Source organism: Podarcis bocagei (genome assembly GCF_964188305.1).
Source record: "Podarcis bocagei genome assembly, chromosome: Z".
NCBI lineage: Eukaryota > Metazoa > Chordata > Lepidosauria > Squamata > Lacertidae > Podarcis > Podarcis bocagei.
Window position 1 is genome coordinate 12,815,641 of NC_138140.1, and position 124,702 is coordinate 12,940,342.

Genomic DNA, 124,702 nt, shown 5'->3' on the forward strand with positions numbered 1-124,702 from the left:
GACGGCTGTGCAGGGGGGAAGTAAATTCCACACTAAGGATCGTTAGGAGAAGGATCAAAAATATAAATGCCAATATTGAAACACCTGTTAGTAAATCTGATGAGCAACCACACTTGGAATACTGCATGCAGTTCTGGTCACCCCCATCTTTAAAAAAAGATATTGTAGAGTTGGGAGTCAGTGTGTTGTAGTGGTTAGAGTGCTGCGCTGTAATTTGGGAGACCGGGATTCAAATGCTCACCCCACCATGAAACTATGCTGGGTGTGACTCAGTTACTGTCTCTCAGTCTAACCAACCTCACACTGATCGCTCCAATGGAAATCAGGCAGTCTGTTATGATTAACATAGCCCTGCTGCACTTGCGAATTCATCATACATTTAAAGCACATTATCACACCCCCCCCAAAATACTGGGAACTGTAGTTTTCCATCACCCTTAAAAACTACAGTTCCCATGAATCTTGGGAAGTGGAGCCTGTGTTTTAGATGTACGGTGTATGTGTGCAGTCTGTAACACAGTACTAACATTCCTGGCCATCAAACTAAAGTAGAAGACACAGCGTCATAGGCCCAGTGTGTAGTTCCGATGGACGAGGAGCAAAAATATGTTACTTTCTCGAGGCTCCGCAAGCAGCTGGTCTGTGTTGCCTTCACTCTCCTTGCTGACAGGCTGGCGGTGCAGGTGGTTTTCTGCCTGGCTTGTGATCATCAGGACTTCTAATGAACCCAACGGCTGCTCTGCCCGGTGTCAGCCAATGGGAAGGGGCCGCGCTGAGCAGACTGGCGCAGGAATTATTAATATTCCAAAGAACGGACAGCAGGCTGGGTGGGTTAGCCTGAGGGAGGCAGCAAGTTGAAGGTATGGTTACCATGAGCAGTGATGAAAAATTGAAAAGCTGGTTAACGTCTTTGAAGCTGTCCTCAGCTTGGCCCAGCACATAGATGGGGGTGGGAGGCATTTGAGGGTGGAGCGAGAGTGAGGGAGAGAGGGAGAACCAGAAGGGGATCAACTGCAGTGAGTTTACGTCCACAGTCACTCCATACATTTAAAGCACTATGGTGCCACTTTAAACAGTCATGGCTTCCACCAAAGGATTCTGGGAGCTGCTGTTTGTTAAAGCACTGAGTGTTGATTGGAGGCCCCTGTTCACCTCACTCAGATCCCATTCCCAGAGTGGTTTAACAATTGATCCCTCTTCCCAGGGAACTCTGCGGATTATTTTTAGCCCTGGGACAGGAATCTGGATCTCCTAACAGCTCACTGCCCTTAATGAACGACAGCTCCAAGAATTCTCCATGACTTTTCGAAGTGCTATCATAGGTGCTTTAAATGTGGCTGTGGCCCAAAATATCCCACTGCAATATGGGATGTGGTAGGCCACACATGAGGTTGTAGGGAGAACCATGGCTGGTTTGTATTCTCCATACATGGTGCATGGAACAAGGTAATGACTTATGGAAGCTTGCCCAGTGATAAGGGCTCCCAAGGAGGCCACAATTTGGAATGCCTCACCAGCCTTCACCAACCTAGCACCTTCTAGAAATTTTGGACTACAAATCCCATCAGCCCCAGCCAGCACTGGCTGAACTCAAGGCTCTTTTATACTCTCCCCCTCCTCCCCAGTGCATTAGAAGCAGCTTTTGGAGGAGGGAAATTATTTCCAAAAGAACCAAGAGGATGGGGTCCCCGCAACCTGTAGAATGCAAACTGGAGCCCTATCTGTACAATACATTTAAAACAGTATCATGCCACTTTTAATAGTCATGGCTTCCCTCAAAATATCCTGGGAGCTGTAGTTTGTTAAGGGTGCTGAGCGGTGTCAGGCAACCATCATTTCCCCACACAGAGCTACAATTCTCAGAGTTCTCTGAGAAGAGGGATTTATAGTTAAAGCACCCTGGGAACTGTAGATCTGGGAGGGGAATAAAGGTCTCCTAACAACATCTGGAACCCGTAACCAACTACAGTTCTGTCCAATCTAATTGGAGACATATTTTTAGTCAATTAAAGGGTTTGTTTTTGCTTTGTTTTGTTTTTAAATCATGAATCTAATCAACAAATTGATTAAAAGTCACAGTGCTACACATGGTCATTTTATTTATAATTTATCTCGCTTGCAGAGGGCACCGCTCTCCCCCTTCGTCCCAAGTGTTGTCATCTAAGCCACATTTTTTTAAAAATTCCCAATTGTGAGCTCTTTCAATTAGGCAGCACAAACACTCAGGCGGCTTGATGTGTTCATTAGCGAGACACAGCCCCGTCACCGAGTGACAGGCTAGATGACAAACTGTCTAGAGGTTCTTCCAGGGGATGAGGAGAACCTCTCACACATCAATATGGAGACATGGGCAAAACACAGGACTCAAGAGGACGTGCTTGAGGTGTAAATTTGTGAGCCAGTGCTGTTCACTAGAGCTTTGCACCTGAACCTGCTCAGACGGTCAAGGCACCCATCCAAATAATAAGCGTCACCTACATGTGCAAAGTTTATTTTCTACACCACTTATGAATGCATGTATCATGTATGTGTGCATGTATGTATGTGTTACTAGCTGCCTCATACCTGTCATTGCTCCGGAATTCAAAGAAACACCAAAAAATCACTGCAATCAGTTAATTAAGCTGGCATTTTGATTCAAAACCGTGTCCAAACATGGTAGAAAAACTGCTCCGTCAGGAACCTTCATGCAAAATTTGGTAACGATATCGTAAGAAGTATCCAAACACATGGTGAACAAACAACTTACCAAAATATATTGTTATGGATTGTGGAGAGCAGTCTAGATTATACCTGTGGGTCCAAGTCCAGTGAGGTTTAGATGAATCTAGTAGAAAAGGCTGCTGAACTGGTCAGCCCAGTTTATAATGGCCTTGGCTGGCTAGTTAAGTACCACAATTTACAGGCACAAAGAGATGGTCAAAGACACAGATCAGTGGACCTTCTTCCCCACCTGGCTAGATGTTACAATCATCCTACAGCAGAGAACATGAGAGCAACTCAGGTACTTGTTCTTTCATAGACACACATATACAATGGTACCTCGTGTTACGTACTTAATTCATTCCGGAGGTCTGTTCTTAACCTGAAACTGTTCTTAACCTGAGGTACCATTTTAGCTAATGGGGCCTCCCGCTGCCGCTGCGCCACTGGAGCACGATTTCTGTTCTCCTCCTGAATCAAGGTTCTTAACCCGAGGTACTATTTCTGGGTTAGTGGAGTCTGTAACCTGAAGCGTCTGTAACCTGAAGCATCTGTAACCTGAGGTACCACTGTATATATATGATCATGGGTTCTCTCCAGCCAAGTTCTACTCAGAGTAGACCCCTTGAAATGAATGTATCTAAGTTAGCCATGTTCAGTGTTTCCAATGGGTCTGCTCGGAATAGCTCTACCACTGGATGCCATGCCTCATCCTCATCCTCATTCTGGGGGGACGCAGGGGGACGCATACCCCTAAACATTTTGTGAATCTTTGTACTTTTGTCAATTTTCTGTATTTATTTTTTCCCTATTTTAACTACAAAATGGTGATTTTCTTGAGTCAAAACAGAGTACCCCTAAACATTTTTAAAAGGAAAAAAGCACTGGATGGTGGTATTTATGAGTTTTAGCCAGTGCTGGTCCTACTCAGAGTAGGCCCACCAGAAATAATAGAAATGGCTACCTCTGCTTTGTATGCAGAGGCCCTAAGTTCAATACCAAATGGCATCTTCTGGTAGGGTTGTGACTGAGTGACTCCTGCCTGAGGCCCTGGAAAGCTGCTGCCAGTCAGTGTCAACAATACTGAGCTAAATGGACCAATAGTCTGACTCCATATAAGGCAGCTGCCTATGTTCCTACCGTAGATGCCATTTTCCCCCAACTTTTGCATTGTTTCAGTTTTATGAGAGAGAGAAAAGTGTGTCTCAGCGTTCAGGAAGTTTGGGGAACGATCCCCCTGGGGAGCAGGCCAGCCTTCCATCGCTGGACTCAGCACATTAGTCAAGAGGAGACACACGCTTGCGAAATGTATTCGGTGGAGTCTCCGGAGGCCGGCGCAAATGCTGAGCTTTTGAAATTCAACCTAGGCAGATGGCTGGCTGGCCACTTCGAGCCATCGGCTCTGGGAAGTGGAAGGACGCTCACACTCCTTCCAGAGACTGAGAGGGTGGGAGGCATTGTACACACAATACATTTAAAGCACATTTCCCTGCACCCCTGCAGTTCACTCCTCGTAGAACTACAGTTCCCAGCACCCATTAACAAACTTTAGAGGTGTGTGTGTGCTTTATTTGTATGGTGTACAGTCATACTTCGTGTTGCATTTGCTTCAGGTTGCGTCCCGCAGCAACCCGGAAGTGCTGGAAAGGGTTACTTCAGGCATTCACCACTTGTACATGTGCAGAAGCGCTAAATTGTGGTGTGCGTACAAGCGCCAAATCACGCCGCGCACCTGCACAGATAGGGCGTTTCAGGTTGCGGGCTTTTCATGTTGCGAACGGGTCTCCGGAATGGATCCCGTTCACAACCAGCGGTACCACCGTATATGCAGTCTCTAGAGAGTGCAAGCAGCCTTGTATGTTTGTGCCTTGACTCACTGGCATCATCCTTAACTTACAGAATTATGGAATTGTAGAGATGGAAGTGTCCCAGAGGGCTGTCTAGCCCAACCTCCTCCAAAGCAGGCATAAATACTTACTTTAATGACTTAAAGTGACTTAAAATATTCTTACCCCACTTTGCAACTGAAAATGCTCTCAGAAAGGTGCACAAATAAAGGGGGAAAGCAATAAAGCCACAAATACATAACCACATTGTGATAACAATAGCACATACAATAACAATAGCCTTCAGCATCTTTGAGTGCAGCGGCATTTGCTTGACACAAGTGCTCAATGCTACAGAATGCAGTGTTCTTGAGAATCTCAGACTAGTGTTTTGTTTTGTTCCTTAGCTCAGATGTTCAGCCCTCAAAGCTGTGTGAGTAAGGTTCTAGTCCATATGGTCCTGAATACAGAGCTAGTTTTAAATAGGAGTATAGAAAGTTGCCTCATATGAGTCAGGACATTGCTTCACCAAGCTCAGTATTGTCCACACTGACTGGCAGCAGCACTCCAGGGTTTCAGAAAGCAGGTCTTCCCCAGGCCTACCTAGAGATGCCAGCGATTGAACCTATGACCTTTGGCATGCAAAGCAGGTGCAGCCACTTCTGACACTACAAGGACAGTTAGCAGGGAGGAACCTACCAGGAACAAACTGCCCATTTGTGGTAGACCAATAACTCTTGCTGCAGTGTGCAAGCCCAACCTAGATTAGAACTAAGTCTCGTGATTCATGTACATTGTCCCAGTAAGTTTCAGTGAGCCTGAAATTTTTGGAATCTCACACTTTTTGCTGCTCATGTGTGTTTCACCTCTTGCTGGCTAGCTCAGCGCTAGAACAGGCATACACTTCTCCCAGGTCAGCAAATGTACGTCCGGTAACCCATGTCAGAAGTCTAGATTTTGGCCAATATATATATAAAAAAAGCTCAACAACTTTTTCACTTCTGGGTTTTCACTTTTTGAAATATAGCAACCCTAAATTGCTTTCTTTTCCTATGGTTGGTGCCCTGCAGAAGACTCCCCTTTCCAAATCATCGTCTTCCAAGTAGTATTAAAAATAGCTCGCTCGTGCCATCTAGAGGCCACAGAGTGCTAGTGGGCACAAGAAGGTACCCTCCTCACACAAGAACATACGGTAGTTAAACCATGGAATCCGCTCACAAAAGAGGCAGTGATGGCCAGCAAACATTTAAAGCACGTTACTTCATGCAAAGAATCCTGGAACCTGTAGTTTACCCAGCACAGAGCTGAATTCCTAGCACCCTCAACAAACTACACAGGATTCTTTGCATGGAGTAATGTGCTTTAAAATATGCAGGGGACTCAGCCTTGGATTGCTTTAATAGCAGAACAGACAAATTCATGGGTTCTAAATACCAGTTGCTGGGAACCACAAGCAGAGAGAATTCTCTTACGCTCAGCTCCTGCTTTTGAGCTCCCCAGAGGCATCTAGTGGACCACTCTGAAAGCAGGCTTCTGGGCTAGACCTAGACTTTGGGGCCTGACCTAGCTTCAGGGCTCTTTTAATGTTATTTTGAGTCAACTTACGTTGGGGAAAACATGGAGACCACCAGACGGTAAGCCCTGCACCCCAAACCAGAGGGGGCTTCTGCAAAGTATTGCATTGCATTGTATAAAGCTAAAGCCGAAAAAGTTTCCAAGAGTGGCTTGCAAATATCAGTGATAGGATCACCCTGTCCTCAGGCTTGCAATAAAAATTACATGACACAAAAGGAAAAGGGGGGTGAAGAAGGAGTGGGGGAAGGAGCTCAGTCACTAAAAACTTTGAGTTTTTGCAACAGTCAGATGGTATGGAATAGGTTCGAGGAGAGGAGACAAAAGAGGCTGATCTGTTGGCTGTGGAGACCCCGTGGTTTTGTCTCTCACTCTGCTTTAGCCTGATAGAATAGTTCAAAGGAATTTTCAAAGGAATTTTATTCATTCTTGTCTCCATTACTGTATGCATTATATTTGTATGTTACAGAGCCAGTGTGGTGTAGTGGTTAAGAGCGGTAGTCTCGTAATCTGGTGATCCTGGGTCGCGTCTCCGCTCCTCTACATGCAGCTGCTGGGTGACCTTGGGCTAGTCATGCTTCTCTGAAGTCTCTCAGCCCCACTCGCCTCAAAGAGTGTTTGTTGTGGGGGAGGAAGGGAAAGGAGAATGTAGCCGCTTTGAGACTCCTTCGGGTAGTGATAAAGCGGGATATCAAATCCAAACTCTTCTTCTTCTTCTTCTTCAGACTCCCATGTCTGCCTATGTGTACTGCTTCACTTGTAAATAGTCTTGAGAGACCTGTCAAGCAAGTCCCTCTTCAGGTTTACATAACACCATCCAGCTGCAACATCTGGGAAGAGTGGATACCAGGTTGTATAGTGGGACAACAATTTTAGTTAAAATTATAGCCCCAGAGGAAGGGATTGTTATAATAATTTTAACGTGCGCACACATAGCAGGCCACATTCCACAGAAAACCAATCTTCCACTCTTCAAAATTAGGAAATATTCCCTGAAAAAAATACATTTTGTTTTAGTACAGAGGGCAATTCCGAAGCCATCTTGACTCTCTTAATGACCCCGAATATTTCCTCTGCAGTAGAAGAAAGTATATTGGAAAAACCTTTCCCAATAGTTTTTCTTTTCACTTGCAAAATCCTGCAAGGTCCTGTGCTCACAGGTCTGGGACAATGGTTTCAAGAACCAGAGTATTTCCCATTTTGAAAGACTGACCAGGATAAGGCAATTAGCAAGCATTATCATGTATAGGCAAACAGGAGACAAGCCACACTCTCAATTTTTTTGGTGGTCATTGACTATGGGGTTGGGCAATTTTTAAAGCCTTTAAAAGCTATCACACAACTTTGTCCTAACTTCCTTGCAAGTAGTGGGTGGTGGGACGCTGTTACAACAGAAAATAAAGATCTTCCTTGCTTTTCTTCTACATTTTCCTGCTTCCACCCAATTCTTCTCTGAACAATAATGGACTTAGGGGATACAGTGTTCCTTGGGGGAGTTGGGCTGTAAAGGCCATCCCCAAATTTTCATACAACAGCCTCTTTCCTGCTCCAGGGGCAAACTAGGCCTCATATCAAGTCTACTTTCTTCAAAACTCCCTGAAGCATCTCAGACCAGGTATGGTATTTTCACTAAGATAAGCATTATGATGCCTCCGCTCCCCTCACACACACATTTCTTGTAAGTGTGATTTGGATGGAAATCTGCACTGCAAAATTCAGAAATGTGTGGATTTTAAGCAAGAGGTATGTTTCAGGGACGCGGGTGGCACTATGGTCTAAACCACTGAGCCTCTTGGGCTTGCCAATCAGAAAGTTGGTGGTTCGAATCCCCACGACGGGGTGAGCTCCTGTTGCTCGGACCCACCTCCTGCCAACCTAGCAGTTTTAAAGCATGCCAAAAAAGTGCAAGTAGATAGGTACCTCTCCGGCGGGAAGGTAAACAGCATTACCATGCACTGCTCTGGTTTCGGTGTTCCGTTGCACCAGAAGCAGCTTAGTCATGCTGACCACATGACCTGGAAAAACTGTCTGTGGACAAACGCCAGCTCCCTTGGCCTGTAAAGTGAGATGAGCGCTGCAACCCCAGAGTCATCTGCGACTGAACTTAACTGTCAGGGGCAGTGGCGTAGCGTGGGGGGTTCAAGGGGGGCCGGCCGCACCGGGCGCAACATCTGGGGGGGGCGCGCTCGCTGCCTCCGGAGTCGCCGAAGAGCCTCAGGCGCAGGCTGTAGCAGAGCCCCATGTCTCACGGAACCGACGAGCTGTGCACGCGCCCGGGCTGAAGGCGTCCGGCAGGCAGCGGCTCTCAGCGCTCGCCGCGGAGGACGCGCCAGGCAGCCCCTCCTCACAGCCCCGCCTCCGCCGCTGCTGCTGCAGCTGCTGGGCCATGTTGCATTTTCCTCGCCTCTCTGCCCCCCTCCTCCTCCGAGCAAGCGGCGTCGTTTGGGCGGCAGCGCCAGCAGCAACTCGCCTCAGATTGGCAGGTTAGGGGTTGGGGGGCGCAAATTACTTGCCTTGCCCCAGGTTAGGGGGCGCAAATTACTTGCCTTGCCCCGGGTGCTTACAACTCACGCTACGCCGCTGGTCAGGGGTCCTTTACCTTTACCTTTTTATGTTTCACTTTGCACATTGTTGCAAAAAGTAAAATTTATTTATTTATTGCATTTATAGCTCACATTTCTTCCTCCAAGGAGCTCAAGGTGGCAAACATAGAATGGCTGTCCCTCTCCCCAGTTAACCCCAACAACAACAACCCTGTGAGGTAGGTTAGCTTCAGCGGCAGAGACTGGCCCGAGTTCACACACAGTGAGCTTTGTGGCTGAGTAGGGATTTGAACCCTGGTCTCACCACCACTATACCACACTGGCTCTCTCAGGGAGTTTGGTGTTAAAAATGAGGACCACGACTCCCATCATCCCTGGCCTGGCCATGCTGGCTGAGGCTGATGGGAGCTGGAGTCCAGTGTCAACAGATTGGAGGGCCAGGAGCTTGCCTTAGAAAGCTCTAAAGGTGCAGCAAAATGAGAAACTGCACATATTTCTGCCCCATTGTTTCATCGACCAGCCTTTTGACTAAAAAACTGCATGAAAATAAATGTTGCCTTACTTTATCTCAGAGCTTTCCAAACTGTTTGTTGCGACACGTTAGTGTGTCGGCTGCAGCGTGTAGTTATGTCACCCAAACACTCGCCACCCTCCTCCCGGGACTGGAAAGGGGTTAGTTTAACCTCTGGTTTGCTAGTAAAAATGAATTACTGTGTCGCGAAAGGCTGCCTCTCTGAAAAGTGGAACATGGAAAGTCTGAAAAGCTCTGCTTTCACCCTTGTATCACTCATCTCATGCCCAGACCCTTTCAACAGGAGCCAAGTGATTAGATATTAAGGCCAGCCCAGGAAAGGTACATATTCCTGCCTCGCAGGGGTTGGACTAGATGATCCTCAGGGTCCCTTCCACCCCTATAATTCTACGATTCTATTATGCTAAGTTTTCTACACTGGCTGGCAGCAGCTCTCCAGGGTTTCAGGCAGGGTTCTCTCTCATCTCTACCTGGGGATTGAACCTGGGACCTTCTGCATGCAAAGCACTGAGCTATGGCCCCTTTCCCTAAAAATAAAGTAATATTGTAGTCTGCATAGTTGTGAAATGTAGAGGACACAGAAAGCTGTCATACGCTGAGTTGGACCAATGTTAGTCCATCTAGCTCAGTATTGTCTACACTGACTGGCAGCGACTGTCTGGGGTTTTAGATAGAGTATCTTATGCCAGTCCTATCTAGAGATGCAGAGGATTAAACCTGGGGCCTTCTGCATGCCAAGCAGGTGCTCTACCACTGAGCTCTCGCCTCTTCCCTGCAACCTAATTTGGTGGGGATCCAAACATCTTCCTGTCCTCAACTCCAGGTCTTTAAAACTGGGTCGTTCTCTTTTTTAAAAGAAAAAAGGAAGAAGCTGTTTTTCAAAACAGATTTTCTCCAGTCCCAAAATGAGATCATGATTGTAAATTAAAGTGTAATTAGCCTTTATGCTTTTATATTCATTAACTCTTCTCTGTTAATGATGCAGAGGCTGGAGTGTGAAAGCTGGGCATTATGAAACCACATCCAGGAAATAAAATAGTGATTTAGATAATGGCCAGAATGTATTGCTACTTGCACATAATTAAACAAATGCTCCATTTAAACTTGGAAACATGAATGAATGTTGATTAACCCCAACCCAATGAATCTGCATGCGATTTGGTTAAGTGGCTGCGTGGCTGGCAGGGAAGAAGCAGAAGGAAGAAGAGAAGGATCTGTCAAGCTACACCTGCGTTGGACAGGTGCAGCCTTGGGTTTGGGTGCAGTTGTGGGGAAGGAGCATAAGAATGTTAAGAAGAGCTTGCAGGATGAGGCCAGTGGCCCATCTAGTCCAGCATCATATTCTCACAGTGGCCGATCAGATGCCCCAATGGGCAGCCCACAATCGACTGGGCACAAGAGCCCTCACCCCACCTGTAATATCCAGCAGCTGACATTCAGAAGCAGTACTGCCTCTGACTATGGAGGCAGAGTATAGTCGCTGTGACTAGTAGCCTTGTCCTCCACGAATTTGTTTAATTCAGGGGTAGGCAACCTAAGGCCCGTGGGCCAGATGCGGCCCAATCACCTTCTCAATCTGGCCCATGGACAGTCCAGGAATCAGCATGCTTTTACATGAGTAGAATGTGTGCTTTTATTTAAAATGCATCTCTGGGTTATTTGTGGGGCACAGAAGAAGAAGAAGAGTTTGGATTTGATATCCTGCTTTATCACTACCCGAAGGAGTCTCAAAGCAGCTAACATTCTCCTTTCCCTTCCTCCCCCACAACAAACACTCTGTGAGGTGAGTGAGGCTGAGAGACTTCAGAGAAGTGTGACTGGCCCAAGGTCACCCAGCAGCTGCATGTGGAGGAGCGGAGACACGAACCCGGTTCACCAGATTACAAGTCTACCACTCTTAACCACTACACCACACTGGCTCTTTGACATTAGGCAGTGTCAGAGCCAATGAGAGGCAGAGCCACATCCTAATTGGTTATAAGAAGGAAGGCAATCAGTTTGGGGTTGGCTGAGGGGAAACTGAGATTGGTGGTGCGGTGCCCCCTTTACTCTAATGGACCAGTTTCCACTGCCAGACCCTTCCAAGCAACTTTATGATGATCAGCCACAAAGGGTTATTCTCAGAAGCCGGCAGAACAGCTTATTAGGAGGCTTGTAGTGGGGAGTGATCCAAGAAGGGCAGCACGCCAGCTCCTACCACAGAGGCTCCCCTAGTCCCCTTCCCACAAAGAGTTGCCTGTCCTTTAAAAGTGGGAGTCAGAAATCAGGAGTCCTCGGACACCGAGGCTATTTCCCAAGCCTTTCCAAGGTTAATTTTATTGAGAGCTGAAGGATTGCTTTGATGAAGTCTCTCCCCCCCCCCCCCGCAACTTTAGTTAAATGGAGACATTGCAAACAACAATTCAACTTCCTTGTCTCTCATAACAGTTATGAATTTTTCCCTTCATTACATAAAGGTAAAGGTAAAGGGACCCCTGACTGTTAGGTCCAGTCATGGCCGACTCTGGGATGCAGTGCTTGTCATGTGGCCAGCATGACTAAGCCGCTTCTGGCGAACCAGAGCAGTGCACGGAAACACCGTTTACCTTCCCACCGGAGCGGTACCTATTTATCTACTTGCACTTTGACGTGCTTTCAAACTGCTAGGTTGGCAGGAGATTCATTACATACAAAGGTTTATATATCAACATCTAAAATAATCTGGGTTTGTTTGTTTTTTGCTTTTGCAATTAAAATAAAATGGGATTTGGACCTGAGCTCCAGTCCTCAATGTTCTTAAGCATTTCAAAATGAAAACTTTCTGCCCTTTCAAATAAACAAAGCCCTGGTCTGAACAAGACCAGAGCCATTCAGCCTGTGATGCCAAGACTTTTGAAAAGTTGGGCCACACTAAACATTTTGCACATAGGCTGGTTTGGGATGAGGACTTTGAACATGTCTGTTTCCTCAAAGCCATTTCCACCCTCCTGGTTTTGGCTCTGGGCCCACATTCCTAGCAGCCTGTTGAACCCCAGGGCTCTGGAAGCTGTCCTGGGGTCAAGCTGTCCTGCCCTGAGTTTAGTCATTGGCCCAGCAAGGGCTCCGCCATTGTAGCTGCCTCAGCCATGGGGGGACGAGCCGTTAATGGCAGGTCTCATTATTAGGCCAATGGGGAGCTTTCGGCAGGGTGGCGGTGAATAATGGCCGACCTCGACACCGTTGCTCCCTCCCGCCGGCTCTGGAGCTGTCTCTGTCAATCAGAGCACCTGCCAAAGGCTGCAGGGCAGGGGCGGCACAGCTTTTGTCAAGGAATGGGGAACGGTCAGGCTGATCATCCGCCAAGGCCATTTGGCATGTTGTGACCACATTCACACCATGCCTTCACAGCACTATGATGCCACTTTAAACAGTCATGGCTTCCCACAAAGAATTAGGGGAAATGGGGTTTGTTAAGGATACTGCAAGTTGTTAGGAGACCCCTGTTCTCTTCACGAAGCTATAATTCCCAGAGTGGTTAACAATCAACCCTTCTTCCCAGGGAGCTCTCCCGGGCCGTTCATGGTGGTGGAACAGACAGGAATTCAACAAGTGAAGCTTTGTCACAATCTTTAATAAACAGGGTTCAGGATTTTATTTTATTTTTAATAATAAATCCCAGGCTGCATCTGTACTGGATTTTAAATGGTTTTTAATGACAAAATTGATTTGTTTTTAAATATGTAATCTATATCTATAATTGCTGGTGTTTTTAATGTTAGATTGCTCTGAGATGTTTTGTAGGAAGTGATCCATAAATGGAATGAGATGAAATGAACAAATGATGGGGAGGGGGGAAGTATTTTTAAAGGGAAAAAATTAGGCTGCCATACTGGTCGCTTGCAACGTAACGGAAACAAAATCTATAATAAAGTATGTTATGATATGATGATAAGATATGAAATATTATATTCACACACACACATATGTACAATAATTTACAAATAACCAAATGTCAAAAGCACATCAAGCAGTAACTTGCAATCATGTCACTTCAATGCAAGCAGTGGCTGCACCCGTTGAATACCAGCCTGATTTGCTGCTTTTGAAGACACAGTAGTGCCATATAAAGCCACCTATATTTTACTTTGTCTTTGAGAAGTTGGAATTATCCCCCTGCTCCCCCATCTTGGGGGCGGGGGACAAGCAAGCAAAGTAAATTTCAGGGAACAGAGATTCTTGTTGAATATTTAACAAATTTGCTTTGTGTTGATTTCAGACCATTGGCCCATCTAGCCCAGCAATGCATTCTCTGACTGGCAGAGGTGCTTTGGGCAGAAAATGACTCTTTTCAAAGGACTCTTAAGATTCTTTTTTTACCAGAGGGGGCATGTGGGGTGTGTATGAATGTAGAAAGCTGCCTTGCACATAGTCAGACCATCCGTCTTCTTTAGCTTAGCACTGCATGGTAGCAGCTTTTCAGGGTTTCAGGCAGGGAGCCTTCCTAACCCTACCTGGGGATGCCCTGGATTGAACCCAGAACCTCCTGCATGCAACACATTTGCTCTATCGCAGCCAGCAGATTTCCAAAGAGCTTGGACTCTACCTGTCTTCAAGCCTACCATCTTTTCTGTGCTCTGTTTCTGTGCTCAGTCAATAACACCTTTTTGGGATGCCATGATCAGAAAGAAATACGGTAATACTTTTAAAAGTAAGCAGCCAAGATCCCCTGCCACGCAGCATCATTTCCATGCTAGAAAGTAACATAATCAGCCTAAGACCTTGGTAGCAAACTTCAAGGCGCAGGAGCAGGACCTGTTTTTTAAAAAACAGGTTGTCTACCCTGTGGCCCAGGGTCCTAATGGCAAAGCAACTTGAAGCCCGAACCCCCACTGCCCTCTCTTCTTAGGATCAATGAGAATGAAAGAAATACTATGGGCTGCATCCAACATTAGTCCGACTCAGACTAGACCCATTGGAATGAATGAAGATGACTAATGCAGGTCCATTGATTTCAATGGGTCTGAGTACAAGTTATGTGGATACAAACCTGATAGGTGGAGCGAAGCAGATGAGAGAAAGCTGGGGTGGGCAGAACACAGGTAAACCTGGAATCTTGTCGGCAGAGGCTGACTAAAACTAGCAGGTCTTGTGGGGAGGGAGCATGGCAAAATCTCAAGTGTCGTGGAACCAAACTTCACAACAGACTTATGGACACTTTAGACTGGGGATGTTTTTGCTACATAGTGCGTTTATGGTGGATTCATGTTGGACCATCAATGCATCATTCCACTTTATCAGCAGTTCTGCAGTGCTCTGCCAATGCTACTGTAAGGTAAAAAGGTAAAGGACCCCTGGACAGTTAAGTCCAGTCAAAGGCGACTCTGGGGTTGCGGCGCTCATCTTGCTTTCAGGCCAAGGGAGCCAGCGTTTGTCCACAGACAGCTTTCCGGGTCATGTGACCAGCATGACTAAACCACTTCTGGTGCAACGGAACACCAAGGCGGAAACCAGAGCACATGGAAAGGCTGTTTACCTTCCCACCTATTTATCTACTTGCACTGGGGTGCTTTCAAACTGCTAGGTTGGCAGGAGCTGGGACAGAGCAATGGGAGCTCAGTCCGTCACGGGGATTCAAACCACCAACCTTCAGATCGGCAAGTCCAAGAGGCTCACTGGTTTAGACCACAGCGCCACCCGTGTCCCTAATGTCACTGTATTGCATTACTGTCACTTGCAAGGCAACTCTTGCTCCGTGGTGCAGCAAAAGCAGAATGAAAAAATACAAGCCAGAACATTTGTGGTGTGAAGAGTTACAGGATTTCAGCAGGATGCTAACAGCATGTACGCCGAATGGAAACGAAGCAGGTTGCCCACCCTGAAACTTTTGCAGGAGCAAGCAATTTCAAAAGTGGGATCGCAAATCATCATGAATGCGCAGTGAAAAGGATGTCTGGAAGGGCTCTTAAGACTCTTATTACATTTGAATGTTCAGCAGTCCTCAGCAGAGCTGGCCCCAGATATGGTGCGGCCTGAGGCAAAGGACAATATGGTGCCCACCCTCTCCCTCTCCCATTTTCATATGGTGACTCTACTGAGAGCTGACTCATTGCTGGCATCAGGATAGCAATAGCCGAATCCCCCAGCCCACACGAGGGCTGCTGACACAGAGCACTCCAGCTCCTGCCCTCCTACAGAGGGAACAGTCAAGGAGCTGCTGCTGCTGCTGCTACCCCCTCAACTTCTGCCACCTGAGGCAGTTGCCTCCCTATGCCCAATGATCTTGCTGGCCCTGGCCCTTGAATACATAAACAGAGGTAGTTTACGTATGTAACAGTTCTTAAATCGTTAAGGAATGAATCCCAGAGAATCCACTAGTGCTCTATGGGAATGCCCCTCTGTGCAGACCCCCACCCACCCAAAACACCTGGAGTGGTGTGTACATATGTGTGTTTGTAGGCCTTCCCAGGGGCCTGTTGGCTCAAGAACACCCCTCCTCCTGTTCACGCTTCCAGGTATATGATTTAATGAAAGGCACAATAAGAAGTGAGACAATTAGAATTTCTGCCTCATTATCATGGTAATCTTATCTGTGGGATAATGAGGTATTAATGGAGATTTAATGTGCCTCTCATAACACAATCCCTTGGAGAAAACACATAAGGAAATTGCTGTAAATCCACTTAATGATGGAAAGGTCCCCAAACGCCATCTTCCAGGGGATGAAAAATGCCGGCAGCGAGCGAATGAGATTCAAGGTCAATCACACGGCAGGGACTTTACAGCAGGAGTGGAGGCAGTGGGGAGAGCTGCCATGGCGGAGGAGATTGGCATGACTCAGGCCCAGCATTTTGCAAAATGCTTTGCCAGGTGCAGTAAGGTCAGCTGCCCGGGATTGGCTGAAATGACAAATCATACACCACACACACACACACACAACCCCAGTAGCTTTGAACAACCAAAAATAAGGAAAATACTCAGTATGGAGCTCTTTCACAGATCACCAGTGAATGTAGAAACATTGGAGGCTGAACTGGCAAACTGATCAGGAATGAGACCTTAGGATTGTAGTCAATAGCTTGATGAAACTGTTGACCCAGTGTGCAGCAACTGTGAAAAAGGCAAACTCCATGCTATAATAATAATAATAATAATAATAATAATAATAATAATAATAATAATAATAATAATAATAATAATATTTTTTTATTTGTACCCCGCCCATCTGGCTGGGTTTCCCAAGCCACTCTGGGCGGCTTCCATAGAAACCAAAAATACACTAAAATATCACACATTAAAAACTTCCCTGAACAGGGCTGCCTTAAGATGTCTTCTGAATGTCAGGTAGTTGTTTATCGCTTTGACATCTGATGGGAGGGCGTTCCACAGAGTGGGTGCCACTACCAAGAATGCCCTCTGCCTGGTTCCCTGTAGCTTTCCTTCTTGCAACGAGAGAACCGCCAGAAGGCCCTCGGCGCTCGACCTCAGCATCCGGTCAGAACGATGGGGGTGGAGACGCTCCTTCAGGTATACTGGGCCGAGGCCGTTTAGACACCATTAGAAGAGGACTTGAAGATATAGCTGCCAATATCATCATCATAATAATAATAGTAATAATAATAATAATTTATTATTTATACCCCGCCCATCTGGCTGGGCTTCCCCAGTCACTCTGGGCGGCTTCCAAAATAATATTAAAATACTATAATACATCAAACATTAAAAGCTTCCCGAAAGAGGGCTGCCTTCAGATGTCTTCTAAAAGCCTGGTAGTTGTTGTTCTCTTTGACATCTGGTGGGAGGGTGTTCCACAGGGAAGGCGCCACTACCAAGAAGGCCCTCTGCCTGGTTCCCTGTAACCTGGCTTCTTGCAGTGAGGGAACCACCAGAAGGCCCTTGGTGCTGGACCTCAGTGTCCGGACAGAACGATGGGGGTGGAGACGCTCCTTCAGGTATACTGGACCAAGGCCGTTTAGGGCTTTAAAGGTCAGCACCAACACTTTGAATTGTGCTCGGCAACGTACTGGGAGCCAATAATGTTGATACACAGTGGTACCTCGGGTTATAGACGCTTCAGGTTACAGACTCCGCTAACCCAGAAATAGTACCATGGGTTAAGAACTTTGCTTCAGGATGAGAACAGAAATCGCGTGGTGGTGGTGCGGTGGCAGCAGGAGGCCCCATTAGCTAAAGTGGTGCTTCAGGTTAAGAACAGTTTCAGGTTAAGAACGGACCTCAAGAACAAATTAAGTTCTTAACCCAAGGTACCACTGTATACAACTGCAAAACTGCATTTGGAATACTGTGTATTCTGCCTGCCTCACTCCAAAAGGATCTTGCAGAGTTGGGAAAGGTTCAGAAAAGGAAAACCAAAATGATCGGGGGTGGGGGGTGGAGAGTGGCTCTCCTAGGAGGAAAAGTTGCAGAATTGGTGACTTTTTAGTTTAGCAAAGAAAATAAAAGAAAGAGGGGACATGATAGAAGTTCATACAATGATGCATAACATGGAGAAAGTGAATAGGATAAAATTTTATTCCTCCCTCTCATAATGCTAGAACTCAGGAACATCCAGTGTTGCAAGATTCAGACTTATTCAAGCAGGGCACAATTAAATTATGAAACTCAGACCCGCAGGAAGCAGTGATGTATAAGTAACTGACATCAGCAGGAACAGCCACCAATTTGGAAGGCCTTGAAAGCAGGTTGGACAAATTCATGGAGGATAACACTTTAAATGGCTATCCTCTGCCTCCTCTATGCTTCTGAATACTATTTGCAGGAGGGGAGATGTTCATGTGTTTGGTTCCAGCTTGTGGGCTTCCCGTTAGGGACTCTGGCTGGCCCCTGTGAGAACAGGATGCTGGACTAGATGGGCCATTGGCCTCATCCAGCAGATTCTATTATGCTCTTAACAGCGCCTAAGGTCAAAGAGGTCAAGCCATCATAACTAAATGGGGAGCCCTAGGGTAGTACAGAAACTTGGCCACTAGATGTCACTCAAGGCATGCACAGGTAATATGCCCAGGTCTTTGCCAAGGATGGGGCTTTCAGAAAAACACCTCCCTTTTCTCTTGTAGTCCAGCCCAAGTTTCGATAATGCTGGAGCCCTGAGATCGTGGAAAGAGTCCCACAGCAGTGTCAGCAGCTGAGGTATGTGTGTTGTAGAGAGGAGAGGAAGAGGTGTGTGAGAGTGTTCAGGGAACACAACCCCAAGAGAGGCAGGGTGCCTCCAGATTACTGTATATGCTTATCAAGTGTTTGCAGGTAAATTAAATAACATTAGCCATTTAAATGAGCGTTTAGTCTGATTTGTCTGTGGGAAGGTTAGATGATGCTGAATCAAAGCAAGGGTCCCACACTTTACTATGCATTTTCCAATCAGGTAGGTAGCCCTGTTGGTTTGACGCAGTTGAAATATATATATAAAAATTAAAATGTCCAGTAGCACCTTAGAGACTTAGTTGGTCTTTAGGGGGCTACTAGACAATTTTATTATTATATTATATATTTTGCAATCACTTCTTCCTTATTGTAGAAAGTCAAATCTTTGCCAAGAAAGAGAAGTGGGTCGTCAAGACTTCTTGCACAATCTGGAGTTTGCAGTGCCAGTATGCAATTGAATCTCAGCTGGAAATATCAAGTCTGCAAGTGACTGGAGAAGGGGGAAATCCACCAAGAGGCAGCTCCTTTCCTAAGCTGATCTGCAGGAATTGAGGAGGGGAAACTGTGCATTGCAAGCATGTGGGTGTGAGACTACTCCCACCCACTTCTGGCCAAGGGTGAATCTGGCTCTAGTGCAAAGAAGTTAAGTATTGCTCCCTCCCCTGCCTTAGGGACAGACATGTGACATTTTATACAGATGTAATATTCTAATGACCAAACAGAGCCATTGAGGAAAAGTGAGGTATCTGTGAGGTCTGTAGAAGACAAATACAGTGGTACCTCAGGTTACAGACTCTGCTAACCCAGAAATAGTACCTTGGGTTAAGAACTTTGCTTCCGGATGAGAACAGAAATTGTGCGGCGGCGGTGTGGCGGCAGTGGGAGGCCCCATTAGCTAAAATGGTACCTCAGGTTAAGAACAGTTTCAGGTTAAGAACGGACCTCCAGAACGAATTAAGTTCTTATCCGGAGGTACCACTGTAGTTCTTTAAAATAAAAAGGACACCCCCCAAACAAAGCAGCCCAATTAAGAACGGAGCATGCTCAGTAGCAATAGAATGTTGAGTGACAGCTCGAAAAGAAAAGTAGTAAACCAGAGCCTATGGAACAGAATGGCATGCTGGAAAGAGGTGCCTGGCTGAACAGAAACAGATATTGAGGATACGCTGCAACATTTTCTTACCAGACAAACACACAGATTCTGACTCTACTGTTGGATTCTCCTCTGCGTGGTACCACTCATAAGCAGGCCGCTGACAAGGATGACGACTTAAGCAGGCATACAAACTCATCTTCAAATATTTGGTGAGAGCAAGCTCTCTTTATTTTTCCATTGTAAGGGCTAGAAACTTGATTTTTTTATTTGTAAAGGTTTTTGGTATGTTAATTCTGTGCCAGACACCAGTGATTTAACTGCACAGCCTCCCTGAGGGCTCTTGTGGAATGCACCAAACATTTTGCTTTCTGAGCAACAGTTGCAGTCACCATTCCAAAAACTAGGTTGGATCAAATTCAAATGTGCCTATCTTTCTGTCTGCGCTCTAATAAAAGAATAGAAAGCCCTAATAACCCACCAAAAATATGCCTACAGCAGAAAATGCTGGTCGAACCTAATTAGTGCGGCAAAGGGGAAAAATCAGTCACTATTTTGGAAATTGGTTACCTCCGGCTCCCCCAAGGCTGTTTCCCTTCTATCCACACAAATTCCACCTGACCACTGGGTCTCCTATTTTCAAGCTATGTATGAGGATGTCGAATATCCCATTCAGGAATGTGAAATAGAGCAGCTGGCTAAATGGCTGGCAGTCTCAGAAACAGAAGTGAAATGTGCCGATTGAAAAAGACATCAATGTCTTTTAAGCCTTCATTGTTCATGCTTCTGGTTCATGCTTCTGGTTTTAAAGCGGAAACGAAACAAGTGGCTCACCAGAAACTAACCCAACATACATTTATCCACAAGAGTTGAAGGACCTGTTAAGAATTTTGTTCCCAGAAAACAAGCTATGGGTGGCAATTGGGGCACCACACACAAAGCAACCCTGCTCTCTGCCTCTGGGTGCAGTAAAGTGGGAAACTCTTGGTCCTCCTATTGTTAGATGCCAACTCCCATCAGTCCCCGTTGGTATGGCTAAGGATCAGGGATGATGGGAGTTGGAGTCAAACAGCATTGGAAGAGCAGCAGGTTCGTCAAACCTCTCCTATGCTATCCAAAAAGAGAAAGGGGGAATCAGATAATGACAAAGACCTCTGCTTGAAAGCCTGGAGAGGCGCTGCTACTCAGTATACATGAAACTGAGAACCCCTTCGATCCATCTAGCTCAGTATTGCCTACACTGACTGGAAGCAACCATATTGTTTTGGAGACAGGAGTCTCTCCAGCCCTACTTGGATGCCATTGGGGTTTGAACCTGGGAGCTTCTGCGTGCAAAATAGATGCCCTACCACTGAGAGACAACCCCTTGACTGTACAATCCATCACATTTTAACTTGTAAAACTCAAGAGGAAAACAACTCCCCCAACATGCGCAGCAACAAGTTTGATCAAACCCACAGGCAGAAGTGTTGTGGTGAGAGTGGCAAAGGCAGGATCCGAGCTGAGCTTGCTATGTCAAAGAAAACACAGCTGTAAACTCTGGGGCCTGTTTGCATGTTCACTTGTGACCCTCCAGCTGTTGCTAGACTCTTGACTCCCATCACTCTTGGTTGATCCATCCTTGGCCATCCTTGCCTGGGGCCGATGGGAGTCCTAACATCTGGAAAATCACAGGCTCCCCAGGCTAAGGTTACACTGGGGAAGGGGGAGTTATCATAGTCCATTTATAATTATGTAATGTACAAGCAAAACACACACAGAGTTACTTATTTTTCTCTCTGATTAGGAACACTTCCTCTCTTATATCCCTTTGTATCTATGTTTAAATTGTAAGCTCCTTGGGACGGGGACATGCCCTGTCATTGTAGAAAGATAGCACTATATAAGTAAGAATTGATCTGTGGAGTCCTGCTGTACAGGAAGCCAGCGAGCCAGCCTGGCCTTCATCCTGGATACTCCATTCCACCCCCCCCAACCCCGATTCCCCATTTTCTTCTCTGCTTCCCCCCACCCCACATGTCCAAGATAGCCAGAGATTATGTCTAGTCCTCAACCAACTGCTTTTACACACACACGAAAGCAGCCCCATAATTTGTATAATAAAAAGAGGAGTGTTATCCTAGATACAACCAGTTTAAAACTACAAACAGCAAAGAGAATGAGAAGCCAAAAGACACACAAAGATTTTCACCCAAATGCTTGATGTATGCTTTTAATACGAATAATCAAAATATATATTACAGATTCTGGTTTCGTAGGGGGAAAGTTCCATTTCGGGTTTGTACAGTATACACAGTATTTCCGAAGGAAAACAAAAACAAAACAAAACAAACGTAAGGTTATTGATGTTTCTTTCGCTTATATTTTAAATTCTCTTCAAGCAATCCCGCTTCCCCCTATAAAGCCTTAAACATCACCTCTTTTGTGCAACAGATGAATAACTCTAATGCCCTGTCCAAAATTAGAAAGAATGTGCTAATTATGATAAAGGCCATATGAATATCTTCCAGTTTTAGTATACCATTTGGTGAGCATTTACATTTTAATAAATACATTGCTCTTTCATGATTCAAGTTTGACCCCTTCAATTGCTGCAAACTCTCCTCTGTGACTGGTGCATTCCGTCTCAACAAGACAAATGAATTCTTGTAAATAAAGATCATTAGAAAGTGCTTACCTTTATTCTCTCCACTCACCAAGTTTTAAAAAGTTCTAACTAAACTGTTAAGGAAAAAATTTTTTTGACATGGAGCTTGTGGCAGCAGAAAAAATGCCTGGAGATTCCAGGATACTTTAACAAGTGGTCCCTTTTATTTTTATTATGATTTGACACAGTGCTAGTTTCTATGGGAAAGAGGATTCAAAAAGAAAAGGAAGCACACACAACCAAAATAATACCTCAAACCACCCTGCTGGAATTAGTCCAATTAGTAAAGGTTTGTTTGAAAATGCTTGGAACTCCTTTACAGTATTTACACATGGAGGTCTTCTCTCTTTGTTTTCCTGCAGCCTGATGGGCAGAGACCAGGCGTCATACATTCATAAAGGTCCTCCTCTGTGAGCCATTTGGTTCTCAGCAGAGATGCTGGCTGGGTTGGGTTTACTTGCGCTCGTCTATCGTTTTAATGAACTCAACTGCCGCTGTGAACTGCATCCACCAGTAGGATTCTTCTCCAGTTAAACAGTTGGCGTAGAAACTGCTGATGTACTGGACAGTGGACAACAAGCAGGGCGGATTGGCCTGCAGAGGAGGAGGAGATGTATGTCACGGTTGGAAGGCCTGTTGTCTCCAGAGGTCATTGGACTCCAACTCCTATCAGCCCTAGCCAGCATAATTTTTTTCCCACCATGGTGCCTATGTTATGGAATGCCCACCCTGCTGAAATATGAGAGGTCCCCATCTGCATGGGCATCCCGTCTGCTTTTGAAGGCACACCTGTTTACACAGGCAATTCCTTTGCTGTCTCAAACTGAGACTCCTGTTTTAATTACTGTGTTGTTCTAACAGTATTGTTTTGTTGCATATTTTAAGTAAGAGTTTTTATACTTGTAAGCTGCTTAGAAGCCTATTTTGGCATCAAGCAGTTAATCATCATCATATGATGGGAGCTCAAGTCCAACAACATATTGAGGGCACCATGCCAGCCCCCCCCCCCTTTATAACAGCTTGGAAAGCAGGCAAAAATACCATTTACAAATACAACAGAACTCTGAACTCTGCCATCTGAAGAAGTAATGTGGAAGGTACCTGGCTTCTGAGGAGGAAGATGGTGGCGCTTGGTTCCTTGGCAGCAGCAGCAAAGTGCAGGTGGCCAGAAGGATCGGTGTGGGGTCCCCATGAACAAGGATACCTTAAGGGGCTGAGGCATTTAGCCCCCTTCCAACCACCCTACTACAGGGAGGAGGCAGTAGCTAGGGTACACCCTCCCCTTCAAAATGCAGGAAGATTCCCCACCCCAATTCTCTCCCTCCTCCACCTCCAATTTTATTCTGCTTGCAACCTAGATTATAATCTCATTTCTTCCCCACCACTCAAAAAAATAATATGTAGGGTAGGATATGCTAGGAGGGAGGGAGCAACTGTGTCCCTCTCTCCCAGAAGATAATGTTGGCCAAAGGGGAAAGAAGGGGCACTGAAAGGGCTGATTACCGCCCCCCTGCGCCCCTTCTCTCTCCCTCTTAGAAAGAGAAAGAGAGATGGTTTGTCGGGGTTTAGCTCAGAGCCAAAGGATGGAGACGGACCATAAACCCGCAGTGCAGGAGGGGCAGGGTCTTCCAGAGAAAGACACTGAACACCCCCTAATTGAACCCTCTCATGAGAAAAGGGTACAGAGGAGTCACACCTCTAGCGTGAAAGAAGTCAAAGGACCTTAAACCACACACGCCAGTTTGTGGCCCCTGCCAAGGCAGGATTAAGTGAAGCAGCAGGTGGAGGCACTGTGCTTGTTGGAGACTCTTTTCACCAATGACACACACCCCCTCCCAAGGCCTGGTCCAGCCACTGGATAACAGCTGCCACAGCAGTTGAACCAGCCAGAAGCAGGTAAGGCACAGCATACATGTAAAGCAGGCTCCCCAAACTTTGCTGTCCAGCTGTTTTGGAACTACAGCTCCCATCATCCCTGACCACTGGTCCTGTTAGCTAGGGATGATGGGAGTTGTAGTCCCAAAACAGCTGGACAGCAAAGTTTGGGGGTGCCTGATGTAAAGCATCCCCCACAACCAAGAATAACAGGAACAGTAGTTTGCACTGGGAATTGTAAGGTTTTTGGGGGGTAGCTTTAAAAGTTGAGATTCCTGCATTGCAGAGGGTTGGACTAGATGACTCTTGAGAGTCCCTTCCAAAAATACAATTCTATTATTACAGCCATCTGGACTGGACTGGAGACTAGCCCAAAACAGTATATTCTGCTCCATACCTACTGGATATTTTCTTCTAAGGAGCACCCAATAGCTCCCATGACCTGTGTATGGTTCTTGGGTGTGGAAAGCCATCTCTCTTGTGCACAGACCTGCACCTTGCAGTTGGGAGAACAAGTGTCCCTTTTTGTCACAGGCTTGAAGCCTAGCCCACAGGTGCAGCAAAATGGCAGATGGGAGAGAGGGGCAGGAGGATGGACTGTGTTACTCGCAGCCATGTCTCTTGAATACTCCCAAGTGCAAACAAAGAGCAGAGCAGGCAGGAACCAGGCTGGTTCACTTAAAAAAAATTACGACACCTGCAGAGAATGTTTCATGTAGGGAAATACTAAAAAGCGGTCTGCAGTCTGAGTTGTTTTATGAGCGAGAGAGGCCCAAGGCTCTTGTGTGGGGACATCACCCTTACCTTTATGAGAACAAAGACGAGAACAGGGACAAAGTCGTCTGCCCCAGGAACAGAATCTTCGTTTGCCAGGCTCAGCAGGTTCATGATTGTGGAGCACATCCGCAAGACACACTGCAGCTTGTCCCGGGGTGTCTTGTAGGCGCTGATGGTGCGGATCTCAGACTGTGCTGATGGCCATGGTGCTTCGCGGAGGTAGACCTGCAAGGAAAGGAGAAGACTTGCTTCTAGCCCAATACAGTGCAGTGTTTAGAAAAGGGAGGGTGAGAAAATGTCTACATACAAGCACGATTAACCCCTTGCATCCAGCAATGTGTACATATGCTGCACATGGTAAACATGCAAGCTTATTAAAATACCTGTGATTGGTGTAGCATAACGGTTAAAAGGCCAAGCTATGAATCAGAAGGTCCCCAGTTCAAATCTCACCTTGGCTGTGAATTCACTAGGAGGCTTCAAACAAGGCACACTCGTTCACCCTTGGAGCCTCAGTCTGCAATTTGGGAAATACTAACGCTGACCTATCTTACTGGGTTGCTGGAAATATTACAACTAGAACCTGCGTGTGATGTGCTCCGAATGCTTGAGACCTCTACGCAAATGTTATGCGATATTATAACTAACACCTGCTACGTATTTTGAAAACTTTCCTGTTTGCTTTGTATTTGGATCGTAAACAAATTCTGCGTGATCATTCCTGAGATCCAGGAGCAAGTGTTCACCCACAGTTGGAAACAACCAGAGCCCCGTTTGGAATCAAGATAGCAGACTGAAACTTTCAAAACTGCACTAATTCTAACCACTGATCTTTTGGGTTTTTTGGTACAAAACAATGAAGATTTGTAAGGAGCCACCACACAAAAGGCAAGGAAGCTTCCACATGCTGCCAGATAAGAATGGGACATATGGACTTGTTGGGACTACTTATCCATTGAGCCTAAAAAGACTGGATGCACTTAGAAAAGCTAGAGCCACAAGACGGTTACTACTACTTCCAGACCTCACTGTGGTGAGGAGAAAAACTTGTACCAGTAAATATTAAGTGATGCAAACCCTTTCATGTACTTACCAATTCAGTCAGAACTAAGACTGAGTTAATGGGTGCTTTTCAGCCTAATCTGATCCCCAAGCCCAGAAAGGGAATGGCATTAAAGCTCACAAGCACACAGCACAGCCTCTAGCTTAGTACTGTCTACACTGACTGGCAGCAGTGGCTCTCCAGTGCTTCAGACAAGAAGTCTCTCTCAGCCCTTCCTGGAGATGCTAAGGATTGAACCTGGGACCTTCTGAATGCAAAGCAGATGCTATGCCACTTAGCTACAACCACATGCCAAACTTTCAACCATACAGGACAATCACTTCCACACAATCAATCTGAATGTTTAGGGAGAAGAGTTATTTCTTCTCCCAACTCCAGCATATCCAAACTGGCTGTGTGTGTGTGTGCGCGTTCGCACAAAATTCAACCCCCCACCCCCATACTACAGTGACACTCCACATCATGAACTGCCATCTTCAGTCATAAGTGGTACAGTTCAGCCAAAGTCTTACTCTCAGGTGCCATGCACCACCAAGGACTTACCTCAGGAATCTGGAGTGCTTTATGGTTCGCAGTCACCACTTTAGATAACCTCTGTATGTGATCGTAAAGAAGCCTAGAAACAAAGGGGGGAGGGGGGAGAACCAAACAATTTAAGTAATATAGATGGCACAATCTGGGATTCTGCATAGCGAGCACCATTAGGTAGCAGGGGGCTTCCTTATGCAAACTTCAGTTCCTTGCAGCAGCACCCCTTACAAAAATCTGTCCTACAAAAGCATCTGGGCTGTCAACCCAATAACTTGTATGGCTTAAGCGACTAATTGTATTTAAATATAAAGCTTCAATGAAAGTAACATTTTGAGGTTACTGAAGGAGGACACAAGAACTTGCAATTAAAAAACCAATCAGCTAGCTTCAGCGACAGATCAGAATATCCATGTTTATCCTGTCTTATTTTGGCACAGAAGAGACCAAGCAATGGCAAGGCTGCCACTTTTCCAGAATCTCAAGCCCTCATTTTCTCTCTTGTTGCCTCTAAGGACAGACTATATATAGGGGGGGGGGAGGGAGAGGTAGATTGGGCCCAGTATGGAAGGGGTGGGGAACCTCAGGCTTGAGGGCCCAGTGCAACCCTTCAGGCCTCTCAATCTGCCCCTTGGAACTCTTCCCAAGCCACACCCCTTCTTCCCAAGCCACACCCTCCGCTCACCCCCTGAGTGGTTTTGCCTGACTGAAATGTGTCCTTGAACTCTGATAATGCCTCTAAAATGGGTAAGTAAAAAAGAGTCTATTGTACAAAGGTAGGATTTACACCTATTGTTCTGCCCACTTGCTCCACCCACCACTTGCATGCAGCCTCGGAAAGGTTTCCCAGACTAAATGTGGCCCTCAGGCTGGCAAATGAAAGCCCTAACAAAACCCCCAAGTTCAGAACAAGTGTGCAAACTGAACACTCATTTCTTGCAAAGGAAGCAATGCACCAGAAGGGAACAGAATTAGGGTATTTGAAAAAGCTACAACCAGAAGCAAACTTGGGCCTGCACAGAAGTAGAGGAAGCCCACAAGGAAAGGTGGCTGTGGCTTGCCCTTTGCTGCCATTATTGCTCAAGCCTGAAGTAAAGCAGCCACGTCCCACTCACTGGTCACGCAGGATGTCTCCATCCTGGTTAGGGTAGAAGGCCAGTTTGAAGATGCGGTTCATGACGCTGCGCTCAATTGCCAGCTGGGCATCCTGGAGCTGCTCCTCGCTGGCGTTCTGCCAGATGACATCCTGGGCCATTACACCGTAGAGAAACTGGAGGAAGTCCTCAACTTGGGCAGTTTTGTCATCCGCTGCCGTCAGCTTCTGGAAATCTTTGGCAACAAAGCAAAAGGGAGGAAATCACAGGGCCGGGGAGGAAGAAGCACACCCTCTCTCCTCACACACAACGTAGGAATTGTTAGAAGCTGCTCCAAAATTACAATCCCCATGTGTTCTCCAGGAAAGCCATGACATCTGAACTTGGCAGTGCATGCGCATCACTACTCCCTTTGCAAAGAACCTGCACACGTTGCAAAGGAGAGCTGGCCAAGAGCACTTCCAAGGGAGAAATGTTTCACTGGAACCAAGACCAGCAATACGTACCACATGGGCCTGCTGCTTCCTATTCCATGACTGGTTCCTGCCTTCTCTGCCTACCTTAGAACGTCAAGCAGCTTGATGTCACAGAGTGGGACTAGAAGCCCATTCTGTGAGATCATAGCAGCTCAACCAACTGGAGTCAAGGTCTCCCCAATGGCAGACTAAAACTCCAATTATGAGTCTTACCCTCACCCCTTTTATCTTAATACATTTTGGACCACTCACTAGGGTACAGCCAATGGCCCAACGTCACCCAGTAAATCTTTGAACCAAAGTGTGCCTGGCCCTACACTGCATACATCCCACTTCATCTCTTATGCACAATGCGGGAGTGGCTTACCTTGAATGAACGCCCTTATCTTTGACTCTTTGCTCTCCAGCAACAGTCGCACGCACACCGTGGTGAAGTATCGGTTTGCCACTTCTTTGTCTCGCAGGACTCTCTGCAACAGCCTTTCCAGATGGGCCTGGGTGGTCTGTAGACCCTGGCGGCACTGTGTCAAGTAGGCAATATAGGGAGCCCTTTTCCTGGGATTTGGAGGTGGGTGGGAAGAAAGGGGTTGTACAACTCAATGACATATGGAAAGTGCAAGTTTGGGGGAGGTGCTCCAAGCTGTTTAGGGTGGCTTCAAAGCACCTGCCCCATGAAAAGTGACAGCATAATTCTATTCCCAAATTTATATGAGTGAGATGCAGACAAAACGCTGCCCTTGTTGACTTCCTGGGGGAATCTGACTGGCCACTGCTGTATTAGATGGGTTCTTCCTGTGTTCTTATGGAAGGTAAGGGATTTACCTGTAATCCTCAGCAATTGAGGCCAGCAGCTTGCGGCAGGTCCTGTTGTCAAAGCGGCCAACACAACGCATGGTCTCTTGAATCTGAGCCATCAGGTTCTTGTCCTGAAGGTTGATGGCTTCAGCTAGCTGGACTTTTAGGAAGCATACAATTTCGTTGTCTGGTCAAGATGGTGGAAAGTGGGAGAAACTGAGTGAGTAAAGGAGCATTGTGGTAATACCCCCCCCCCCGAGTTGCTGCCATCTTCCGGGGCACAAGAGATAGACTATATTTGGCAATACTTTGCTTTCTCTCATACACTTCCTAGTCTTCGTTTCACACTAACACACACATGCTATATCAGCCTTCCCAAACCTGTTGCTGGATTAAAACTCCCATTATCTCCAACTGATCATGCTTGCTGGGGCTGATGGCAGTTGTAGTCCAAAATTTCTGAGGGGCACCAGGTTGGAGAAGAATGCTCTGCCTAGTTACCAGCAGGTGACTTGGTCATGGTTGCTGATGCGACATCTGGTTCAGTAATACCTAAAGGCCCACTATGGAAAACTCATGTTACCAACCCCTGTTCTAAGTGACAAACTGTGTGTCAAAGAAGTAAAATAAGTTTGACTTTGATAAGAGCTATATATCCAATGTTAGTCCTACTCAGAGCAGACACGCTGAAGTCAAAGGATTTTTGTTAGTTATGTCCTTACTGCTAGATAAGTGTTTAATAGTTATTGTATCTGTATTCATTTAAGAACCATTAAAGTTTTGTTTTTAAAAAAGTTATGTCCCTTTGTTTCAATGAGTCTACTCTGAGTAGGACTAGCATTAGAGAAGACTGGTTCATTGACCACAGTAAAGAGATTAACACTAAAATATAGCCCTAAGCATTGTATAACTTATACCCTGAGGCTTTATGCTGAAGGGTGGGTAAGGTATCCAATAAACAGAATAAATTTTCTCAAATTTTCCACTTTTCCTCCGGGGGGGACGAGGACAACACCACCCTGTCCCTGCTTCAAAATTTCCAGCAATTTTACACATTTCTGAGTAGTGTCATGTGTCAAGTGTGCCTCTTGCTTTAAGTGTGGTCGTAGCTATACTAGAAGTCTGAAAGTCAACAGAGGTCTTTTACCTTCAGGGTCCGTATGATCCGGAAGGCCATTCCGCGTTGAGTGGGACAACATAGGGAAGGCCACAGAATCTGCTGAACAGAGGGCAAGCCGCAGTTTCTTCTTTGCATCTCTGGGAGGAAGGGACAGAGGGGGAGGGAGAGAAAATATTCATTTCTGCCTTGAATTTTCATATAAACACCAAAATTTATATATTTCATTTCAGTGGCTCCCAAAAAAAAGAGTGGTGGTGGTGGACTCTAGCACCTCACGTGGAAATGCTTATTGTCTAATACGAATCTGCTCTCCTCCCTTTTCCAACAGGAAGGAAGTTTATACAGTGGTACCTCGGGTTACAAACACTTTGGGTTACAGACTCCGCTAACCCGGAAGTAGTACCTCAGGGGTTACAGTCTCCACAAACCCGGAAGTGGTACCTTGGGTTAAGAACTTTACCTCAGGATGAGAACAGAAATCACATGGCGGACCTCCGGAACGAATTAGGTTTGTAACCAGAGGTACCACTGTATTGTGAGCCATTTGTTGGAATCCATTTTTGTAAGTTCTAACCCCAAATCCCCTGGAAGAACACACCAGGAGAGGAGGATAGATGCCACAGGGCCTCTCCCATCCCCCAAAAGAGCAATTCAAGTCACTTGCCTTCATGGTGATGGAAGAGCATAGAAAACCAGTAGGCAGTTTCCACTCTCAAGTTATACACTGGAGAATTTCTAAGCAGAGCTTCCAAAAGCAGGGAATGTTATTCAGCATAGAGGTAAATGCCCGCCGTGTCTGCCTCAATACATCGAACAGCCTTAGTGTCTGGGTTCATTTATTAATATTCCTACATTTATACCTCACCTTTGCTTTGAGTAGAGTACGTGGTTCACCCTCCCATTTTATCCTCACAACCACCCTGTGGGATATGTATGGGCGAGAGTATGCCGCTGTTCCCCAAGGCTCGGCCATGGCAGAGCTGGAGGATTCGAACTAGTGTCTCTAAGTCCTGGTCCAACACTCTAACCGCCACACTAGAGGCAGAGGATTTCCACCAAACACAGAATCCTAGACAGTATTTGGATCTAAATTTCTTCCCAAAGTCCCTTTGTCTACGGCAGTGAACATCTCTCTCTCTCTCTCTCTCTCTCTCTCTCTCTCTCTCTCTCTCTCACACACACACACACACACACACACACACACACACAGAGTCAAGCTACCTGTAAGAGAAAGCCGAATCCTGTGGCTGGGCTGCTTGGCTGGCAGAATCCGGAAGGTCATCTGCAGATATGTTCTGCAAGTTGTCGTCCCGCACAGAGTCATGGATGCTCTCGCCATCTCCAATGGCATCTAAACCCAGCCCACCAAACGAGCATAGAAAAGTTAGTGTTCTCACATTAGCAGAGGTAGCAGCCATCCTCTTCCCCCCATTGCTTGAAAACCATGATGGCTGGGGGCAAGAACAGACTCTCACCTGCATTGTCATAGGTCACTACAGCCCCCTCATTGGGGCTGGTTCGCTTAATCGCATTCCTGTACTTGTCCAGGATGTCCTCCGCTGCCTGGGCCTGAGCGCTCAGTCTAGGGCCAGAGTCATCTAAAATGTCAAAAGGGGGGGGGAGAAGCAGCAAAGAATTAACATGGGGGTGGGGGTTGGTCTCGAGTAGGCAGTCTAAATACCAAAGGCATCATGTGGTGTATGAAGTCATGCAGCCACTACGGACATGACTGAATGTGAGAATACAGAGATGTGTCATTGGGGGTTTCTCCTAGCCGTTTTGCTTTCCCCATTAAATCAAATGTGTGGGAAAGACGGCTGCAGAAACACAGGTTGTTGTTTTTTAAAGAATTATTTTTATTAAAGATTTTCTTGGTTTACAAAAGTACGTGCATTGTCTCTTTTTTCAGGTTGTAAAGTCTTTTCTACAGACCAGTTACATTTGATATGAGACATTAGTGTTGTATACCGTAGAAGTTTGAGGAAGAAGACAGGGGTGGGATGGTGAAACTTACACGCCAAAACACAGATTTGAGGAAAGAACTTTTTTTTAAACTGGTTCAGAAGGTTTAGACTCCCGCTACAGACATTCAATGTGGTTATAACAATGAAATAACTTTTCTGGTTCAAACACACACTTAAAAGCTCTTCATATTATCTGTGGTGTCCTGCTTATTAGTTTCCCCTGGTGTTTATTTTTAGATTATAAGCCAGCAGGTAGGGACTGTCTTGTGCTGATTGTATGTTGGCTGCTCTGGGAGCCTTTTTGGTTGAAGAGTGGGGTACACATAAACACTAAATAAATAGAAAGATGCGAGTTGCAGTTCAACGTTATCTGGACAGCCACAGGTTCCACACTCCTGGTTTAATACAAGCCATCTGTGTGCAGAGAAACACAAAAACACACACATACACAGCCTGAAGTGATGCAGTTCTACAGACTGGCCCCAAGATGAGTGTTCTCATGTAGTAAGTATAGGTAAATCCTATCTGAATCCCTAGACCAGGATTAAGAGTCCTTGAGATCTTCTTTATTTAAAGTCAACCATGTTATAAAATTCAGCAGCAACTACTAACCTTGAAGAGCGTTGTATCTATCAGGCACAAAGTCCTCTTTCTCCTTCTCCTGCTTCTCCTTTTTCCTAAATGGGATGGGAGCTGGGGATGTGGAGAAGGCGGAAGGCAGAAGAATTTTAATTTGAAGTAGGAACTTCTATGACAGCTCAGTTTGCACAAGATTATCCCCCAAAAAAACATTTCACCCCATGGTAATGAGAGAAAGGACCTGAGGAGTGAGAGGGAGAGAGATTCTGTGAACTGCCCAGAGACCACCAGGTATAAGACAGTATATAAATTCAATAAATAAAATAAAAATAAAAATACCACTGGTGCAAAAATCCCATGAGAGAGAGCTTCTTCTAGGCATGTTTTGAGTGATATTGCCACAACTCCAGGTGATAGATAAACAGGTACATATATATATATATATAAAGTAACCCACCAGTCTTCCTGCAACAACACTTGAAGCTGAAACAAGGCATCAGCAGGCAAAGAAGCGAACAAGCTGTTTTCGGGGCAAGACAATCAGGTTTTTTTGTTTTGTTTTGTTGTTTTGTTTTGTTTTTTTAACTAAAAGGAACTTTCAACAAAAGCCAACTGCCAGTATCTCTACAGCACAACAGAAATTGCTTAAAAAATGACTATATCCATTATGTTATAAAAAACCTTCAGAATTTAGTAGGTGCATAAGAAATAACACACAATTTACAGGTATCTAAGGGGCAGGAAGACTGAGTATGGTGGGATTTTATTTCATATAGTTCAGTTTAAGATATACAAGTATCTCTCCCTGTGCCATTTGAAAAAAATATGATTGCCATTTAATATATTCAGGTTTTGCATGCCCTTCCTTTAGTTGGATATATCATTGGGTTTTTGGAATTGCTTATTTGCCTCTGTCAACCAGGCAGTAAAAACATTGCTCACATCAATAAGTCAGCACAGTTATTGCAACCCCCTACAACACATGTATGTCGATGGAGAGGACTACCTCACCCAGCTAACTAATCAGTGAACTTACTATGCATGTACCTAACTGTTACTTTTTGTAACTGACAAGTCAATAATATGTACTCCATTTGTTGTTCTTGTTTTTATGATATGATTATGGTAGTACTGCTGAAAATCATTTTTTAATTTTTTAAAAAAGAAAACTTGCCCAAGTCCAGCTTTTGAACAAATAACCAAAACTGATTTTTTGCTACCTATTTAGGGTGATATGTTAGGACACTGGTCTTCAACCCACAGCTGAGTTGTGGCCACAGGAACTGCACTGCCACTAGACAAATGCACAGTAGAAGAAATAAGGCATTATACACATAACTTATCTAAGAAGTGAGATATAAAACCACACCTCTGGGCATAGCTGAAACAAAACGTTTCCTCCACCATGGTTTGTTCCGGTCAGATTTCTCATCATCGCTGTCTTTGCGATCCTCAACCTGTTTGGGGAGAGACGTGTTGAGTCAGGTCTAGACTTTAGTTGAAATCAATGGAACTTGAGTCACGAGTATCTTTTCCTGTTGATTTTTCAGCAGAAAAGTTGAAATAACTACTAGATCCAACCTGCTGTTTTCATTCTGCCTTATCCGATTCTGTTGAACGTTAATAAATGTTAAACTCTGGTTGGAGGCTTGTAAGAAGCAGGATTTTTTTTAAAAAAAACCATAGGGTTTTAAAACCAAGTAATCAATTCAAACATGAATTGAATATTAGCATATTTAAATTCAATACTTGAAATCAGGGGGGACCTGGGACCCTCTAGATGTCGCTGGACTTCCACCAGCCCCAGCAGCCAGCACGGCCAGTGGCCAGAGAAAATGGGAACTGTAATCCAACCATGGAGGGTTATGTAGCAGTAGCAGCCACCACTGAAACTCTGCCCTCTGCATGAATCACAGTCCATCCCTTTTGAATCATACAAAGAGGCTGTTGACACATGGACCTATATCTGATAAGAAGAACCTGTCTCTTTTGATCAACCGAGAGCACTAGAGCGTTCAGTTCTTTGCTCCGTGTGCAGGAGAGGGAGGGGGCATAGTGGACTCTTCTACCCCTTTATGCAGGACTAAAAGGGATGCTGGTGACTTTCCCCCACTTGCTCAACCACAAAAGCTAATGGGTGTGTGGGGGACACTCCTCTGAGGTCAAGGGTGACTGACTGTTTAGCCTCTCACAGCCTCATCAGCTTTCCACAGGAGAAAACTGGCAGATTAAAAGATAGGGCAGTGTGGCCTCTATGCTACAAAATCAAAAACACTGAATCTGTGACTTGTGTAAAAATTGCCAACCAGTTTCTGCCTGGTGCATTCTGCTTTGAGCTACTTATGAAAAGTAGAAAGGATCTATACAAGAGACTGAAATCCCATATTAGTCACACACTTTAAAACATATATTCATAAGGGCTAGAAGCCTGCTTCTTAAACCTTTGAAAGGACTAAAAGCTTAATAATAATAATAATTTATTATTTATACCCCACCCATCTGGCTGGGTTTCCCCAGCCACTTGGGCACTTCCAACAAAGTATTAAAATACAGTGGTCTTGCTTCAACTTGCTTCAAAGGGGAAAGAAACCCTTGGGATTCTTAGGAATTCTGCAGCCAACACCACATTTTGTGGCTTTTCAGTACTCCCACCAAACTGTAATGTGTATGGACTTAAGAACAAAGGGCTGTAAAATTAAGTCTGCAGGATCAGGCCAAGGCTCAACTAGTTCAGCATCTTGTTCTCACAGGGGCCGAGCAGATGCCTGTGGGAAGCAAGGCTGGCTAGGAGTGCAACAGCACTTTGCCCACCTGGGATTCCCAGAAACTGGTATTCAGAGAAACCATGCTTCTGACAGTGGAGGCAAAACATAGCCATCATGGCTAGTAACTACTGATATCCTTGCCCTCCGTGAATTAAGCTAATTCTCTTTTAAAGCCATCCAAATTGGGGGCCACCACTGCCTCCTGTGGAAGCAAGTTTCATAGTTTAACTATGCTCCAGTTCAAGGGAGTTCTAGCTTAAGAAAAAATTGAGGTAGCAACCAAGCTTACACATAATACACACAAAATGCTTTTAGATAGAGGTGAAACTTAATGCATTACTTAGCTATAAAGCCTTGATTCGAGAAAGCCATTGAGAGGCTTAGTTTGTCTTCTCTTACCTCTCCTCTGCAGGAATCTCTGCTAGGAGATGAGGAAGAAGACTGAGAGGCTGTCAGCAAAGGAGTTCCCCCTACACAGCCAAGCACAGAAAGCTCCCTCTCCTCGTTGCCGGCTCGCCTGTTCCAACCAGGGTCACTCATTGGCCTCCGGGCAGATGACACTATATCAGAGCTCCTGCTCCGCACGAGCCTCTCAGGATAGGAATACCGCTGCCTGAACACTTCGGAGTCAATGATTATAGCAGTGTGGGAGCTGAAATTGGGCAGCCTTGCCTCGTTGCCTCCTAGGGTCCCTTCCAGGATCGGGGGGTCTGGCGGGGGGTGTGAAGGTCTTGCATAGTGCACTTTGGGCCTCACCACTGCTGGAAAAAACACCAGCGTCAGACCAAGCAAAGCATTACACCAACGCTGTTCTTTCACATCCCTTTACAGTTACAGGTAACACATGGAAGTTTTGCAGCTATGGAAAGAGGACCAAATGCAGTAACACTACTGTTAACATGCATGTGGCCCACACGCTGCAGGATTACCTTCGTTGGAAGACAAGGGATCGAACATGGCAAGCAAGGATTCTGCATGAGACAAGGTAGAGGCCCCCTGGCTGGTTCCTAAAAGATGGAGAAGTGGGTTTAAGAAAGTACCAGGAGGATCTTCACTAACAGGCTGCATAGACCCTAAGAAGCCAGAGATATCACCTGAGGTCACCTACTCCAGTATGCCTACAGCACTCTGACATACAAAAGGATTTGCCTTTCACTATGGATACTTTAAGGGAAGCGGGTGGCAATGTGGTCTAAACCACTGAGCCTAGGGCTTGCCGATCAGAAGGTCGGCAGTTCGAATCCCCGCGACAGGGTGAGCTCCCGTTGCTTGGTCCCAGCTCCTGCCAACCTAGCAGTTTGAAACATGTCAAGCTGCAAGTAGATAAATAGGTACCGCTCCAGCGGGAAGTGAACGGCGTTTCTGTGTGCTGCTCTGGTTTCACCAGAAGCAGCTTAGTCATGCTAGCCACATGACCCAGAAGCTGTACACCGGCTCCCTCGGCCAGTAAAGCGAGATGAGTGCCGTAACCCCAGAGTTGTTTGCGACTGGACTTAACTGTCAGGTGTCCTTTACCTTTACCTTTATGGATAATTTAAATCAATGTTACCAGACATTATTCATCTCTCAAGTACTTGGGAGAAGTTGCAATCTTTTCCTCATTCCTGGTGGGGATAATCTTGCCAGATTCAATAATCACCTTCATTGGCTCCTGCTCTGAAAGCCCTAATGCAAGGATGGTCTATCAGCAGCCCTTGGCTGGGCTTCAAGAAGTCCTCCCTACAAGTAATCTGCTCAGACCTCTGGGTAAGAGTGACATGCCCCTCCTTTAAACTTGGCTTCTCCTCCCATGCCCACAACCTGAGTGGATATCACCCACCCTCAACAGAGAAATGCCACCATTACTCATCAGAGAATTTTGGGTTTCTACTTCAGCACATGGCACAAGGGAGAATTCCCCCCCCCCCTTACAGTGAATTTCAGTTTACAGATTTGGGTGCGGGAGGACAGCATTCCTGATAGGGATGACTCCCCCTGCTGCGTCTTGTGTCCACTCCAGATGGAGTCATCCTGTCTCTCCAGACTGAGTGTCAGAAAGGAAGAACACCTCAACCCCCAAGAAGTTAAGGAGAACCCATAGATACTCAGCACTAGGAATGAAAACACTCATACAAACCGCAAGACGTTAGGCAGAAACTCAAAGGTAACCCCCGCCAAACTCCTTCCCATACAGAACTGCAACCGATTGTAACCTCTGGGTGTTCCCTCTTTCCATTTTCCACCTCAATCCTCTGGCTCATTTTCTTCATCTTCATCAAACATTGATCTGATCATTTTTAATAGTTCAGTCATCAACTGTTTAACAATACCAACAGTCACTGTTTGAAACAAAACTACCTTTTCCATACTGGAAGCTTTTAATGTTATTGATATTATCAGCCACTCAACCCACCTTAATGTTTTCCCTTTAAAATCACAGTTGTGACTATGCCATCTCAAAGCAAATTCCTTTCTCTCAGCTAATTATGGCCATTTGACTTTCACCAGTTCTTTAATGGCAAGAAACAAAAAAAGCATTAAATGTTTTTCAAATACGAGTTCCTATCGTCCATTTTAATCTTTCTTGTCCACCATAAATCAAGCCTTTCCACGTTCCTTTAGACATTTTAACAATTAGTTTCCTTTCTGTTTCATTAACAACAGAAGGTGTCTACCCCATCTGTTCTAAAAGGAAGAGGAAGGTTGTGATTTAAGAATTGCAAGGTGCCTGAAAAAACTGGGTCAAATCCCCTACTACACACTCCCCTTTACGAGAACAGCAGGTGGGGGGGACACAATGAAAAACTAAAGGTGTGTCTTAGGGCTGGGCGATGTATCAATACATCATCCAACACTGGTTTGTGGATCACATCATGAGAACCATTACAGAATGATTGAGCTGGCAATGTATTGCAAAGCACAGCCTTCAAAACTACAAGGGGCGGAATAACTGAGTCCTCTGGTGGCTGGCTGGCTGCCTACCTGCCCTTTCGGCTCCCTTTCCCCTCCAATGGCAGAACACTCTCACTCCCAGCCTCGGTGCCCCCCTCTAACCATGGTGTCTCTACCTGATGCAGAAATCACAGGTGAGCTGGATAGTTCTGTTGGTTAAAGTGTGGTGCTGATAACACCAAGGTTGCAGGTTCAATCCCCATATGGGGCAGCTGCATATTCCTGCATTGCAGGGGGTTGGGCTAGATGACCCTCAGGGTCCCTTCCAACTCTACAATTCTATGATTCTCCGATTCTTCCTTCTCCCTCTGTCTAGGGAGGGGTGGAAGGAGTTCACCCTCCAAACACGAGGGAGGAGGAATTCGCAGTGCACATAGCACACACCTATTAATCTCCATGACTGCTGCTCTGCCCAATCTCCTGTGCTCTACCCTACATAGTTCCATGTTTCAGACACTGTGATATATCACTAAAATGCAATGTTTAGCTGGTGATATACCACAATGTTGAAAACCAGATAGTATGAATAATGGAAAACAAAATGGAAGGTGTGATGGTGCTGGAGGGTGGGGGAGGCAGGCAGGGGAAAACATGCAAGACACATTCAGAAACAACCCAAGGAAGAGCAGAAAGTAAAGAGAGGACTGAGATTGTATACAGAAAGAAAAATCCACAAAAAACAAGTACTCAGACAAGTGTTTCTCTCCATACACAGGGAGAGACGTGAAGACCCAACCATCCCTAGCAACATGAAGGGCCAGTCTGAAGAGACAGGATGACTCCTCTCCCCTGGATAGGACACAATAATTTGAAGACCTTGACTGCCTCCAGCAGGCGGGTCATCCCTATCAGGAATGTCATCACCCTCCATCTGATAAATTCAAATGCTTTCATGACTGACGTTTAAGCTGCCAGGAAACTCACCGCGGGGTGGCCCATGCTTCCCCTTACCATGAGCTGTTTCGTCCATGTCGGGGCTGGTTACTGAATCCTTCCCACCAAAGTCAGAGCTGCACTCGGATCGGAGGTCCTCAATCTTGTTTGGGATGTCTTCAGAGGTTGCGCTAATGCCTTAGGAGAGAACAAGAGACCTCGCTGAAAGGGAAGCCACCAAGTCTGAAGACATTCAGCACAACAGTAACTTACTAGACCATTGGAGTGGATATCTGTTCGAGTAATGAATGCATGGGATTTATAGGACAAGAGCCTCCTCCTGCTCTCCACATCTAGAACCCTGTCCAGCAAGACCAAACTCTAACCTTGAGGAAGTAATCCAAGCCATGCAATTTCCCCTCCTTTATTTTACAGATGGATTATGAGCTCCTCCTGCTTCAATTATTCTATGGGAATTTGACTAGTCCAGAAAGCAGAATGATGACAATGAATGCTTTGGGCTTAACTCTTTAATTCTCATCCCCAATTAAATCTCTGAGGAGGAATATATAATTGCATTTCCTTGCCTTCATGCCATGTTATCAATCTCCACACCCCTCTCTGCCAACCCTCACAACTTAGAGCAGGAACTCTCCTCCTCTTTTCAGCAAGAAACACACACGAAGTCCACCCTCCTACAGTGCTTACTGACTTTTCCTTTACCCAGGCACTAACCCTGTCAGGAATCTTAGACCAGCTAAAATTCTTCCGAGGGTGGTGAGTATATGTCTGGCTTTGAAAGGCTGCCATTTGTGGGGAGGCAGCAAAACAACTCTCACAAGAGCCATCTTAGCATGGAGTCAAGAGGAGAGAAGCAATTTTGAGAAGCTAGACCATCCACTGAAAAAGGACTTGGCCTTCTTATGGATGACAATCCCATATACAAGTTTTACAAAGAGGCCAAACACTTAGAGACACACAATTAGGAACACAGGAAAGTGCTTTTCATGCCAGATCAGATTGATCCATCTCTGACTGGCAGTGGCTCTCCAGTCTCACAAGCCAAGAATGCTTCCCTCCTTTTCACCTGCTCCCTGACCCTTTTGTCTAGAGATACTATTGATTGAACCTGGGATCTTTTCACATGCAAAATGCATGCTCTGCCCATATGAGCTAAGGTCACTTCCCCAGTTCTCAAATCCCTGGCATCTCCAGCAGCAGGGCTAAGGAAGTCGCCTGCCTGAGATCTTGGACTGCTGCTGCCATTCAGGATAGACAATACCAGGCTAGACGGACAAGCAGTCTTATTAGACATAACACAGCTTCAACTGTTCACATAATGTATTGTTTTCTGAGGTCTCACCTGATACGACACTGAGGCCTGGTGTGCTGGGGCGGGAACTGACCTCCCTCACATCTGTGTCATCAGAGGTGCTCCCCACCCCAGAGCAGCTCTCAAGCTCCTGCAGCCTCTCCTCTTGCTTTAGATCTGGGGCCTCTAAATTGTGGATGGGGAGAAATACAACACACAGGTCACCTTCTAGATACAGTAGTCTTGTAATTTTACATCCAGTTTTCACAAATTTTCTACCTTCCCTGAACGCTTCCCAAACATTGGAACCCCAGTGCAGATGCCACAGAGTCATGTTCAATTCACATGGTACATTGACCTGGATCTCTTGGCCTTATTATCACCCCCACATGAACCCCCTAGAAGAGGGAAGGTGAATTTGTGGCCCTCCAGGTGTTTTGGGGCATCAGCTCCAAACAGCATAGTCAAGAGTCCAGGGTATCCAACAACATCTGGAGAGCATCAGCTTGGGGAAGGGCTGCCCCAAAATGTACTCATCACCCTTCCTTGCAGCTGCATGTTGGAGATCTAAGTAGCAGGCAAGCTGCCTTTCAGAGAAGCTCCCCTGATGTTAATAATCTCCCCTTTGTGGAAAATCTCCTAACTAAAGAACCTCAGAATTCCCTGGAGCAAGGATCCCCAAATTTTGGTATGTGCATCACCAGTGGTCCACAAGCTTCATTTAGATGGTCCATAGCATGTTTACATTAAATATTCATACAGATTTTTAACAGTATGTTTATTGCTACTTTTATTTCTTCTGTATTGGTCTTTTACTGTATGACAATTTGATTCTATGGAATTCAAAATACGTAAGAGCAAAAGAAGCAATACAAATGCACTTAAAAAATCATGTGGCATCTACCATAGTGCATTATAATCGCTACAACAGGAATAAAAATCAACAAGAAAAATCACTAAGACTCTCAGCAGTTTTCAAGTGGTCCATAAGGAAAATAGTTTGGGATCGATCCATGGCCCCAGAATGCAAGGTTTGTGTAGAGAATTAAGGAAACATTTGCATGGGTGAGTAGGCAGAATGGAAGACCAAGGGAGGCTACTCTCCCATGGGAGGCATCTAGGTTGCCTTATTTGAATGGCCCCACTGTCTGGAGAGGAGCAACCCAACAAACGGTATCTTCCTCCACCATAAAGAAAAAGAAAGTGTGTGCATGGGTGAGTTAACTGTTGAGAAAAGGCACTACTTGTACTAGTTGACTACAGTTGTCCATACATTGGCAACCTCACGGTTGAAGCACTAATATGTACTCTCTTTGTGGCTACCCCTTGGGGTTGATTTGGAAGCTACAGCCAATGCAAAACAAGGAAGCTAGTGTGTTTGTGGGGGCAAACTATCAGCAAGTATATAATACCTTGCTTGTGGGATTTGTACTGGCTGTCTATTTGCTACTAGGCCAAGTTCAGGCGTTGGTACTAACACATCCATCCCTATACAGCTTGAGACCAGGTTACTTAAAACACTGCCTTATCCCTTATACACCCGCAGACCACTGAAGTCCGCAGAAGAATCTCTCCTGCAAGTTACAAAGGTCTCAAAAGCTCACTCCACAGTAACGCAGAGCAGGGCATTTAGTGTGGCTGCCCCATTCCGTGGAATAAAAAGTACCCACATTCTGCCCTTTCTGGAAATAACGCAAGTTATTTTTGTTCTGATGGGCTTCCCCAGGTGAATAAATGATCGTTTACTATGAGTATCCACTTGTCATGGTTTTAGCCTTGTTTTAAATGTATTTGTGTTTTTTGTGTTGTGTGTAAATCACCTTTGGACAGTGTTTTAGTAGGAGATTAATAAATTAGCTGCATAATATTTATTAATATAGCACCCTCAGCAAAAAGCACATTACAGAATTTCATAGGCAGCAGACAGGTCCCTGGCTCGGAAAGAGCTTACAGATCTAATAGGGGTGGAGAGAGGGGGTGAAGATGGATAGAGGCACCTGCAGCTCCATGTGCTTATTTTATTTAACAAAATTTATAATCCCAATGGACCTCTAAGCAGAGTACATGACAGTCTCAAGTGTTAATTTAAAATATCAATAAAAGCAAATATCAACAGGCTACATAAAAAATCAGTAATTTTGAAGCATACCTACTAAAATCACGTGCCTGGGCAGGATTGCTGGAACAAAAAAGGTTTTAGCAGGCACCGAAAACAGTACAATGAAGGTATGCCTGCCTAACGTGCATGGGAGGGAATTCCAAAGCACAGGTGCCGCCACCCTTGAAGCTTAAGGTTTAAATTAATTAAAGTGGGTTTAAAGGAATGAAGACAAAGAGAAACGGTTCTGTATCCACCTCTGGGAAAGAGTTCCAGGCACAAAGGAGAGAGCACAGAAATGTTTAAAGAAGCAAAAGACCTCCAGCAGCTAAGGGTGGTAAGAGTCGAAGGAACAGAGGCCATGGGCAAGAATATAATTGGAAACAAGGGCCTAGAAGAGATGGAGAAATGTCACGGAGAGCATTTAAAGTTAATGACAAGGAACCGTGTCCAACATTATTCCTACACAGAGTAGACCCATTGAAACAGCTGGGTGTGACCATCTTAGCTTTGTTAATCTCTATGGGTCTACTCTAAGTAGAACTTAGCTGGACAGAATCCAGAGATTCTGCCAGATATGAAAGGGATTGGAAGGTAGGGAAGGATTATTTATTTTATTTTGTATACTCTTTTGGCACAGTTGTCCCCAAGCAGTGCATAGAAGACCCACAATAAGACTAAAAATGCGTTAAAACTATCAAATCAATTTAAAAGCCTGCTGAATTTTTTTAAAGTCTCCAGTAAGAAGTTCAACAGAGATGGGAAGTTCAATATGGAAATGAAGTTAAGTTTCCTTAACCAAAGAAACCAGAAGGTAGCATTCCTTCATAATTATAACCCTGCTTGTGTGGGACATACAGACAAATTAGTTATCTTTAAAGCTGAGGAGTCTAACCTGAATCACTTGGTAGCACTTCAACGCTCCAAGCTTCACTGGTGGTTTCCGAGATGGTTGAGCCTGTGCAGGGGTCAAAAAGCACCGATCCTGAACCAGGCAAACACAGCAAGCTTCCCAGCATATTCTCAGCTGCGGCACCTGAGGAAGCAACCCACAATTTGTTAATAGCAGAGAGGTACCCAAAGGCAATTACATCTACCCTTTATCCCTCATGTTAGCTCTGAAAGGATCCATTTTCTGGCTGTCCAGTAGCGAATGTGCAAGAGGCAAAAACCTTATCCACCTGGAAAACATTAAGTCGCCCCTATTCTCACTAAGGGGACGCAGGTGGTGCTGTGGGTTAAACCACAGAGCTTAGGACTTGCTGATCAGAAGGTCGGCGGTTCGAATCCCCGCGATGGGGTGAGCTCCCATTGCTCGGTCCCTACTCCTGCCAACCTAGCAGTTCAAAAGCACGTCAAAGTAGATAAATAGATACCTCTCCGGCGGGAAGGTAAACGGCATTTCCGTGCACTGCTCTGGTTCGCCAGAAGCAGCTTAGTCATGCTGGCCACATGACCCAGAAGCTGTACGCCGACTCCCTTGGCCAATAAAGCAAAATGAGCACCGCAACCCCAGAGTCGGTCACAACTGGACCTAATGGTCAGGGGTCCCTTTACCTTTATTCTCACTAAACAACATGGGCCACCACCCATGAGAAGCTTGCAATCTTTTAAGAATCTAAGAAGTGCCCTGCTGGATCAGGCAAATGGCCCATCTAGCACAGCATTCCAGTCTCAGTGGCAAGCCTGTCGGAAATTTGCAAGGAGGATCCAAGAACAAGAGCGCTCTCCCCTCCTGATGTTTCCAGCTAACTGGAATTCAGAAGGATTACGGTCTCCAACTGTGGCTAGCAGTAACTGTGGCTCCATCATGGCTAGCAGCCCTCTCCTCCATGGATTTGTCTAATCCTCTTTAATGTCATCCAAGTTGGTGGCCTTCACTGCTTCTGTGAGAATTAGTTGCAAAGTTTAACTCTGCAGTGCATGAGGAAATACTTTCTTTTATCCGTCCTGATTCTTCAACATTCACCTTTACTGGATGTCCACATGAGTTACCCCGATTTCATGTATTACTCAAATTGCATGGTTCCTTCCCACATCTGTGGGGTGGAAGTGGGCCACTGGCAATGGAAGTAACCATACAATGAGCTCCTGCTTATTACACTTACACCCTGCTCTTCCTATAGAATGCTAAGGGAAATGTCTATGCAGCCCTCTATTGGTTCTTCCATCCAAGCAAATCCTATCTAGACCTGAGTAGCTGTAACCATGTTACTATATCAGGTGCTGTCAAGACCATGCATCCTACATTTAGCACTGCGAGGCAAAACAACCTTCTGGGGAACTGTGGTAAAGCACTCCATGCAGAGAATCCTTTAACCCAGTCTGTAAATTGCATGAATATGCTTTAAATGACCTCCTCTGCTCCTCCCTGCTAGCACTGGGAGGAAAGAAAGTGCAACCCGTAAACTGATGTTATATCTGGACAAGATCATAGTTTTGCATTGCTCCCCAGAAGCCATGATCTGTAGCCAAGATTTGTTCTCAACCTGCTGATCATGATTTGTTAAAAGGTGTTTCCTAACTTTGAACAGTTGCAAGATATTTCCTGACTTAAGTAAATGTATAGTTTCAACCTTAAAGCATGGCAACAATTGTGCAGTGCGCTCTTTTTGGGTACCTGCTTCCAAACACACATCCAAATACAGAGTGCAGGCACCTCACTGCTTTGCAGAAGGACCAGTGTTTTTCTTGCCTCAAACAACAGACCAGTTACCTGCAATTTCCTGCAAGCGGTCCTCGTCAATATTTGGATCGAAGTCGCTCCCCAGAACATCAGTGCTCCAGGTCTCGCTCACAGTCTCGGAGATATCCCTGTCATCTGTTAACCCCATCATGTCACGGATCTCAAATTTACGGAGCTTATCATCAAGGTTATCCTGAGTGGTTGCTATTGTAAAAAGATCAGAGTTTGGTTAAAACACTCTGCATCCCTACACAATTATTTCATAGCTTGTGTTTTTAAAGGTGGGGAACTGAGGTAAACATGGGGCAGGATGACCACATAAAAAGAAGACTGAAGGCTTATTGAACCTTTAACAGAAGCAGGAATTTTGGCAGGCATAGCTTATCAAACAGGGATGAGGGGGGAAATCATCTGCCAGAATTCCCCCTTCCACTCAACTGTTACAGATACAAGATCAATGTCCTTCTTTGTATTTGATCACCCCTGGAAAGAGAAGGACAATGCATAGGTAAAGAAGAAATCCAGAGAAAGTGGGTTGTACCCAGTGCTGCTGTTACTCAAAGTTAGACACACTGAAATTAATGTACGCAGCTCACTTAGGAACATCAATTTCAATGGGTCTAGGCTCAAATAGAACTTGGTTGGAGACAACCCATTTTAGCATCTAAACCATCTTTCACCACACTTGAGTAGACCACAGTTGAAGCAGCCAACTCTAGGCTTCCATCCATGGCATGCATCAAAACCATTAGCTCCCAAGGTATTAGGAACGGCACAAGTAGCACACTCTGTTTACAAACATGAAGTAACCACACACACGTGACTGGTCTGCATGTCAGAATATGGTTTACTGCAACCATGCAGTCTCCAGAAGACAAGCTTGCACCTGCTTTACTTCCTGGGCTTTTCAGGTCAGTGCAGGTTGTCCAAATACTGAAACTGTGCTTTAAGTTTTCCTCTTTAATCATGACCTGCAACTTGGGGGGTGGGGAGGAGGACAATGTATACTGCCCTAGGCTTCTTACAGAGTAAAAGCGGGAATAGGTTCCAAGTTTGCTTATTTTCCTAATGCATACCCACCCGCTTTTATTTTGCACTGTGTCTTTTTAGACACAGTGGAACCTCGGTTTTTTAATGTAATCCGTTCCGCTCGACTTCCAAAATGTTCAAAAACCGAGGATCAAAGGGCTCTCAGCAAGTTCAACGGGGAAAATTGAGAAATGTGCCTCGGAAGCCGTTCGACTTCCGAGGTGCGTTCAAAAATGGAAGCATTCACTTCTGGGTTTTCGGCGTCTGGCAGCCGAGACGTTTGAAAACTAAGGTTCGACTATAATAAATTTGAGAGCAGGGACTGATCACTGGTATTAGCAAGTCACTTTTTTTGCCATTGGCGTTTGTAAGACTTTTTGTGTGTGTGAAGAGTGGGATTAAAAAATCTTTTAAACTAACTAAATAAGCATAAACCAAAAAGGGCAGTGAGTTCAGCATCTGCGAGCTACACCTTGGGCTGTGTTCATTGTCAGCACTAACCTTGCTCATGCTCCAGCAGTTGCAGGGCTTCCACCCCATTGCTCCCTGATGGGCCGCCTGCACCAAGTTCGGACACAGATTCCCCCTCCAAGTCCAACGATGACACAGAATTGGATCGATTTGAAGGGCCTGTTGGAAGGAGATGGTGCTATTTAGCCCGATTTCCCCGCACCCAGTAAGAAGAAATATACACCCAACTAAATGCAACCAGGAACCAAACAGAAGTCATTAGACAAGGTGATCAAAAAGAAAACTGCACCAAAAAGTTATATAAAAAAAAACACACCAAAACATTATTGGCCAATGGAATGAGCAGCTATCACAGCATTTACAACAGTGGCTGAGATACAAAGCACACACCAGCTACAATGAACAGAAGCTCCTATTAAATATTGCCTGACAGACAAGAGGCCATCACCTTCAGATATTCCTTCCAGATTATCACTGCAGAGGGAAAAGCGCAAGGTTTTATCAGGTTTACCGTGGAGTTTGGTTTCATCAACAGGGACATCTCCTTGCCCTCCGTCAGCAAGCTGCATGTTTAAAACCTAGGAAAAGGGGGTGGGAGTGATCAGCATTTTGGTCATGGATTGACAGTCAATAAAGAATTGTTGTTTGCCAAATACCTTTAAGCCAGAATTTTTAACTTAGAGTCTCTCTGGCTTCTAGTGCCATCAAACTTTTGGAGTGTAGCGATTTGGTATCAGAACTGCTTCTCCAATTTGTTTGGAGTCATTAGAACATAGCAGACATCCCATACTAAATTAAACTGTCAATATTTAAGAAATAATAGATGTATATTCACTAACAATGGCAAATACAGAGCTATCATTTTTGCCAAGTGCTTGTGAAGCCCATAATAAATCTAACATTTACATCACAGGATCCATTACATCTTCTTCACCTTCACATCGGGGGTGGGGAGATGAGGTGGTGAATTATCAAGTTGCCATGAGTCTGTCTTAACATTTATTGTCCTGAATATAGAAGTGATAGCCACCTCACCCAGAAAGCCCACATCCAACAACTGTTCAGATGTCACATGAAATCATGGTTTACTGTGACATGAATGAGCCCTCTCATATGGCTGAGGGAAGGAGCTCATAAGCTTTTGCTTCTGGTTATCCACAGCTTGTTGTGTTTAACCCAAAACTTATTTTGGGTTCAAATAACAAGTTATTACGAACTTTTTTTTAAAAAAAAAGTCTACTTCAAAGTGCAATTTCTGAAACTGGCTTGCTTAAACTAAACATTGTTAATGCTGACCATGGTTTGTGGGTCCAGACAATATATACTAACTGCAGTTAACCAAACCCATATGCGAAGGAAGTACTACTTCATGTTTGCTGAAAGCTGGATCAAGGAGGGACAGATACTTGTTTGCTGTTGGAAAACAACAGTTAATGTTTTCATAGTTCCACAGCACCTACTTCCACCTACACAGATCTCAAAGCCCCGCTGGATCAATACCTCGTTTTCTGACATCATTCCTGGAGTTATTTGGGGCCCAGTCCCGAGAGAAATAACCAATACTTCTTCTGGTTGGACTTCTTGTATCGTCTCCTGGGAGAATCCATCATGGTCTGCATGCTGGTCCACTTGAATATTCGATCGGCTCCGGCTTCGGGTAGCTGGAACATTTTAGGGGGATTGTTTTATAAAGGATTTTTGACTGGCAAAAATGCAAGATCCATACAATAGGGTGATGCTTAATACAAGCATGCTGAGCAAAAGGCAAAAATGGCTTTGAAAGACGGTCACGAAGTGGTGCTATATGATGCCACCCTCCAGCTGTTAAGAAAAGTATGTGCAAGGGAGGGTTGCCTTGCAAGCATCAATCCAGGACACTGAGCCTTCAGGAAGGGTCAAGGAAAACCTTACGTGTACACCTGCCCTCTGGCTACCAGGCATTAACCACAGTAGTTTATATGTATCATAGATCTTCCAACAGTCCTGTGGACAGAAGCTTTATACATTAATTCTGCAGAAGATGCTTTACCGGCAGGTGGGTTTTGCCACATCTGAGTGCTGCAAGGAGCAAGAGGAAAAATCCCTGCCGAAATCCCTGCTTCTGTGTAATTACTCAAGGCACAGGGGCATCTTCTCCAACCATCCAAAGGGGGAACAAAGCTCTTCTTGCATTGTTTACTACTCCCTTTTGTAAAATCACTAGGGAGGCATAAGTAGGAATTCAGTTACTCCTACCTCCCTGGTTTTTGTTCATGCTTTATTCTCAGGAAAGACGAAGTGTCTGTCGTTACATCTCCTCTGCCCTAATGCAACACAATCTCTGGTAAAATTTCCAGAGGGCACCAGTTTAGTGGAAAAATAGCTGCCTTGCAGTGGTTAAAGAAGAAATATCCCCCAGTGTTTGGACTGCTGGTAGGGAGAAAATAGTCAGGATCCCCCATAAAAATGGGAGGGTTAAATATCTTTAATGGAGTTACCTCAATAAGAGATAATTAGTTCCTAGATACAAGTAATGAAATAGCCAGTGTCTCTTCACAACTTGAAGCAAATGTATGAGAAAGGAAAAGGCCTTCCTCTCACAGCAGGGGGAAAAAGTCACACTGGCAGCATTCAGATCCTGCTATTTAGACAGCTGCTTGAAGAACTCCATGCCAAAAACCACAGTATTACTAAGAATGAGGGCCCCGTATCTTGGGTAATATCTAAATGCAGACATAGCACCAGAAAGAGTCCCAAACAGCCAAGCATAAACCAGGGGGGGGGTGCAGAAAAATCTTACGTTTCCTCTGCCCCCGTCCAAAAAAAAGAAATCAAGCTCTTTTCAAAAAATAAAATGCATAACATTGGAATAAAGCATAAAATGCTTCAAACAGAAACACAGAAACTTTCAAAACTTTTACTACATTAAGACAGACTTCTACATACACAACACAGAACAAAATACATGATGGAATTTCAAGTCTACATCCCTGCTGGAGTTCTGTTCCAGACAAGGATGACTCTCTAATTCTTGCAAGATGGCAAGTTTACACAGACCAGCAAAAGTAAGTGGTATTCTTTTTGCTTAACGGAACCATTTCACGCAGCAAGAGAGTTATATGTTTGAACATTCCCCAGGTTTTTTTTAAGTCTATCTGTAGAAAGATAATACATCTGCAAGGTTAGACTCAGCTCTTCCACCTCACATGCCAATTTTCAAGGTACAGGGCGTTTGGGGTTTTTTTTACAGGGTGACATGTACAGGTAAATATGAAGAAAAAACACCACCCCATTCCATCTGCAACATTAACACTTGAATTTGCCAGTTGCATAAACTATCCCAAAGGGTAGCTGGTCATCACAACTGAGAAGTTAAGCCATTTTTGTCAAAGCACTCTGCCTTGAGGATGTTTTTGAAAGCTGAGGATAATACATTTATAATAATAATAATAATAATAATAATAATAATAATAATAATAATAATAATAACAACAACAACAACAACAGAAAGGCATCTAGAGAATAGGTTGCTGTTATTTAGAAAGACTTAAAAGGAAAAAATGCACATGATGATTCAAAACCAGCTAGGCATAAATGGTGTTTACATGAAAGAAGGTTGTCACCAGGAATGTTGGTCTTGGAAACTTATGAGGATGATAGACCACAAGAATTCAACAGCCCAGGGAGTGTTTGAACTCTTCTTTGGGTTGTGGACAAAGGTTTAAGGTGTGGTGGATTTCTTCAATATACACACAATTGTGATGTTTGAGGCAGCTTCACTTGATCAGCTGCCACTGGGGGACCTAAATGCCTAGAAATTAAGCCATGTTCTCAGAGGGAAAGCATGTCTCCATTATCAGAGGTGGATGCCTAATTCAGCGAGAAGAACAGGGTGCCTATTCTCTAGCAAACTATCTGAACACTGCACAAACATTTTTGACACATTCTTTTTACATCTCTTCACATGTGGACTATCAAAGCATATAATATAATTACCACCACAAAAGGTCGATGCAGGATTCTGACCCAATATTCAGAACCAGCAGGCTCCTTTCCACCACCCACTTGCACAAATCTTAAAAGTCAAGATCCTAAGTCAGAGTTTCATTCATGCACAAAGTCTGACCCAACCTTTCCAACACTTTTTCTAGATATAAAAAGCTTTAAAAATAGAAAGCAAGCTTCTGAACAGAACAAAAGGAAGATGCCTTTCTTTTAAAAAAGCAGCTGGTGTGGACACAGACGTGCAAGGCAACAGAATGGCTTTGCAGAAACACTGAGAAAGAGGAAGGATTCAGTTACCCACCAAATGGGGTTACAAGGTTTATGTGAGCTGTCAGGTTGGTGGCAGACGTATCCCAGGCAGTGATGGCTGCCAACTGTTGTCCTGAGTGGACAGCATTAAAAAAGAAACACAGGTCAAACCGTTGGGAGGAGATAAAACATGGTTCAGTTGTAAAATAAGCACATAATACAAATGCCTCATTTGGAGTGAGGTGGAGGAGTCAATAATTATTTGAGACTGTGAGGTTCTGGCTTTACAAAAATTCAAGTTCAGCTTTATGTAAGGTTGTGTGTCAACTGCAATTTGGCATGGATGCAGAAAATCCAAAGAATGCAATACTGGGAGCAGAAATCGTCGTATTGAGGATATACAGAGATATTTTTAGGGAAAGTTACTATACTTCCTGATTGTGAAGACATACTTGCAAACATGTCTGAAGAGATCTCAGAAGCCAAAAGAGATGTTAAATGTCTAGCAGACATAACAAGTGGAATCCAGTTCCCCTTTTAGTTATTTGCTCTTCTCCTTGACTATTATTATTTAAAGTTATAAGTTGCTTTTTATACAAAAGTAACTCAAACAACTTACAGCAATGGAATAAATCATGTAAAAGTTGTGCAAGTAAGCATTTCTGAACTTTACCGCTACCCTCCTGTCAACTGCACAATGTACACAGCCCTGAACGTATAGCAGGAACAATAGCAGCCCACCACAAAAAATGCTTCATTTCCTATTTAAAAATGGGTCACTTACTATGACAGGCTGTGCCATCAATGAGCTGAAGAGAGGCATTTTTTAAGTAAGCAAATCAACAGGAATAGAGAGTGGGATAATGTGCATTTGCTGCTTAGGCTTTGGAACCAAACAGGTACATATACAAGCCTTCCACAACCTGCTTTCCTCCAGATGTTTTAGACTACAATTCCCATCAGCCCCTGACAGTGCAATTCTCTTACACTAAAGAAAGGTATCACCCTGTTTGTCTTGTTGGCATTAATTGAAGGCCTCCCTTTTTCAACAAGTATTTTAGGTGGATCTTTACCCCAGTCTGTATTAGATTTGAAAATGGGTATTTTACATATGAAATGGTGCCCAGTTAAAACATTGTTATTCACCCAGGTCTTTGGAGTTTAATTCTCTGCATATATATTTTTAGTGGGGCTATGCTGGATTTGCTCCTGAATACATATTATTGAATTTTAGGTTGCCTTTTATTCATGTTTTATATCTACTTCTAACATTTGCTTTTGTAGGTTGCTTTGAACTCAGTTTTTTGAAGAAAGTTGATAATCAATATAATGAATAACAATAATTTTAATTTTGTCAACATGTGGGTCTTGTGTTATATACAGATTTTTTTCTTAAAATTATTTTCATTGCTGACATCACTTTGAGATATTTTGTGTGAAGGAATTCATAAATGGATTTTGCCCTTTTTGCTTTGGTGGCCAAAAAGATCAGAAAGAAGACCCTGGACAATATAGCAGTGAACTGTAAGAGAGATGAAGAGATCTAAATAGAGATCAATTAAATAGAGATTTATTTGTGGCACAGCATCCCTTTTGCTTGTATTTATTTCTGATTCAGATTTGTCATGGCCAATGGCAAGTACAATAAAGCTATTTGGATCGGATATACTAAGAAAGGTTTGGATAAATGAATTAAAAAAAACCTTTATGAAATAAATCCTATTGGTCAGGGAAGAAGGGTGTTATAGTTCAACACATCAGGAGGGCTCTGGGTTGGAAAAGGTTGGTGTATACAGTGGTACCTCAGGTTACAAACACTTTGGTTTACAAACTCCACTAACCCGAAAGTAGTACCTTGGGTTGAGAACTTGCCCCAGGATGAGAACAGAATTCACGGCGCAGCGGCAGCGGGAGGCCCCATTAGCGAAAGTGCGCCTCAAGATAAGAACAGTTTCAGGTTAAGAACAGACCTCTGGAACAAATTAAGTTCGTAACCCGAGGTACCACTGTATCTTAAAACCCAAGTGACTGACACTAGTCAAGGGGACTCCACTGTCCTAAAGCAAAAGAGGCAGAGGAAAGCATCCGAAAACAGAGCTGGGAAAAGCTATCATGCAAAAACCTGAGCCTTGACCTTCCTCACCTATAGGTAGCCGGTTTTTCTTGTTTGCTGGTGTGGTGGCAGGGGAAAGCTGTGGGGTGTTGTATGGGGTCATCTCCAGGCTGCCGCTTTTCCCTGGCTTGTTCTGGGGCAAGTTTAACAACAGGTTTTCCAGAGCCATGCGGTCCTCCTTCAGCTGGTCGCCCGACATGACGTTCCGCATAAAGCTGACCTAAAAAAAGTGTTCGATGTTAAAAGAAGGCAGCAAAGCAGACCCCCAGCACAAACACTTTGACTTGTCTCCTCCTGCAGCCCAAAAGGAGTTGGATATTTACCAGGCCAGTGAGCTGGCTATGGGTCATGTAAACCACAGTTCTACTCAGCCCTTCCAAAAGGTTCACCGAGGACATGGGTGGAGTCTCTACTGCCCGTCCGCCAATGACAACGTCCAAGAAGGCAGCCACACAACCCTGCAAGGAAAAAATTGGAGGGGGGGGACGGACAAGTGAGCTGTTTCAATACAAGCACTTCAACAAGAGACCTGTACACCCCTACAAAGTGGGTAGATAATATAGAGATACACACACAGATAGAGAAAGAATTTAGGACCTTTTGTTTGTATTTGTTTTAAACTGATTTTAATATTCTATTTTAAATTGCTGCAACCCACGCTGGGACCTTTGTTTTTTATTTTATTGTTTTATTTATTTCATTTATATCCCACCTTTTTCTCCAAGGAACTTAAGGTGGCACACATAGTTCTACATCTCCACTTTTGATCCCCAAAGCAACCCAGAGATGTAGGTTGGGCTGAGATGTAGTGACTGGCCCAAGATCACACCCAGTCAGCTACATGGCTGTGTGGGAATTTAAACCCAGGTCTCCCAGGTCCCAGTCCAACACTCTTGATCCCTACACTACACTGGTTCTTCACTTATGGTGAAAGGCAGGTAAGAAATTGAAATTGTTATATTATTATTTTAAACATGCAGCAAGAATAGAAGCAGGTCTACGTTTTTAATAGTTAAGGGGGAAAAGCCACCAATATATGCCAAAGCACACTTCTTCATACAGGTTCCTTGAAACTCATTTACATTTAATAGTGGCTTTTGCACACTACAGATTCCATTAAGGGGTAGTGCCATTTGCTACTTCCTCTTAAGGTCGCAATTTGCTCACTTGAATATCTTCACAGTCATAACAAAAGTCTATTTGCGGGTGCCTTTTCCAAAATTATACAGAATGAGAAAAACACTGGCATGCACAGAGATACAAGTTCAATAGCTTTGGCTCTTACTTTGTCGAATTTACCCAGGTAACTCTTTGTGCGGGGGTCTCCTTCTTCAGAACTGGTCATGGCCAGCTGCTGCAAAAGTCTCCCAACCTAACAATGAGAAACAAGTTAAAGACAGGATTGCAATACTACCACAAAGAAAGAAAGCCGCCTCCACCCTCTGAGTTGAAACTGGATGAAAAATAACTATTCATACTCAGCTTGCACAAAGTCTGAGACATTACAACCGTATTTTCTTTCTGAAAATTAAAAACAATTACATGGAAAAGTTCCACAGCAAAATGCCTGTACAGAACTTCAATTTCCCTTACAAAAACTTTGGCTACCTCTTATCAGCTTTGCTTCATCTCAGGTGGAACCTACACACGTATAAAAACTGTTCTGAAAATGCTTTAAAAAGCGTTTTTAAAAATATATTGAATTTCCCATAAAGCTCACCATCACTATCTAGTGTCACACTGTATATTCCACTTAAAATGTTTTATTTGCAGCTGTATAGCTGAGTCCTCAGGGGCAAGAACAGTTGTGGGAACCTGGAATATTTGCAAACTAATTTATCCGCTAAACCCAGTTCCCAGCCTGAATTAAATTTGCTCATTCTATTTCCATCCATACTTAACAGGTGCCAAAAAATGGTTTTCACATAAACATGGAATAATCATCTGGCAATAAATATGACATCCATGAAAATCTCAGCTTTTATCATCCAGAGTTGGGATGAACCAAGAGTCCATCAAAACCAACCAAGCATCTATCCACCAACCTGCACTGAACCCATAAACATGTTTATATAAACACACAAAATCCCAGTTTGTCTTTTGCGTCTTGCTGAACTTGCTGAACTGCAGGGTGTCAACTTCTCCTGCAGAGGGCATTCACAGACAGGAAACCTAGTATGACAAGGACCTTGCAGGAGCAGGAAGATAACAGGTCAATATCAAAAAGTGTCCATTTGTGTGCCTACAGGAGGCATTGAATTCTACAGTACAAAGCAGAAGGCTGTAATTGAAGCAGGTGTAAAGATTGTACCACAATTCATTTTTCAGCTGCAGCCCTTTACATGAGTAAAGAAGCAAGAAATTCTTGGTGGGGGGAGATGAAAACACACACACACACACACACAGTTATACCAATGGGCATCCAGCTATTCCAAAAATAGACAGGCCTCTGACAGCTGCAGGGATCAGACTGCTTATCTAGTGTGAATGCTTAGAAACTAGTGGGCCAGCTACAGCAGGTTGGCATCGCTCTGTACACAAGTCCCTCCTCCTTCCATTCCTGCTCTTCTCTGAATACTAAACACCTGACCACCAAAATCTGATCTTACGCCTTCATGCACTCTACACTGCAACACCCATGCTAAATCCCTCCCCCACAAAAGCAGGATGGGTAATGCAAAAGTAACACACGCTTATATGTTGTGTGATGTGTGCTCTGTAGGACTAGGACTACCCTGAATATCAATGAAGTTTCTTAAACAGCACAAGGTGTTGTGTGCTAGGTATAACAAAACAAAAAAGTTCTTACCTCTGGAAACTATCTCAAATATGGCCAGGGTCACAAAACAAATAAGCAAATAGATCACTAACCTAGTTACCAGCTAAAGGAGAAATATCTATGTGTCTTTCAATTGTGCCCAGTCTTCACATGCCTAGAACAACCACTCTAAACGTATAACATACACCACCTATCCATCTTAACATCATTCAAAACTGTAACAAAGCTTTAGGCACTTGTAACTTTCCCCTTCACAGCTCCACTCTGTCTCTCATTTCCACCTTGTTCCTTGGGAGCAGAGATCTATGCTGTCCAAGGAACTCTCCACAAAGTGTTGTCTACATTGATGGTGCTGTATGAACACCAGCATTTTATAGCTGGTCAGCATGGCACAAATTAGACTGGCACACTAACTGTCCTTGGAAGGAAAGGAACAACCCAGAAAATGTAAATCTTGTTGGTAGCAAAGGGTAGTCCAAGTATCAGGGCTATTGGTGGATCTCTTGATTTTGCCCAAAGGGTACGATGAAGTTGTTCTCTCCTAGCTTACAATAACATCAAAACAACCTGTATACACACACTTTCCTTGTAATGGATACTGTAAAACCACATCCCTCTTAAAAATTCAACTTTTTTACAATAAAGTGGTTATTTGAGCTCAATTGCTCAGGGGTAGGTAGCACTGGGAGAAGTAACAGTCAACATCACCTTATCTCAACAAATGAAAAATACTCTGGTAGCACAACTGGAAATAAACTAAAGCAACTTGGGTGCTGTCCCAGTTCTTTTAAGCAAAGAAGAAAGATGCACAGTATGACAGTTGACCTATCTGAAATATAAGCAGGGCTGGAAAGGCCACTCCAAGCACCTGGGTCCCTAAAAATATTATAATGGCAGCTAGAAATTTTATTTTACTTTTGTTCTAGTCTATATAGGGTTGATGAATAACAACCTAACTGTAGGAATCTGAAAATAGCCTAGGACATGCGTAGGCAAACTAAGACTCAGAGCCGGATCCGGCCCAGTCACCTTCTAAATCTGGCCTGCGGACGGTCTGGGAATCAGCATGATTTTACATGAGTAAAATGTGTCCTTTTATTTAAAATGCATCTCTGGGTTATCTGTGGGGCACAGGAATTCATTCACTCCCCCCCAAAAAAAATATAGTCTGGCCCCCTACAAGGTCTGAGGGACAGTGGACCGGCCCCTGCTGAAAAAGTTTGCTGACCCCAGGCCTAGGGTAAGGGTTTGTAAGCATTAATTCTTACAACAAATGAGGACAGCCATTCTTCACACTTCTGGCATGGCTTTAAGCAATGGGAGTTCCCCTCCAGCCTTGCCATTCGTATGAAAAAGTTAGAAACCCATCTGCTTGTACAGTAAAGTACAAGAAACTTTTTACTTTATTGGGAATATAGCAAGATTTTGGCCTTATGTTTTATTTCTGTATTATACTGTTGTATTTATGTTGTATGCGAATGTGGTTGTTAAATAAGGACTTACACTGCAAAATAAAATTATTTCATCAAGTTTGTGTAGCATTTGCTTCTCTGGCTCCTAGTCATCTGACATAGCTTTTTCTCTAGACCCACAGACAAAGTTCAGAACAGCTAACAGCCCACAAAATAACATTTGCCCAGAGAAAGCTATGAACCACCAGCTAACAGGAAGGCTGAAGAGACTGCCTGCAAACAACTGGTCTCACCACTAGCAGGCAGAAAAGGGGCACCAAGAATGGAAAAGGATGGGTTAAAAAGGTATGCAGGGTAGCCTTCCCCAACCCTGTGCCCTACAGGTGTTCTAAATTACAATTTATATCAGCACAACTCTGCTGATGGAAGGTATAGTCCAAAACACCTGCAAAAGAACTAGGTTGGTATAGGGTGTTTTTATTTGGGGGGGGGGTATGGATTACCTTGGCATTTTTACTGCACTATTTCTCTTGACAACATTCATCCACAAGTCTGCTTTCTGAGCTAAAAAGGATCAAGAATGCCTAACCTGCCCCCCCAAAAAAAACCTTAAAGTACACTTTGTTTCTTAGACAGCACCTTTCTCTATTTTCTTCTTGGTACTACAGACTAATATAGCAAGACTATGAGAGAGAGAGAGAGAGAATATATATTTTTGAAGACCTGGTTATACCTGCATTAGGTTGAACCTTGCCACTTCATTGATTGGGGCATCAGAAATAATCCCATACTGCTCTGGGTTGACCACGGCAGGACAAATGAAGCAAGTCAAGAGAAGGTCCGTGCACATGGCTCTCACTTCTCCGACATCAAGCCTGTCCACACACGAGAGCGTTTTGTACATCTGGGATACAATCCACCGTAAGCTATGTGGGAAGCAGTAGGTGTTTTGCTTGAGGTAGCCAATGAACTTATTCACCAGGGCCACCAGCTTGGCCTCATTGGATTCTACCATCTCCTGAACTTTCTGCCTGAACTTTTCCGTGCCCTTTTCCCCAAAGAGCTTCTCCTGCTGGGTGGGCGAGAAGCGGTCAATCAATTTGCTGGGGTCGGTTTCCAGGTGGTCTTCATCTTCAACCAACAGCTGCATAATGGGCTCGTGCAAAGTGGCAGTGAGGAAGAGCTTGGCTGAAAAGAGCCCCTCAGAAAAGAGTTTGAACAGAATGCTGAATGCGCAGGTGCCTCTCCTTAGGAGCCGTCTGGGATTATCACTTTCCTTGAGTTCAAATTCAATCAAGTAGCGCAAGACTTGGAGGAGGTAGCTTTCGTCTTCTGGCATAATGCAGTTGCCATAGATGGAGGTGAAGACGGTGTGAATGACACTCTGCGTGTTCTCCTGGTTGAGCTTCTCTCCAGCAACCAGGCACGATGCAATAAGGCGAGGGTTTTCGCGCAGCCTGTTAAGGAATTCTCCATAGGCTGTCTCTTGAAAGCCCAACTGCTTGTACCCATCCACAAACAGTGTATCCTCCAAGACCTTGGCATGCTGGCAGCATTCAGCAGGTGAAGCTTCCGCGCTAGGAAAATATAAATATTTATAGAAACCATTTAGATCACCCAAAATTTTAATTTCTCAAAGTCACAAAAAATCAATGGAAAGAGAAACATCCTAATTTTGCTGAATATACCTCACACACACACACTTAGAGAAAATCTCCTAAATATTAAGATCTCAAAGTCCCATCTATGAAGAGACTGCCACCAACTCAAGACACAGGTAAGTCTTCTCAGTGGTTGCAAGAGGGCTATAAAATACACACCCAACTGCATCCCTTTGACTGAGCTCAAAGCTATGTTTTCTTTATGCTTGCTCAAAGGTGCTGTGCAACTTTAAAGCTTACATTTGCAATGTGTGATTTCTGCAGTGTTTCAGTGTACAAAGCACTGTCCAATTTCAAATATTAGCATTTTTATTTCTGTATGTACCAGCAGTTACCTTGTTATGATTAGCCGGTCCAAGTTAATCCTCTGCTGCTTGGAAATCCATGCCGTGCGATACAGCTTTTCAGCAGTCTTCAGCACCTCAGCATTCAATCTCTGAATCAGCTGCTTTTCGGAGTTCACATAGAGCCGTTCCTGCTTGAGGTGATGGGCCAATGTGTGAATGTCCAGCTTCACCATCTTTGAAAGGGGGCAGCAGGACGTTGGGTGACTTGCTGTGAAGGAGAAACAGAATGAGATCCATGGACAAGGAAGTGTTACACTGTGTTCAGTCAATCCACGGTACACTGATTGAATGAACCTGGGGCCACCACAGTGGCTAGTATGATTTGGCAGAATTAGCTGGGATATGCCAACCCCAAGCACCCTCTTATCCCTTTAACTTAGAAGCTAGGGAACCTGTCAGGTTCAGTTTATCAAATCTAGGCAGCAACAGCAACATAATGATTCAATACCTGGCTTCTCCAGAAATTAAAAAGTGAAGAGAATAAAAATGTAATTCTGAAGCAACCCAAGTATCAAGTTGGGTGTGAAAGATATGGAATGAAGCAGCAGTTTTTGCAAGTATAATTGCATCAGGGAACACAGCTGCAAAACTGAACACACCTCAAAAATAATTGTACATGAATTAGGCAGTTCAGCGTTTTCTTCAAGGGAGAGCAGAAAGAAGAAAAATGGGCTCAACGCTGCCATGGCTTGCTGGCTTTCAGGTAATTACATTATCCTCATGGAAGCATTAGCCTTTGAGAAAAGTAAGACACTGTGCACTCCCCACTGTCTCAACCAAGACCCACCCCACCCCCCAAAAAATCCAACATATCAACCGGCCACATAAAACATTTCAAGCTGACCAGAAGGTCAATTGTTTTACCACATCTTTTTTACCACATGCTTTACCGCATCATATTTTCTATCCAACTAAATTGTACTAAGAGAAGACCCTCTAAAATTAATGGGTCTATGATAGTCAAATGTCCATTTTTTTCAGGACTAACAGTGAGTACAAACATGTGTGATCCTGGGGGCCCCAGCTGGCACAAAATGTCTGGCTGCTTGAAGCTGAAAATCCAAAATCTGCCTAGCCCCACTCCACCAATTAATATACAGGATAACATACTGGGAAGACAACAGCAGGTTCTCCACTGAAATGGTGCAGGAACTGTGCTAAAGCTCTACTGTGCCATTATTCATTTCAAAGGATACTGTCTTCCTGTTCAAGCCCCACTGAAACTTATGGGAGCAAGGATTTATTTTTCTACCCCAGATGAGGTTGGAGTCTTTCACTCCAAAACCCTTCAAAGTGCTCAAAACTCACCATCTGCCTTGCCTCACTGTAAGATCACTTTTGGTGGGGCCTCAGCATTTGAAAGACAAAAAAACCTGAGCCCTGGCTCCATAAGCTAAGCGTTCTCCCACTCCCCAGCTTTTTAAAAAACATTCCCCATCTCCCATGTTCACCTGTACGTCTGCCAGTTAAAGTCCAGAACCATGAGACGCCAATCCTATGTTGCTTTGGAAGTGTTTAAAAGTTGGCTGCGTGAATAAAAGCGATACTTGAATTCAGTGAAATGGGAAGCCCAAGGGGAATTAAAAAAAAAAAAATACTGTCAAGATGACTGTGTGCTTTGGTCTCACTTTCACTGTTGCCTAAGTAGATATTGAGAGAACAGTCTGCTCTGGAAAATCCTCTCACTAAGTAAGAATAATCGCTACAGTCCAGATATGGCAGTCCATGGCAGTTCCTTCTGTCATCAGGTTTCCAAAACAAACATTACAAATGGTTTTACATGCTGCACTTGTGTTATGCTAGAAAAATAGTTGACTATACACTTGTTTTTAAACAGAGAGTGGCATGAAATGTGTTGGCAGATTCTTTTAAAAAAAGAACATAGTACAACCACAGCATCAGTTAAGGAGTTCAACTAAAAGGGGGGAAATATCTATTTGGGAATTTTGCATGAAAATCTGTAATAATTTGCTGTTGCATTGTTCATATTTTGCATTCAAAAGCCGAAAACAACCACCACCTTGCACTATAGCACTGTCAGATGACCTCAGCACCAAAAAGACAACCCAAGATTTGTTTTTTTAATGCACACGATCCAGAAGGCCGTAAGTACATTAGGCCGCATGCATAAAGAGCTTTTGCTCTTCGCAACTGACAGTGTAATGGATTTTTACCACTTGTGATTCTCAACTAGTTTTCTTCAGAATTGCCTCACTGAAGACTTCTTGACTAGAGTATGCGAGACTAACATTTCAAGCACAATTATGTGACGCACTAGGACAATACATTCAAAGCCTTCAACCTCCAGGGAGGTTCCCCTTCAATAAGCTCAAAGAATCGCCCCATGTTCCTGAAGAACAGTTTGAAAACCACTACATTGTGCAAATAAATCTGTACTTATGATAAGGTGCCTGCTGCATGTCCCAAACGTAAGAATCAGACTACATTCTAATATGTTAAGCACTACAGATTACTTTCTAAAGTGATCCCAAAGGCATAAAAAGGATTGCCTATATGATGCCCTATAGCAGGCATGTCCAACAGGTAAAAAAAAAGGAGGCTAGATCACTGCCAGTTTTTAACTCTGAGTAGACTGCAGTCTCTTGGGAGTTGGCCACCCCTGCCCTATAGCATGGGTAGGCAAACTAAGACCTGGGGGCCACATCCGGCCAAATCGCCTTCTAAATCCAGCCGGCGCACAGTCCAGGAATCAGCGTGTTTTTATACGAGTAGAATGTGTCCTTTTATTTAAAATGCATCTCTGGGTTATTTGTGGGGCATAGGAATTTGTTCATTTTTTCCCTCCAAAATATAGTCTGGCCCCCCACAAGGTGTGAGGGACAGTGGACCGGCCCCCTGCTGAAAAAGTTTGCTGACCCCTGCCCTATAGATCTTGTTGCAGACCAAGCATGGCCAATGGCAGTGCTTTATTTCTATCCCATACCACTGCTGTTTGCCCGCTTGCACCCACCCCCACCTTTCCCAATTGAACCCTTGCCTGCTGTGGCCACTCTTTTCCGCAGCAGCAGGCACAGCCTCCCGATGCGGCCCTTTTATGATCACCAAAGTGTCTTCCAGGAAGGTGCTTGACAATCGTAAAAGGGTCATGTCAAACCTTGGGGTCTGCCGCGCCTTTTTACGATCAGCAAGCACCTGCTTGGAAGGTGCTATGGCAATCATTAAAGGACTGTGCCAAAGCACTTCCAGGAGGTTGTGCCTGCTGCCATGAAAAAAGTGGCAGTAGCAGGCAAGGAGAAATTAGGTGGCAGTATGGTGTACCGGTGTGTACAGCCTCAAAACAAGCACTAGCCAATGGACCAGGATGATAAGAGTTGTAGTCCAACAATATCTAGAAGCTATCACATTGGCTACCTTTGGCACAGATTCACAGTAAGTTACCAAAAATTATTATAGATTGTATTTCTCTTGGGGATAAGCCCTGGAGCTGTCATCTATTAGGAACCTAGGATCTCATTTGCAGTATCATCCTGGTAAAAAAAATAAATCATTTGAACCTGCCATTCTGATGTGTTTTCCACATGTGGGGTCACTTTAAGAAAGTCACTCTGCAACAGCTAAGCTAACATTCCACTGGGACTGAACTCTTGGCACAGATTTATTAAGATTTATGTCCCACTTCCAGTAGAAAACCACTGAAGCAGCTATGAATAACTTCAAGCATTTATTTATACATTTTACTGCACATTGTAATGCTAGTTTTGCAGTGGCATTACAGCTGCTCATGCAAGAAGATATGAACCAGCACAACTATTTTGGATTCACTATAATCAACAGTTTAAATTCTATGCAGACATAAGAAACTATAGAACGTCAGCAGCCACTGGCATTTAGGCACATGGATTCCGATAAGCTCCCAAGTACCAGTTCTGATATTCCACTCCAGTTATCACCTTAAACACGCAAGTACAGATTCTGGATTTAAAATAGTCAAAGACATGAGCCTTCCTCACCACATCAGAAAGGTCACATGAGTATTGGAACTGCAAGTATCTCACCAAACTCAAACTGGCCCAAAACACCAGTGGACGAAGGATTTTTTTAAAAAAATCAGGAGATGCCCTCCTTGCAACATGACAAAACCAAAGAAATGTGGAGCTTGGCAAATGTTGAAAACAGAGAACAATACAGCACTGGTGACACCTCAAAGCACTCAAAATCTATTCATTTTGACAGCTTGGTACAAAATGACATCAAAAGAGGAGGGGAAGGGCTTTTCTGCATTTACAGATCAAATATCACTAAAAAAGAGAGCTAAATGATATAATTCAAGCCTGTCAGGCTTTCTCAGCCTCTAGAGCCTAGGCTGTATGAGGCATGCTGGACATATAATGGAGCAGCCCACACAGGACTTGGTTGATCCTGCAGTCCAAGAGGAGCTGCTTTAAAAAGCCTGTGCTAATTGATATAAAAATTTCAGCAAAAAACCCGTCATTATTGTGACAGGTGGGCATGTGGAAAAAGAGGGTGCTTATTACTTATAATATATTCAGTGTCACCTACATATATGGTACCTTACAAACTTTCATAGGTAAAAAAAAATACAGTCCCTGCCCATCTTATAAGGGGACAATGGGGAAAACAGAAGGAGTGGGGTGGGAGAATATAGGTAGGGAAGATATGGGCAAATGCATTTAAAACTTGGCTACAGTCAGGGATGAGGATTAAAGCGATATACTGCAGGACATGGAAGAAAAAGCTTGTAGTGAGGGCTAAACCTCCTATCCTGAAGGGGTGGGGGGGAAGGCGCAAGTGTTTTCAAAGATCAGTGCTTCACTTACGGAATGAATGGCAGCTACTCCCTTACATATGATAAACTAAAGGGTCCAATAAGGCACACTATAGAGTGGGGGCTAACTCTGCTCTGCCCTTGGTAATGCCCACCCAATCAAACTTGATTCTCTCTATCACCCCATTCTGGGGTTCTAATTTATTGGTCCCTCCACAGAGGGAGTGAATTTTCAGAACTGTGACAGATAAAGGTTTAGACAAAAATGCTTCAGAATCCCATTTTCTAGAAACCACAGAAGGGGAGAGTGCTCTTATAATTGGGTCCTGCTTGCAACTCATTGCCACTTGAGAACAGGATGCTGGACTAGACAGGTCACTGGCCTGATCCAGCAGGCTGTTATAATTATTACTCTTCCTCCCACCCCTTTCCCCTTAAGAAAACCCTCCGAAAGCTATGTTCTCCCAACTCCTGGAAAGCCTTCTGCTTTGTGTTAACATGGCCATAGCAGTCAATACTGTATAAGATTTACTTACCAATGCAGAAATGGTCACATCAAATACAAAGCAGACCAAGGCAAAGCAGTGTCAATACTAATCTGTCTATATCAAAATATATTTAAGACGAACCTGAAACAATCCCCTACTCCTGTGTTACAGCTGAAATGAAAAATAGCCTCTACTTCCTACGGTGCTATTCCATGTTAGTTCTACTCAGAACTGATCGACTGAAATCAATGGACAGGACTGATTTAGGTTCATTAGAACTTTGTTGGATAAGCTTAATATCCATAGTAACTAAAAACACTTTAAACATGTTTTTTTAAAAGATTAATTTGGGATTAGGTCCTAGCCAAAGCAGTCACCTTTCTGAGTAAAAGACAGTTTCCTTATTAAACCAGCACTACCAAAATACTAGCCTGTTAAATACATTAGGCTTAAAAATCAGGTGGCCACCTGGCTACCTGCAGCATCAAGGAACTGCCATGGGAAAAACAAGGTAAGGAAAACACTGGCAAACAGGAATGGAGTTGGTGCTTTTATACTGTAAACTTGTACCAATGACTAATACAGGTATATGGTAGCAAGCTGACTAGTAAGTTGGGCAGACTTATTTGCAAGGGTGAAATGACATGGATGAACTGACATTTATAAACACCCAGATTGATGAAGGTCAGTGGGCTTGCTTTTATAGGGTGGCTGTCAGGGCTGGACAGAATCTCACAGGCACCCAATCTGCATAGTTCACCTTGAACTTTGATGCTGGCTCCTATGAACCCCATTTCCCCCTCCATTAGCCCTGTTGGCAATTTGCCCATTGGCAAGGTTTACTGTTTCTATACAGAGCCACTTGTAATTGTCCAGTACTAAAGTGTAGAGGATGTCTGGCTAATGCAGTCAGAATCCTGAGCAGGGATAGTATGATTAATCCTTTAAAAGAGGATTAGCCATGATGGCTATGTTCTACCTCCACTATCATGACTCTGAATACCAGTTACTGGGTGAGCAGAAGGATGCTGCACTGAAGTGCCGCTTGCAGGTTTCCCACAGGAATCTGTTGAGCCACTGTGAAAACAGGATGCTGCACTGGATAGGCCACTGGCCTGATCCAGAAGATTCTTCTTATGTTCTGGTATTAGTAGTATATTGACATATAAAGTATCTCCAAGTGACTTACCAAGTTGTAAAGCAAAGCATGGAACACACACACAAAAACCAGGTTGCATCCAGTATACTAATAATAATCACTCAGTTGGTAAAGCATGAGACTCAGTCTCAGCGCTGTGGGTTCCAGCCCCACAATGGGCAAAGATTCCTGCATTGCAGACAGCTGGATTAGATTACCCTCATGGTCCATTCCAACTCTACAATTCTGATGTTGGATCTACTTAGAGAAGACCCACTGAAATTAATATACTGATAAACTAATGTAGGTATATTAATTTCAATGCATCTACTGTGAGTAGAACTTAATTGGATACAACTTCGACTGCCAAACAATAACCCATAAAACAGCAACAAAAACATACCATCAATAGACAGCATAATCACAGTAAGATGCTAGTGTCCACTCTGCAGAGCCAAGAAAATCCTGGGCATCTAGATTCTTTGCTAGCAGCACTCAAGAAAACAGATATCCATCTTCCAGCAAAGAAGATGTCTAAATATTTTCTTCTGACACCATGCATAGGAACCTGAAAAATATTTTCCCAGGCCTGCAGTTTCGAGCTCAGGATTCTGTACATTTCCGTACGGTTAGAGTAAGAACGAAAGCAGAAAAACACTTAAAAACAGGATGCGATAATGGGGTGTAATACAGTCAAATTAAAGTCCACTGAATTCAACTGAATAATTTAAGCTCATCCTGGACACAGAGAGAGAATACAGTAAAAGTATTAAGTGTAAACAATACAAATGCATGCAAAAAAAATTTTTAAAAAGAGATACAGTGGTACCTTGGTTCTCGAACTTAATCCGTTCCAGGAGTCTGTTCGACCCCTGAAACCGTTCGAAAACCAAGGCGTGGATTCCGATAGGCTGCAGGAGCTTCCTGCACTCAAGTAGAAGCAGCGGAAGCCACGTCAGACGTTTGACTTCCGAAAAACGTTCACAAACCAGAACATTCACTTCCAGGTTTGCAGCAATCGGGAGCCAATTTGTTCAGGAGCCAAGCCATTTGAGTACCAAGGTACCACTGTACACTGAGGAGGAAAAATTGAAAGCAACTGAGAATACAATACAGCATTCAACTATCGCATATTTTAAAAATGGAGTGAGTCAATTCAGTTCACAATAAAGTCTCTCCACATGTTTATCCATAAAACAGGGGGTTTAATGGGCTGTTTGATTAACATAGGAGAAAAACCACATCAAATAAAGAATATCTTTTTAATGAACAGTTAAGGACTCTCCACTTAGATGTTCTGACAGTGCAATGTCCCATACTTTCACTAGCAACTTCCCTTGGAAAGTTGGACTTCCAGTGGGAGGCCACTAACAATGTGGCTGTGGCAAGAAGCATAAACCCATGAGGTTTATGCATGATGGGAGAGTTGGTACCGTGCTCCAAGGAAAGGAGCTCCAGACTGGGTCTGGTGATATTGAGGTGATAATAGAGATAGCGGCAAAAGTAGGTTCCCTTTCCCCTTTTAGTCACACATGGCTTTCATAGTTCTGCCTGGCACGCCATGTAAATTTTTAAGGCTGCAATTCAGTACCCTTACCTAGAGGTGAATCCCACTGAACTCAAGTGGGACTTAGTTCTAAGTAAACATGTTTAGTGTTGCATTTTTAGGTTAATAACTGAGGATATATTTGTAAAGCTAGCTTGAAGGTGGGAATGTTCAATATACTGGTTAGTTGTGAAGTCATGTTCTGTTTCCCCCACACACATCTAACTTTTAAACGGACAACTGTTTATGTATGCTGCTGCAATGAAAAGGTCTCAGGTAAAGTTTGTTCAGTTGTTCCTGGCTCAACTGCATGTAAAAGCAAAGGAGGAAAATGTGAAACAAGTTTCTGAGGGAAAGTAAAGTAATTTGTTTATTTTATTTTATATCCTTCTGTTCTAGCAATGAACTTCCAAGTATTGAGAGTGCCTTTGTGGGCAGCAAGAGCAGCATCCCTTGGAATGTTTCAGCAGAAAATATTGTTTTGTGCTGCACAGGCACCATGGATTCAATCCAGGTGAAGCTCAATGCTTTGATTTAAAAGAAAACGTATGGGTCCAGAAGCTCTGAACTATGCAGCAATCCCACCACATATGAAGCAGTGTTCCAGGCAGCAGAACAAATATTCCATACCTTGTAACCTGCATGAGTTGTTACTATATGAGACCAAGCAAGTAAGTGGCTAGTTACAAACCTGTCTTCAACCATCAACAGACAGAAAAAGGCCACAAATTATATCTAATACAATTTTTACAGGGTGAAAATCATAAATCCACAGTGAATAGTATCACTTCCATTGTATTCAAAGAGGACAAGGTATGTAACTAGAGGACAGTAGCATAATCATAAATTTGTTCTCTCTCAAATTTTATGTGTGAGCAGATAAAGGATGGCTAATCAGCCTCTGGTTCAGATGGTGAAGTAACTTTGCAATATGTAGTAAATTCTCACTACCCAGAACACAGTAATGGTTAGTATAAATTTAAGACCTCCTTTGTGGCCTACACCAGCTCCTCCAAATAAGGAAGATCATCATCCATGTTACCCTTCTCTGCATAATCTCTACTACACAACTTGACACATTACTAAACACAGTAATGAACAAAATAAATACAAATCTTAACATGAATCTTGTAAGTAGAAAGACAGCTATATTCCCATTTAAGATCACTCAGACCCAGGTGTTCACCTTTCTCCTAAAGTCCCTGGGGCTGTGTCTGAAGGCATATAAAGCAACCACCTTGCTGAAGTAAAGCTGAAGTTCAGTGCTAGGATGAGGATTAGTCAGGAAATCCTACATAAGCAGAATTTGCCAACTTGGCACTCTCCAGAGGGGCTGTGGCTCAGTGGCAGAACATTTGCTTTGCATGCAGAGGGTCTCTGGTTCAATCCCTAGCATCTTCAGATAGGTCTGGGAGAGAACTCGCCCTGAATTCTTGGGAGAGCTGCTGCCAGTCAGTATAAACAATGCTAGATGGCAGCTTATGTTACCTTTTGACATCATCTCCCATGTCTAACAATGTTTGTATGTCATGGGTAAATTCTCAAAATCACTTTCATATGAACAAACTAGTTGCCACTTTAAAATCCCACTGCCTCCTTTGTCTGATAAGCACACACGTAAGGTTTGCCCCTTTCTTCTTGGAGAGCAATAATTTTGTTCCCTGCTTAGCATACCAGAAATATGCAAAACAAACCTCCATAACACTCTTGTGGAACTGTGGAACATAGAATATGTTTTATCTGATAATTTTCCTGTTTGCTTTCTCCCACAAAAAGAACCATTTTGACACCCAAAATAGAGCTCCTTCTTCAAACATACTTTGCTACTCACCACCACCAATACCCTGAAACAATGCTGCACCCAGGGTAACGTGGGGATTGCAAAATGATGGCTAGTCTGCCAACGGAGCTGGACTCCCTCAGGTGGAAGGTTGGGATAGAAACAGATTAAATAAAATGAATTTGCAAATAAATAAATAAAAGCCATGATGCTTCAAACGAGAACTCATGCCCACAATAAACTGGGATAATTTCTCCTCCCCACGCCTCATAATTTTTGGCAAAATGGTACCGCCTCATTTTACTGCCTGCAAACAGGAAGGGATAATTTCACTATTGGGATGGGATAATTAGCTTTTATGCCTGAGTGTCTAACACTGGTTCCAACTTGTAGCCACCTAAGACACATCCATCTAGTATTTATGGACCCACTGCCTTTGAACATGGAGGCTCCAGGGGGTTATAATGGCTTTGATCATTTGAAGCTACATTAAAACAGAGTCTGGTCATTGGCCCATCAAGCATAATACTACCTGCTCTGACTGGCAGCAGCTCTTGAACATCTCCAGCATGTCCCGTTTCTCCCCCCGTGCCCAATATGATCTGCTGGAGATTGAACTGGGATGCCCTGCATTCAAACATAGTGTTTGCCACTGAACCAAGGCACCTGCCTCATCCACAGATTTATCTTCCATGATTTTAGAAATAAAGCTATCTAAGCCAGAGGTTGCCAATCACCCACCACATGCTGTGGCCTTGAATTCCTTACATTAATTACACAGAGTGTGAAGCAGTACTTCCTTCTGTCCACTCTGAACCTACCAGAGATTGATTTTGTGAACCTGCCTGATTCTGAGCCAGACCATGACCCCATCTATGCCAAACTACTGTCATCTCAGATGGGAAGAAACTCTAGTACAGTGGTACCTCGGGATGTGAACAGGATCCATTCTGGAGCCCCATTCGCATCCTGAATAGAACTTAAAACGCGACAGCAGATTGGCGCATCTGTGCGTGCAGCGTTTTGCCGCTTCCACGCATGTGCATAACGTCATTTTGAGCGTCTGCACATGCACGAGCGCTGAAACCCGGAAGTAACACGCTCCGTTACTTCCGGGTTGCAGTGGAGTGCAACCTGAAAGCGCTCAACCTGAAGCACATTCAAACCAAGGTATGACTGTATCTCAGACAGAATTTTCTCTTTTGGGGGGAAGTGCTTTGAGCTTTATTACCTAGAGATTAAGAACTAGAAATTAAGAACACATTCTCTCCCTCTCTCCAGCAGCCCCCATCATTACCACCACCCTCCAATTTGGAGGACTCTTCTACCCCACACTTTTTCTTCAGAGCCTTACAAGTTTGAAGCTTGGAGGAAAATTCCTTTTCTGCAACAAGAAGAGGAGGGAAATATGTCATAGAACAACACAGCAGGGGACAATCCTAACTGGCAGAGAGAAAATATTCTGACTTTAGACTAAAGTGGGGGTAGAGGCACAATGAGTAGAATAAGTTATTGAAATATAGATGAAAACTATAAACACATAAGGGAGGGAAGGAATGCTCTGACCTGAGAATTAAACTGAGGGAGGACACTGAGAACAGGATGCTAGGACTAGACTATGTGATGGCCTGAAGCAGATTCTTCACACAGCAGGGATGAGGAACCTATGGCCCTCCAGGTGTTCTTGGACTACAACTCTCATCATCACTCACCACCAGTACAGTTGGCTAGGGGTTGATGGGAACTGGAGTTCAACAACAAGAGGATCACAAGGTATGGTGTTGGTTGTAGGGCCTGAGAGGGAAAGGAGGGGATGTCAATGCAAAATATGGAGGAGGGACGCCTAACTTGTGGCAGAGGAAGGACATATAAGAGCTAAATTACTTCTGAAATAAATGCATATAGGTCAAGGTGTAACCTGATCAGAAGTTGAAAGGATGGGGTAAGCAAATGCAAAATGTAAGGAAAGCAGGTTGTATGTGTGTCAGTGCAACAGTGGCAAGAATTGACAAAGTGAGGAAAAAATAGCCTGCCTTTAAGCTAAAGGGGCTGTAGACTGGGGTGGGGTGGAGTGGTAGGATGCAATGTCAATGGTGTGAATAGTCTGACCAGACACTGAAAGGGTAAGGAATAAGACGTGCTTGGCTTTATAAAAAAAAAAAAGGCCAGGTGGCTGCTATCTTTGCAAAATTGGGGGCGGGGTGGGGAAGCTGACAATCACGAGGTGGGGTAGGAACACCTTGATTTTCAGCTAAAAGGGGAGAGGGCGTAGTCTAGGTGAGAGGACGGGAAGCCAATGCAAAATATGGAGAGGGGAGATAAAATAGGTGGTCACGTGCAAGCTGTAAAGAAGGCAATGCAAAAAAAAAAAAAACTGGGGTGGGGTTGGGGACAGAAGTATCTTGAATTTAGGCTGAAGGGAGGCGTGTAGGGAGGGGGGGGAGAGAGAACGTAAAGGGATGCCAAAGCGAAATATGGGGCGTGCGGGACAGCGGAGAGGAAAACGACACGGCGGGGCTTTAGGGGCCGTTCGCTTAGTGGCAGAGCACCCTCCCCGCGCGCAGAAGGTCCTGGGTTCAACCCCCCAGCGGCGTCTCCGAAACCCCGCAGAGCTACTGCCAGCCTGTGTAGACAACACTGAGGTGGTTGGGCTCGGCGTAAGGTTGAGATAAAGCGGGGCGGGGTGGGCTGCTGCTGCCGTCGCCGCAAACTAGACCAGGTCCGCCCCTTCTTTTGCCCAGGCCGGACTCTGCACCCATTGTGCGCCTCTTATCCCACCCCACCCCCCAACTTCGCCAGCCCCACCTCGGGCAGCCCCCTCACGGCAGGGCCCGGCGCTGCGAGAGGGCGGGCAGGACTACTGCGAGGAGGGGGGACGGCCTGATACGGGCCTTACCCAGCCTATGGGGACTAACCTGTGAGGCGAAGCCGCCGCCGCCGCTGCCTGGGTCTCTCCGGGGTCCGCTGCCCTGCGCGAGCTCCTTCCAGCAGGGCCGCCACCGCCGCCGCCGCCGCCACACCAAGACGCTCCTTCACTCTCCCTCTCGCTTCCCAAGCCAGAGACTGCGCATGCGGGATAGAGGGGAGCGCCCTGGAGCGGCTGGTATAAATACTGTCGTCCTGGGAAGGAAGGGTGCTCGCCACCTGCGTAGCCAGCAGGGGGCAGTGCGGCGGCAGCTGCAGCAAGGGCGTTGAATTGCTTTGCAAGTGCAATCACTCAAAGGAGAAGGGGCGGGACGCCACGCCCCGAAGGCGGGGAAACTGTTTAAGTGAAGGGGGTGTCGTCCTCCCGAATTCTTGCTATCTTCATTCATTGTTTCATTCATTTATACGTACCCCGCTTTTCTCCCTGAAAGGGACTCGAGGCGATTTACAGTTAAAACAGGAACAGCTAAAAACATTGGGGAGGGAGGGAGGAAAACAATTAAACAATAACAGAATTTAAATTCTCTGAATATATAACAGCTAAATTTTAATAGAATTAAAACACATGCTGTAAATAAGGGGGTTAGTTAGAGGGGGCTGTACCATATTTAGGATGGGGGGGATGCTGTGATTTCACATTGTGCTACTATTTCAGTGTTCTGTGTGTTTTGATGTTGTACTCGCCCGCTCTGGGGCCTATGGGGTGGAAAGATAGACAATAAAATATACTAACAGAACTTTTTTTTTTTTAATTCACTGGAGCATTTTGCTATGCTTTCTTTGCCCCCCATCCTTCCCCCCTTTTTAAATCATGTCAAATTAAGACAGAGACTACCTTAGCTTTTAATACTCTGATCATTTGTACAGGTTTTTTTTTTTAAGTCCACACTACATCTGTATCCAAGGGATGCGGGTGGTGCTGTGGGTTAAACCACAGAGCCTAGGACTTGCCGATCAGAAGGTCGGCTGTTCGAATCCCCGTGACAGAGTTGCTCAGTCCCTGCTCCTGCCAACCTAGCAGTTCAAAAGCACGTCAAAGTGCAAGTAGATAACTAGGTACCGCTCTGGCAGGAAGGTAAACGGCGTTTCCGTGCGCTGCTCTGGTTCGCCAGATGCGGCTTAGTCATGCTGGCCACATGACCCAGAAGCTGTACGCTGGCTCCCTCGGCCAATAAAGCAAGATGAGCGCCGCAACCCCAGAGTCTGTGACGACTGGACCTAATGGTCAGGGGTCCCTTTACCTTTACCTTACATCTGTATCCATACCTTTCCCTCTTGTGCCCCCCCCCAAAAAAAACCCACTCTGTCTTCACAACAGATCTGTGACATAGGTTAGTGCTGAGAGAGTGTGACTAGTTCAAAGTGAGTTTCCTGGCTGAACCATGATTTGAACCACGGTCTCCCAGGTCTTAATCCTACACCATAAGCACAACACCACATTGGCTCTCATACACCATTGCTGCTTGTCATGCAATCTACATTCCCAGGGGAGCTGAAGGAAGCAGTGGTGTGTCCGCTCTTAAAGAAAACTTCATTAGATCCTTTAGATCTATCCAATTACTGCCCAGTTTCGAATCTTCTGTATCTGGGTAAGGTAATTCTGAGAGCGGTTGCTGAACAGCTTAGTAGGTTTCTGGAGGAAACATCGGCTTTAGATCCATTTCAGTCTGGTTTCCGTCCTGGTTTCAGGACTAAGATGGTTCTGGTCGCCCTAACAGATGATCTCCATAGACAACTGGATCAAGGCGGGTTGGGACTGCTGATTCTCTTAGATCTGTCAGCAGCCTTTGATATGGTCGATCATGATCTTCTGGACCACCGCCTTGCTGACGTGAGGATACAGGGCACAGCCCGACAATGGCTGTGCTCTTTTATCTCTGGTTGCAGACAGAGGGTGGCACTAGGGAGGGAGATGTCATCGCACCACTCCTTGGTGTGTGGAGTGCCGCAGGGCGCAATCCTCTCCCCAATGTTTTTTAACATCTTTATGCACCCCCTTGCCCAGATTGTCCGGAGCTTTGGGCTGGGTTGTCACCAATACGCTGATGACACTCAGCTCTATCTGCTGATGGATGGCCACACCACCTTGGCCCTGGACAAACTGACCAGATGCTTGGAGGCTGTGGTGGGTGGTTTTGTGGGAGTCGATTGAAACTAAATCCTTCGAAGACAGAGGTCCCCTGGCTGGGTCGGGATGGCATGGGGATGAGGGACCAACTCCCTTCTCTTGCAGGGGCCCAATTAGTGATCGCCTTCTGTTAAGAGATCGCCTTCTGTTAAGAGTTTGGATGTAATCCTTGACACCTCCCTTTCCATGGAGGCGCAAGTTACAGCAACAGCTAAGGCAACGTTTTTCCATCTTCGCCACATTAAGCAGTTGGTCCCTTACCTTTCCCGCCCCGATCTGGTCACAGTGATCCATGCAACGGTCACCTCCAGGCTTGACTACTGTAATTCGCTCTACACGGGACTGCCCTTGAAACTGTCCCACAAACTCCAGCAGGTGAGGCTCCTCATGGGGTCCCTGCCATGGGAGCATATTCACCCAGTGCTTTACCAGTTGCACTGGCTCCCAGTGGAGTATAGGGTCAGGTTCAAGGTGCTGGTCTTGACTTTTAAAGCCCTTTGCGGCTTAGGGCCCTCGTATCTACGGGACCGCCTCTCCTGGTATGCCTCGCAGAGGACCTTAAGGTCCATGAATAACCATATATTAGAGGTCCTGGGCCCTAAGGAAGTCAGACTATCCTCCACCAGGGCCAGGGCCTTTTCAGTGATGGCTCTGACCTGGTGGAATGCTCTGTCCCATGAGACTAGGGCCCTTCAGGATTTAATCTCCTTCCGTCGGGCCTGTAAGACAGAGCTATTCCGCCTGGCCTTTAATTTGAATTCAGCCTGATCTTTTATTTCCCTTTCTATTCCCTCCCCCTCCCCTTTTATGAAAATCACCCACTCTGAGACCCCACAGCTAATTCTCCCCTGGCCTCCTCGCTGGCCCAAGTAGGACTAACTCAGCCAGCTAGCCCTGGTGACTATCTAACTGATTTTTTATTTTTATACTGTATTTTATGCTGCTTTTATAATTAACTGTTTTAAAGTGTTTTAAATTTGTTGTTAGCTGCCCTGAGCCCAGTTTTTGAACTGGGAAGGACGGAGTATAAATTATTATTATTATTATTATTATTATTATTATTATTATTATTATTATTATTATTACATCTGCTGAAATTCCCTCTTCTACATAACTGTTAAAGCCCTGTCCTCTTTTCCATCTGACCAGTCTAGTTGCATTTCATTCTGACCTTATCAAAAGGCAAGCAGGGTTCCTGGGGATGATCTTAAAGCTCAGCTACGCTCATTTGAGTGCAATCAGTCTTTCAAATAACCAGGTGTGAAATTCCTCCACTATAGGTAACACCTGCTTCAAACATGACAACATTCCCTGAAAGGAAAAATCCAGCACTTCAGGGAGAAAGGTGCTAGCACTTTTTAGGGTGCTAGATTGTAGTTAATGCAAGTAGTTAATGCATGCATTTTATTCTGTGAACCACCCTAAGACCCCCAGGCATAGGGCAGTAGAATAATAATAATAATAATAATAATAATAATAATAATAATAATAATAATGTGTTACAGTCATACCTCGGGTTACAGATACTTCAGGTTGTGTTTTTTTTCGGTTTACGGACGCACCAAAACCCAGAAGTACCGGAACAGGTTACTTCTCGGTTCCGGTGGTCACGCATGCATATAAGCGCCAAATCACGCATGGATCACGTTCGCAACCCGAGCGTCCACTGTACTTTAAAAGTGCCTGAATGAGGACACTTTCTGTCTAATGATCTAGCCAGCCTCTGCTTGTACAGTGGTACCTCAGGATGCGAACGGGATCCGTTCCTGAGCCCCGTTCGCATCCCGAACAGAACGTAAGATGCAACAGCGCGTCTGTGCGTGCACAGGTTGTGTTTTGCCACTTCTGCACATGCGTGTGACGTCATTTTGACCGTCTGCGCATGCGCTCCGTGGCGAAACCCAGAAGTAATGCGCTCCGTTACTTGCGGGTCGCTGCGGAGCGCAGCCCGAAAGCGCTCAACCTGAAGCGTATTTATCCCGAGGTATGACTGTAGTTTATCCCGAGGTATGACTCTTTCTCTTAAATTAGGTCCTCCCCTAAAAGCTGAGCCCCTTTGTTGTTCTCCCCAACTTGTTGATACAAGATGTCTGCTATTTCTCTCATTCTCTGTAACTGTAACTAGTTTATGCATTAATAAAGCCTTTGAACTCCAGAAACTTGTAACTAATTGTTTCAATCTAATTCACTCAATCCGCAAGGTCTGCTAACAATGGTGAATAATTATATCTTGAGATTTTAACATTCCTACTTGAGATTTCCACTGGCCTGGGGACAATGAATATCTCAATAGGGGTCAGAAAGGTGTGTTTTAAAACTTCAAATGGAAACCGTGAGTCTACCAAAAAGGCAACACCCATCACAGCACAACTACAAATTATGGCTCTCTAAGATTCATCCAAAAATAATTTGGTATGTATTCAACTTTGGTTCTTCCACAGTATGCAGGGTTAGGGGCAAGGGAGCACACAATTGTGGTGTGTGTGTTTGTTTGTTTGTTTGTTTGTTTGTTTGCTTGCTTGCTTGCTTGCTTGCTTGCTTGCTTGCTTGCCTGCTTTTTGGTGCCAGTTTTGCGGACAAGGAAATAAGAGCAGAGTTGGAACAGATCTCAAAGATCTAGTCCAACCCCATCGACGCAGGAAATCTGCTGATACAGTTGGTGGCCATCCAGCATCTACCTAAAGAACTCTTAACAAAAGAGAGTTTGACACCTTCCAAAGCAATCTGTTCCACTGTTGAACCATTAGTAACATCTGGAATATACTTTTTAATGTCTGGTCAAAATCACAGCCCCAGATGCATACGTCAGAACAAGTTCTCTTTTTCCCTCACATCACAATAAGCCAGACTTTCTGTCTCATTGTGGTTTATTGTGAATAAGCAGTGTGCTGAAACATGCAGCTCACTTCACTCCTCCCCTGGTACAAATAAGGTAAATGCACCCAGATGCCTTGGCATCTAGCTACATCCGAACCAGGAATCAGAGCTTCTTGCTCCCTGGAAAGTCATGATCGCTAGCTATGGTTTGCTGTTGGCTTCCTGATCATGGTTTGTGAAAGGGCAATGGACCATTATTCATGGTTTGGATGTACAGTGGTTCCTTGGTTTTCAAACATAATCTATTCCAGAAGACCATTCGAGTCCCGAAACATTCGATAAACAAAAACTCAATATGGAAAATTCAATACGGAAGCCGCATGGCATGTTTGACTTCTGAAAAGTGTTCGAAAACCAAAGCACTTACTTCCGGGTTTACAGTGTTCCAAAACCAAAATGTTCATCAATGGAGACGTTCATAAACCAATATACCACTGTAACAGGGTGTGATGGCCTGGGGCTCAGGCTCGGGCTTGGAACCGGAGGAGTCTCGGTCTGCACCAGATCCTCTGCCTCAGGTGGCATCTGAACCGAGTCTGGGGCCTGATTCTGAAGAGCCCCAGTCTGCACAGGTTCCCCTGCAACAAACACCAGCTGAGCTGAGTCAGGGACCTCAGCCTGCCCTGACTCCAGATTACCTCGTTGCCTCCAGCTGGGCAATCACTTACAGCTGCTCCACTACCGGTTGGGTCAGGAGTGACTGAGGCGGCCTCTGGGTCTAGTAACCCACCGACATCTCCTGAGCTGCAGAGACTGAGGTCTGAGAGAAGGAGAGACATGAGTACTCGCAGGAGGAGTGCTCGCCTTTGGGTGAGACAGGGAGGTGAGTCACTGGGGGATCAGGACCAGCTGTTACCCCGACAGAGATAAAAGGCTGCTGGACCCCACCCCAAGTTGCGGGAGCAACATTGCTGTTTGCCAGAACCTGCCTGAGACCCTGGGCCTGACCTTACCTGGTTTCCTGCCTCGTGTCCTGCCTTGGCCCTGTCAGACTGACTCCTCACGGAACCCTTGGATTTGGGACCGGACCTGGACCGCATTGCCCAGCAAACAGGAAGTGAGGGCAGGGCCAGAGGCAAAAGCGAGTAGAATAACAGGCATGTGCAAAAGTCAAAAATTTCTACACATGCACACTTCCACCCAGAGAAGAAAAAGGCAATATCATAGTTCAATGACATATTCCAGCCAGGCAAAAAAAAACATTCAAGGGTAGTGGAGACAGGAAGGTCCTGGAAGGAAGTTATTAATATCAGCAAAATAGGTATGGAGACTGTATTTGGCTCCTGACCCTGAGGCTCCCCACCCTGACTTCAGGACTAATTATAATTATATCTTACATCTGAACAGTAGGTAGAACTGAAGCCATAGAAGCTGGGTGTGAGTTGTACATTCTCTGACTCCATTGCGTTCCACTTCTGAAATCAGTGAGCTGCTCTGTGCACATTTCCACACCCATTTTCCCTCTCCCCCAAATTATAGAAGATCCCCCTGTGGGGTCTCAGGAAAAGCCACAGAGGCCTGTTCTTGTCCTGGTCCCCCCCCCAACTGATGCCATTTTGCTTCTGTGAAAACTGCTTGCTTTAGAATTTAGGAGGATGAGCCACAAATATGTGAAGACCATTTAATGTTGCTAGGCGATTTTCAGGAAAACCTCCCTCTGGCAGGCAACTCTCCCCTTCAAGGTATCCAGGAAGGGTGTCCTGTTTTGATCAGTGCAAGGAACCTCGAAAGGGTGGAAAGAAGGGGGGATGCCTATAAAAAGTAAGAAGAAAGGCTGTTTGGTGCAGCTTCATCATCACACTAGTGAGTGTGGCTCCCCTGCTGTTTTACTCACCTGAATAAATGAGTGATTATGAGAATCTCCTCTGTCTATGGCATTTATTGGCTTTTCAGTGACCAAGGCAGTTTGGGCCCAATTAGTTGACCCCAACACCCATCCCTCAACAGTTCCCATCTTGATACTTGCTTTATATAGTATTTTATTAGTGCCTGCTAAGGTAGGGTTACCAGATGTTCCCGGTTCCCGGGGATAGTCCCCGGATTTGCAAATCTGTCCCCGGACAAATTCCGTCCCCAGATTTGCATATCTGTCCCCGGGAAACGTGGCAGCGGCAGCCTCCGCAGCCTGGTAGCGCATTTGGTTCTGGCTGCTCACTGCTCACTGCCATGGCGCCCGCCATTTTTCTCCGCGGAAGTCCCCATATGATATGTCTTGTGCGCAACACACCATATGGGGACTTCTAGAGAGGAAAAATGGCGGGCACCATGGCCACGAGCAGCTCCTGAAGCCAGCCGGAGCCATATGAGCTACCAGGCTGGCTCCAGGCTGCTGACTGCCTCTGCCGCCGCCACTGCCAAAGGGGAACCGGGGACGTCTAGCGGTACAGATCTCCTGCCCACTTCCCCCTTTGTTTTGACTGATCGGGGAAGGCTCAGGAGTCTCAGGTGGGTGGTGCGCCATTGCCCAGGAGGGCGCAAGGTGTGTGGTTTCTCTGCCAGGCAAGGTGCAAAGCCCTTCTTTCACACCCTGTGAAACATAAATGCGCAGAGTTTTTTAAAAACTGGGCAATGGCGTGCCACATGCCTGTGATTCCCGAGCCTCCCCCAATCTCTTGCCCCCTTCCCCCTTTGTTTTGACTGATTGGGGGAGGCTTGGGAGTTGCAGCTGGTCAACCGTTGCCCATTTTTTAAAAACTCTGTGCATTTATGTTTCACAGGGTGCAAAAGAAGGGTTTTGCGCCTTTATACAATATGCATGTGTGCTTGGGCCCAGCATCCCCACTACTGACTCCCTGTTGCTACTCAGCTTTAAAAAAAAAAAGTGTCCCTGGATTCATTCAGAAAAAATTGGTAACCATATGCTAGGGCACATTTTCTCTCTTGGCTTCAGTCTTGGCTTTTGAATATGTTGGGCTGGTAGGAGAGGCTAGCACCTTGAAAGACAACTGGCAGAAAAAGAAGCATACCTGCATCCTCGGCTCTGAGTCTCAGCACCATATGCTTGGGTGAAAAATAATAATTTTGTGATGTATTCACCGAGTTCTGCACACATCAAACAGGTAGTTTAAAGTGTGTGTAGAAAACAGTTTTCTTTCTAGGCAAAGAAGAGCCAAGCTCATTAATCTGAATTGGTTCTGCAGTTATTGTGTTTGTAGCACCATTAAGGCCTTTCAGTGGCACTTGCAAAAAGGCTGGAGATATAACATAGTGTGTTAGAGAGGGACTGTGTACTGCAAGGAGCAGGACACACACCCCTTCTCCCATTTGGGGCTGTAATCTACACAGCTGTCAGTAGTAGTGGGTGGGACGAGAGCAGATGGTAGCCAGAACCTCCCATCCCATTCTCTCTTTCTTACCCCAAATCAGCTTTCCCATTGCCCAAAATATATACCCAGCCAGATTATCTGACCGGACATTCTTAAAGTAGGCTTTGACCACCAGGTGGCTTCCCCAAGGTTTTGTTGGACAACTGGCTGCCATACTGTCTGAGGCTAATGGGAGTTGTAGTTCAGAGGAAGGCATCAAATTGGCAGGCTCCTTTGAAGGTTTAAAGCAAGGATTCAGATACGCATCTGAATACCTTGCTGGAAAACAACAGGAATTTGTTGTGCCCATATTTGCCTTCAGGGCTCCCCATAGATATCTGGGTAGCCACTGTGGGAATGCAGGACGCTGGACTAAGGGGAACTTTGGTCTGGATACCATGCTTTGTCTCATGCGTTTTTATTGTTAAGCAACAAATCAGTTCACAGAAGGAATTACTGAAGGCTGTTTACTTTCCACATGGCACATTTCACAACAGCCAGTAGTTTGATGTTAAATTGTTGCTGTAACATCCAGCTGTCGTTTGCAGCTCTCATTTCCCCTTGAATGACGGTAGTGTGTGGGACCCCATAATAGAGCGTAACTCTCGTATCCTCTTTAGCAGAAGTAATTTGTATGAGGACTGTATAGTGACACAACAAGCTTAGAAAAGTTTTAACTGTCATGTTTTCTTCCATTGAATTGTGGGAATTGTAGTTTGTGAGAATACTGATACATCTCCATTAAAGATCCCCATCACAGCAGAACTATAGCTCTCAGGATTCCTTGGGCTTGGGCGCATCCAGGAGGGGGCAGGGGGCAGCTGCCCCCACAGATAAAGTAAAACAATAAAAATACTTAATTAACTGAGGTTCTGCCCCCCCCCCATAAATTCTGGCTACACCTATGCCTTGGGAAGATGGAATGACTGTTAAACCTATTTAATTATGGGGCATAGATATATATATGTATATAACACTGCTTTTTTTCAAGGGTACAATCACCTCTGTTTTATCTTGCAGAGGGTTAACAATAGCAGCTAGGAGGAAGATGTGCACATTAGTGGCATTAAGCCAAATTTAACCTCTTAGAATCATAGAATTATAGAATCTTAGAGTCATAGAATCTTCTTGGTATAGGTCTTGTTATATTTTATAGGTATACAGGCTTCACAGGTTCTTCCTGAAGGCAGCTGAGCAAGCTGAGGAAGTCTGTGCTCAAGTAACCCTAGGACAGCTCCCTCATCTTCTGCCTGGATGAATGCTAGGAAGTTGAATGGCAGGATATGGTGCAATACTATGAAACTGTGGGGTGACTCATACTATGTACATTTATTCAGATATTTATTCAGATATTAGTCCCACTGGGTGGTATCTGACTTAAGTCATAAAAGACCAATTAAAATCAATGTCTGCTGACTTCTGTAGGTTTACTCTGAGCATGGCTTAGGCTTCCAGACGGTTGCTGTTTTCAGGTGGGATGCAATCACATACTGGCAAATTTATGTATTTATTTATTTGATTTATATCCCACTTTTCCTTTAAGGAGCTCAAAGTGGCATACATGGTTTCCCCGCTCCTTGTTCCATTCTCGCAACAATGCTGTAAGGTGGGTTAAGCTAAGAGACAGTGAATGGCCCAATCACCCAGTGAGCTTCATGGCTGAGGGAGATTTGAACCCTGGTCTACCAGGTCCTAATTCAACACTATAACCACTGCACCACACTAGCTTTAAATCCAGGTTGTGCAACTGAAGTTGATTTGGTGCTTTTGTGCAACAAACCTGCTTCCCCAATCCCATCAGAATTTTTATAATAAGTGACAAGAAAACGCACTGGGAAGTGATGGATAATAATTGCTTGATGAAGTATCTCTGCAAACAATCAGAATAGAAGTTCTAGAAAAGATGGTGTGACTGTTGTCTACCCTCCCCACAAATTTTGTGCAAATAAAAAAGAGCAAAGCGACCCTAATTGGATACCACCCATAGTGTGCAAAACTAAGTGTATTTAAGATTCAAAAGCTCAACCTAAACAATATCCCTTCAGTGGATGGTTGTCTGTTTTTCCCATGGGGACTCTCAGTTGGACATTCTATGCCAGGGATGCCCAAACCTTTTTCAAAGAGGGCCAGATTTGATGAAGTGAACATGCGTGAAGGCCGACTTTTTTTGATTTTACCCCAAAGTTGTTGAGCTTTTTTAACAATTGTTGAGCTTTTTTAGGATTTGACCCCAATGAATAAACTGCCACAGGGGCCGGATAAAAACAGACTTTGGACGTGCCTGTGAATGCTTCATGTAAAAAGTCATGTGTGACTACTGCACGTGTGTGTGTGTGGAGGATCTTCTTTGTCTTATCTACCTCTATACATAAAGAAGAAAGATTATCTTACCCATCAAAAGAGTTTATTTGTTGCCAGCAAATATGGACCCTGGCAAGCTAGTACTTGATATAATGGTTTGAAAAGAGTTTTTCCTTTGCATTAATTATTGTCAGAAGCAGGGGCACGCCTACAACTAGAGTTGCTACACCTGTGACTAAGGGGGAAATTGCAAGTTGATTTTTTCCCTAGTCACGAAAGCTTATGCAATTTTGAATATTTCCCAACACCTTATACCTTCAAGCTATTGCACTGTTTTTATGAGGCTGCCATTCTCATGAACAGTTATGCCACTTTCAGACAATCTGTTAATTGAGCACTCACATTGATTTGGAAGTTTGCAGGAAGGTTAGACAACCCAGGCCAGGCATAGGCAAACTTGGCCCTCCAGATGTTTTGGGACTACAATTCCCACCATCCCTGACCACTGGTCCTGTTAACCAGGGATGATGGGAGTTATATTCCCAAAACATCTGGAGGGCCAAGTTTGCCTATGCCTGACATAGGCTATTTATTGAACATGCATTTTGATTTCTTTGCAGGGACATTAAGGAACACTGAGTCAAGCAAGTGTAAGCCCACACTTTCCATTTAATTTTCCTGTCACTTTTCTTATTGCAATAAGTCCATTTTGGGTGGGATGGGGAACAGGTTTGTTTGCAGTATTCTGGTGAAAAGAAAGAATGTAAGAAAAGCTTGCTAGATCAGGCAAGTGGCTAATTTAGTCCAGCACCCTCTTCTCACAGTGGCCAACCAGATGCCTCAATGGGAAACCTGCAAGCAGGACCTGAGCACAGGAGCACGCTCCCCTTCTGCAGTTTCCAGCAATTGGAATTAAGAACTAGAGGCAGAGAATGCCTATCATGGTTAGTAGCCATGGATATGCTTTTCCTCCATGAAATTGTCTAATAAGCCATATAAGTTGGTGGCCATCACTGCCGCATGTGGGAGTGAGTTCCATAATAGTCCATTTCTTTTATTTCCTGAATCTTCCAACATTCAGCTTCATCGGATGCCCACAAATTATGGCATTACAAGAAACAGAGAAAAGCACTCTCTATTCACTTTCTACATGCCATGCATAATGTTATAAACTGTCAGTTTGCATTTCTTAGTGCAGAAAGTATAGATCTGATGTATAGAGATCTTTCCTATTCTCCTTAATACACGAGGATTCTGGAAGCTACTCTGTGTGACAGAAGCAAGCAGAGGGGTTAATGATTGGGTTATACCTTCTGGGAAGCTGGTTTGAACTAGTTCTCTTATCTCTTCCAATTAAGGCATGCTGACTATAGAATGCTTAGTGTTAAGTTTTAGTCTTAAGTTTTTGTAAGTGCTGCAACTGGATTTTTATGGACTGTGTCAATCCTGAATGTACAGTATTTGGACTTGTGACCATTATGCTCATTTGCCTTCAGCACAAGTAAAGCTCTACTGGATAAAATATTGCCTCTGGTCTATTTTTGGAAACTCTGCTACTTCGAGTTTAAGTTTTTCCTTCACACATACAACATAAATGTGTCACCTCTTCCTGGCCTTTTACCTACCGGTAATCATAAAGTCCCAAATACTGCAACTGTTGCTGGAGGCCTCCCAATCACTGTTGATTGTGGAACCTGAATTTACAGTCACACAGCTGGATCCCACCAAAAAATAGCAGCAGTCTGTTGGTTACAAGTGGATGGCACTAGTATTGTTGTAGGGCAAATCTGCTGTTTCACTAGTACCATTAACTACTCGTGAATCGGGCTGAAGAAAGAGTCCGTATTTAGGCTCCCCATTTTCTCCTACATTGAATGAACTGTGTTACAACACCATATAACACAGTTTGTCTGCTTAATTATATACTCCCTATTTTGTCTGGGAAACTCAAGGGTTGAAAACGAGGTTCCAACGTTATACCCTCACAATACCTCACAATAACCCTGTGAGGTAGGCTAGGCTGAAGCAGAATGACAGGTCTATCCTCGACCAGTGAGCTGCATGGCCTACAGAATATAGCAGCCAGCATCTGCCCCAGTCCTAGTCTGACACTTTAACCGGTGCAAAGCAGCCTTCAGTACTGCCTACGGAGACATTGTGGCAGCCATAGGCACAGCAACCCATGCCTTTTTCTGCCCCCGCCTATAACAGGCTGCTAGGCCTCGTAACCATAGAAACTTCCAGAAAGAGCCAACCCTTCATGCCTAGAGATTTTTCCAACATGACGCCCAATTCCAGCCAATGAGCTCGCTCCGCTTGGCTCATGCAGCGGCCCTTGATTGGACTGCAACACCGGTAGAGCGGCCCAATGAGGCTCGAGGACGGCCGAGAGGAAAGAGAAGGGGTGGGGAAGGAAAGCGACACAACTAAGCCTGACGGAGCGGTGCGCGACGGGGGCCTGACGTCACAAACGGAGCGGACCTATCGGTTCCGGCCAGCTTGGTGGCAAGCGACCAATCGGGAGGCTCCAGCGAGAGAAAATGGGCCAATAGTGCGACTCCACGCAAGGCCACGGGAACGTATATAAGAGCCGAGGGGGACTATCTGGGCCAGACCGTGATCTTTGAGTGAGAAAATCACAATTTAGATCGTTGCGTTCGTCGGATAGAGCGTGAGGCGACCGCGAGGTCCTGTTACCTAATACAGGTAAGGCTCGGGGTGGCCTAGTGCTTGAGCGGAGGAGAGGGCGGAGGCCGGGGCCTAACTAGAAGGGGAGGGCGGCGTCTCCAAATCTATCGGGCCTTGTGGGGTCCCCCTTGCCCTCAAAATGCCCCTTCGTTCTCATTTATCCAGGTTCCCATTGAGAAAAATCCTATTGCGGCTCACGGTCCAAAGCGCGCCATTTTTATTCCCATTTCCTGCCAGTTCCATATTCCCCTTGGTGGTGGTGGGGTGGCGATTGCAACAGTATTTGGCATGCATGAATGAATAAAAGGGGTTTATATCGCAGAATAGGAACAGAGATTTGTGCGGGGTATTCTTTTTCGTTCCCCTTGCTCCTTATCGGGGAGAGGGGATTTATGCAAAAAGTAGAACTTGCTAGACGTCTCTGTATGGTGTTTGTTTTGTATATTGATAACCTTTACCGGTTTGGGGTAAATAGTAATGGCTGGGTTTCTGGTGGTGAGTACAGCGACTACTCCCTTCTCCCACTTTTTACGATGGTTTTCTTATGAGAATGGGTGAAGGCAAAACAGCTGTGGTTGTAGTGAACAATGTTAATTATTTGGTTCGAGGCTGCTACTCGTTTTACAGTTGCTCCGTATACCAAAAAATGGGAGGGGGGAGCAGGCTATCTCTGGCACTGGATTACCAATTTACTCTTTGCCTTTAATGTTGGGATTGTCTGAACTAAAGTTAAGAGGTTGGTAGCCCTTTTTTGATGTGTTACGTTTTGCAGCTTTTACACACTGCCTTTCCACATGATTTTTCTCAATGAATGTCTGTAGAATTTAGCGCAGTGTGTGGGTTCACATTCATGTTTAAGTATCACAACAGCTACATATTTTCTTAACCCCTTGGCTGCCTTTTCCTTGAACAGAAAAGTTTCCTTTGTATAGGATTTAGGGTGTTTCCTTTGAGCCGCCTGCATGTTTGCAGGCTGTGGGTCTTGGTAGCCTCTAGTCCTGATTGGCCTTCCCAGCCTTTGCTAATGATATGTGGGACCAGTAATACTTACTCTGTAAATCTGCCCCCGTTTCTGTTAAATGGGCATCATGGTATTGTCTTTTTGCTCATAGTATTGCCACTGATGATTGATTTTACTTATTACAGGGTTTTTTTCTCCCTGATTGTGAATACTTGGTACAAGGGCAAAATGAAGTATGCACTTGTCTGCCTGTTGCTCATTGGCAGTGTATTTGCTGCTGATGACGACGACAAAAAGGAAGATGTGGGGACTGTGGTTGGCATTGATCTGGGAACCACATATTCCTGGTAAGTAAAAGAAAGGTGCCTATTTGATTGAGTGGCTTCTGGGTGTCTTGAATAGCTTATGGCCACTGCACCAAAATATGGCCAAGATTTGATGCAGTGTTGTGAACCGTCATTCTGCACTAGTGAATGCAAATTAATTGTACTGTACTACTATTTTAATGCACTTGGTACAAGTCAGGGGAGTAACAATACAGTGGTGCCCCGCAAGACGAACGCCTCGCAAGACGAAAGAGTTTTCCGTTTTTGAGTCGTTCCGCAAGACGAATTTCCCTATGGGCTTGCTTCGCAAGAAGAAAGCCCATAGGGAAATCTCCGGGGACCTCTTTTAAAATACTGGCGGTCGGGAGCAAAGACTTTCGCCCACCGCCGGCCTTCAGAAGAGGTCCTGGACCTCTTCTGAAGGCCGGCGGGGGGGGGGCAAAAGTCTTTGCTCCCCCCTGCCTGCTTTCCCGGGACAGCGGAGACTTCTCTGCTGTCCCGGGCGATCTTAAAATGCGGGCGGGCGGTAGCGAAGCGTTCGCTGCCGACCCCCAGCATTTTAAAATCCCCCCGGGACAGCGGAGGCTTCGCTGCTGCCCGCCAGCATTTTAAAATCGCCCCGGGACAGCAGGGGCTTTTAAAATGCAGCCGGGCGGCAGCAAAGTCCTCCTGTCCCCGGAGCTTGCAGGGCGGGAGGTGGGGAGAAGGGCTTTTCTTCCCACCGCCAGCCTTCAGAACAGCCTTCTGAAGGCTGGCAGTGGGAAGAAAAGCCCTTGTCCCCCCCCCCCCCCAGCTTTCAGAAGAGGTCGGGGGACAGACTGTCCCCGGACCTGGTCTGAAGGCGGTTTCCATAGGAACGCATTGATTGATTTTCAATGCATTCCTATGGGAAACCGTGCTTCGCAAGACGAAAAACTCGCAAGAAGAAAAAACTTGCGGAACGAATTAATTTCGTCTTGCGAGGCACCACTGTACGATAGCTATTCAGCTCAAACTATTTTGATTCAGTATAGTCTTACAGCTAAAAGCTTGAGTACTGGCCAGAAACATTAGTATTAACCTGTTTAGCCCAGAGGATCCAACTAGCTTACTTGTTGCACCTCTTCACAGGACTCAGATTTTTGGCTTGATGTGCTTGATTTATGTGAATTCTGTTGTTTTTTTTTTTTTTGTTGGTGTATTATATTTTGTGAACCACCCAGAAGGCTTTAAATAATACATATATTTTAAAAAGTAACTTCCATTCTCTTTTACAGTGTTGGTGTTTTCAAGAATGGGCGTGTGGAGATAATTGCTAATGACCAGGGTAACAGAATCACACCCTCCTATGTGGCCTTCACACCAGAGGGGGAACGTCTTATAGGTGATGCAGCAAAGAACCAGCTGACTTCAAACCCTGAGAATACTGTATTTGATGCCAAACGCCTCATTGGTAGAACATGGAATGATCCTTCTGTGCAGCAGGATATAAAATATCTACCTTTCAAGGTACTCATTTTGTGCCATTTATGTTATGGTATATATAAAGTACATTGAACACCTTTTGGTGTGAAATTTGAACCCAGCCTGTCCCCAGCCCTAGCACTTTCCTAGAGACACTAGGTTACTAAGCAATGTATGAAGTGTTTTTCCAGTCCACACAACTTATGGCACTGCTTTCACTCTGCTTAAGATACCAGCATCCAAGCATGGGTCATTCTGCATCTGGCAACCTGATGGGCAGGTTGTTTGGTCCTGCCGCTTCTTCAATGGAACCTCTTTAAGTCCACCACAATATTAATATTGTAGATGGTGTGCTTTTGGTTTGTAACCATGTCCACTTGTACTTGTCTTTACAGGTCATTGAAAAGAAGTCCAAGCCCCATATTCAGGTTGATATTGGAGGTGGCCAAATGAAGACCTTTGCCCCAGAAGAAATTTCAGCAATGGTTCTGACTAAAATGAAGGAGACTGCTGAGGCCTACTTGGGAAAGAAGGTAAGATGATGTTTCCGCTGGAGCACACAAGGAAAAAGAATAGGCACTGAGGGGAGCCTTTGTGAATCTACCATGTATGGAGATTGGCCAGTGGTTGGTCTAATCCTTTACTGCTTACTCTAGTTAGCAGCAGGTCTCGATGCCTTTCTGGTCTAGAGATCATTCTAAACTGGCTTGGACATGTAATATTCTACTTACAATGTAAGTGCTCTGCCACTGAGCTTTGATGCCTCCTAACAGGCCTGGCTGCTTGTACACGAGGAGTCCCTACTTTTTTGGTTCCCCAGGTCATAAAATGGATGGGGGTGGTAGAATTGTTCTCCAAGCTGAGAAGGCCAATCTGTAGCCTTCTGGATGTGTTTTAATTCCAATTTCCAATATCCCTGACAGTTGACAATGCTGGATGGGGCTGATGAGAGCCCTGCAGCATCTAGAGGGCAACAGGCAATCCACTCCTCTAAATAGTCTTGAAAGGTGCATTCTAGACAATCGGGCTCCCCACCCCCCAAAAAACCCTTTTATTAGATGTTAATTTGGAAACAGCAATCAGAATTACTCTCATTCTTCTCCAGGTCACCCATGCTGTTGTCACTGTGCCAGCTTACTTCAACGATGCCCAGCGTCAGGCTACAAAGGATGCTGGTACTATTGCAGGGCTGAATGTCATGAGAATAATCAATGAGCCGTAAGTAGGGTTTTAATAGTCTTCTGCCAGTATTTGGAGTTTGTGTGGGCTTTTCTCACATTTACCAAACGTAACAAGTTGCTCTTTCTTACAGGACTGCTGCTGCTATTGCTTATGGCCTAGACAAGAGGGAGGGCGAGAAGAACATCCTTGTCTTTGATTTGGGTGGTGGAACCTTTGATGTCTCCCTCCTCACAATTGATAATGGTGTCTTTGAAGTTGTGGCAACCAATGGAGACACTCACCTGGGTGGGGAAGACTTTGACCAGCGTGTAATGGAACACTTCATCAAGCTCTACAAGAAGAAAACTGGAAAGGATGTTCGGAAGGACAACAGAGCTGTTCAGAAGCTTCGTCGAGAAGTTGAAAAGGCCAAAAGAGCGCTTTCTTCTCAACACCAATCTAGAATTGAGATTGAATCCTTCTTTGAAGGAGAAGACTTCTCTGAAACCTTGACAAGAGCAAAATTTGAAGAACTGAACATGGTAGGTATCTTGGATTTTAAAATAGGTTGTTTCTAATAAAATGGCTCTACTATTTGGAGCAATTGCTGTACACAAAACATAAAATTGGGAGAGAAGTAAGATTATAGTAACGTAATAACATGTAGTACATGCCCGCCATGGGAAAAATAAGGTGGTGCCACTCCCAAGACACTGTGCTGGTCAAACTGCACCAACAGCAGAGAATAAATTGGTTCCCTAATGGCTTGAGTCAAAATTGCTTGCCCTCTAAAAGATAGCAATGACTGATCTTTGTAGATTCTCCTGTTAAAGAAAAATGAGATATTAAGAGTAGGCCCATCTGATCTCAAATAGCATCATACATGGGCATCTTGGGGGCGGGATGTATCTGATAATTTGGTGACTGTATCATCTTGTGGCCTTGTTCTGTGATTCCCTTTCCACATCAATTAAATGATTTCAAATTCTGCTTCTAGGATCTCTTCCGTTCCACCATGAAACCTGTCCAGAAAGTCCTAGAGGATGCAGACCTAAAGAAGTCTGACATTGATGAAATTGTGCTTGTTGGTGGCTCTACTCGCATCCCCAAGATACAGCAGCTTGTGAAAGAATTTTTCAATGGCAAGGAACCCTCTCGTGGAATCAACCCTGATGAAGCTGTAGCTTATGGTGCTGCTGTGCAGGCTGGTGTACTCTCTGGGGATCAAGATACTGGTAAGTCTGAGTGACTTAAATGCTGCATGAGGTGTTGGGCAGAGTAGCCTGTACAAGTGAAAAGCTTCCAGTCAGCCTCATAACTGTTTGGAATGGAAGATCTTTGTCTTTGCTGGCTGTCAAGTTTGTCACTACAGCTAGATAAATTATGGTGATGCTTCATCGCTTAAAACCTCCTTTTCATTCTTAGGGGATCTGGTGCTGCTTGACGTGTGTCCTCTGACCTTGGGCATTGAGACTGTTGGTGGAGTAATGACCAAACTTATCCCAAGGAACACTGTTGTCCCCACCAAGAAATCACAGATCTTCTCCACAGCTTCAGATAACCAGCCAACTGTGACAATTAAGGTTTATGAAGGTAAGTGGCCGACCAACATCATTTGGTTTGGAAACTTTTATTAGAGTTTTTTGTCTTCTGGGCAGTAAAGAGTAAAAGGTGACTCCAACACAGCTTAATTTTGCAGTGCATGTTTCCACATTTGTGAGGTTCCTTAACATTCTTTGAGTATCACTAGCTGTTGATTATTAATAGAAACACAAGTGAGATGCCTTTAAAAAATGATAATCTTGTACTTGCGTGATTACCAGAGTATAATCTGAGTGATTTCATGTGAAATGAAATTTCCCCCCTGTAGGAGAACGTCCTCTTACAAAGGATAATCATCTCTTGGGAACTTTCGATCTGACTGGAATCCCTCCTGCTCCCCGTGGCGTCCCTCAAATTGAAGTTACCTTTGAAATAGATGTGAACGGAATCCTTCGTGTTACGGCTGAGGACAAGGGCACTGGCAACAAAAACAAGATCACCATCACCAATGACCAGAATCGTCTTACTCCAGAAGAAATTGAGAGGATGGTCAATGATGCAGAGAAGTTTGCTGAGGAAGACAAAAAGCTGAAAGAGCGGATTGATGCTAGGAATGAGCTGGAAAGTTACGCCTACTCACTGAAAAACCAGATTGGAGATAAGGAGAAGCTCGGTGGCAAGTTGTCATCTGAAGACAAAGAAACAATAGAGAAGGCTGTAGAGGAAAAGATTGAGTGGCTAGAGAGTCACCAAGATAGTGACATCGAGGAATTCAAAGCCCAAAAGAAGGAACTGGAAGAGGTGGTGCAACCAATCGTGGGCAAGTTGTATGGTAGCGCAGGCCCACCCCCTACCGAGGAAGAAGCAGCAGGAGGAGATAAGGATGAATTGTAGACATCAGTTTCCTAGATGTTGATGCTGTAAATATTGGACTTTGAACTTTTGTTTAAACTATTTGAACTCTAGATTTGGAATGTGATCTGAATCTTCACATTGGGTGGAGTTGGAAATGCTAGCCCAAAAGTGGCTGTATACTGCTTTTCATTAGCAGTTGATAAATGTCCAGCAGGGGGGTGGGCAACCTGACACAGGGAGCGGGTGAAGTATTGAAACCATTCTATTTAACAAGTTGGGTTGTGTGTGTTATGTGGAGAACTTTTCTACCCTCCACAAGTGACAACAATAAATTTGTTACTTACACTGGATCTGGGTCTATTTGATCTTTGTAACACAAATGCTTATAGGAACTAAGAACATACCAGGACCAGAGCTATAGTTCTGTCTGCATGCTTCTTGGTCTGACCCCCTCAGACACCACCTTCCTCAGAGCAGAATACAATTGGGCGAAGAATTATTCCCATGCATGTCTGCTGGGTGGTAGCAGGCCATTAGGTGATGACTTGGCATATGTGGACAAGCCATAGAAGCATTAGAATCAGAATTGTACAGTTGCAAGATGCCCTCAGGGTCATCTAGTGGTCCTTAATGTTTGCATGTTTTGTTTCTAGATGAAAAGTGATGTGTAAATGAGCTCAGAGTAAGTATGCATTATTGTGCCAGGTCAGAATACCTCAAGCTGGATCTCTGGATAATTTAAGGAATTTCAGGCCCAGAAATATACAAGAGATAAGCTAAGGGCTGGACCCAAGCACACAAGGGAGATGATTTTGGATAAGTTAATCCCTAGCTTTATCAGCTGCTCAACTCTGCAGTTTGTTTGCTTGATCACACAAGAAGCAGCCCATCTACTATTTTAGTTAACCATAACTAACTCTGAGAGCCATGATGTGTTGCTTATTTAATATTCAAGCTGTCTGGCTCTTTCGTCAACATAAGCTAATGCAATGAAACCACTTTGCCAATAACCTGTGTTAATTACAATCTGCTGCCCATTGTTGGCAAAAGCTGTGTGCCCTTAGGAGTTAATGGTACTTTCCTATCTGTACTGAACTGTTTCAGTGCAGTAAATTTGTTATATGGGAAATTGTCCAATCCTGAACCCTCCAGCACTAATTCTTATTAGCTTCTTCTAACACATCCTGATTCACCCCATTCCAGCCACTGGACACGCTGAAACTTTCAAGAGGCAGAAATAGCGCACACACTTAATTTGTAGTCCTCCGGCACAAATTGTGGATTGTCTTGCATTACAAGGAGGGAGGCAGATTTAGATTATTAAACATTTATTTAAAACATTTTATTTAAGAAGAGTTACAGCACTGTCTTTGTAGATTTCCCCTTTAATATCCATTCCACCAAACACTAAGCACAAGTGTTCATCTGGGCAGCCTTGAGATAGATTGTCTCCATTAGAGCCTCCAGCTCCTTCCTTCCTGTTGCTGTCCTCACTGGAAGACACTTTCCATGGAACAACACACATAGACTGGTCCAGACGAGCAGAAGGCACAGGAGTTTTAAACTCCAACTTTGTCCAATGTCCCTTTTCTGCAGTTAAAAATAAATAAATAGAAAACTATGCAAAAGAGGGGGGGAAAGCAGCAGCTTCTTGTAAATTAAAACATCACTATTTGTCAATCTTAAAAGAGAGCTGGAAAATTAGACCTGAAGCTTCTACAGGGAGTGGAAATATTGGGGATCTCTTTTCCCTCAACATTTTAAGTGACATACATGTGAATAGTGGTGGCTTCCAGCTATATGGTTTTAAAAGCAGCAAAGAAAGATTCTTGGAGGATATGGCAAACCAGTTGTTTGGAATCAAAAAGGGGAGACTGCAGTTTCGTACAATTCCTGCTTGCAGGCTGCTGACTGAGAACAGTATGTGGGGCTATTTAGACCAGAAGGGCTCTTGTGGGTGTTATGGAACACTGAAACACTGAGCGGCTCTTAGGCACCTTTCAAACTATTCCCATCTAGACCAGGAGTAAGAAACTCATGGCCTGCCAGATGCTGTTGGATTCCTAACTTCCATCAGCTCCAACCAGCATGGCCAAGGGCGGGGATTCAGCAACATATTGCAGAGCCACAAGTTCAGATGGGTTGGGTAAAAATAATAAATTACGTACTATTATTCCTGATCTAGCCCACTGCTGCCTAATACTGAGAGCAGCTCCTCAAGGTTTCCACTAGGAGAGAGAGAGAGGCCCCTTTCCTATCACCTGCTGCAAAAGATCCTTTTAACTGGAGAATATTTGGGATTAAACCTGGGACCTTTCTGCATGCAAAACACCTGCTCCTTCACTGAGCTATAGATGCTTTTGATAAACATGAAGCTGCCTTATTCCATATCAGATTTCTTTTGCACACGTAGCCCAGGTGTGCCTACTCTGAATTGACCACAACTTTCCAGGGTTGCAAGCAGATCTGTTTCAATAGCACCTGTTCCCTGATGCTCCTCCCTCTCCATCTTGTTAAAAAATTGCAGACTTAAGGAACTAAGCCTGGAACCTTTTTCATGCAACAGGTGAGCTCTACCTCTGATCTACCACTCCCTTTAGTATGTGGTGACAGTGTTTATAATCCGGGGCGGGGGGAGTCACACTACATAATCAGAGGCCACGTAAGCACTCTCTGTTTTGGATTACAGCTCCCATCAGCTTCAGCCACTACTAGCTTCAGATAAGATTGTCATGCGGGGAGGTTACATGGCTGGGGCTTCCATCTCAAAATTGCTGGCGATGGCACATACGCAAAGAGGACTCCCCAGTATAATGTTCCCAAGGGAAGCTAACCAAAAATATCATAAGAAACACCCACCTATGTGATATTTATACATTGTGTCCAGTGCTCCTGTTGGGTCCATTCCACCAAATATATACAAATGGCCCTGAAACACAACTGCTGAGTGGGCTGCCCGCCCTGCTGGTACAGATCCAGTAGCCGACAGGGTCTCCCACTTCATTTCAGCTGCAAGCATATTAAACCAATCCACATCAGTGCTCATCAGGTGCAAAACTTAAGCAAATTGAGCTTGAAACACACATAACAGGGCTGCATGCACATTCAGCGATTCTGCAACAGGAAAATGAATTTGGTAAAGAGTTTGGGACAGTTACTTCAAAGTTAAGTTTCTAGCTGTAATGACAGCAAAGATTATTGGGGGCGGTGGCCTAAACAGATGGGAAATGCCTGGAAAATAGGAAGCAAAGGAAGGCTAAATGGTATTTAGAATTTGTTTTTCCCATTAATGTCTGCCTTTCCATAAAGGAACTTGTGGCAGCATACACGGTTATCCTCCCCTTTCCTCCCTTGTATCCTCACAACCCTGCACGGTAGGTTAGACTGAGAGATTTTGCCTAACCTAAGGTCACCCAGAGAGCTCTGAGTGGGGATCTGATTCCTCGTCTTCCTGGATCTTGTCAAACGCTACCCACTACCCCACACCACCTCTTAAGGCTGTACCACAATTCTGTAGTAACACAGCCTGCAGGTGGAAACTGTAATCAGGATCCTACAGTATTTCTCACATTCTTAGCCTTTAAGGCTTTATAATGTGTGGCTTCTAAAAGTTAAAGATCTATGGGTTGTTGTTTTTTAAAGGCAAGGTGGGAAGATAATAATCCCTTTCCACAAAGTTTGCACCACTGAGTACTTACTTGTATCAAAGCAGAAGAGATCATCAAAAAAGGTATCACCAGCCAATCCGCCATGTATGTACAGCCTGTTCTCGACAGCCACCACGGCATGGCCATGTCGAGGAGCAGGAGGGTCGCCCCGAACTTCTGGCTGCAGCCATGTCAGAGTGGCTACAGGTGGCAAGAGAGAAATGTATTAAGATGAAGCAACAGCTACCTCAAGGGCCTTGCTCCCTGCTTCCCACACATAGGGTTAAAAGGCCTACATTAGTCATGTTTATCCATTTCAACGGGTTTTCTCTAAGTAGGACTAACAGGATTCAACTCCTACTTTGCTCCATCTGCTGCCAGGCCCAGGGGAATCAGCTAAACATTTGGTTTGGGAAATATCTGCACAGAAGCAGAGGAAGCTTACCAGAGTCAAAGATGTGAAGCTGCTGGTCTTTGACTGGATCCACCCCTTTATCACCTCCTCCAAATACATATAAACGGTCCCCAATCACTGCTGAGGATGTATGATAAGTCCGAGGGGATGGTGGAGTGCCGCTCACCTTAGGACTCATCCAAGTTCCAGCTTCTAACGTGGAAAACAAAAATATTTGTAAGCTACAATATAGAAAAATTGGGGATGGTACACAAGTAAATTATAGGCACAGAAAATGAGGGTGGGTGCAAATTACACGTCACGTGTGGAAGAAAGAAATGGAATTCCTAGTCCCCTTTGGTTACCAGGCGAGTGCTTAAATGAAAGGCTGATCTGGTGGTACTTTGATTCAAAAGAATGTCAAAGAGAAACTAGAACTTGAAACTACTGAACTGTAGTTCCTCAAGAGATTTAGTGCTATAGGTTAGGGACTGAAATGAAACATTTTGGGGGTTTTAAATCAAATTACATGTGCCAGTTTGCTGACCAACGGCTTGGATGTTAGGATGCTATAAACCAACTATTTTGTGTGTATGTCAATGGCCACTGTTAAAACACAATTATCACCATCTCTACATATTATTTCCTTCTGATCTCACAATTCCACCTTCTGACCCACCAGTGCAGTAACTCAGGATAATACTTCATGCATCTAAAGAAGTCAGATTGTAGTGCGCATAGGCTGATGCCATAATAAATTTATTAGATATAGACAGTGACACAAGACACTGTTGTTTTTGCTGCAGTACAATAACCCAGCTACCACTCTGAAATAAGTTTTATTGTTATTTTCATCATCTAACAGATAGGCAGTGTGGTGTAGTGGTAAGATTGTTGGACTAAGTCCTGAGAAACTAGGGTTCAACCCCCTGATTAAGGCCAAGTGAACTTGGACTAATCACTCTCTCCTAGCTTAACCTACCTCACTGGGTTGTTGTGAGGATAACCATTCTCAGGAGAGCTATATTTGCCGCTCTGAGCTCGTTGGTGGGATAGTGAGATGCAAATATTGGATATGAATAAATTTAGAAATTGGACAGCTGCATGTTTGAAATCTTAAAAAAAAAATACTCCAAGAATTAATAAAATGAAAAGGAAATGACTAATACTCACGGAGGTCCAGAACTTGCACACAATTCCTGTTCCCAGTTTCACTGGCTCCTCCAAACACCCAGAGGCTCGTGGGCCAGCTTGTGGGAATGAAGGTGGCATGCTCATACCGCGGCAAGAGACCCCGCCAGGCAGGTGCCGTCCAGCAGTGTGCATCTGGGAGCCAGAAAGACATGTAAGAGCCTGGTAGTGGGATCAGGTCAAAGGGGGCTCATCTAGTCCAGCATCCTGTTCTCACAGCAGCACCTGATTCCGGGCAGTGTGGGTGCTTCCCATACATAGGGCGCCAAAAGAGGGAGAGCAAAATTGAGATGGTCCATTTCGGTGTGCCAAATTTTGTCATAACTCAGCACACCATATTACCAAAGATTACCAAAGTCTGCCCCTGCTCAGAGTCCAGCCAGATGCCCCAATGCAAAGCCCACAAGCAGGACCTAAAAGCAGCAGCACTCTCTGCAATTGCTGTCAGGTAAAGGGTGGATGGGCAGGGCTTTCCCAAAATGGCCTGGTGGGCCAAATGGAGTGGACTGGTGAGCCAGGTTTGGCCCGTGGGCCAGAGGTCCTCCTCTCTTTCCCTATGGCAATGGCACCACCAGGGCAGAGCTTTTTGGAAGAAGTCCAGGGCACCAAAATGCCACAGGGCTCCTTTGAGTGTCGAGACCCTGCAGCCACCCCCTCGTTGGAAAATAACTCACACAAGGACACAGATACTAAGTGTATGTTATTGGGCAAATTTGGCCACAACTTTATTGAATTACAGAATGTGAGCAGTATTGGCTTAGGCATTGATTGGACCTGACTATATCTGACTCCTGCCCACTGTGCGGGAAGTCCAGTAAGGGTAAACCACCGGTAGGGGGAGCCCTGTCCATGCAAGAGGAAGTCCTCCGGCTCACTCCTCAGTTTAAACTGTCCCCGGCCACACCCCACCGGCCAGCGGATTGGCTGGCCGGGCTCTGACGTGGCCGGGATACCCCCAGGCAACGGGAGACAAAGTCCCTCGCCCCCCCCCCCCGGAGTGAGTGGCCACATGGTCCACCGCAACTCCTCCCCACTGGGAAGTGGAGCAGATTTACCACATTTGGAAACCTGGTGAAGAAATACAGATCGTCACCTAAAGAGGGAGAAAGAACCCCATGAATCCAAGTCTAAAATTACTGCATTGCAGCCATGAGGACCAGGAACTTGCTTTTTTTTTTACAAAAAACAAATCAAAAGCAGTTTGCTTGAGAAGCTGAATTCTGCCACATCTCATATGCTTCCTTCCTGCTCTAATGACACTCTAGCCCTTACCAAGATCCATGACGTAGGAGTCGGCAAAACTGCCACTCGGGTCTGCTCCCCCGACAAGGATGACTTTCCCTTTCCTGCTGCCTGGCTCTGCAGGAGGTAGGTACAAGGAGTTCTGCCCCACACGGGCACAGGGACTGTCCCCAGGTAGGTGAAGGGCATACCTGGCATGGAGAAATAAGCAAAAGGGATCTCAGCAAGGCTGCTGTTCCATGTGGAGCAGAAGATGGAGCGTGTCTCTTTAAGCCTGCAATGCTATCTATGCACACTTACCCAGGAGTAAACACCATCAAACAAACATGCATAAATGGTGTAGCCGCTACTAGGATGAGCTGGGAACCAGGGTAACCCTGGGCCATGAACTCAGTCAGAGAGTCCCAGGGAAGTCACTCTCAGCCTCTCCATCTACAACATGGGGATAAAACAAGGCTGGGTAACCTTGCTGGGCTGTTCTATGGATTATTGAGGGCGTATGTGCAAAATACTATGAATACCCCAATCTTATTATTCATACAAGAGTGAAACAAATGCTGCAGTATGGACTCTGCCAGACAGCCTCTCTTCCAGGATACTCCATTCCACCACCAAATTTTCTCCTCCCTGCTTCTCAGAAGCCAGCCATTATTCCTTGCTCAGTGTGTACATTTCACCCTAAGTGAGCTGTTTTGCCCTCTCTGGGTTCAATCACTTGCCCCCCTAAAAAGTTCATTTTAAACTTTTGAAAAACTTCAAGTTCTTCCAAGCCTGTTGTGGGCGGATGGTGCTGTTTTACCTCCATGAGATCACATACCAGAAGATGCTATGCAGCGTTTGCCAAATGGATGCCCTCCAGGTATTTGGGACTACAACTCCCATCAGCTCTAGCCAACAAGGTCGTTGTCATCCAAAAGATCTGAAATGCACCTTCTTGGCAAAGACTGTCTTCTCTCTGTCCCATCAATACCAGAAGCCCATTAGGTGGTGACAGGAGAGAGAGCCCCTTCTGTGGCTGCTAGATAGGATTCCCTCCCAAGAGAGGTTAGATGAGCTTGTTATCCTTCCACCAGCAGGCTAAGGCCTCCCTGTTCAGACAGGCCGTTGGGAACTTAAGGTACAGGCGATGCTGACTACTGGGCTGCTGTCAAGACAAACAGGATTTCAATTACTGGTTCCAAATGTGTTCCGATGTATTTTAAACTATTGTTGCTAACTAGTTTGTTTTTATTACTTTGTATTTTATAATGCTGCTTCAAAATGTTGAATCCCAACTTGGGAGAAAGGTGGGATATAAATATAATAGGCAAATGAATAAATAATGCATAGTAATATACAGGATAGCACCCTCATCCCCTGGCACACCAGATTTCTGCAACCTGATGTACAGTCATGTTCTTTTGAGGATAACGAGAATTGTTCTTTAAACCATCTGGAGGGCACTAGGGTTGGGGGAGGTTGATGTGCACAACATTTAAAAAAATTAGTTCTTTACTGAGGTTTGCATATTTCAAAAGAAAGAGCCACAACACAATCATAAGGTAATACTACCAATAAATAAATTACCAGTCGCCACCCCCTACAGCGATAAACAAGATCCATACCCCACACTACAATTCAAAATGTACAGTAAGTGTGGTGTTAAGAGTGCTGGACTAGGGGTCTGGGAAACAAAATTCCAAGTCTGCACTTAGCCATGATGCTTACCGGGTGTCCTAGAGTCAGCCCCTTCACTCTCAGCCTAACCTACCTCACAGGGTTGTTTTGAGCATAAAGCGGGAAGAAAGAGAACTATAAGGGCCACCTTGAGCAGCTTTGAATTAAAGATGGGCTATAAAATAAACATGGCAATACAATTAATATAAAAACCTGTCAAAAGCAGCATTAGAACATTGTAGGTGTTGTCTTCCCCCTTTTATTGGATTTCTCTTTACAAAACACAATACTGTAATTCTTTCGTTCATTTTTTAAGTATTTACTTATGCATTTTCATTAGTACAGTAATGCAATAATTCTCACTGATGCGTGCAGACCATTTGACAGGGCTGCAGGAGATCAGGGCCCTGCCTCGCGGAGCCTACGGTCTAAAATTCAACCTAGGAAAGCAACAGCAGAAATGAATGGCGGCGTGTAAGAAATCCGCTATAAAATCGGAGGCAGGAGTAAATATCGGAGGCAGAATCTTGTAAAGGAAGGGCTATTAATAATTTAAGCCTCTGGCCGCAAGCAGAGTTTGACTGCATATTGCATGTCATCTCCCGCAAATTAATACTCCCTTTGCAAGGCTATTCCCCTCTGCTGGGGAGCACAGGCGAGAGAGCTCCCTGATCGATGGCTGCCCATTCCAGGTAGGCTGAAGCGGATTTAGGGGGCCCACGCCTCAGTTCAGCACCGATCTCCCCGCGCCCTGTTTCTCTTTGCACGTCAACTCCCTCAAACTGCATCCCACGTGCACTGATGCCCCGCCTCGAGAACGCACCAGTTGCCTTCCTCCGGGTTTCCTCCCGGCTTCAGCTCCAGCAGCGCCGTCCGCGAGCCCGGCTCCGGCCCCATGGATGCAGGCCGAGGGAGAGGGGTGAGATAAAACAAACCGACGCCCCGCCCCCGGGTCCGTTGCTAGACGACCAGCAGCTCCGCCCTCAGCGTGGCTACTGTGCAAGCGGACAGCGCTTCACGGTAAAACCACCCCGCTGCTGCACACTTCTAAAATTGCATATTCTTTCTCCTCAGTTCATTCTAAGGTGCAGCATACTTTTCTCCCCGCTTATTTTTTTTTTTAAGAAAGAGGGCCACGTGAGATCGTTTCCGAGCATGTGCAGATCTCTTCCTATTTCATCACACACGGTTACTTCCGCTTGCTTCAGATATGTGGGATTGCTGGTGGCCAGACGGCTATTAATTTGTTTATAAGGTGTATCATGTATACTTATATAAAATATTTCTTATTTATATCTGTTTATTCAAAATGTCTTACAAGGAGTTGCATCCAGCTGAGAGTAGGCCTACTGAAATCAATGGGCATGTCCATTAATTACAATGGGTCTATGCTCTGTGTATGCCTAACATTAGATACAGACCAACATTTTTTACCTGCCCTCCACCATGTGGTCCCTATGTGGGTTACACAACAACTGCTTAATAAATATAAAATTACAACAAAAACAACAGGATTCCAGACAAAAGCAGCACAAATACAGATTAATCCAAAGAGAGGAGTCAACTACAGTGGTACCTCGGGTTAAGAACTTAATTTGTTCTGGAGGTCCGTTCTTAACCTGAAACTGTTCTTAACCTGAAACACCACTTTAGCTAATGGGGCCTCCCGCTGCTGCTGCACCGCTCCCCTGCAATTTCTGTTCTCATCCTGAAGCAAAGTTCTTAACCTGAGGTAATATTTCTGGGTTAGCGGAGTCTGTAACCTGAAGCGTCTGTAACCCGAGGTACCACTGTAAAAGATACTTTAATGACTGCAGTTTCTGGATGAAACATGAGGGAAGCCCCATATAGAGTGCATTATAGTTATCTGGTCTTGACAGAATTGGTTGACAGCTCTCAGGATCTATTGGGTTACAAATGATTTGTGGCACATCAGCCACCAACCCTTGTTTAAAAATATTTGTTTCTTTCATCCAGTTAGTCCTCTTTGCTGCAGTCTAGGAAAAGCCTCACTTTTTCCTCTCAGCACCTATAACACGGGTGTCAAACACAAGGCCCGCGGGCCGAATCCGGCCCGCCAGACCTCCTCATGTGGCCCGCGTAGCCGCCGTTCTCGCCCGTCCAGTGCACCATCGCCTGGTTGTGCGCCGCGTCGCCTTTCAGCACGAAGGAGGTGGTGAGCAGAGAGGCCGCCTCCGGAGGTCCCCCACCGGCGCGACCCCGCAGGCCGCCCGCCTCGTCCCACGGGCTGCCGCGTCTCTGGCAGGGGGGGGAGGCTTCGCAAGGCTAAAGAGGAAGCCAGGGCAGCGAGCGCGATCCATCCCGTTCGCTGCTCTGGCTTCCTCTTTAGACTTGCGCGCCTCTCCGGGGGGGGGGGGGGGAGGCTTCGCAAGGCTAAAGAGGAAGCCAGGGCAGCGAGTGCGATCCATCCCCGTTCGCTGCCTTGGCTTCCTCTTTAGCCTTGCACGCCTGGGGGGGGGGGGAGGAGGAGGCTTCGCAAGGCTAAAGAGGAAGCCAGGGCAGGGAACGCGATCCATCCCGTTCGCTGCCCTGGCTTCCTCTTTAGACTTGCGCGCCTCTCCAGCGGGGGGGGGGGGGGAGGAGGCTTCGCAAGGCTAAAGAGGGAGCCAGGGCAGGGAACGTGATCCATCCCACTGCCCTGGCTTCCTCTTTAGCCTTGCGTGCCTCTCCAGCCGCAAGAGATCTACCAGAGGTAGATCTTAACCCTTGCCTCACCTGGGAGCTTCTCTGGGCAGGAATTCCCTTAGCTTAAGTGGGGTGGGGGAAGTGTGGCAGGTAGGGGGGTACCTGCCTAGACACTGAAGCCACATGTCTCTCAGATGAAAATTGGGAGTGGGCATTGTGTGAAGTGGTCTGATGGTGGGCATTGTGTGAAGTGCTCGGATGGTGTGGGCATTGTATGAAGTGCTCTGATAGTGTTTCCTACTTGGCAGGGGGTTGGACTTGATGACACTTGTGGTCTATTCCAACTCTATGATTCTATGATTCTAAGTGGCTGTGGATCTCCTGCTGCAGAACTGTAGGACTGTATAGAGTTGGGAGGGCCACCCGAGGGTCATCTAGCCCAGCCCCCTCACAATGTAGGAATCACAGCTAAAGAACGCCAGACAGATGGTCCCCCAACCGCTGCTTAAAAGCCTCCAGTGGTGGAGACCCCAAACACCTTCTGAGGTCATAGAATTGCAGGGTTGGAAGGGAACCCCAGGAGTCATCTAGTCCAGCCCCGGTGGACAGCGGGCGCAATCCATCCCGTTGCGCAAGACTAAAGATGCTGCGCAAGGCTAAAGAGGAAGCCAGGGCAGTGAGTGGGATGGATCGCACTCACTGCCTTGTCTTCTTTAGCCGCGCTGGAGAGGTTTAGCTCCTGGCTGGAGAGGTTGCGCGGCTATGGATCCTGTGCGCTGTCTTCGCTTCTTTGCTCTTTGGGGCTGGTGGGGGAACCCGGGCTTCCCCCGCAGCCCCGAGAAGCTCTGGGAGAAGCAGACAGGCTGCACGCAGCCTGTCCGTTGCTCTTTGGGGCTGGGGGGGAGGGATAATATTTTTTTCCTTGATTTTCCCCTGTAAAAACTAGGTGCGTCCTGTGGTCCGGTGCGTCCAATAGAGCGAAAAATACGGTAAAAGCCCATCAACTTCAGGGGTCTCAGCCTGCTCAAATATTTTAGGCCGATACAACCGGCCCTTTGAGGGTGACCAAACTGCTGGTGCGGCCCCCGATGAATTTGAGTTTGACACCCCTGACCTATAAGTTAGTTTAGCCCATCCTCAGATATGATTAATCTGTGGCATAGCCAGTTCTGGAACACTGCACTTACAAAAAGAAATAACAAAAAAGATTTGAAGAATAGGAACACCAGTTGCCAAGAACAGTTTTATTTCATATCTTATTCTTTGGCGATCACTTGTAGCTGAGTAAGATAGTTTTCCATGAACATGATTTTAACAGTGAGTCCGTAAGTGACTATGGAGGCCAATTCTGGATCCACACATTCTTCCACAGTGGGGACATAGGTTTCCGGGCGGGAGTTGATCACAGTGAGGGTTTGCCAAGCATTCCTTCCTCTTAGCACGTTTCTCCCTTTCATCCTGAGTCTGAGTCTCTTCAAAGCCCATGACACCTTTGGTAAAGGCTGTTCTCCAATTGCAGCACTTGCAGGCTAGTGTTTCCCAGTTGTTGGTGTCTATACTACATTTTTAAAGATTTGCCTTGAGAGAGTCTTTAAAACTTTTTTGTTGACCACCAGCATTCCTCTTTCCATTTTAAAGTTCAGAATAGAGTAGTTGCTTTGGAAGACGATAATCAGGCATCAGAACAACATGAGCTGTCCAACGAAGTTGATGCTGAAGAATCATTGCTTCGGCACTGGTGCTCTTTGCTTCTTCCACTACACTGGCATTAGTTCACCTGCCTTCCCAAGTGATGTGTAGTTCCTCCCCGGACACAGGGTTGATGGAATCTTTCAAGGAGTTGGAGGTGGCGTTTCTAAGTGGTCCATGTTTCACAAGCATACAGTAAGGTTGGTAGTACTGTAGCTTTGTAAACAAGCATTTTGGTTTCCCTGCAAATTTCCCAGTCCTCAAACACTGCACTTCAATCAGTAGAAAGCTGGACTCGCAGAGCTCAAGCGATGCTGGATTTCGGCATCTATGTTGGCTCTTATAAGGGATAACTGCCCATATACACCCCAGAGAAAACATGACTGGAACCTGCTCACAACACACATGTAACCCTGTGGAGGTTATTACCTGGTGTAAACTGCATTTTATGTACAATATTCATATATGCACACAAACACATACATACTGCAGATCTCATTTAACTAATGAGGCACATTTTTATATAATTGGACTGATGAAATGTGAATCAACTTTTAGATGAATTTGCATGTGTCTCCTGTATTGTGTTCTTGTATTCTGGTTTTTTATAAATATAACAAAGAATTGCTGGGCGGGGGAGGTAAACAAAGGCAAAAGAGCATCGTCTGGCACCCACTTTACATCCCGACCTCCCTGTGGCGTTGAGCTATTGGTTTTGCGCCAGACTACGAATCCCAGAATGCAATGGGGTTGGGATTCACCTCAGAGCGCTGTAGGAGGCAGAAGCCGGTAGTCGTCTTCAATCTTATCGGAAATCAGTCTCCCGACGTCGAGTTTCGAACCTCCAGCGGAAGTGGGTCCCCTCGTTTCCGGCCTGGCTTCCCTCCCGCCGTGGGAGGGGAGGGAGCGAGAGGAAGAGAGAAGGAGGCGTTCTTGCGTCCTCCTTACTTTTTGCTTTCGCTTATTTATTTATTTATTTTAAGGGACATTCGCCCTTTTTCATCCGGAAATTCGAGGGAGTGGGTTTCCCGCTTCACCATCAGGAATTGCCGTGTCCTCGCTTCCAGTCCTTTCTCTCTTCTTACCTCGCACCCTCCTCCTCCTCCTCCTCTTCTCCTCTCTCTTTCTCTCTTTCCCCCCTCTTTTCCTACCTCCCACCTTCTCCCCCGAGAAAGCTGCCCTCCCAAAATGGCGCCTTTGGACTTGGACAAGTATGTGGAGATTGCGCGGCTTTGCAAGTACCTGCCCGAGAACGACCTCAAGGTAAGAGGAGGAGGGGAGGTTGGGTCTTAGGAGGGGCAGGGGGCGAGTGGGGACCCCTTCCCCCCTCTCTTTCCACGTAGGGCTCTCCTTGAGTTTCCGCTTTCACGGAAGCCGCCCCAGCGCGTAGCGGCAACACGGGCACCCGCTGAAACGCTTTAATCAGTGGTCCCCCAATTAGCTAATTACTGGGCACCCCTATTTTTTAAAAGCCAAGCCATGGACCCCCTACTTTTGAATCCCTAATAAGCAAATCATTTTAGGGATACTTAAAAATAACCGTAAAATTTGTAATATTACAACAAAAAATGGCAAAGACTTAATTGTGGGGGGGGGGAGACAAATTTAATTTTATTCATGTATAGTACAAGTAAACAAATTATGACATGTCTAGCAGCTATTAAACCTTAATTTTATTTATTTGTTTGCTTGCTTGCTTCCTTGCCGCTCATCTGGCTTGGTTGCCCCAGCCACTTGGGGCAGCTCCCAATAAAACACTAAACCTAAATGTGATGGAAGAAATCATGTCTTTTTTTGCCCCCCCTCCCAATTTCCTTCCACGTTCAGTTCAATATTGCCCACTTTTATTCTCAAATCTGGTTCAAAATCAAGCCAACTTCTAGATATTTCAAAGCTTTTTCAACTAACTTCTTACTGGTCCAGTCTACATTCTTTGAAAAATGATTGTAATGAATCATCACTAATCACGTCAACAAGTGCATCTTGCTCTTCTGCTGATACAGCTTAGGACTTGCCGATCAGAAGGTCGGTGGTTCAAATCCCCGCTACGGAGTGAGCTCCCGTTGCTCGGTCCCTGCTCCTGCCAACCTAGCAGTTCAAAAGTACGTCAAAGTGCAAGTAGATATATAGGTACAGCTCCGGCAGGAAGGTAAATGGCGTTTCTGTGTGCTGCTCTGGTTCGCGAGAAGCAGCTTAGTCATGCTGGCCACATGACTTGGAAGCTGTATGCCAGATGAGCGCCGCAACCCCAGAGTCGGCCACAACTGGACCTAATGGTCAGGGGTCCCTTTACCTATACTTGTAATGCCTAATAAAGATTTGGCGAAGAAGAAGTAGGTGTACATCACATTCAAAAGGATTCTATAGCCATGAGTTTTCAGGATTTGATACAGAGAAGTAATCTCTGAAGCTAGTCACTAAATCATGCAGGTGCTCAGTGGTGTAATATTTACTTCTGGTATCAATTTTTCGTCAGTAGCCTCCAGAAATGTCTCCAGTGTTGGAATATTAGTGAGGTTACCCATCTTCTCAGCTTGCCCATAACCATAATTTTTAAATCATTGTCTCAATCTTATCTTCAACGTAAAAAATATTCACATCACTACCTTGGAAGCTTGTGTTGAGAGTGTTTACGTGAAACCGTCTGCTAAGTAGTCTACCATACACAACTGCGCAAAGTTGTTAAACTGATCACATGGAAATTTTGAGTCCGTCAGAAAAAGTCATACTGCATCATGTAATTCAGAGAATCGCTGTAAGTCTGGACCCTTCAAATGAGAGTCTTGTTTTATATAATCAGACATATCATATATGCTTCATTTCACAGTGTTGTTCAAAAGAGGTACAGTGGTACCTCGGTTTAAGAACAGTCCTGTTTACGAACAATGCGGTTTACAAAACTCCGCAAAACCGGAAGTGGTGTCCCGGTTTGCAAACTTTACCTCGGTCTAGGAATGAAATCTGAATGGTGGAAGGGCACCGGCGGCGGGAGGCCTCATTAGGGAAAGCGCGCCTCTGTTTAAGAACGGTTTTGGTTTAAGAACGGACTTCCTGAACGGATTAAGTTTGTAAACTGAGATACCACTGTACTGTGTTGATTTCCTTAGCTGCAGACTCACCAAGTACTCATTTGCATATAGCTGGCCCTATAGTATGAGCCTTTCCTGCTTTGGCAATGATTCTTGTCATATCATAAGAAGCTAAGGTTGATTCTCCTGAGTGGTCACACCAGAGTTTTTCCTATGGCTTTTTGCCCCTTCTTCAACTGCAAGTTTGATCTTGAAAAAAATCTATTGGTTTGTTTTTTGTAGTGGTTATGTTTTGTCTCCAAATGGCATTGAAGCGTAGCAGGCGTCATAGTTTCATTAGCCAGAAGATCGTCATCATTGTACTTACGGATTTTTGTTTTTTTCTGTGATTGAGATATGAGATATAACACTAGTAGACGCCCTGACACTAAGCATACTAGGAAGTATTCACAGAATTAACAGTACTAATGGGTGGCCCCACCTGATACTCTTTTGTTTCCTGCTCTGTAGTACTCCTTGGTCTTTACAAAGATCCCATCTTTTATCATGAATTTGTTTTTTACTGGTTGTTTTTCTGTAAAGGTTTATTCAGATGTATGTGACTTTAGAAAGACGCAAAGCTTAGTGGAGAGCAGTAAGGGGCTCTTGCTCCTTTCATCAATTGATAAAAGAATTTTGCAGCAGTTGAAGCCTTTATTTTCTCTGTGTAGAAAGTGTCACCAGTCAACATTACCTCTTCAAAAAAATTTCCTCTGTTGGGATTAGCTGAGAAGCTGCAAACTGTCCCCCTCCTCATCTTCAGAGTATCAAGGCAGTGACTGATAGGGATGTGTGGGTTCCTTTTTCTTTGAGTGGGAGTTTGGTGGCAGGTTGCCTGGCAGCCAACTCCAGGAAATGGGCTTGCAGTTAATATTGTGTTGTATGTTTGCTGCTTGGGATTAGGTTTTGTGTATGTGTGTGTTTTAAGTCTTTGCATGATCCCTCTGTGTTGGGTACTTTGAGTAGGGTGTATTTTTTCTTTCTTTCGTGATACCTTCTCTTATCCACTTTACGGTAGCAAAAAAGCTATGCTAACATACAGTCATACCTCATGTTACGTTTGTTTCAGGTTGAACATTTTCAGGTTGCGTCCCGTGGCAACCTGAAAGTACCGGAAAGGGTTACTTCCGGGTTTTGCCACGTGTGCAGACACGCAAAATGACGTCATGCTCAGAAGCGGCGAATCATGACCCGCGCACATTGTGAACCCTCATTGTGAAGCCATTGTTTTCGAGAGGTCAATTTATGTTTGATCTGCTGTTATCTTCCTTCTGCCACCTATTGAAATTTGACAGTTCTGAGAAAAGTAGATAAAATCTGGGATAACTGGCTCTTTCACAGATCAGAAGCCTTTAATTAACAGGAAATAAAATCACAGTTGGATTAACTGCTGAGATGTGTGACCTAATTTCCTAGAGGAAGTAAGAGTTTCCACCAGGTAAACTGGAAGGACAGTTTTGTAGAGGATTTTTATTTACAAACTACAGTTGTCTAGATGGTTGGACAGTGTTCTCCAAGCTACTAACATGAGTTTGACCAAACTGCGGGAGGCAGTGGAAGACAGGAGTGCCTGGTGTGCGCTGGTCCATGGGGTCATGAAGTGTCGGACATGACTAAATGACGACAACAACACCACAGTTGTCTATAGACAGCTACTTAAAGTTCCTGTGGGTTAGTAACTTCAATGTACATAAAAAAAATTCCTTCCAGTAGCACCTTAAAGACCAACTAAGTTAGTTCTTGGTATGAGCTTTCGTGTGCATGCACACTTCAGATACACTGAAGATACAATGTACATGTTTACAAAGCTGACCCTTTCACAAGTTTCTAGTTTGACATGTTCATAACCTTGTTAGCTGGCTATGTGCCATTGTGATGACCGTAATGCAGAGAAATCCTGTATTAATGACCAAAATGCACTCTCTCTTTGTAGCGCTTGTGTGACTACGTCTGTGACCTTCTTCTAGAAGAATCTAATGTGCAGCCAGTGTCTACACCAGTTACAGTCTGCGGTGACATACATGGACAGGTGGAGTTTTATATGGATTGTTCATTTGATGCTATACCCTCCAATAATAAAGGATTGACACTTGCATACAATCTTTTGCATTGTAAAAAAATGTGCAAGTATTCACTAGGGGGACATGGAAACAGCAATGCAACATAATATCCCTCCCTTTTTTATACCTTGAAAGAAAATGTTTTTGTTGTCATTTGTTCATAATGATAATACTATACATTCCACAAAATTCAGAAGTGACGGTTGGTTGAGTGTACTCAAGAGCAAAGTGTGTTAATTTTCTGGAAGAATGGGGACTCAGCTGCATAGCTGCAAATGAAATATTTTAAGTGTGTTGCAAAGACATTAGATGGCAATGGGTGAGCTATGGCAAATTCAATATATTTTTCAAAACTTTTTTTTAAAATGCATTTTCACAGCGTTTTTTTATACGTGTGTAGATTCCACCTGAGTCGACTCCTTGAATCATTTTCTGAATAACCAGGCTACATAGTTTCATTGGTTTTGGTTCTTGGCCTTTAGACTGCAGTTAATTGAACTGCTTAACATTAACAGGAGTATTATCCCTGAAGCCTCTAATACAGAAGTAATTCTGTTCAAAGGTTATAGATATTGTGCCCAGAGGAAGCTTGCAGGATTAAATCAAAGGCTTCCTTTAGATCTGCACTCTTGCAGTAAAACCAATGGTGCTGCTTATGATTTGCATTGCAAGATTTAAAAAATAGAGAAACTTGCAGTGATGCCATGTTACAAAGTTATGGCAGCATTTCGTTGTGGGTGGTGCATTTGCAGTGCTTTAGAAGTGATAGTCTAGGTGTACTTTGCAAGAACTAAATGTTGGTCAAGAGGTTGGGCATGGTAGGGAGAGCATCACTTAGTGATGCGTGGAATACTTATTTCCTCCCAATGCACCATTGAAACCATAAAACAAATATTTACATTAGTTTTTGAAAGGACTACCAAGGCCCATAATTGAACACAGAATATTTATGAGGAATAGTTCAGATGTTGTCTGCCTTGCACTGATTCAGCATCAAACAGTTTAGGTAAACCCCAGGATCTAGCTAGTAGTAGCATTTTAGCTGTTTGAATGTGGGATTCTAACACTTGAACATCCCCTAACACACCTATGTCTGTCCAGCCTGTGCCTTTTCTTCAGATGCCTTTAAGAGCCACCTGTTTTTTAAAAAACCGAAAGTTCATAACTTTTGGGGCGTTTTAAGTCATTTGGGTTTAACACAGAATGTTTTTTTTTAAAAAAAAATATTTTCAGAGTTTCAAAAAAACAATTTTTTTTACACACACACTTGTTTACATTAAACCGTAGTCCATATCAGTACCTTTATGGAGTTCCCTGAACCCCCTGATTTCCCCCCACCCCTCCCTTGGCTTCCAAAATTTATCTTCCTTTTTAAACTGCATCTAATTACATTTATCCAAATTATTATACTGTACTTCATTTTTATCCTTTGTCATTTTAAATTACAGGTGCTATATCAATCCTGCTAGAGTTTTTACAATTTTTCCAGTGTTCTTTAATATACTGTATTCTATAAAGTTATGCCATTCTTTGTTGAATTTGTTATCCTCTTGGTTTATCACAGAATGTTAATGATACAAGCCTTCCCTCCTTTTGTTTTTGTGTTCCAGTTTTATGATTTATGTGAATTGTTCAGAACTGGAGGTCAGGTTCCTGACACAAACTATATATTTATGGTATGTACAAATTAAATTATAAAAATAACTAGCAGGTTTTTTAATGTAGTACATCCATGACTTGGTAAAGCAGGGGGCTCTGTGTATGTTTTAATTTGGGTCCTGTTTCCTTGCTTGCTGTGTCTTGTCTCTGCTTTTCTCTCTCTTTACCATCTCAGAAAATAAAAATCTTTTTAATGAAGGCTTGGATTGAAGTGCTTGATTGCTCACGTTCCTGAAATTTCAAACCTTTGCTCAGCGCTGTACAAAACTGGTAGAAATAGAAAATGGTTCAAATTCTTTTCAGGGCAATGAGGAAGAGATTTGTTTGTTTGTGAGGGGGTATCTTATTATTATTGATGCAACTTTCATTATTGTGGGAATTCCTACTTTGCATGAATCAGTTACTTGAGATAGGTGAGGTTCTGAATCTGAACAGAACATTTGAAATGTATTTTATATGAGTAGAAGGGCAGAGGTTGTGGTTTTCTGCAAGTACAGTTTTTAACAGTCACAATCCTAGAACTTGTGAGGGGCCATAGCTCAGTGTTAGAGCACATGCTTAATACATCAAAGGTCCTGCATCAGAATTAAAATTTGCTCATGCCACACAGATCTTTTTTATTGATAAGAAATATATTGGAAAACAAAAAGAAATAACTCCTAGCAGTGCTGGGTTTATAACATAGAACACAACTACTTTATAATATCACAGGATATCCAGAAAGTATAAAACAACACAGCTACATAAGAACATGAATCATTCCCAAAATATAATTATAAACGAGCTTCGTAGTACCTTAAGTATGTATGCAAACTCCTCGGTATGAGCTTTCTTTTGCTGGGTAATCTTATTTATATTAGGCCTAATTTGAGGCACACTCATTTTATCAGCAGTGTGGTCTAGTGGTTAAGAGTGTTAGACTTGTAATCAGGTGTCCGTCTCCGCTCCTCCACATGCGGTTTCTGGGTGACCTTGGGCTAGTCTCACTTCTTTGGAGTCTCTCAGTCTCACAGAGTGTTTGTTGTGGAGGAGGAAGGGAAAGGAGAATGTTAGCCTCTTTGAGACTCCACTTCGGGTAGTAATAACGCGAGATACCAAATCCAAACTCTTCTTCTTCTTCTTAACAGCACAGAGAATCCTTTCTCTTTTATGATCTTTCGTATTTGTCAGAGTTGAAAGTCCCTGTTCCCAACAATATGTCAAGGAGAACTGTAAAAGAATAGTCAAGACTATTCTCCAGCACAATTATGGATCTCAAGTTAGGATTGTCCTCAGTATCACTTGATGCTCTTGCTTTGAAAAGATATCTTTCCATATCCTGCAACTAAAATAAAATATTTTCCTACTATACTATGCTGCACAACACTGAAATGTTTAGGTGTTTCTTTGATTGTCCTTTAGTCTACCTAAAGGTAGACTACACCCTTTGAGAACTACTGTCCTAGATTCAATCATTGTCTTCCCCTGTTATCATTCATTATTTAAATTCATTGCCCACCCTTCACCAGCAGGTCCCAGGACAGCAAGTTAAAATTCAGAATTAAAAACAGTTAAAGCAGATTGGGGTCACAGAAATAGAACAAGTCCCAAAAATGCACATTTCAGATGTCAAACACCAAGGTAAAGAAGTGTTCAGCACTCACTGAAAACTGTATGGTGAAGAAGCCAAATGCATTTCTCTGCAGAATAGGCCTGGGTGATTTTGTGATAGATAGTTGAAAACCAGTTTGATGACAACTGGTTCAAAATATTTGCCCTGATGACAAACCTTATGAAGCCAAGCCAGAATGCTTTTGTCTGTTGTTCTGACGGATTAGCTCTCCCCTGCCTCCTGCAGGGGGCAGCAAACCACAGAGCAGCCGTAGACTGGGAACTTCCTCTGGCGCCACCACCATAAATTTTGCTTCTAGGCAGGCTGGTAGGTGCTGGGATCGGCATTCTGCCATGGGGTTATTCCGAGTTTAGAAAATAAATAAATAAACCTTGCACCACTTAAGCCTCTTCTTTCCCAAGTTTCCTGCTACAGTGGTACCTCGGGTTACATACACTTCAGGTTACAGACTCCGCTAACCCAGAAATAGTGCTTCAGGTTAAGGACTTTGCTTCAGGATGAGAACAGAAATCGTGCTCTGGCGGTGTGGCAGCATTAGCTAAAGTGGTGCTTCAGGTTAAGAACAGTTTCAGGTTAAGTACGGACCTCCGGAACGAATTAAGTACTTAACCTGAGGTACTACTGTATTTTTCTTTTTCCACACGCCACCCATGTGTGTCTGCTTTCCCTTTCTCTCTTTCTCTGTGTGCTTGCATGTGTCTCCCCCCCCCTTGTTCTGCCTGCCTGCGTGTGCCTTCAAGGAAGCCCCTACGCCCCACATGAGCTGAAGTGGTATGGCTCATCTGTAGGGCTGGGCAAGGTATCTCAGCTGCTTCTTCCTTGCCTAAGGTGGGAAGAAGCAGCCAAGATACATTTCAGATATTATTATATATTATTATATCACAGTATTTAGCTGCTGGTGCATCACAATGCTGAAAACCAGATATTGCCCAGCCCTATTGGGGAGGAAATTCCACAATTTGGGGGCTGCCCCAGTTAAAAAAAAGTACCTGGTCTACTGACTCCTCTGAAGGGGATTGCTTGTTTTTATAATAGTATGTAAGCTGTTTTACTATCCCTCCTTTTCTTTTTTCTTTAATTGTATAATTATGTGTTGTGCCCTGGGACCTTAAAGGCAAAGTGCAGATAAACAGTCTTATAAATAAATAAGCAAGCAAGCAGGCATACATATACTTCTGGAAGCAGAGGCTAGCAGCCCAGTCCTATGCATATTTAGTCTGATACAAGTGCCTCAAGAGTTCAAGCACTTGTAACATTGCAGCCTGAGTGTCTCATGTCATGCAGTATAGTAAAACGTTGTTTAACTTTTCAGGGTGACTTTGTAGACCGAGGCTATTATAGCCTTGAGACGTTTACCTATCTTCTTGCCCTAAAAGCAAAATGGCCTGATCGCATCACACTTTTACGTGGGAATCATGAGAGCAGACAGATAACTCAAGTGTATGGATTTTATGGTAAGTTCTCTTCCTACCCTACCTTCAGTTTCATAGTTATAATCAACATAAGCGCGTGATGAGTTGGCTTGTCCTCTTAGAAGCTGTAGAACAAGGGTGCTGAGCCTCTGGCTCAGGGGCTAGATGTGGCCTCCAAGCCTCTTAGGTTTGGACCTTAAGACTCACCCCGGGCCATCCAGCTCACCTTCCCTTCTTCACATCCTTATTGAGCCTTCTTGCCTGTCCTTTAACACTAACAATAACTCTTGCTTGTCTGGATGGAGGATAGAGAGGGGTGTTAATGTGTGCAGAAACTAGCCTCCTGTACAAAAGTAAACAAACGAACAACTCTAATTGCTCCACCTTCTTTTGCCTCTGATTCCACCCATCACTGGCTGTGGCTCCTGCAACTTTGCCAGACGTGAATGTGATCCTTGGGCTGAAAAAGTCCCTAGCCCTTCCTGTAGAGTTTGGAACATTTTTAGAAGGATTGTGAACAAGGGGTTTGTTGTTAAAAGAAGCATAAGCTTCTGCTTTATAATGTAGGAAGCTGTCCTTAGAATCTTAGAGTGATGCGTAGTGCTAAGATCTAGAAATAGAGATTCTGTGTTAATTTTCCTCACAATATATTTTGAAGTGCACCAAAGAATCCTGGGAACTGTTGTTTGTTGAGGCTGCTGGGAATTGCTTTTCTGAGGAGTAAACTATAGTTCCCAGGATTCTGGCGGGGACACGACGGAATGAACAGTGCTTTAAAAATATGTTGTAATATGGACAACTGATTGGACCTGTATCTGCAACTGTGTGTGAAGGAAGAATATGGCTTAATTAGATTTGTCTAATGGAGTATTGGACTCGAAATGGAGCAGGTTGTTTGTGGGCACGCTGAGTGATGCTGGGCATGCAATTATATTTAATTTACCATATTTTTTGCACCATAACACTCACTTTTTTCCTCCTAGAAAGTAAGGGGAAATATCTGTGCGTGTTATGGAGCGAATGCCTGCGGGTGGCAGAGGGGATCTGCTGCAGTCGTGAGCAGAGGATCCATGGTTCCCCTTCCTTCCCTCCTCCGTGGTTACAAAGCATGGATCCACATGGATCCTCAGGATTTTTGCATTGAGCTACTCCAAACTCACTGTCAGATCACATGTCTGTGGCCACAGCATGAACCACAAAAATCATATATCCACTATTTCGTTTAGAATATTTTTTTTCTTGTTTTCCTCCTCTAAAAACTACGTGCGTGTTATGGTCTGGTGCATGTTATAGAGCGAAAAATACGGTACTTTTTGAAAAAGACATATCTGTCAAAGTCTCACAATTGATGTAAAAATCATGTTCATCTGCTCATTGAGCATTTCTTTCTTCATGATAGATTTAAATGATTACACATTTTTTCAAGTTATTCAAGAAATGTGAACCAGTTAGGATAAAACTTTTTAAGTAGTTAAATCTGTTTTATAAGGTTGTTGTGATTATAATGAATTTTGGATGCAACCCAAATTAAATGAGTGATTAGGTGAACAGATAATGCTGAGTTTTCAGTCAACATGGGAGCTCCTATCTCCGCTGTTGTTCCTACAACCCGTCTAGTTTAGTCTGAGAAATTATGATCACTAAAACATTATTCTCTTCACCTCTTTGCCCTGCTTCTTTCTCCAATAGATGAATGCCAAACCAAATATGGTAATGCTAATGCCTGGAGATACTGCACCAAAGTTTTTGACATGCTCACAGTAGCAGCGGTAAGGGTTTCTTTTAAGTGAATAACAAGTGACTTTCTGTCTCTGTTTCTCTAATTATACATTTACGAAAGGTTGTTTTTTTTTTTTTAATTTCAGGATTGTGGTCCTAATAACATCTTCGCCTTCTGTCTTTTTTCCCTTCAAGTTAATAGATGAGCAAATCCTCTGTGTACATGGGGGCCTGTCTCCAGACATAAAAACACTGGACCAGATTCGGACTATCGAGCGCAACCAAGAGATCCCACACAAAGGAGCTTTTTGTGACCTTGTTTGGTCTGACCCAGAAGATGTGGATACCTGGGCCATAAGTCCCCGAGGTGCAGGCTGGCTGTTTGGGGCAAAAGTCACAAATGAGGTAAGAAAACCCAGTTTCCCAACCATGTCTCTGGCAGTGACTCTGGCCTGCAATCAGAAAGTATTGCCTGAGAAAGAGAAATGATGGGGAGTTTAAGACGGTGTTTGCCTCAGAAAACAGGTTTGCGTTTTGGGAACAATTACGTTTTATGATTCTGTTTTTGCTTCACACAACTGTTGCATTTGATATCCTGTTACTTGAACAAGGCAAGTTAAGACTGGGTGTGCCCAGTCCATCTTATTCATGTTGCTGGGGGTACAAGTGCTAATAGTACTATTATTTTTATTATATCCCACCTGTTCTCCAAAGAGGTCAAGGTTACTAACATATGTGGTTCTCCCCCTCCTGATTTAATCCCCACCACAGCCCTATAAAGCGATGCGGGTGGCGCTGTGAGTTAAACCACAGAGCCTAGGACTTGCCGATCAGAAGGTCAGCAGTTCAAATCCCTGTGACGGGGTGAGCTCCCGTTGCTCAGTCCCTGCTCCTGCCAACCTAGCAGTTCGAAAGCACGTCAAAGTGCAAGTAGATAAATAGGTACCACTCCGGTGGGCAGGTAAACGGCGTTTCTGTGCGCTGCTCCGATTCACCAGAAGTGGCTTAGTCATGCTGGCCCCATGACCCGGAAGCTGTACGCCGGCTCCTTCGGCCAATAAAGTGAGATGAGTGCCTCATCCCCAGAGTCAGCCATGACTGGACCTAATGGTCAGGGGTCCCTTTACCCTTTACCTTTACAGCCCTATGAGGTAGGTTAAGGTGAGAGGCTGAGACCCACCCAAAGGCACCCAGTGAGCTTCATGGCTGAGTGGATATTCAAACTCCCATCTTCTAGGTTCTTTTCCAACACACTACTATATAGTATAAATCTTGTGCTTGGGGATATTTTATTGGAAAATACGACACTGGTGTAGGATGTCTGGATACAGTAATCAAAATGGTTGCACTTCATGTTACTTCATATTGAAAGTGCCTTAGTGCTGTGTCACTGCTGCCTAGTTTGGTTAACATATTCTTAAAGATTGCATTCGGCTTTCAGGATCACATTTTAAAAGCATCAACTCTTAAGGAGAAACTGAGAGTTTAAGGGGAGAGAACAAGAGAGTATTTGAAAGGAGACTTTAGTATGAGAGAAAGAACATCACTGCCTCCTGCTCTGTGTCTTTGTGCTGGGCTTCTGAAGTGTTGCCATGTCTCCTTGTCAGTGGAATAGAATGCGTGTGCGACCGTGCATGTGTGTGTGTGTGCGCGCGCACTACCTCCAACATTTTTACTGTAAATATTTTCCTTAACTTCCTTCCTTATTTTTTTGTTTACACCTTAGTTTGTCCATATCAACAACTTAAAGCTCATCTGCCGAGCCCACCAGCTGGTGCACGAAGGTTATAAATTTATGTTTGATGAGAAGTTGGTGACAGTGTGGTCTGCTCCGAACTACTGCTATCGCTGTGGAAATATTGCCTCAATCATGGTATTTAAAGATGTAAATACAAGGGAACCAAAGCTCTTCCGTGCAGTTCCAGACTCAGAACGTGTGATCCCCCCAAGAACAACCACACCGTATTTCCTCTGAGATGTGGCTTTGCCCTTTTCTTTTGTGACATACCCTTTTAGCACTTTGCTGCTGAAATGCTGCCTCTTGCCTTTTATATACTTAAATTATCTAAATGTGTTGTATATTGTCAATAGGGGTGCATATTTAAATCTCTCTCCCTCCTCTTATCCCTACCTTACCTTTCTTGCCAGCTTTTGAAACGTCTCTGAGCACCCGCCTACCTACCTACCTGTTTTGTAGTACTTGTGATTTTATTTTTAGTTCACTTCTTTTTTTCCAAAAAACATAGGAACATAAATTTTCCCTTTAATGAAATAAATCTGAACAGCAAAACATCAGAACTAGCCTGATCTTTCATTCAGGGGGTTGACTATGGGGAGGCTATTGTTTTTAATAAGCTCTTTAAAAATTTCAGCAGCAAAGTTGTATTTGGTGTGCATGATGGGACTGTCCGAGCCCTGCTATTGAGTACATTTCCAAGATGTAAAAAGAATGTCCTGGTTTATATTTTGCTTTGTCAGCATAAATAAATGGTGTTAATGGCTGCCCCTGATCTCCCTGCACCCGTTGCTTTATTTTTTTAGGATTTAAACTAAAATGCAAAACCTCGTACAGGTAAATGAATTTGTACAACGAAATAATTGTTCTGATTTTTCTCAGATACTTTGTCTTTTTAATAAAGTCATAACTCAGTCTCTAGGTTAAGCATTCAAAATAAAGCCCTACATTGTTGATGTGAATTCATGTCTTTTCATTCTCCCCACCCTCTTTTCACAAAGAAATTTCATATGTGTGGTTATGGTTTGATTGATAGAATGTTTGGATTCTGCTAATACAGGACTTCCTTTTCCTTAGCTAAATTTCCACATAGCAGCCCCTGATTTTCAGGTGTGTCAGAGCTATCAGTTGTACAAGGAAGTAAACAACTTTTAATAAGAAAAAGTGATACCTAGGCATTTGTGTCCCTAGATGTTTTAAATTATATGGCCCACAGAAGGATCTGACTTGGTTGCTTAATATGTACAGTAGTAATATTATGCAACCAAGTCAGACCCTTCTGTGGGCCATATAATTTAAAACATGTAGGGGTTATAAAACTGTAAGTTGTGATATAGTTGAATGAGTTGAACTGCTGAAAGGCAATGAGACTTGCACCATGCATGCTTAATACAAGCATTAGATGCATTAATCTCAGTTCACCTGTCCCATCTAAATGCAGGGCCCTCTTGTCACCTGATGTAAATTACAGCTTTGGAGTGTGGTTAGTACTGTTATCTAGTACATAAACTGTTCCCTTGACACTGCCTTTTAATCAGGTATTTCTGATACACTGAAATGTTTGCTTCCAGGCACCAGAATACAACTGGGTTGCTTTCATTTGGAGAGCTTGTCTAAAACATTTGGTAGAAATACTTGTATGCCGGAGTTTGCTTTTGTTTCAATCGTGTGCTTTTTGCTCTCACTGGAGAATGCCCACACTTTCGATTTCCAAGTTCCTCCTTGTTAATAGCCCTTTCTGGTATCACATCAGTAGATGTTCAAATTCAACCAAGATACAAATATTCAAGCACAAAGTATAAATATTCACTTTATATCGCTTTTACAAATCTTTTTCAAATGACGAAAGTTACCTTAGCTACACCAAATCCACTTATTCTACAAATGTGGTCAAGCTGTTTTTGCGGATGGACCAACTCCTCTCTCACAAGTCGGTTTTTATGGTTGCCTTGACCACTGCCTCCTATTTATGTGTGTGACCTTTTGCTTCTCTGCTGTACTTCGCAGCTTGCCTCTCATCAACACTGATGAGCTAATAGCTGTGGAAAATATCTATGACTTCCGCTTAAGTGAACAATTCGGTATATGAGACAGTGATGAGATATTGATCCTGGTAACAAGGATGCATTTCTATGTGCTTACAGGACCTATGCATAGCTTCTTTTTTAAAATAAATAAATAAATTAAATTTCTTTTTTCTCATTACAAATATACTTATAACATACAGTTTACATAACGTCCCTCCCTCCCTTTGGACTTCCCCCAACTTCTATTTCTGATTTATTATCCTCATTATTGTATTCTATTTTTTACAAATATCATATTTTTCCTTTTATTACATTATTTGTTCCCTATCCATAAAATTGTGAACGTTTATTTAAGTCCTACCATCAAGTCAATATTCTTTCTTTGTTTCTGCAAATATAAAGGGTTCCCACTCTTTTTCAAAATCCTTATTGTCCTTTTCCCGAAGTCTGTCTGTCAGCTTTGCCAACTCCACATAATATACATGGCTTCTTAATAGTAGAGCCCTGCTCTGCATTGTGGACTGCTGTTTTAATCTTATTCCCTGTGTCAATATATTTTAAAATTTATTTAAAAGCCTTTCTTTAGCTGCTAAATATTTACATATCTCTTTAAGTGGTATACAAAAATACAACAATAAAACAGTATCCTAAAAACAGATGTATCCAAAGTTAGCTCTCTTAATCAATGTGGGTTCCTTAATTTCAATGCATCTTAGAATCATAAAATTGTAGAATCAGAATAGAAGGGACCCTGACGGTCATCTAGTCCAACTCTCTGCAATGCAGGAATCTCCGCTGGATTATACTTGGCAGATCACCATCCAAACTCTTAGAAACCTTTAAGGAAGGAGAGTTCACCACTTCTCATGGGAGTCTGTTCCACTGTTCATTAGCTCTTACTCTCAGAAAGTTCTTCCTGATGTTCAGTTGAAATCTCCTTTCTTGCAACTTGAATCCATTGGTTCATGCCCTAGACACGAGCAGGATAAAACAAGCTTCCTCTATATGACAGTCCTTCAGCTCTTTGAAGGTGGCTATCATATCTCCTCTCAGTTTCCTCTTTACCAGTCAAAACATACCCAATTCTCTCATCTATTCCTCTTAAGGTTTGGTTCATCGTCCTTCGCACACGCTCAGATTGTTAATATCCTTTTTTAATTGTGGTTCCCAGAACTGGTCACAGTACTGCAGGTGTGGTCTGATTTCTGTTGATTGGGACCCTACTGTTGATGCAGCCTAGAATCGCATTAGCTTGATTTGCTGCTGCATCACACTGCTGACTCATGTTAAACTTGTGGTCTACTAAGACCCCTAGATCCTATTCACAGATACTGCTAGTAAGCCAGGTGTCCTCCATCTTATATTTGTGCTGTTGGTTCTTCCTGCCTAAGTTTAGAACCTTACATTTGTTCCTATTGAAACTGATTTGTTAATTTGGGCCCAGTTCTCCAGTCTGTTAAGGTTGTTTATACAGTCATACCTCGGGTTACGAACATGATCCGTGCGGGAGGCATGTTTGCAACCCACAGCACCGCATTTGCGAGTGATGTGCTTCTGCGCATGCATGTGATGTCATTTTGCGCTTCTGCGCAAGCGCCGAAACCTGGAAGTAACCCGTTCCGGTACTTTTGGGTTTGACGTGGTTAGCAACCTGAAAATGCGCAACCCGCAGCATTTGTAACCCGAGGTATGACAGTAACGATGTTGAAAAAGAATGGGCCCAGGACAGAACCCTGCAGTACCCCATTTAACATTTTTTTCCAGGATGATGAGGAAATGTCAGTGAGCATTCTTTGGTTTCCATCAATCAAACAGCTACAAATACACCTAACAGTTACCTTGTACAGTCCACATTTTACCAGCTTCACAAGAATATCATCGGGGACTTTGTCAAAACACTTACTGAAATCAAGATAAACTATGTTCACAACATCCCCATGAACCACCAAGCTTATAACTACAGTGGACCCTCCAGATACGAATTAAATTTGATTCAGGGGTCCGTCCACAACCCGAAAAGTCTGTAGGCAGAGGCACCACTTCTGCACGCAGCATGATTGCTTCTGCACACATGTGCAGCACGCAGAGCGCTTCTGCGCATGTGTGCAGAGTGAAACCCGGAAGTATACACTTCCAGTTTTGCCATGTTCATAACCCGAAAATTACGTATCCAGAGCGGTACGGAACTAGAGGGTCCACTGTATATATATAAAACAGATTTGTATTGCATGAGTTGTTTTGAGAAACTCATGCTGGGTCTTAGTAATCACAGCATCCTTTTCTAGGTGCTCACAGATTGACCATACAGTCATACCTCCACGAACGTCCACCCCCTCGATCATCCATTTCAGCGGACATCTGAGGCAAACCCAGAAGTACTGGAATGGGTTACTTCTGGGTTTGCCATTTTGCGCATGTGCAGAAGCGCTAAACCGATACACACGCAGAGCGACGCTGTCAAGTGTCTCTTGTTCAGCGTCCGGGGCTCCGGAATAGATCCTGGACACTTGATGAGGTACCACTAATTATCTCTTGTAGGACCTTTCCTGTTATTGACGTCAAGCTGACCGGTTGGCAGTTACAGTACCTGGGGCTTATTTCTCCCCCTTTTTGAAGATTGAGACAACATTTGCCCTCTAGTCTGCAGGGACCTCACCTGTTGTCCAAGAGTTCTCAAAGATTATAGACCAGGGATCAGCAACCTTTTTCAGCCAGGGGCCGGTCCAGCATCCCTCAGACATGTGGTGGGCTGGACTATATGGGGGGGGGGGGAAATGAACGAATTCCTATGCCCCACAAATAACCCAGAGATTTAAATAAAAGGACACATTCTAATATTGTAAAAGTACCAGGCAGGCCCCACAAATAACCCAGAGATGCATTTTAAATAAAAGGACACATTCTACTCATGTAAAAACACGCTGATTCCCGGACTGTCCACGGGCCAGATTGAGAAGGCGATTGGTTCGCATCTGGCCCCCAGGCCCCTGTTATAGACACTGAGATTACATCCGCAAGCTCTTTTAGTACCCTTGGATGCAGCTCCTCAAACCCTGAAGATCGGAATTCATTTAAATTGGGTGTTCCCTTACCACATTTCCTCCTATATTGGGCTGCAGCTCTCTCCTTGCATTGTTTATTTTTTTATCACCAGGTTGGGCACTGTTTTCCTTTTGGGTGAAGATGGAGGCAAAGTAAGTGTTGAGTAGTTCCACCTTCTCTCTGTCACCCAAAGAATTTTCCATCTCCACGCAATGGTCCTACTACTTGCTGCTTCTACTTAGTTGGATATAAACAATATTATGAAAACAGAAATTCAGTAATAAGAGTGAGCTTATGGTTCAAGGAAAGCCTGTGCATATAGAATATAGAATAAAATATGTTGGCGTTTGGGGTAGGTTGGAGTACTTTCTGGGGCTTTCTGAATTGAAGTCAATTACTAACTTCCATTTTCACTTGTACAATACTGCAAATGATTTATGTTGCTGTATATCTGCTGTGACGCTTGTAATGTCCTTTATAATTGTGGTGTTCGTACGGAGCCCCCGGTCATCTCACGGACTGTTGACCCGTACGCTACTAATCCGCTGCCACCAACCAGGTCCTCCCTGGTAAAATCACTTCAGTCTCAGTCAGCTTTTCAATTAATAAAGAAGTGTGTAGTTTATTGCAAACACAAATAAACTTTAACTGCATTCAAATGTTGTTACTCTTTACCTTCTTAGTCTTATTTTATCCTGTCTCTAACTCTTCTACCTCCCCTCACACAAGAACCAACTGCGCTGTCTCTCTATTTCCAACTGTCTGCCAACTGCTTTCCCAACTGCCTTTCCCAACCAACCAAAACTAACCCAAACCTCAGGCTGAGCCCTTTTATAAGCAGGTAGGCTCCGCCTCTGGCTTTTCTATTGGTCTACCTGTTAACCCTCTCTCTCTCTATACAGACATTTTCAAACAAACGGGCAAAGCCACAATAATAATTTTTAAAATTGTAGCTACCGAGTTATTGTCATTAGGATCCTATGGACAACCGTTTGAAGCAGCTGCTTTCTCAAAATCTTCACAGTGTAAATGTGTGTGGGTGTACACAAGAAACTGTAATTACAGTACATAATGACTAATGTGTGTTTTTTTTAATAGGGAGGTTTTGCACAATACTTATTTATGATAATTTAAGTATTTTATTGCTGTTTTGTTGATTGTTTTAAAGGTGTGGGGTGGAATCTGAGATTGTACTTTAATGGAAGCCTACAGCTTCTTAATATTTTTTGGATATTGCAATCTATGCCCACTAAGCAGCATATTGAGAGCACTCCTGTTCAAGACCTGAATATTTCTTTTGAAAAACACAGTGGAAATGGATATTGCCCTCACACTGCTTACAAAAAATATATGCCTTAATTCTCCCCCATTCGGAAACATAACTATGGACTAGCAATGTTTGCTCTTCTTCCTGTGGATTATTTTTAAAGAGTGTGCACACACACAGATGCAGTAATACCTTCCCATGCTCCAAGAATGGAAAAATATAGCGGAGGGGTGATTAAGATGAGAAGTATTCCCAAACAGCATGAATATATTCTGTCAAGCTCTTGCTACTGGTGTGGATGCCAAATGGCAGAAAAGCAATGAATATGAATATGAATGACTTAGAAACTGGAATGTGAGGACACTAGTGTCCCAGTCACCTGCACACAAAAATAGGATCCAAACAATCCATTTGTGCAATAACTCCCCTTGTTTGGAAGCAACCATAATCTGGCATTTGTTGTAAATAATTTGCCAAGCTTGATTATAATTTTTTAAAATGTAGATGTACACTGAGTGATTTGAGAGACTGAAGTGTAACAGTACAGTCATACCTCAAGTTACAGACGCTTCAGGTTGTGCGTTTTCAGGTTACGGATGTGCCGAACCCCGGAAGTACCGGAATGGGTTACATCCAGGTTTCGGCGCTCACCCATGTGCAGGAACACTAAATCACACTTTGCGCATAAGCGCCAAATCGCAACCTGCGCGTGCACAGATGTGGTGCTGCGGGTTGTGAACATGCCTCCTGCACGGATCAAGTTCGCCACCCAAGTGTCCACTGTACTTATTTTGCAGGCCCCTTGAAATGAAACTGGCTTGACCAGCTTCCTAGACCTGCAGTGATTCCCCTGCCTCCCACTCTCCCCTGCCTCCTGCCTAGGGATTTGCAATATGATGCATTGAAAAGAAAGCAGACTGGCTGGATTTATTTTTTAAAATGAAGCTGATTGGAGAGAAATTGAAACAAATTGAAGTTGAATTGGACCGAGATAAATTGACCTGGGTGTTGGCCATTTTGAAAAGGGCCAAAGTTCAACAGAGAAACCGGAGTGAATTGAGGTGAAAGTGAATCAAGTTCTCGCAGCTGTTTATATTAAGAAATTAGGCAGATTAACAAAACCGCATTGTGGTATATGAATTGAGGCCGCGGACACGCAATATGCATCTTTATTTAAAAGGTGCACTTTTAATTCGAATCCCAAGTCGAAGTGGCACCGAAGGGAAGGGGGCATAGCTGTCAACTTTCGGATTTGAAAATAAGGGATCAGTAGCTTCACCTGTCCCGGGGACAGTCTACGGGATATCGAACCATCCGGGATAGCAGCGGGAAACGGCGCTGGAATAAGGGAATTTTCCGTAAAAAAAGGGAAGGTTGACAGCTATGGGAGGGGACGAGAGCGATAAAAAAG

The 124,702-nt window shown here is 44.4% G+C and overlaps 4 protein-coding genes and 1 long non-coding RNA gene across 15 annotated transcripts; 2 read left to right on the forward strand and 3 right to left on the reverse strand.

Moving 5' to 3' along the window:
• Positions 1-21,582: 21,582 nt before the first annotated feature.
• On the reverse strand, positions 21,583-71,758 carry GAPVD1 (GTPase activating protein and VPS9 domains 1). 10 transcript variants are annotated; one of them, XM_081180263.1, is made up of 28 exons: positions 71,629-71,728; positions 66,217-66,462; positions 59,003-59,222; positions 57,740-58,583; positions 54,101-54,187; positions 53,139-53,273; positions 52,846-53,035; positions 50,755-50,835; positions 47,970-48,130; positions 46,918-47,047; positions 46,500-46,628; positions 45,000-45,173; positions 43,179-43,319; positions 40,237-40,371; positions 38,952-39,071; positions 35,999-36,076; positions 35,469-35,830; positions 33,674-33,761; positions 32,338-32,418; positions 31,237-31,359; positions 30,983-31,112; positions 29,789-29,898; positions 28,669-28,828; positions 28,214-28,401; positions 27,392-27,605; positions 26,292-26,364; positions 24,713-24,910; positions 21,583-22,627 (listed from the first exon to the last, which is right to left on the reverse strand). In XM_081180263.1, the coding sequence occupies exons 3-28, from the start codon at positions 59,185-59,187 to the stop codon at positions 22,487-22,489; spliced, it is 4,458 nt and encodes a 1,485-aa protein (XP_081036389.1). In that variant the 5' UTR covers positions 59,188-59,222; positions 66,217-66,462; positions 71,629-71,728; the 3' UTR covers positions 21,583-22,486. The 10 variants fall into 10 exon arrangements, 9 of the variants coding, with proteins under 9 accessions (XP_081036389.1, XP_081036392.1, XP_081036391.1 ...); XM_081180266.1 differs by lacking the exon at positions 66,217-66,462 and having other exon boundaries at positions 46,981-47,047; positions 71,629-71,758; XM_081180265.1 differs by lacking the exon at positions 66,217-66,462 and having other exon boundaries at positions 35,469-35,827; positions 71,629-71,758.
• Positions 71,759-84,077: 12,319 nt separating this feature from the next.
• Positions 84,078-86,162, reverse strand: LOC308579361. The gene is made up of 2 exons (XR_014004443.1): positions 86,075-86,162; positions 84,078-84,946 (listed from the first exon to the last, which is right to left on the reverse strand). It is a non-coding gene; the product is annotated as an uncharacterized lncRNA (long non-coding RNA).
• HSPA5 (heat shock protein family A (Hsp70) member 5) lies at positions 86,111-91,575 on the forward strand. Its single transcript, XM_081180280.1, has 8 exons — positions 86,111-86,245; positions 87,481-87,712; positions 88,063-88,200; positions 88,773-88,885; positions 88,980-89,370; positions 89,826-90,063; positions 90,254-90,421; positions 90,699-91,575. Exons 1-8 carry the CDS (start codon positions 86,127-86,129, stop codon positions 91,262-91,264), a joined length of 1,965 nt encoding a protein of 654 aa, XP_081036406.1. The 5' UTR covers positions 86,111-86,126; the 3' UTR covers positions 91,265-91,575.
• A 961-nt stretch (positions 91,576-92,536) lies between these two features.
• On the reverse strand, positions 92,537-100,483 carry RABEPK (Rab9 effector protein with kelch motifs). 2 transcript variants are annotated; one of them, XM_081180336.1, is made up of 8 exons: positions 100,179-100,483; positions 98,000-98,131; positions 97,730-97,890; positions 96,440-96,592; positions 95,318-95,479; positions 94,924-95,073; positions 94,085-94,234; positions 92,537-92,815 (listed from the first exon to the last, which is right to left on the reverse strand). In XM_081180336.1, the coding sequence occupies exons 2-8, from the start codon at positions 98,083-98,085 to the stop codon at positions 92,568-92,570; spliced, it is 1,110 nt and encodes a 369-aa protein (XP_081036462.1). In that variant the 5' UTR covers positions 98,086-98,131; positions 100,179-100,483; the 3' UTR covers positions 92,537-92,567. The 2 variants fall into 2 exon arrangements, with proteins under 2 accessions (XP_081036462.1, XP_081036463.1); XM_081180337.1 differs by lacking the exon at positions 98,000-98,131 and having other exon boundaries at positions 100,179-100,482.
• Positions 100,484-104,510: 4,027 nt separating this feature from the next.
• On the forward strand, positions 104,511-117,917 carry PPP6C (protein phosphatase 6 catalytic subunit). The gene is made up of 7 exons (XM_081180318.1): positions 104,511-104,953; positions 108,692-108,787; positions 110,429-110,494; positions 113,402-113,543; positions 115,191-115,270; positions 115,416-115,625; positions 116,947-117,917. The coding sequence occupies exons 1-7, from the start codon at positions 104,879-104,881 to the stop codon at positions 117,193-117,195; spliced, it is 918 nt and encodes a 305-aa protein (XP_081036444.1). The 5' UTR covers positions 104,511-104,878; the 3' UTR covers positions 117,196-117,917.
• The last annotated feature ends 6,785 nt before the right edge of the window (positions 117,918-124,702 follow it).

Coding starts and splice junctions, on each gene's coding strand:
- GAPVD1 (XM_081180262.1), bottom strand. CDS start 59,187: ATGGTGAAGCTGGACATTCACACATTGGCCCATCACCTCAAGCAGGAA. Junction 40,372..43,178: donor AGTGCTACCAAGTGATTCAG/GTTAGACTCCTC, acceptor TCCACAATTTAG/AGGCCCCAGATCTAAAGCAA. Junction 33,762..35,468: donor GAGATTCCTGCAGAGGAGAG/GTAAGAGAAGAC, acceptor CTCCCCAAACAG/GTTGAGGATCGCAAAGACAG.
- HSPA5 (XM_081180280.1), top strand. CDS start 86,127: ATGAAGTATGCACTTGTCTGCCTGTTGCTCATTGGCAGTGTATTTGCT. Junction 86,246..87,480: donor CTGGGAACCACATATTCCTG/GTAAGTAAAAGA, acceptor TCTCTTTTACAG/TGTTGGTGTTTTCAAGAATG. Junction 89,371..89,825: donor AATTTGAAGAACTGAACATG/GTAGGTATCTTG, acceptor TTCTGCTTCTAG/GATCTCTTCCGTTCCACCAT.
- RABEPK (XM_081180336.1), bottom strand. CDS start 98,085: ATGGCCCAGGGTTACCCTGGTTCCCAGCTCATCCTAGTAGCGGCTACA. Junction 95,480..96,439: donor TGTGCAAGTTCTGGACCTCC/GTGAGTATTAGT, acceptor TTTCCACGTTAG/AAGCTGGAACTTGGATGAGT. Junction 95,074..95,317: donor GCTTCACATCTTTGACTCTG/GTAAGCTTCCTC, acceptor TGCCACCTGTAG/CCACTCTGACATGGCTGCAG.
- PPP6C (XM_081180318.1), top strand. CDS start 104,879: ATGGCGCCTTTGGACTTGGACAAGTATGTGGAGATTGCGCGGCTTTGC. Junction 110,495..113,401: donor ACACAAACTATATATTTATG/GTATGTACAAAT, acceptor TTAACTTTTCAG/GGTGACTTTGTAGACCGAGG. Junction 115,626..116,946: donor GGGCAAAAGTCACAAATGAG/GTAAGAAAACCC, acceptor TTTACACCTTAG/TTTGTCCATATCAACAACTT.